Below are 144179 nucleotides of genomic sequence, written 5' to 3'. Positions count from 1 at the left end.
ACTCAAAGATAGCAGGAGGAATAATGCTCACTCCTTTCAGCATCTTCTGGAGATGCTCGAGTACCTCCTCATCGGTCAGCTCAAGAGCTAGGACCATGCGTGAAGGATCCTCGGCCCTAGAATACTCGAAGCCAAGGTGCTCCCGCTCTTTCAAATGCTGAACTCGGCGATGAAGAAAACTTGAAACAATACCGAAACTGGTTAAACCCTGCTGTTTCAGCATGCTAATCCTATTAAGGAGTGGCTGGATCACTTGAATCTCAGCAGGTGACTCAAGTTTCTTGTCCCATCGGTCATTCACCACAGGACCAGATCCAGAGTGGATGATAAGGGAAGGGATCAAATTGGCAACGTAAAATCAGTCGGCATGCCAATCTTTTACAGAATTAACCAGGTCATAGTCAAAGAACTTGCTCTTAAGACCCTGGCGAAACTGAATCCCGCAACCACCAAGAACGCTGGTATCTTTGCGGCAGGGTTGAGGTTTTAGACGAAAGAAGTAGCGAAAAAGAGATAGAGAAGGAGAGATTCCAAGGAAAGCTTCACAGAGATGAACGAAAATGGAAAGATGGAGAACGGCATTAGGGGTTAGATGGTTTAGACTAGCCCCGAAATAACCAAGAAACTGATGAAGGAAGGCGGAAGCAGGAAGGCAAAGTCTGGCGCGGACAAAGGAAACGAAGAGGACAATCTCACCAGGACCCGGAGCAGGAACCCAATGCTCGCTCGGAACTCTCCATTCAGCAATGACTTTGCTTTGGATCAAGCCATCGCTGACGAGCTCGCGCAGCTGATCTTCGCTTGTTGTTGGAGCCGGCCAAACCTTCTAAGCAGCCCTCATGGCCACGAACTCTTGGTTCTCGATCAAAGAAAGGGATGACTCCTCGTCCACGAAGGTCGCCTGGGACTTGCATCGTGGTTTTCTTCTTACCCATGAACTAGCGGAAGCAAAAAGGTACTGGGGAAGATGAAGCTAGATGGCTGGCGCTAAGGACGGCGGTGGCAATGGCGACGACGGATGATTAAGAGCTAGGGTTTGAAGGCAAAAGAAAGGCAGTAAAGAAAAAGAGGACGAAGGGTATATAAATAAATTTTATAGCATTAGAAATAGCCCACCAGGCCCGTTAAAACATCGTGTGAGAACGCAATGGTCCATTTACCGACACAGCTAAAACGACGGAGGGCACAAATCCACACAACGATACAATCCAATGGGCAGATTTCAGACTTATCCGTCCAGCACCATGGCAGGGTTATTAGATCACTACAAGAACAACCCGTCAACCAAGAAGAAACAAAGGGATACCTCGCAAGGAACAAAAGAACCCGGTTATTTAAGAAAGAACTCGGTAATCTCATGAACGACAGGGATCACAGCAGAGAAGTGAAGGACAACTCAGAAGACAAGATTCGTTCCATTACAAGTGACTTCAAAAATAGAAGATTACAAATCTTACAAGACCCAACGAACTCGGTACCACGAAAAGCAAAGTAGCAAAGAGGAACACGGACATGGCTAGGCTCTGGAATGACTATGTGTCCCAAATTGCTACTCAAAAGGACAAACCACCATCAACTACACTATTTTCTTCAAAGGATGGACGCAGTGCATCCAAGGTGGAAATCAGCAGCACGGCAGGACAACATGGAGCAGAGAAGGCCGATGGGCATCTGTCTACCCAAGACTGATGTGATGCTGGATATGGTGTTGATCTACACTGGACAGTCTTAGGACAGGCAACGAAGATCAACCTAGAACTACCAGATGAAGGAACGAAGCCCACATCATAAGACTTCCTCCAACTACCGCCATGTACATCCTGGTACAATGCTGTTGCGGGATTAGCCTACCTCTAATCCCTATCACAAGACTTCCTCCAGCTACGACAAGACATATAGGAACTACAAAATATGCCCGGGGGCTGCTCTACTTCACAAACTACCATGTTTATGACCACTGAAGGTTTCAACAGAATGTCCAATGGATGAAAACAAGCACTCCAGGACAGTATTTATAGATCAAAGGAGCGGCGCACATGGACTAGGAGTACCAACGAAATAAGCCTAACAAAGGACACAGTGAAAAGACAGGACTCAATAATGGAAGACTTAGGCGAGAGGGAGCAGTACTCGAAGACGAGCATATTTGGAAGAATATACTAGCACAGTACAACTCATGAACAAAAGGCATTTACACTCAATCACCACCATACAACTACATCTGACAACAGCAGACTATCAAAGAATACGCTAAGACCTCGCATCCGAGTTCTTCCTGAATAAAACAACACGGATATACGCTCGGAGGCTGCATGCTGCGAAACTACTCGGATGATGGTTTAATCCAAGACTAAAGGGCTGCTTCAGAAAGATGCCGCAAAACTACTCAGATGATGACATAATCCAAGTCTCGGGGACTACTTTAGAACACAAATTTATAAACAAAATAAAGATTCAAGACCCTCCAACTTTTTGTTCCAAATAGCAAGAGGCTCGGGGGCTACACTCTGTGAGTGCACTTTTTCTTCGAAAAAGCGCACATCACCAAAAGACTTCCTCAACACAGACCACTTCAAGACATTACGACAAAAAGAACCCAGAATGAGCCATATTCGAGTTCTTTTTGATAAAACTTCAACGAACAATCAGAGCAACTTCAAGACAAGATCCTCCAGCTCCTTGTTCCAAATAGCAAGAGGCTCAGGGGCTACAACCAGATGGATGTACTTTTTCTTCAAAAAACACTCACCACTTGAAGGTCCCAAGAAGTGCTACAAGGTTTCACTCTAGAAAGCACTCGGATGACATTTGTTCCTACTCAACAAGACTTGAAGGAGCAAAATGAGACTTTCAGAGCTCAACCATGAAGTGCTCGGGGGACTTGTCGATGCGGGACCCATAGGATACCCCGCAAGGGAGAGAGAAGATCTAGTCCAACTAGGATTCTTCCCATATAATCTTAGTAGTAGTACTATTCAGTAATCCTACTAGGAACTCTCATTATAAACCGACTAGGACTCTGGCCTCCTGACTATATAAAGGAGGGTAGGGCTCCTAGGGAAGAGAACAACAGAACAACAATTGTACGACACTTCATAATCAATCCAACGTAGAGGCTAATGCTAGCTGGACGTAGGGCTGTTACTCGATTAACGATCGAGGGTCCTGAACCTAGGAATAAGTTCATTTGTCTCTTACGTTCACCATTGAGTTCTGCATACGCTGAAGCCCGAACATACTACCTCGGGTACCCCCGTGGCAGGCTATCGGTGGTAAAACATCGATAGGCAGTGTCTAGGGGGTGACTCTCAAGACTCTATAAATAGCAGCCGTCACTCTTTTTAGGGTTTGGGTTTTGTTTAGTTCTTGATTTCCTTATGAAACAAACATCATTTTGCTGTAACTGTGCCGCCAAGGCTGCTTGCTGTGAACCTAGGGCCCTAGTTCTTGATCTTGTTCGCCTATGGTGATTAGTCCTTTCGAATAAAGACTTGAACTCTTTCTTATTTTCATAAGCCTCAAATTTATTTGCAATTTCAGATTGCGTTCATTCCGTTCTTGCTTGTGTTCTTCGATTCGCTTGCAGGAAAGCCTTCTCGGTGAGGTCAATCATGTTCGCATGGTTGATAATCGATGGAGCAGTGGTGTAACGGTTGCGGGGGTCTGAATTAGTCTTAGTTCAAAGCCTAGATCATTGAACAGTCGAGTCTCCACCAATCGACGCTATCATACCTTTCGGAAGATCAGGCCTTGTCTACATCAAGTGGTATCTGAGACCTTGTTGCATGTTAGGTATAACTTTGTTTTCTCCTTTAGATTGTTACTATTTTTGCATTACCTATCGTCCACAAAAAGCCAAAAAATATACACCGCCACATATTCCCTATCCTATAGCCTCATTGTGCCTTTGCAATTTTTTAAATTTCAGTTTGCTTTATTGAACTGTCAGTCCCTCACTGCGTCTTAGTGTTCATTGTGTTCTGATCTTGTTCTTGGTCTAGTGTCAAGTCTTGTCTTCAAGTGTAGTGATAGTTTGTTCCTTTCCGCCAAATCTTGCATCCCTGTTGGTTGTTACGTGAGCAAATTGAGGGAAAAGGATAAGTCAAGTTGAGAGAAACATATAGTCCAAATCTTTATCCTGATCCTTATTTCCACTGTTTAAAAAGGATATCTCATCTGATCTCCACGGTTGCAGCTGGTGGATTATTTTTGTGCACAGTTAGAAAGAAAGGAAAGCATTAATTGGCAGTTATAGTCTCCTTTGGAAATAATATGCACACAATATTTTCTATTGTTGGTTAGTTGTGATCCTTGTTGGGCATATCTTTGGTTATCCTTACGCTAATCCAAAAGAAAAGTTCCTGTCAGGGTGTCCACACCTAGGCAGTCCTACTGCTGATATTGCTTTGCTGGCCGAGAGTTTAGATCACGCTATAGTGCAGCTTCTTGATATTTTTATTTACAATTATTTTTGTAGCACTTTTCTGAGTAAAAAAAGAAAGACTTAAAGGCAAAGAGGTGCAAAAAACCAAAAGAAGGAAAAAAGCCACACCTAAAAAAAGAGAGAAAAAAATAAAGAAGGAAAGAAAAAGAAAGTGAAAAAAATTCAGAAGTGCTTGCATCCTTTTGAGTCCTTGTGTTGAGTTGTATTGTATTGCTTGCTTGAACTAGGTCCAGGATAAGTTTAGGCCAGCGACATAGACTAGCTTGGGACTACTTTTCAATCTTACAATTTCTGAATTAAATTATTGCTATTCCTTGCTACTATATTATGTCTGTCCAAGCTCCACTTTCTTCTAATCAAGTACAGGTTCACCTTGCAACTGTTACACTCAAGCTACAACGGTATCACAGTCACTGACTGATTGCACCGTCTGTTGCTTTGGTAAGAACACTTGTAAGACCGTGGTAAGACACTTGAGAGTTGAGTGCCTTATTTTTCCTTGTCCACAACCTAAGTAGTTGGTAGGGATAATACTTTTGTATTATCTTTTGCTGTCTTCTAACAATGACAGGTTGTTCGTATCCACCGACTTATGATGGTATAGGTGCTGATGAGTACATGGAGTGGGAAATTGCCGTAGATAACATATTTGCTACTCGCTTTATGTGTCCAAGGAGAAAGGTAAAAAATGTAGCTAGTGTTTTGCAATATTTCGCTTTATCTTGGTGGGAGTCTTTAGATCCTTCTAATAAACCTCAAACTTGGAATGATATAAAACTCCTTATGCGAGAAACCTTTGTTAATCCACCTCCTATTTTGACTTCATATGCTGAGGTGCACAATTTAGAGGAAGAGTCTGTTGTTATTCCTCTTGCTATGACTAACCTTCTGCAAGATAATGTACATAAGCGAAAGGATGACATGGAAGAAAATGAGGAGCTCACAACCTCATATGCAAATTTAGAACCATCACTTCACAATGCACCTATTACTACTGCTAAGAACACAGGTAATGCCCATGGTGCTACACTCATGGAAGGTGAGAACTATTTTAATAGTACTAAATTTTTCCACAAACCATGCTATCATAGAACAATTGTTAGTGAAACCCTCTCTTGATTTATCTCTATCCCATGATAATTTATTTGAAGTTCCTTGTGATAAAGATGAATTGGTTAATGATGCTTTAGTTTTACATATTTTGGAACCAGTCACTTGTGCTGAAAATAAACATATTATTCATATTGCTAATAAAACTGGTGAGTTCAAACTGTTGTCTTCTTTATATACTTTGGGTTACATTGAATTTGATGTTTTGTGTAACCTAGATTGTTTGGAGGAGAGCCTTTTTAAATATGCTGATTTGCCTTGATTTTCTAAACACACAAATCATGTTATTGGCAAATATAACAATAAGGGACAATATATGATACATCGAGTATACATTCGTAGTAATATGAATTCTCCTTTTATTGTACAAGATTATGATCGTTTAGAGGGCAGCCATAATAATACAAACATTTTCTCATCTTCCTTAAAGAAACAAGTTCACTTCTAAGAAGGAGAGCATTGTTGGTTGCTACCTATGTCTGCTACACCATCTATTCCTGTATTGTCTTTGGTTAGTTCTAATCTTTTGCAGGATAGTGTTGACATACATCGTGTGCATTCGGATCATGGAGTCTACATGCTTGCTGAAATTTTTATGCGAGATGACATGCTAGAAACTTGGAAACATGGTCACGTTCCTTTCTCAAAATTATTTCAGTTCCCTTTATCTTCGCAACCTCGTTCTCCTTTATGTTGTGCAGGATTAGTTTCAAGCACAATCGACAGTCGAGGATGGCTTTTCGTCAAGAAGGGGAGGATGATGAGGACATGACACCCATGCATATGACCATATTTAGCACATGGTATGGAGGGGTAGGAGGCCAGCAAGGGTGTCCAAGTCAAGAAGGAGGTCCGAGGCTAGTTCAGTTCGAATCTCCGAGGTGGAGGCCTAAAGCAACTCAAGTTCGAGTCTATCTCGGCCTCCAGGACCAGTCTGCCTCAAACTGGTCACCCTAGGACGCATCCTGACTCTGTTTTCGACGATCCACATATGGTTGGAAAGCTAATTTGATAAGGAAGCTAATGCAAGTGGTCTCATGTCAAAACCCTTCGGAATCAATAGGAATCATTGAAACAATTCAGCATCCAGAATCTACCAGGGTGTTGCGACACTATCTTTTGGTCCATTGGACCGTGTATCGTGTTTGGGCCCATTAGGGGGCATGTCTAGGGGGTGACACCCAAGACTCTATAAATAGCATCCATCACTCTCCTTAGGGTTTGGGTTTTGTTTAGTTCTTGATTTCCTCATGAAACAAACATCGTTTTGCTGCAACTGTGCCGCCAAGGCTGCTTGCTGTGAACCAGAGCCCCAGTTCTTGATCTTGTTCACCTATGGTGATTAGTCCTTTTGAATAAAGACTTGAACTCTTTCTTGTTTTCATAAGCCTTATATTTATTTGCAATTTCAGATTGTAATCATTCCATTCTTGCTTGTGTTCTCGATTCGCTTGGATGAAAGCCTTCTTGGCGAGGTCAATCGCATTCGTGTGGTTGATAACCAACGGAGCAGTGGTGTAATGATTGTGGGGGTCTGAATTAGTCTTGGTTCAAAGCCTAGATCATGAACGTTGAGTCTCCACCAATCGACGCTATCATACATTCCAAAAGATCAGGCCTTATCTACATCAGGATGGCGGCAGCATCCTTTGGAGCCCCCGAGCGCACGTGTCCACAGGGGACACGAGGCCATAGGGGAACCAGACATACGGTGTTTGTGGTGCGGTCAATATGGTCCCTTTGGATAATCGGTGGGAGATAGTGAATAGAGAGTAAATAGCAGTATGCATATTACTTACAACGGGGTTTGAGCAGAGAGTTTGCTCGGAATGAAGCGCAGATGCCTCGTCGTTGAAGTTGTCGTGCACCTCGGAGCCGATGGAGGGCGCCCCTCTGATGGGTGTCGGAACAAGTGCCTCCTCGCAGAGGTGTAGTATGCTGAGCCGGTCAGCAACGAAGTCCAGGCTTCCAAAGAGGAAGGCCTAGGACAACTTAAAGACGGGTGGAACCCACATCCCAATAGGTGGGTGTGCGGGAAACTCTAATGAGCCGAAGCAAGTCGTATTGCTTGAGCCCGCCATGGTGAAGGTGGCAGAAAAGTGGGTCATCTGATGACAAAAAAGTGTTGAACATACAACGTCTTTCCCACGGATGGTGCCAACTGTCTGTGCAGAAAGTGACCAACAAGTAAATATTTGTTGTTTTACCGTATGTTGTGATCGGAGGTGGCCTAGCACTCAATGACATAGGGTTTATACTGGTTCAGGCAACGTGCCCTACATACAATTCGAGTTGGTCGGTGACTTTATTCCTGAAACTAGGTGCTCGAAGTTTGTAGTGGGGTTACAAACGAGAAGGAGAAAGATGGGGATACAAGAGGTCTGGTCGAACTCTGGTCGGAAGGGCCGAGAGTGACGGGAGCCCTGCTATGAGCTAAGTGTTGAAGCATGTGCTTGTGGTTTGAACCTGGCGGTTCTGTGGTTGTGAACTAGGGAACTTGATCGATCTAAATCGACTTAATGAACTTGGATAAACTGAGTTTTTAGGAGAGAGCGCATCCCCTTTTATAAATGAAGGGGATGGCCTTATAAGTGAGAGGGAGAGAGTACGTCTACTTATAAGCCTTGTTGCCCACGTCAACGGGTACAGGATGATGGTAGGCGCCCACAACACTATTAGATGTCAGATGCACGTGGGAGGTTGTGTTGTCTTCTTCGGGTATGGCAGACGTCGGCGCCCGCTACACTGGTGATACCTAGAGGTTTATGAGGGGTTTTACCATGTTCGCCTGGTACGGTAAATGCCGACGCCCACAACACTATCGATGCCATGGTTAATAGATTAACCAAAGCGGTCTCCCTAATGATTTTCTAGATTCAAAAAAATACTTTTTCAAATTTAAATTTGAATTCTATTTTCACAAATTAAACACAGACAATGTAGAAGATACGCATATAGAGGATAAACATATATTACATTCATTCGTGTGTCATCCTTATCGTACCATGAACAACATTAAGTTATTACGTTACATGCATGTCTTCTTTATCGTACCACAAACATATATCACATTCATACACGTGAAACTAAGATCACCGCTTATTTACCAGCCCGCTCGCCTCAGAGCTCCAAAGGCAAATGTGTCTTGGAAAAGTTTTTGTGTAGTAGTGAGGGACGAAGACGGCGAGAAATGAGGCCCACACATGACTAGCGAATCAACAGGCTTGAAGATCAAGGTATTCCGAGGATATTCGATGCTGTCGTATCTAGGCGATAGGTTAGAATCATTCGGTTATGCATTCCATACAACAAACTAGGAAACACATCTGTTACCCGATTGGTTCCACTGTAACTCTACCCCCAGACTATATAAGGAGGGGTCAAGGCCTTCCAATCGGGATCCTATCTTCTACATTATATCGCATAGCTACGATTAGCAACCCCTATTACCGAGCATACGAATATAGACAGAGCTACTTTAGACTGGACTGTAGGACTATTTTCGAGAACGTGTCCTTGTGACATGTATTTCATTAAGCAGAAGAAGAGTTTGATTGGTTACAACATCCCAAATAATTCATAGATTACCGTGGAAGGATGGAAGCCAACACGAACCAAAGTAAACCTAATTAACAACGACCGTAGGACTATCATTGCCGATCTCCAATTCAGTGATACGCCACCCTGCACGGCACATGCAATGTATGGTACTAGTACCAGTCTAGCACTTTGCACTTGGTATGTAGGCCCTATTTGGATCCATAGGGCTAAAGTTTAGCCCATCTCTCTTTTAGTCACCTTTTAGCCCTCATGGATCCAAACAAAAAGGGCTAAAAGTGGGGGTTAAACTTTAGCCCACCCATTTCCATTAGCCCCTCCAAGGGGTGTTACATCATAAATCATTTACTAAAACATGTCATAAGCATCATATTTATGTGTTAATGCATGTAATAGAGTGTGTAGATCAATTTCTGTAACTCGAAACGATCAACAGAAATGCGAAACAAAAGTTGATTCGATAGTCATGTTATATCACTTAGGGTTTAAAACTAATTTTTATTAAGCAAAAATGCTATAGAACATGTATGTGATACTTAAATAAAGTTTGAAGTACAAACTTTATAGATGACAATGAAATACATGGGGTCGAAATATAATATTACTAGCTAATATTTCCACTAGCTTAGAAATCGCAAATGGAAATCCAATTCAGCTCTAAAACTTAGAAATTTTCAAGGTCTGACAACAGTTAGACACTGCTATGTTTAGCAATTTATTGTGATAGATTGGGTTATGGAGTGGTGTAGTGTTATAGCTTGAGTTGATAGTCTCATGTGCCATCTTGAGCATGGTGAAGATGGTTTAGGTCCTTAAGCAACCATTTGGTCGTGTTGAAGGCTTTAAAATTCGTGCGTGTCATGGTTTTGGGCTGGTTGGCCGTATGGCCACGGTCACCACGCTTGAGTGCTCGGCGTCGCCGCGTTGGTCATGCATGTGAGAGCACGCGCTGCTGCATGCATCCGCCTCTAGCCTATCTAGGTCTCGGCTACCGCTGACCCGCCGCGCGAAGCCGCCGCTGCTGCTGCCGACTGCCCCGCATGTGTCACAAGGGAGCCACTGTCAGCGCCATCAACTCATCATCACATCCGCACTGTCGACCCACCTCGCGTTGCGACGCTACCGCTACCGATGCCACTATGACGCTGTGCTGCTGCCGCTCGCCTTATCCTTGTTCGCACGTGGGCTGCCCCGCGCCGTCATCCCGCCTTAATGCCGTTGCAGCCGCGCCTACCGCGCCCCCACCTACCTTCGTGCGCGCATGTTGTTTGGCTATAGTGTCATGTAGCGGGTGCACAGACGCTGCCTTCAGTCTGGTCGACCGTGTCCCGCTAAGGCGTGGACGAGCCGAACCCACTGTCGCGCCCCGTCTCTCTCTCCCTATGTTTTTCACCGCCGTCAGGTCGCATCACAGTGAAGCCAGAGAGCGAGCACCTCTCATCAATTTGTCATTCTCGCGTCTCCACCCTCATGTCTCCTCTCTAGCCGACCCCACCCCACCTTAACTCATGTCATGCTGAGCTCCAATTTTGGAGTTTTGCCGCCATCGTGCCATTAAGGCTCGTCATCGCCCGCGTCGTGGCCAGTCTCCACCACTTCATTCCATGCCACTCCACCTACCTCATGAGCTTCGGCTCCACCTCCACTTCACCCTATGCGCCTTGTTTGCACCTCTACTACCTCGCCATAGCTGCTGACGCGGCTGCGCCATCTCGGAGCGCTGCTGCACCCCTCTAGTTGCGCACGACCAGCCCTTATCCTCTGACCGTTGCCTCAACCATCACCATAGTCGTGACCGAAGTAAGCTGGGTTCCTCACGCGCTAGCCAATAGCTACACGGTGGTCTAGGATGGCCGGTACGGCCATGCCACCATCGCACGCGGTTGCTCGCCATGGCCACCGCTCCTGCTAGCTCCGCTCCTCCCATAACTTCATCTAGTGTAGGCATTAGGACTGTAGATGTAGGTCGGCCTGCTAGTAGGGCCGCTGCATGCCTTAGTTGGCCGGTGCGACCGTCTATTGCCGCATTGGCGCACGTAGGGGTGGCTGAGGGTCTTGCCATTGTAAAGAGAAGATAGATCTAAGGGTTTCATTGCAAAGTCGTTGTCTATAGAAATAGCAACATGGACTGTGGGTTGTTTTGCTCATAGTACATGGGCATTTTTGCAAGAGTGCCAGCGCGCGTGGGCTTCCTCGCCATGGGTGGCCTCCTATGCGTGGGCCATGCCTCGCCTGTGGGCCGCCGCAGCGCTCACGCGCGCGCGCGTTGGGCCGCGTTGAGCCAAAATGAGTTTATCTTTTTCGTGGAGAATAGAAATAGTTTTCCATTATATTTTTAAGCTGATCTTTGGTAAATCATATAAAATCATGTAGGTATCCAAAAATTGTGAAACCAATTTTATTAAGTTTCTAAAATTGTTCTCTATCTATTGGTGTATTTAGTTCATATATATATATTTGTTGATACCATGAACTATTAAATCAATTGAGAGTGCTTAATATTATTAGGTTAAATATGATAGGAATTTTTATGGCAATATGGTGATAGCTGTAGCTTTGAAAATTTTACAGTAGTTTCATGGTATTATTATGTGCTCACTGTAATTTTTGTAGCTTTAGAATAGACTTAACAGAAGAGTTGTTAAATGCTCTTTGTTTCAAATATACATTAAATTATTAATAGAAATAAAGGTATATCCTTCATTTGTAAAGCTAGGTGTTTGTCAGTTGAACCCAAGCACTTTATCTGATGAAGATGATAGTAAGCTTAGTATCGTAGTCATTAGAGCTAGCTTAGTAGTTTACCATGTGTATTCTTAATTTAGGAGCTGTTGTTGCTAAAATGCTAAGTGTTGCATCATCATCACATGCATGTAGAGAACGAGTTGGCAGAGATCATGACCACCGGAGATCACGAGTTCAAGGAGGTGATCGAGGAGTACGAGGAGAAGATCCTCGTGTAGGAGGAGGTCCCGGAGCTGCCCCTAACTGACTGAGCTGACACCGCGCCTGCCCAAAGCAAGCCCCAATGCATAACCCTTATTTTGAATAATCACTGAATATATATATATATATATATATATATGTGTGTGTGTGTGTGTGTGTGTGTGTGTGTGTGTGTGATGTGCATTTACGTTACAAGCTTATTGTTGAAACTACATGCATAGATATACCTACATATGAGTCCTACTAGCTTAGGTCGAGTAGCTGCTATGCTTAGGTTTTTCGTTAGCGTGGGGTCATGCGCATGGGGCACAAAGTGTTGTACCGAGTGCACCGGTACAGATGGCGGCTAGTTTTGCCGCCGTTGTTGTAGTTCCTTGGTGTGTACTTGCGCAAACGCGAGGGCCCCCGCACACGGGTCTAGAGGGGTGTGAGTCTACACAAACTCCGCAACGACCGGCAGCTATCTCAGAGCGTCTGCATAGAACACTCCCGGGATGGACGGTGGCTAGGTGCTACATCAACGATGCTGGAGCTGTCGCTCTCACCATCGTTATCCAGGCGTATGTAGAAGATACGCATATAGAGGATAAACATATATTACATATAGACAATGTAGAAGATACGCATATAGAGGATAAACATATATTACATTCATTCGTGTGTCATCCTTATCGTACCATGAACAATACTAAGTTATTACGTTACATGCATGTCTTCCTTATCGTACCACAAACATATATCACATTCATACATGTGAAACTAAGATCACCGCTTATTTACCAGCCCGCTCGCCTCAGAGCTCCAAAGGCAAACGTGTCTTGGAAAAGTTTTTGTGTAGTAGTGAGGGACGAAGACGGCGAGAAATGAGGCCCACACATGACTAGCGAATCAACAGGCTTGAAGATCAAGGTATTCGAGGATATTCGATGCTGTCGTATCTAGGCGATAGGTTAGAATCATTCGGTTATGCATTCCATACAACAAACTAGGAAACACATCTATTACCTCGATTGGTTCTACTGTAACTCTACCCCCGGACTATATAAGGAGGGGTCAAGGCCCTCCGATCGAGATCCTATCTTCTACATTATATCACATAGCTACAATTAGCAACCCCTATTACCGAGCATACGAATACAGACAGAGCTACTTTAGACTGGACTGTAGGACTATTTTCAAGAACGTGTCCTTGTGACTGTAACAACCCAAAAATCCTATACACCAAAAATACCAACTACAAAAAATTTTCTTAAAAACTTCCATGTGTTGATGAGTGTCATGTATAGAAACCCAACCTAAGAGATGCATTAGGTCTAACCCCAACCCAAGTCAACTCATAAGCATGGCATGCCATATGTTAATCATGTTTATTTAAACACTAACAAATGAAGCATAGCATACATTGTTAACTCACATGGTGATTTGGATTTTCATTTGTTATATGTAATGCCTAACAACTCCCTTAAAGAAATAAACCATAAAGTAGTTATTACTCAAACCAAAGAATAAATGTATAAAGAGAAAACTATTTCCATTTTTGTATAACAAAACTACACTTATTTTTGTTATACAAATAGCTAAATAAATTCCTAATATATATATATAAAAGAATGTTGTGAACCTCATATCTAAACTCCAATGAATAAGGTACACCAATTTTGAATTCAAATTCCAAATCAATTTGAATTTAAACAAAGGAGAAGAAAAATAAAACAGAAAAAGGAAAAGAAAAGGAGAAGGCCCGCAGCTGGCTTGGCCTGCTCGGCCCGCTAGCGCGCAACAGCCAACTAGCCCAGCCTGCGCGCGCAGTAGCAGGTCGGCCCAACTCGCGCGGCCAGCCCAGCAAGCAGCCCTCCCACCGCACGATGCCGATCGCCATTGGAGGCATGGAGCTCGGTTATAAAAAGACCCCGAAGCTTTAGCCTCTCCCTCAGCCACCGCCGCCGCTTGGTGGCCCAGCAGCCCGCACCGCACCGAGAGAAGAGGGCTAAGGAGGAGTTTGGGAGAGGAGGATTGGAGCCACCGCATGCTGCTGAAGTCGTCGGAGCCGAAGACAGCGCCATCGTCTTCATCACGGTTGCGGGTCAGCACTGCACTGCCTCCGTCTTCATGGCCACGACCCTCCACTGCACTAGCATCCTTTCACCTTCAACACCAACGGTGAGCCCCTCGCTGCTGAGACCCCTCCTAGCCCCTAGACGTCGTAGCAGAGCATGTGCACGCCGTGTCCCGATGCCACCGTCATGGTGTGGCCACCACTTGCGCACCTGGCTGCCTCACCGGACTAGGACGCAGCCGTAGCACCACTAGGATGCCCGAAGGGTAGCCACGTAGATCGAGACCCTATTAGCCGACCACAGCGCCCCGGCCACGAGCACCGAACCTCGGCCAGAGTTTTGCCGTGCACCATCACCGTGTGTGGACTCCGCCGTGCCCAAAGGTCACCGTTGTCACTTGTCCTGGTCGCCCGCTAGCAGTCTGAACGAGAATGGGGCACTAGGACCCTTGGAACAGCCCCTAGCCGCCCCATCGGCGAGCACCTGCCATGACCAAGCCGCCGACCGCCGTGGCCAACGCCCTAGAAAGCCCCGGCCGCCACCTAGACCCCACCATTGTGTTCGCCATGGCCTGGGGAATCTTTTCCCCACCTTAATTGAATGCCAGCGCCGCCGTAGGATCACGCCGGTGAGCACACCACCGGTGGGAGCACGCCGGGATGGAAACAGTGGGCTTCCCCCACCGGCCGCACGCGCCTACACCCGGTGCACGTAGGCCAAGCCAAAGGGAAGAAGGGTGGACTCGGTCCACCGAAGACCAGCCTGCGGTCCATGGACCGTGAACATGAGTCCACCATGAGCCACTGCGGTGTGGGCCGAATGGTAGACGAAGCCTAGTGGGGGCCCATGGCAACAATGTGGCCAGCGCCACAGCATGCCACGTGTTCGGGCCAGCCCGGCCCAAATCTAGCCCCGTCCAGGCCCACTAAAGCCCAGTCGAGGCCCAACCTAGTTGACCATTGACTGGTCAACGTTGACGGTTGACCTGGCCCCACATGTCAGCGACACAGGGACTCTAGACCCACTCATAAGTGAGTGATGTCATGCTGACTTCATGACAACATCACGTGGGTCCCACCTGTCAATAACAACACAGCCGAGGTGAAGTCATGCTGGCGTCATGATGACGTCAGCTACTAACGTCACCAGCCCTAGCCCCACACGTCAGTGACCCAAGAGACCCTAGCCCCACCTGTCGGAACCGATGACATTGATGATGTCATGCTGACGTCAAGATGACATCAGCAGGACCCCACTTGTTAGCTCAGAGCCGAGCCGATGATGTCATGCTAACGTCATGCTACCACGTGGACCAGTCATAGCATGACATGTGTCAGCCTAGGATTAATTCGGCCCTTTTCCATTTTTAGAGATGAATTAAACTTTGGAAACTCATAACTAATTCATATGACCTCAGAAAAATACGAAACTAGGACCAAAATTCATCTAAAATCAAGCTTTACACAATGAACCCATGTCTAAGTGCAATTGGCTCTTTTGAATTTTCATTGCTTCTTTGTGATATTCTATAGACGTCGCTAACGTGACTATAATTCGATCGTATGCAGACTCGGAGGAGAACCAGATGGACGAGGATCGTGAGTACCGTGAGGAGTACAGAGACAACTACACTGAAGGTGCCACATCCCACCCAATCTCGTAGCACCTATTACGCATGGCTAATATAGAACTGCTATTGCTTTACTTACTGTTATAATCATACAATGATAGGACTTGCATGGTAGTATGCTTACTTGATGGCCTTTACCTTGACGCAACCTTACCCCTGCATACCCTGCTATTAGGCTAGACACACGCTTACTGCTATATATAATTGCTTACACTTCTACTATGCTTATACTACATTAATGCGTGGTGGAAACTGGTGTTATCTAGACTGTGGGGAGAGTGTTGTGTGTGTGACTTGGGTGTGTGGAGGATGAGGGTTGTGTCGACCAAGTTGGAGTTTACGACGAGCCTGGGGCAAGTCTTGCCATAGGGTGCTACCTGGGCACCCCTAGAATGGATACCTATGGTGGGTAAATGGTATATGAGGTGGTCCTGGGTGTGAACCTATAATGGGAGGAGCCCGAGGTGGAGGTGCTGTGGTGGCACGATAAATGGAAACCCTGATGAAGACATTCTGGCTTGGTCATCCCTAAGGACTTACTAGTACTCAGATTCACCAGGAAGCCTTACGTACCACTCACCCTATATGGTGTGGGACGGTCGGACTACTTGGTAGGATATTGCCACTACTGCTAGGTTGATAGCGGACAGTGTAAGGAGGTATGGGGCATGGAGGATTTTCCCCACACCCTTCCGAGACTTTATGGAGACCTTATGGACCCAGCTCATGACTCACAGTTTCAGCCACCCTAGACTGGACTTGGGGTGTACCAGGGCTGAATGGTAGAGTGGCATTATCCTAGGCTAGCAAGCGGTCGGAATCAGCCCAGTTGATAATGGTCAGCGAAGAAGGTAGATCTTGTGGTTATGTAAAACCTCTGCAGAGTGTATGGTTGATCGATCAATACATGTGCCGACCTGTCGGCTATGGACATTTCCTAGGTTTCACTTAAACTAGATAGTGAGATGAGTCCTTCTCTTCTTCCCTCGTGAGAGAGTGTCGGATGTAGCCAAGGGCTACGGGCCTTGAGACAGTGTCAAGAGAGAGTTGGCCTGTTGATTGAGCGATGGTATTGTGGTGATGACATGGAGATGGTGGTATATTGATCCTAGGATCAAAACCTGGCTCTGGACAGGAATAGGGTGGAATGTGTGGGGATGGTGTTAAAAACTTGACTATACTATTATATACTTGATATGCTAATATATACATAGGAAACCCTAGCCTTATAGGTTCCTTTTGATTATATCCAACTTGCATCCAATTTCCAAAAAGCAATGCTCATAGGGTGGGAGTGGCCAGTATAAATCATACTGATAAATTTTGGCATACAGGTTCTGCTGAGGAGTATAGCTCCGAGGAGTTTGATGGTTGAGGGGTTCATGCCTAAGCTTGAGTTTGGCGATCTTATCTTCAAGCTATTCTGAATGAATGCTACTTTTGATTCTGCCAATGCGACGATGTAATAATTTACGTAATTCCACACTTTATGTACTCTGATATTATCATTGTATGGATGTGGTATTCGACTAGAATTTGGGTAATATGATCTACAACGGTCATAATACACTTCGACTCTGTGGATTTCCCTTCACGGAAATTAGGTTGTTTCAGTTGGTATCAGAGCCATACTTGACCATAGGACGAAACCCTCAGAAATGGATGATAGAATAGGACATGGACATCCCTTCTTCCGGTTATATACCAACCCTGCATTTACTTTTATGCAAAGCTTATCTATTATTGACCTACTAACACCTGTTCCTTAAAACATGCAGATGGCAACGAATGTCGACTGGCCGCCTCTAGGATAGCTACCTCTAGACCACGCCAAGCTTACCTTCGACCTACGTGAGCTCAGGGGTTTTGCATAGACCCTCTGCCGAGTTCTCATCACGTTAGGAGTCCCCGACGAGCTTGTCAAGGTCACCTACACTAGGAAGCCAGCTCAAGAAGGAGGAATCGAAGGACCGATTGTCACCTCAGTCGAGTTCCTAGCCAGCACTACCTTACCTTCTGTCCAAGCTTTCACCGAGTTGACTATAGAGGACACAGTCAAGGAGGGACTACAAGCTATCTCACACAAGGCACTTCGCAGAGTGATGAGGGACCACTATGAGCACCTCAAGATGACAGAGTTCTGTCTACTTCCCTAGGCCCTCGACCTCAGCCTTACCCCCAGTGAGAAGAGTTTCACAGTCGGCAGAATTATCCTTGCCGAGGAGGATAGATGCCTTCGTGTCTCGGCTATCCACCTACTAGAGCAGGATAGGTATATGACCCAGCTGGAGTAGAGGAGACGTTAGGACTAGGCCCTTCTGTGGGAGTACTAGGAGCAAGACTCGCAGGGAGCACAAGAGCGAGCTAGTCTACTTGAGACAGTTGCCAAGCTACAGGATGAGCTCAACCGTCGTGATGAAGTCCACAGAACCGAGGTCGCAGACTTATAGGACAAAGCCACCGACCTAGGCAATAGGAACTGCTACCTCGATAGTAAGGTCTTGGAGTTGCAGAGAGAGTTGGATGACAAAAAGGTCGAGTTCAACCATAGAGGAGACAGAGAGAGGTCTAAGGGGATTGATATGCTGAAAATCCAATCTCGAAACAAGACCATGACTCAGGATTTAGAGGAGTTTAGGAATAAGGCTGTTCACAATTAGGGTCATCTAATCGAGGCACTCAGGCAGAATGAGTACCTTTAGGACAAGTGTGAGAGGACTTGGCAGGCTTGGCAGAAGTCTGATAGGAAGCGCCTCAGGGAGATGAAGGGTATGTGGGATCAGCTACCCAAGGAGATTCATAGCAAGATGAAGCCTAGGATAGAGGAGTTTGAGTTAGCCCCGACTTGCCTCAACCTAGACGCCTGCCCTACCCTACCAGGAGCCAAGCCTACTGAGGAGCTCGCTGAGGCCTTGTAGTACGTGTCCCGACTTCACAAGTCAGACGAGGAGATCAAGATCGAGAATAGTCATATCCTAGCTACGGTGTATGAGTTAGAGTAGAATGACCCTGCGTGGTCATGAGTCATGTCAGTAGCTTCCATAAGTTGTACCCCATGATGTACCCCATATGAGATGTAATGCATAGTATGATTCTCATAAGTCTCCAAGTGTAGCTACTAGAGATGATGCTATGTAATAAAATCCATGTAATGAATGTTTTGGATCTTATTGCATCTTATGGATCTTATTGCTTCTTTGTAAATGAGTGTTGGATAGAATAAATGTTTCTTTAAATCGTCAAAATCATATAATCATACTAAGTTATAAGCACTTATGGCACAAACACTAAGATTCCTATTATTCGTGTTGCAGATGTCGAACCACCGATCTAATCGTCTAATGAACCGTGGATGTGCGCCCACCCCTCAACTAGTTGAACCAAATGGGGGGCATGGTGGCAACAACCGTGGCCGTGGCCATGGATGTGGAGGGATACCCTTCAACCTAGAGAATACCCCACCGCCTGAGGAGAACATTCCGCCACCACCACCACCGAACCTGGTAGAAGTGATGGCACAACAGACCCAACTTCTTGCAGCTCTTGTTAATGGAGCAAACCATCGCCAGGGAGGCTAATAGAATGACTTACAAAGGAAGCTGGAAGGATTTCTGAAGCTAAGGCCACCTACCTATGATGGCACCGACCCTGACCCGCTTGTAGCCGATGACTGGCTCAAGGAGATGGAGAAGAAGCTTGACCTCACTACTTTCACCAACAATGAGTGTGTTGGAGCAGCCGCACACTAGCTCATAGGTGCAGCACATGCCTGGTAGGATAGTTTCAGTGATTCCCATGAGGACCCTACCAACATCTCGTGGGATGAGTTTGCCGAAGCATTCACTGAGTATCACATTCCCAAGGGTATCATGGAGGCCAAAGCTGAGGAGTTCCGCAACATCAGGATGGGAAAGGACAGGGTGACTGAGTACACTACTTGTTTCACCAATCTTTTGCGCTATGCACCTTCCTATGTTGTGAACTCAGAGAAGGAGAAGCTATACTATTACCACAAGGGACTTAACCCGCACATCAAGCTGAAGTTTGGTGGTATTGAGAGTAACACATTGCGTGCTCTGGTGGATCGCTGCATTCAGATCAAGAAAGATCGTGCTGAAGCTAGAGAAGAGTATAGGGAGAGGAAGCGTAAGCCTGAGGAGTCCTTTCATGGCCGTGATCGCAAGAGGTTCCACAGAGATGCACCACCCTAGGGAGCGCTCTCGCCACAACAGGGATGACAACCCTGGATCGAGTAGAGGTAGTGGAGGCTACATCGCCAAATACTCCTGCCCTGCTCAGGATCGTTACACCCAGGACCGTTATGCTCAGGACCGCAATAGTTAGGACCGTTTAAACCGTCCCCGCTCAGCGAATGAACAGCCCAGCATAGAACCACCTTGCACCAAGCACTAGAAACTAGAAGGCACCCGCGCCAACCCCTACAGGCGATACGCCTTTCACCTGCTTTGCTTGTGGCCAACCAGGTCACAAAGTCACTGAGTGCCCACAGAACTCAGCTGCTCAGAAGTCTTAGTTCAAGGGATCTGCTACCTATGGACGTCTCAACCATCTGGACGCTGAGGAAGCACAAGCTGCCCCTGACATTGTATACGGTATGTTTTTAGTTAATGGCAATACTGTATCAGTTCTATTTGACTTTGGAGCAACTTGTTCCTACATATCATCCAAGTTTGCACGAGAGCATGACCTACCTATAACCCCACATGGAAAGCCTATCATCACCAGTTCACCTTTAGGAGACCTAAAATGCACCCACATCTATAAAGGAGTGAGTCTTACCATTGAGGGTCTTATCTTTAAAGCCGACCTAACCCTGTTACCTTCCACAAACCTAGATGTCATCTTAGGTATGGATTGGTTAACCATTCACCTGAGGTATCATATCATGTTCACCTAGATATGTCCAAGTGACCCATCCATCAGGCCAAGTCATCAGATGTGAACCCCAGTCTAGAAAGTCCACCTCTATCCTATGTACCCTTAAAGCCAGTTTAGAATCATAGAAAGAGGAGAAGACAGTTCATGATGTGCCTGTGGTCAGAGACTATCCTGATGTATTCCCTAAAGAATTACCGGGTATGCCAGCAAACCGTGATGTAGAGTTCATCATTGATCTTTTGCCAAGAATAGGACCCATTGCCAAGAGACCCTATCGCATGTCAGTTGATGAACTGGACCGAGCTCAAGAAATAGCTTGATGAGCTCATCTCGAAGGGATATATCAGGCCCAGTGCTTCACCCTAGGGGATCCCCTATTTTGTTTGTTAAGAAGAAGGATGGCTCAATGAGAATGTGCATTGATTACCTGGAACTTGAACTGTAGTCACCATCAAGAACAAGTACCCCCTGCCAAGAATCGATGATCTACTTGATCAGCTTTGAGGTGCCAAGTATTTCTCCAAGATTGATCTCAGATCTGGCTATCATCAGATGAAGATTCGAGAGAGTGACATCTCAAAGATAGCTTTTGTGACTAGGTATGGGCAGTTTGAGTTCACTGTGGTGTCCTTTGGACTCACGAATGCTCCCACATACTTCATGAACATGATGAATAAGGTTTTCATGGATGATCTGGATAAGTTTGTGGTAGTATTTATTGATGACATTCTTGTTTATTCACCCACCACCGAAGAACATAAACATCATCTGAGAACCGTGCTTGAGAAATTAGCACAACATCAGCTCTACGCAAAGTTCAGCAAATGTGAATTTTGGCTATAGGAAGTTGCCTTCTTAGGCCATGTACTATCAGCTGAAGGTGTCACAGTTGACTCAGCCAAGATTGAAGCTGTGAAAGAGTGGGATCAACCCCGTAATATGATAGAAGTCAGAAGTTTCTCAGGATTAGCTAGATATTATCGCCGATTCATTGAAAACTTCTCCAAGATAGCCCGTCCAATAACCAACCTTCTAAAGAAGACTAAGGAGTTTGAATGGATGCCCAAGTGTGAGCAAAGCTTCGAGGAATTGAAACAGAAGCTTACCACCACTCCTTTGCTAGCATTGCCTGATATCAGTAAAGATTTTGTGGTCTATTGTGATGCATCCCGTCAAGGACTTGGTTGTGTACTGATACAAGATGGAAGAGTGATAGCATATGCGTCTTGATAGTTGAAAGAACACGAGAACCGTTACCCAACCCATGATCTTGAGTTAGCAGCAGTTGTGCATGTCTTGAAGATCTGGAGACACTACTTGATAGGCAATAAGTGTGATATCTATACGAATCACAAGAGCTTGAAGTACTTTTTCACTCAGGAAGATCTAAATATGAGGCAACGCTGATGGCTAGAATTGATCAAGGACTATGACCTAGAGATTCACTATCACCCAGGAAAAGCTAATGTAGTCGTAGATGCTCTTAGTCGCAAGAGTTACTATCACACTTTGATCACTGAATCCGTACCACCTGAGCTCAAGGAAGAGATTGAAGATTTCCAACTAGAGATGCTACCACATGACTTGTTGAATGAACTCCGCATACCGTATGATCTCACAGATCATATCCGTCAAGCTCAGAAAAGTTGTGAAGAGATTGAATATCTCCGTGGTCTAATGAAGCTAGGCTACAAGACCAACCACCAAGAAGATGAACAAGGAAACATCTAGTTCAAGGACAGAATCTATGTCCCTTCCGATCCAGCACTACGAGAGGAAATTCTATCTAAAGCCCATGATTCTAAGTACTGTATTCACCCTGGAGGTTCAAAGATGTACCAAGACATGAAGAAACACTTCTGGTGGAAGGGCATGAAGACAGACATTGCAGGACATGTGGCATGATGTGACACTTGCAATAGAGTCAAGGCTAAACATCAAAGGCCTACAGGATTGCTTAAGCCTCTTAACGTTCCCGAGTGGAAATGGGAGAGCATATCCATGGATTTCATAGTTGGAATTGCCCCGATCACTAGAAAGGCAATGATTCCATCTAGGGTGATTGTTGATCGTTTGACCAAGATTGCTCACTTTGTACCAGTTAAGACCAAGACCGATGTCCGAAAAATTAGCAAATCTATATGTTGAGCATATTCTCAGACTGCATGGAGCTCCCTCTAGTATTGTATCTGATCATGGTCCTCAGTTTGTGTCCCTGATTCTGGGAAGCTCTGCACAAGTCCATTGGAACCAAACTTGATTTCAGTACCACTTATCACCCGTAGACAGATGGATAGACAGAATGAGTAAATCAGATCTTAGAAGACATGCTTCGTGCTAGTGTGCGGAATTATGGCTCTAATTGGAAGAAATGCCTACCCTATGCAGAGTTCTCTTACAACAATAGCTACCAAGCCAGCATCAAGATGTCACCAGTTTGAAGCTCTGTATGGTAGACCTTGTAAGACACCTTTGATGTGGTCTCAACCGGGTGAAAGATCGTTCTTTGATTCCGCTAAGATCCAAGATGCAGAAGAAGGAGTTGCACAAGTGAAAGAGAATTTGAGGATTGCTCAAAGTCGATACAAGAGCTATGCTGACAAAAGAAGAAGAGAACTTGAGTTCAATGTGGGAGACTTCGTCTATCTCAAGGTATCCCTGCTACGTGGAACTGTCAGATTCCATGTGAAAGGAAAGCTAACCACTAGATTTGTTGGGCCATACAAGATCCACAAAAGGATTGGAAAGCTCAGCCTACAAACTTGAGCTACCTGAGGAATTGGTGGGTGTACATCCCGTATTCCATGTCTCACAGCTATGTAAGTGTTTGAGAGTGCCCGATGAAGTAGTTCCAACTGATACACTTGACATTCAAGATACACTTGAGTATAAAGAACATCCTATTAGAATTCTAGGAAGAGACACCAAGGAGACCTGAAGCAAAACTATTCCTATGTGCAAGATCCAACTGGAGCAACCACACTAAGAGAGAAGCAACATGGGAGAAAGAGTCTGACCTTCGGCTATGATATCCTTACCTCTTCGAAGAGTATGTTACGCTTTAATCTCGGGAACAAGATTCTGTTAAGGGGGTAGGACTGTAACAACCCAAAAATCCATACGCCAAAAATACCAACTACAAAAATTTTCTTAAAAACTTCCATGTGTTGATGAGTGTCATGTATAGAAACCCAACCTAAGAGATGCATTAGGTCTAACCCCAACCCAAGTCAACTCATAAGCATGGCATGCCATATGTTAATCATGTTTATTTAAACACTGACAAATGAAGCATAGCATACATTGTTAACTCACATGGTGATTTAGATTTTCATTTGTTATATGTAATGCCTAACAACTCCCTTAAAGAAATAAACCACAAAGTAGTTATTACTCAAACCAAAGAATAAATGTATAAAGAGAAAACTATTTCCATTTTTTATAACAAAACTACACTTATTTTTGTTATACAAATAGCTAAATAAATTCCTAATATATATATATATATATAACAATGTTGTGGGCCTCATATCTAAAACTCCAATGAATAAGGTACACTAATTTTGAATTCAAATTCCAAATCAATTTGAATTTAAACAAAGGAGAAGAAAAATAAAATAGAAAAAGGAAAAGAAAAGGAGAAGGCCCACAGCTGGCTCGGCCTGCTTGGCCCGCTAGCGTGCAGCAGCCAACCAGCCTAGCCTGCGCGCGCAGCAGCAGGCCGGTCCAACTCACGCGGCCAACCCAGCAAGCAGCCCGGCGCATCGCTCACGCCCACGCGCCTCCCCGCTCACTTGCTCCCACTGCCTGCCAAGCCCCACCTATCGGCTTTCCTATTCATCTTCCTCGTGCCCACGTCTCAACCGCCCTGCGCGGCCGAAGGCCGACAGCATTGGCAGGAGTGGGCCAGGGGGTCACGCCCAGGGCATGGCCCTTGTTCCCCCTTGTGCCGTGCTCACGCAACCTCATGCCACCGTCGGATGCGTCGCGCGCCCTCCCACCACACAATGTCGATCGCCATTGGAGGCATGGAGCTCGGTTATAAAAAGACCCTAGAGCTTTAGCCTCTCCCTCAGCCACCACTGCCGCTTGGTGGCCTAGCAGCCCGCACCGCATCAAGAGAAGAGAGCCGAGGAGGAGTTCGGGAGAGGAGGATCGGAGCCACCGCGTGCTGCCAAAGTCATCGGAGCCAAAGATGACGTCGTCTTCTTCATCACGGTCGCGGGTCGGCACTGCACTTCCTCCGTCTTCATGGCCACGACCCTCCACTGCACCACCATCCTTTTGCCTTTGACACCAACGATGAGCCCCTCGCTGCTGAGACCCCTCCTAGCCCCTAGATGCCATAGCAAAGCATGCGCACACCACGCTCCTAACGCCGCCATCATGGCGCGGCCACCGCTTGTGCACTCGGCCGCCTCATCGGACTAGGACGCAGCCATAGCACCACTAGGATGCCCAGAGGGTAGCCATGTAGACCGAGACCCTATTAGCCAACCACAGCGCCCCGGCCAGGAGCATCGAACCTCGGCCGGAGTTCCGCCGTGCACCATCACCGTGTGCGGACTCCGCCGCGCCCAAAGGTCACCGTCGTCACTTGTCCCGATTGCCCGCTAGCAGTCTAAACGAGAATAGGGCACCAGGACCCTTGGAACAGCCCCTAGCTGCCCCACCAGCGAGCACCGCCATGACCAAGCCACCGACCACCGTGGCCAATGCCCTGGAAAGCCCCGGCCGCCACCTAGACCCCACCATTGTGTTCGCCATGGCTTGGGGAATCTTTACCCCACCTTAATTGAATGCTAGCGCCACCATAGGATCACGCCGGTGAGCACACCACCGGCAGGAGCACGCCGGGATGGAAACAGAGGGCTTCCCCTATTGGCCGCACGCGCCTGCACCCGGTGCACGTAGGCCAAGCCAAAGGGAAGAAGGGTGGACTCGGTCCACCAAAGACTAGCCAGCGATCCATGGACCGTGAACATGAGTCCACCGTGAGCCACGCGGTGTGGGCCGAATGGTAGACGAACCCCAGTGGGGGCCCATGGCAACGACGTGGCAGCGCCATAGCATGCCACGTGTCCGGGCCGGCCCAGCCCAAATCCAGCCCCGTCCAGGCCCACCAAAGCCCAGTCAAGGCCCAACCTAGTTGACTGTTGACTAGTCAACGTTGACGGTTGACCTGGCCCCACATGTCAGTGACACAGGGACTTTGGACCCACTCATCAATGAGTGACATCATGCTGACATCATGACAACGTCACACGGGTCCCACCTGTCAGTAACAACACAGCCGAGGTGACATCATGCTGATGTCATGATGACATCAACTGCTGACGTCAGCAGCCCTAGCCCCACACATCAGTGACCCTTACCCGTTGACTCACCCGTTGACTTGATGTTGACATTGACCGGACCCACAAATCAGTGACCCAAGAGACCCTAGCCCCACCTGTCGGAACCGATGACGTTGATGATGTCATGCTGATGTCAGCAGGACCCCCACTTGTCAACTCAGAGCTGAGCCGATGATGTCATGCTAACGTCAGCATGCCACGCGGACCAGTCACAGCGTGACATGTGTCAGCCCAGGATTAATTCGGCCCTTTTCCATTTTCAGAGATGAATTAAACTTCGGAAACTCATAACTAATTCATACGACCTCAGAAAAATACGAAACTAGGACCAAAATTCATATAAAATCGAGCTTTACGCAATGAACCCATGTTTGAGTGCCTTTGGCTCTTTTGAATTTTCATTGCTTCTTTGTGCTATTCTATAGACGTCGCTAACGCGACTATAATTCGATCGTATGCAGACTCGGAGGAGAACCAGACAGACGGGGATCGTGAGTATCATGAGGAGTATGGAGATGACTACACTGAAGGTGCCACATCCCACCCAATCTCGTAGCACCTATTACACATGGCTAATATAGAACTGCTATTGCTTTACTTACTGTTATAATCATACAATGATAGGACTTGCATGGTAGTATGCTTACTTGATGGCCTTTACCTTGACGCAACCTTACCCCTACATACCCTGCTATTAGGCTAGACACACACTTACTGCTACATATCATTGCTTACATTTCTACTACGCTTATACTACATTAATGCATGGTGGAAACTGGTGTTATCTAGACTATGGGGAGAGTGCTACGTGTGTGACTTGGGCGTGTGGAGGGTGAGGGTTGTGTCAACCAAGTTGGAGTTTACGATGAGCCTAGGGCAAGTCTTGCCATGGGGTGCTACCTGGGCACCCCTAGAATGGATACCTGTGGTGGGTAAAAGGTATATGAGGTGGTCCTGGGTGTGAACCTGTAATGGGAGGAGCCTGGGGTGGAGGTGCTGTGGTGGCACGGTAAATGGAAACCCTGATGAAGACATTCTGGCTTGGTCATCCCTAAGGACTTACTAGTACTCAGATTCACCGGGAAGCCTTACGTACCACTCGCCCTATATGGTGCGGGACGGCCGGACTACTTGGTAGGATATTGCCACTACTGCTAGGTTGATAGCGGACAGTGTAAGGAGGTACGGGGCACAGAGGATTTTCCCCACACCCTTCTGAGACTTCATGGAGACCTTGTGGACCCGACTCATGACTCATAGTTTCAGCCACCCCAGACTGGACTTGGGGTGTACTAGGGCTAAATGGTAGAGTGGCATTATCCTAGGCTAGCAAGCAGCCGAAATCAGCCCAGTTGACGACAGTCAGTGAAGAAGGTAGATCTTGTGGTTATGTAAAACCTCTACAGAGTGTATGGTTGATCGATCAATACATGTGCTGACTTGTCGGCTATGAACCTTTCCTAGGTTTCGCTTAAACTAGATAGTGAGATGAGTCCTTCTCTTCTTCCCTCATGAGAGAGTGTCGGACGTAGCTAGGGGCTACGGGCCTTGAGACAGTGTCAAGAGGGAGTTGGCCTATCGACTGAGTGATGGTATTGTGGTGATGACATGGAGATGGTGGTATATTGATCCTATGATCGAAACCTGGCTCTGGACGGGAATGGGGTGGAATGTGTGGGGATGGTGTTAAAAACTTGACTATACTATTATATACTTGATATGCTAATATATACATAGGAAACCCTAGCCTTATAGGTTCCTTTTGATTATATCCAACTTGCATCCAATTTCCACAAAGCAATGCTCATAGGGTAGGAGTGGCTAGTACAAATCGTACTGATAAATTTTGGCACACAGGTTCTGCTGAGGAGTATAGCTCCGAGGAGTTTGACAGTTGAGGGGTTCATGCCTAAGCTCGAGTTTGGCGATCTTATCTTCAAGCTGTTCTGAATGAATGCTACTTTTGATTCTGCCAATGTGGCGATGTAATAATTTACATAATTCCGCACTTTATGTACTCTGATATTATCGTTGTATGGATGTGGTATTCGACAAGAATTTGGGTAATATGATCTACAACGGTCATAATACACTTCGACTATGTGGATTTCCCTTTGCGGAAATTAGGTTGTTTTAGTGACATGTATTTCATTAAGCAGAAGAAGAGTTTGATTGGTTACAACATCCCAAATATTGCATAGATTACCGTGGAAGGATGGAAGCCAACATGAACCAAAGTAAACCTAATTAACAACGACCGTAGGACTATCATTGCCGATCTCCAATTCGGTGATACGCCACCCTACACAGCACATGCAATGTATGGTACTAGTACCAGTCTAGCACTTTGCACTTGGTATGTAGGCCCTGTTTGGATCCATAGGGCTAAAGTTTAGCCCACCTCTTTTAGTCACCATTTAGCCCTCATGGATCCAAACAAAAAGGGCTAAAAGTGGGGGTTAAACTTTAGCCCACCCATTTTCCATTAGCCCCTCCAAGGGGTAACACCCTCGGTGTTACACCATAAATCATTTACTAAAACATGTCATGAGCATTATATTTATATGTTAATGCATGTAATAGAGTGTGTAGATCGATTTCTATAACTCAAAACGATCAACAAAAATGCGAAACGAAAGTTGACTCGATAGTCATGTTATATCACTTAGGGTTTAAAACTAATTTTTATTAAGCAAAAATGCTATAGAACATGTATGTGATACTTAAATAAAGTTTGAAGTACAAACTTTATAGATGACAATGAAATACATGCGGTCAAAAAATAATATTGCTAGCTAATATTTTCACTAGCTTAGAAATCGCAAATGGAAATCCAATTCAGCTCAAACTTAGAATTTTTCAAGTCTACCAACAGTTAGACACTGCTATATTTAGCAATTTATTGTGAGAGATTGGGTTATAGAGTGGTGCAGTGTTATAGCTCGAGTTGGTAGTCTCGTGTGCCATCTTGAGCATGGTGAAGATGGTTTAGGTCCTTAAGCAACCATTTGGTCATGTTGAAGGATTTAAAATTCATGCGTCTCATGGTTTCAGGCTGGTTGGCCGCATGGCTGTGGTCACCACACTCGGGCGCTCGGCAATGCCACGTTGGTCACGTGTGTGAGAGCGCACAATGCCGCACATGGCCACCTCTGGACTGTCCAGGTCTCGGCTGTCGCTGGCACCGTCGCGCGGAGCCGCTAGTGCTACTGCCGACTGCCCCACACAATGCCGCAAGGGAGCCACTACCGGCACCATCAACTCATCATCACATCCACACTACTGACCCACCTCGCATCGCTGACGCTACCACTACCGACACCAATATGACACTGTGCTGCTGCCGCTCGCCTTGTCCTTGTTCGCACGTGGGCTGCCCCGCGCCATCGTCCCGCATGGGCCGTGCCCCCACCTGCCTCCACGCATGTGCATATTGTTTGGCCATAGTGTCATGTAGCGGGTGCACAGACGCCACCTTCAGTCTGGTTGACCGCTTCCCGCCAAGGCGTGGATGAGCCGAACCCCCTGCCGCGCCCCGTCTCTCTCTCCCTCCATTTTTTGCAGCCGTCTGGTCGCGTCACGGTGAAGCTAGAGAGCAAGCACCTCTCATCAATTTCTCATGCTCGTGTCTCCACCCTCATGTCTCCTCTCTAGCCGACCCCACCCCACCTTGACTCGCGTCACGCCGAGCTCCAATTTTGGAGTTTTGCCACCATCGTGCCGTTAAGGCCCGTCATCGCCCGCGTCATGGCCAGTCTCCACCACTTCATTCCACGCCACTCCACCTACCTCATGAGATTTGGCTCCACCTCCACTTCACCCTGTGCACCTTGTTTGCACCTCTACCACCTCGCCATAGCTGCTGACGTGGCTGCGTCCTCTCGGAGCATCGTCGCACCCCGCCGGTCACGCGTGGCCAGCCCTTATCCTCTAACCATTCCCTTAACCATCACCATAGCCATGACCGGGGTAAGCTAGGTTCCTCACGTGCTAGCCAATAACTACGCGGTGGTCTAGGATGGCCGGTACTGCCACAACACCATCGCACGCGGTCGCTCGCCATGGCCACCCTCCTGCTAGCTCCGCTGCTCCTGTAACTTCATCTAGTGTAGGCGCTAGGACTATAGATGTAGGTCAGCCCGCTAGTAGGCTATTGCATGCCTTAGTTGGCCGGTGTGACAATCCATTGCTGCGCCGCCGTGTCGGCGCATGTAGGGGTGGCTGAGGGTCTTGCCGTTGTAAAGAGAAGAAAGATTCGAGGGTTTCATTGCAAAGTCGTTGTCTATAGAAATAGCAACGTGGACTGCGGGTTGTTTTGCTCATAGTACAGGGGTGCTTTTCCAAGAGTGCCAGCGCGCGTGGGCTTCCTCGCCATGGGCGGCCTCCATGCGTGGGCTGCGCCTCGCCTTTGGGCCGCCACACGCTCACGCGCGCGCGTGTTGGGCCGCGTGGGCCGTGTTGGGCCAAAACGAGTTTATCTTTTTCGTGGAGAATAGAAATAACTTTTCAATTGTATTTTTAAGCTGATCTTTGGTAAATCATATAAAATCATGTAGGTATCCAAAATTGTGAAACCAATTTTGTTAAGTTTCTAAAATTGTGCTCTATCTATTGGTGTATTTAGTTCATATATATTTGTTGATACCAGGAACTATTAAAACAACTGAGAGTGCTTAATATTATTAGGTTAAATATTATAGGAATTTTTGTGGCAATATTGTGATAGCTGTAGCTTTGAAAATTTTATAGTAGCTTCATGGTATTATTATGTGCTTATTGTAATTTTTGTACCTTTAGAATAGGCTTAACATAAGAGTAGTTAAATGCTCTTTGTTTCAAATATACATTAAATCATTAGTAGAAACAAAGGTATATCCTTTATTTGTAAAGCTAGGTGTTTGTTAGTTGAACCCAGCAATTTATTTGATGAAGATGATAGTTAGCTTAGTATCGTAGTCATTAGAGCTAGCTTAGTAGTTTACCATGTGTTTTCTTAATTTAGGAGCTGATGTTGCTAAAATGCTAAGTGTTGCATCATCATCGCATGCATGTAGAGAACAAGTTGGTGGAGATTGTGACAATCGGAGATTATGAGTTCGAGGAGGTGATCGAGGAGTACGAGGAGAAGATCCTCATGCAGGAGGAGGTCCTGGAGCCACCCCTGACTGACTGAGCCGACACCACACCTGCACAAGGCAAGCCCCGGTGTATAACCCTTATTTTGAATAATCACTGAATATATATATATATGTGCATTTACGTTACAGACTTATTGTTGAAACTACATGCATAGATATACCTACCTATGAGTCCTACTAGCTTAGGTCGAGTAGCTGCTATGCTTAGGTTTTTCGGTAGCATGGGGTCGTGCGCATGGGGCGCAAAGTGCTATACCGAGCGCGCCGGTACAGGCGGTGGTTGGTTTTGTCGCCATTGTTGTAGTTCCTCGGCATGTACTTGCGCAAACATGAGGGCCTCCGCACATGGGTCTAGAGGGGTGTGAGTCTACATAGACTCCACAACGATCGATGGCTATCCTGAAGCGTCTGCCACAGCACACTACCGGGATGGACTATGGGGGGTATGACCCCTAGATACCCACGGTAGACCACATGGGTTGCGCCCTCAGGGGCGACCCAACCCACAAGACGAAGCCTTGTGGGGCATGACTCTGGTCAGCGCCTTTCGCAAGACATCTAGAAGATATCCCAAAGATACTACGAGATCTGTTAGGATATGTATGATCCCAAGAATCCTATAATCAGTTATTACTTTTCGGTTATCTCTCAGATCTAACCGACTTGTAACCCTGCTCCTTGGACTATATAAGGTGGGTAGGGACCCCCTCCAAACACATGCAATATCAGACGATAGCTAATACAAACTAACAGACCACAGGAGTAGGGTATTACATCATACTGATGGCCTAAACCTGTCTAACTTGTGTGTCTCTGTTGCCTTCTTGTTCTTGATCTCACGCTCCTCTACCGATCAATCTACCTTCGTGGAATACCCCTCGAAGGACTACCGATGATATTCTATCGACAGTTGGTGCGCTAGGTAGGGTCTGTGTGTGTTATTTCCTTATCGAACAAGATGACTTTTTCCATAGGCTCTTCGTCCCTTCTATAGCCCAGTCAGATCTTCATGGCCGGATCCATCTCATGGGTCATCAACGCTGATGGAGTCGGAGAGCTCCTCGAGCCGATGCAGATCGTTTTTGCGTCGACCACCCCCACTGCCTACAACTGCAGATCCAATCTTGGAACCACTTCCAAGGTCACCTTCATCAATGACCCACTGCCTGCTTCTTGGCTACCAGAGGAGGTAGATCAACAATGATGATCTGATCAAATCCATCGATCGGGTCGGTCTAAAGCTCGTCGATTGTCTCTCTGTCACCAAATTGGTCCTAGACAATTTGGTTCAGTACTGACCACCCTCCGAACTAGATCTATCAGAGGCTGCTCGAAAAACTCTAGGAGTTGTGGCTCTGCCCTTTAGGTTCACTAGCATCGCTGTTACTTACCAAGACACCCTAGGGAAAATTTGCCGACAAGGTGGGAGATGCCCATCCACTCACCGACCAGCTCGCCATCCAGCCTCCACCAGCTATCAACATGCTACACATAGGCCAGTGCCTTGGAGCATCCCTCCAGACCATCCCAGAGGAAAATCCGAGCTCCAAGTCTCAGGGCTCTAGGAGACCCTCGCCGAAACCTTCACCGAGTAGCTCCTTCTCCCACCCTTCTAGGGTGCCATGATCTCCAACGTTAGCGTCGATAGCCCTCCTTAGAACGGCAAAACCGAGGAACGTGTCGCTTGTGAGAACCAGAACATAAACCTCGCGCAGCGTCGAGAAAACACGGCAGCTATTGCGTGGGCTGAGGCTGCTCAAAATAATCAGCTTGACTCACAGGGAAGGCCACTTCCACTCCACTGTGACCACGATGAGGAGTTTCTCCATGTTGACGGACACGACATCTTCAAGACTCCAAGCGCCAATCTGGCAGTGGCCGCCAATGATCTCGCCCACCTCCCGCAGATGCCTGAGCTCGCCAAGGTCGCCGCCATGCTTAAAGCAGCACACTATTAGGTTAATGAGATTCGCGAGGATCAGAGACCTTCGTGCTCCACGAGCATGATTCGTCGATCAGCTACGCCGAGATCCAATCACCGCCCCAGTCAAAGCTGTTTCGCCGACAAATCACTACCTCTCCAGGGGGGAGCCAGGGGCCACTGCGCCGAACACCATTGCCAACACTGACCAGGAGGTCGAATAGGATGCTCGAGTGCACCTCAGCAACCTTTGAGATGCATGACGGTGTATTGAGCAACATCGCTTCGATCGCCATGAAGATGAAGTACGCCGTCGCTAGGAGTACGAGTAGGAGTACAGAAAACTCAGACTTAGCTCTTGAGCAGATCGACACCAGCAACACTAGTAGCCGACACTAACCATAACCTCAAAGGGCCTCCAGCGTTTATGAGGGCGCTCCAAACACTCCAATGGCCCTGTGGTTTCAAAATCATTGGGGTCGTGCCCTACGAGGGAAGGATGAATCCAACACAGTGCTACAGGCATACACCACCAGCTATCCGCGCCGTCGGAGGAGACACCAGTGTCATGGCAAACTATCTCCCCATCATGCTCATGCCACCTACCATGAGCTGGTTTACTAGCCTTGCCCCAGACTCCATCGGATCCTAGGAAGAGCTAAAAAAAGTGTTCATCGAACAATTATATGGCTACGTGTACTTGGCCGGGCATCCGGGCATCAAGCATGATCTCAACCGCATCAACCAGAAGCCATTCAAGCTCCTCCATAGCTACATTCGATGCTTTTCCTGAGATGAGGAATTCTATTCCCAACATCATGGAAGCTAAGGTCATCACCGCCTTCACCCGATGACTCCACCATCGTGAGCTTCGCTCCAAGTTCAACCGCAAGCCACCAATAGGCATTGGCGAGATGATCACTACTGCCAACCAGTATGCCGATGCCGAGGAAGCCGAGGAGCGCTTCAACGAGGATGTGGTCACCCATCGCCCACCTCGCCACAATGACGACCGCCCCGATGATCGATGCCACAACGACCGATGCTGTTACCATCGTGACAGCGGCCGTGATCGAATGGAAGGACCCAAACCTAGCCAAAATCGACACCGCTAGCCAGACCACATCATCGCCACCAGTCAATCAACCTCATGCCAAGCGCAACTATGATGAGTAGTACCAAAAGATCCTCGATGGCCCATGCCCTCTTCACAAGAACGTCAAACACAAGATGAAGAAATGCCTCGACTTGGCTAAGGAATTTCAGGACAAAAAGCTAGAAGACGACGCTAATGACGGAGCCAGAGGCCGCCGACCACCTAGGGGCAACAACAATGTCTTCCAGCACCACGACAAGGTGATTGCCACCATCTTCGGGGGCCTCACCTCCACTGAAAGCAGAAGAGGACGGAAGCTCGCCGCACGGTGGGCGCTCTCTATCACTATGGAAGACAACACCGCCAACCCCAGTTATCGCCCATGGTCTGAGGTACCCATCACCTTTAGTAGGGCCGACTAGTGGGCGAACATCCCCTACATAGGGTGTTTCCCCCTCGTCCTCGACGCAACCGTCCAGAAGGTGCTTTTCAGAAAGGTGCTCGTGGACGGTGGGAGCGCCCTAAATCTCCTCTTTGCCGGAGCCCTAAAGGAGCTAGGCCTTGGGTTATCAGATCTCACACCCTATGACTCCTCCTTTTGGGGTGTGGTACCTGGCAAGGCCTCCAAACCGCCTAGGGAGATCACCCTACCAGTACAGTTCTGCATGGCAAGCAACTATCACGTAGAACACATCAACTTCTACGTTGCCGACTTCAACACCGCCTACCATGCCATACATGGTCGGCCAGCTCTAGCCAAGTTCATGGCTATACAACACTATACATATCTAGTGCTGAAGATGCCTTCGCCTGTAGGAGTTCTAGCCCTATGGGCCAACCTCTCCATCGCCTATGCCTGTGAGACAGAGAGTCTCACTCTCATCGAAGCCACCGACCTCTCCATCCAGATGGCCAGCGTGGTCACTAAAGCCAAGATGTTGCCCACCGACGACATGGAGATCCCTAGAGCTAGAGCCTCCCCATGCCTCTGCCAAGTCCAAGGAAATAAAGGAGGTCGACCTTGATGACCCTTCCAAAACTATGAAGATTGGGGCTCACCTTGACCCCAAATAGGAAGACGTGCTCATCTCCTTCCTACATGCCAACGCCAATGTGTTTGCTTGGAAACCTACAGACATGCTGGGGGTACCATAGAGAAGATCGAGCACTCCTTGAATATCTCAGTCGACAACCAAACCGATCAAGCAGAAACTTCGCCGATTTGCGCCAGACAAGAAGGAGGCTATTAGGGTAGAAATAAAACGGCTCTTAGCTGCCGGATTTATAAAAGAAGTGTATCATCCTGAGTGGTTAGCAAACCCTATTCTTGTTCAAAAAAAGAATAAGGAATGAAGAATGTGCGTTGATTACACTGATCTTAACAAACACTGCCCTAAAGACCCCTTCGGTTTCCCTTGGATAGACGAGGTTGTAGACTCCACTGCTGGCTGCGAACTGCTCTCCTTCCTTGACTGTTACTTTGGCTATCACTAGATCTCCCTCAAGGAAGAAGACCAGGTCAAGACGTCATTCACATGCCCTTTGGTGCATACTGCTACACCACCATGTCCTTCGGACTCAAGAATGATGGGGCGACCTATCAAAGGGCCATTCTGATGTGCCTCGATCAACAGATTAGCCGCAACATCGAGGCTTACATCGATGATGTGGTCATCAAGTCCAGGACCGCCGACAATCTTATTGCCGACCTCGAAGAAACATTCGCCAACCTAAAAAAGTACCGATGGAAGTTGAACCCTTCAAAGTGCATCTTTGGAGTTCCATCTGGTATACTGTTGGGCTACATTATCAGCGCTCGTGGCATCGAACCCAACCCTAATAAGGTCTCCACCATCACCAACATGAAATGGCCAACATGCATCAAGGATATACAGAAACTTATAGGCTGCATGGCTACTTTAAACCGCTTCATATCGTGCCTCGGCGAAAAAGGGCTACCGTTCTTCAAACTCCTCAAGGCCTCCGAGCGCTTTTACTGGTCGGAAGAGGCAGATACAGCTTTCGAGCAGCTCAAGGTGTTCCTAACAAAGCCTCCGATCATGATGGCACCACGGCCAGACAAAACTCTCCTGATCTACATCGCCACTACTTCCCGTGTCATCAGCACAGCCATCGTGGTCGAACGTGAGGAGTTCGGGCATGCCTATAAGGTGCAATGTCCGGTATACTTCATCGATGAGGTCCTTAATGAGCCCAAAACTCGTTATCCTCAGGTCCAAAAGCTGCTATACACCATCTTGATTACATCGCGTAAGCTCCGCCACTACTTTGAGTATTACAAGGTCGTCATGGTCTCTGAGTTCCCTCTGGGGGACATCCTATGTAACAAAGAGGCCAATGGCTGTATCATCAAGTGGGCTATCGAGCTCAGGCACTTACTCCATTGAATTCAGAAGTAGGCCTACGATCAAGTCTCAGGCGCTTATAGATTTCATCGCTGACTGGACCGAAGATCCAAGAGCCCATCACCACCACTTGCCCCAGAGCACTAGGTGATGTACTTCAGCGGTGCCCTTAACATCAACGGTGCTGGTGTAGGGCATTCTATTCATTATGCCAACTAAAGGATAAGCTCTGAATACGTTCTCTGGATATACTTTCCAGGCCTCCAACAACGCCGCCAAATATGAAGCATGTCTCCACAGACTCCGTATAGCCATTGAGCTCGGCATTAACCAGTTTAACAAAGATTGGCTCTTGCTCCAGCGAGAAGATGGATGCATATTGCGCCTGAAGTCAGGAAACTTGAAAGGAAAATTCTACGGCATCGAGTACCACCACATGGTACACGACCAAAATTAGCTCGCCGACCATTTATCCAAGTTGGCTCTTCTCGTGCCAGCGAGTCTATTGGGGGTCTTCGTTCAAGATCTCCTGGCAGCCATCCTAATAAGGAAGATAAGGAAGTACAGGAAGTTCCCCCCGCCCGAGCAGCTGGTACTATCGGTACCTTCGCCGACCACCGATTGGAAGGAACAATTCATCAAGTACCTCACCAGCACCGAAGTAGCCAGCCAACAAGACTAAAACCGAATGCCTAATTTGTCAAAGCAAGCATCATGTGCTGGTAGACAGCAATTTGATGAGAAAAAGTGCTAAGGAAGGGATTCTGTAGAAATGCATCACCTAAGAAGAGGGAGTGAAGCTACTTCTCGAAATTCACTCTGGTTCCTGTGGCAATCACACAGCCTCGAGAACACTGGTCAGTAAGGCTTTTCGGGCAGGTTTCTACTAGCCCACAGCCATCTCCGATGCAGAAGACATTGTACGACATTGTGAAGGATGTCATTTTTTTGCCAAGCAAATAAACGTGCCGGCACAAGAGCTGCAAACCATCCCAACTTCCTGGCCCTTCATATGCTGGGGACTGGATATGATTGGGCCTTTCAAGCCCATGTAAGGTGGCTCCCAGTACATATACGTCACCATTGATAAGTTCTCTAAGTGGATTGAGTATAAACCGCTCGTCTCGGGTACTACAAAGAAAGCAGTCGAGCTCTTCGAAGATATCATCCATAGATTCGATCCTCCCGAACAGCATCATCACCGACCTCGGAACTACATTTACTGGCCATCACTTTTGGGACTTCTATGAAGACCATTGCATCTCCATCAAATACAGTCTCCGTTGCTCATCCTAGAGCCAACGGACAGGTCGAATAGGCGAACCGCATGATCCTTGATGCCCTCAAAAAGAGACTATAAGAAAGAAGAAAAGCACCCAGGCAGATGGCTTAAGGAGCTACAAGCTATAGTCTAGGGACTACATACTCAAGCTAGTTGTAGCACCGATGTGTCTCCATACTTCTTGGTCTATGGCTCAGAAGCCATCCTACCAGCAGACATTGCCTTCCGAGCACCTAGGGTGGAAAACTTTGATGAAGAGTAGGCCGCAGCTGTTCGAATAGAGGACTGTCGATAGGGCCGAGGAGGAACGCCTAACCACCTATGTCTGCATAGCCAAATATCTAGAAGGCTTGTGGAGGTACTACAACCGCAACGTCAAGGGTTGTTCATTTGCTGTCGTCGACCTCATTCTCCATAGAAAACAAAAAAACTGAAGGGATGCACGAGCTCTCTTCCCCTGGGGAAGGGCCTTACGTCATCAAAGAGGTCACTCGACTAGGGTCATATTGCCTATGTGACTTAGACGGAATTGATGTTCCCAACTCGTGGCACATCGAGCACCTTATACGTTTATATCCTTGAAACGCTCCAGATATGTACTCTCCACTTTATGTTGAATAAAGTTTTGGTCTCCATAACCTATCTCCACTTTTTTCTGCATTGTGGTTTAACCCCCACTTATGGTCACCGAGCTCTATGCTACTCCATAATGAACTCCAATACTGAAATAGACATAACTGCACCGACCACGTTTCTCCAAATCCCCAACGTTATCACCGAATGGTTCTCTCCAATATCACCTGAATAGTTCTATCCAATATCGCCAAACTGGTTCTCTCCAATATCACCGAACTGGTTCTCTCCAATATCGCCGAACGGTTCTCTCCAATGTCGCCGAACAATTTCTCCAAATCGCCGACACATTTTCGCCAAAATTCGCTAAATAAGTCTTCTCCAAATCGCTAAACACTTTGCTCCAAATCTCCAAGATATTTCGCCGATTAGCGAGCATCAAACTTTCTTTTCTATTCTCTTCGGAGAAGACCTAGTTTCTGATCTCTCCCTACACGTGCCATGGGCTCCGCGCTCTACGTTATGGGTGGTTGACTGTGGATCCTTGGTCATGCCTGTTCATCCTACACGTCCACGGGCTCCACGCTCGACATTATGGACTTTGGGCTAGCCAAGGCCGAAGAGCTCAGCACAGAACTAATTGCTCAGGACACCGCTTATACTACCTTATATCTCCAAGTTCTTTCAACAATCGCCAAGCAGCACATGTTTCACTCCGTTCTCTATGGAGAAGACCTAGTCTCCGATCTCTCCCTACACATGCTACGGGCTCCTGCGCTCTGTGTTATGGGTGGTTGACTGTGGTTCCTTGGTCGCGCCTGTTCCTCCTACATGTGCATGGGCTCCACGCTCGACATTATGGACAATGGGCTAGCTAAGGCCATAGGGGTTAGTATCAAACTAACTGCTCGGACTCTACTTATACTCCATATAAATACATCATGGTCAACACTACAAGGATTTTTTTTCACCAAAAATACAAGCAAACTACAAACACATGCACCTTGTAACATTCCTCACATACATAATTGTTTTCTGCGCTTTCGCGCGTTCTAACTACACTGTCAAGATATTATAGATGACAATCTCTGAACAAATCAACATAGGGTTGTCTTCTGGACACTTCACCTCGCGGTGAATGTGCTTGCTTTATTCTAGAACACCTTCTGGACACTTCACCTCACGGTGAATGTGCTTACTTTATTCTGGAAGACTCCGCGACTCTCGAAGCTGAGGAAGATTATCTCCTTTTCTCGTGGTTGGACTCTAAGTGGGCACACTTGATCCACTACGAAGAAATTTTTGATTATGAACTTGAGCTCCTTACACCCTTATGGCAAGCCGTGCTTGGGTTATGCTGCTCGGCTACGGTTCGTGCTGCTCAAAAACAGTACACGCTGCTCGACAACTCATCACGGTGGTCGGACCATGAGTTCAACTACTCGGCTTTGGTCGCACCTGCTCGAACAAGCTCAAGACAGCGTTACACAACGGGTACAAGGTGCTTAGGGGACTAGCTGTGGGGGGCATGACCCTGGATACCCATGGCAGACCACATAGGCTATGCCCTCAGGGGCGGCCTAGCCCACAAGATGAAGCCTTGTGGAGCACAACTCTGGTCGGCGCCTTCCGCAAGACATATGGAAGATATCTCAAAGATACTATGAGATCTATTAGGATATGTATGATCCCAAGATTCCTATAATCAGTTATTACTTTTCAGTTATCTCTCAGATCTAACCGACTTGTAACCCTGCTCCCCTGGACTATATAAGGCGGGCAGGGACCCCCTCCAAACACATGCAATATCAGACGATAGCTAATACAAACTAACAGACCATAGGAGTTGGGCATTATGTCATACTGACTGGCCTAAACCTGTCTAACTCGTGTGTCTCTGTTGCCTTCTTGTTCTTGTCCCCTATCGATCAATGTACCCTCGTGGGATACCCCTCGGAGGACTTGTCGATGATATTCTGTCGACATGGACGGTGGCTAGGTGCTACGTCGCTGATGCTGGAGCTGTCAGCTCTCACCCTTCGTTATCCAGGAGTTCATGGAAAGTGGATAGGAGCATAGCTCGCCATCCCTACAAATTCGAATGTGAGAGGGGATGGTGGCAGCAGTCCTTCGGAGCCCCCTGAGCGCACGCGTCCATGGAGGATGTGAGGCCGTAAGGGAACTAGTCGTACTGATGTTCGTGGTGCGGTCAATACAGGTCCCTCCGGATAATCAGTGGGAGATAGTAGATAGAGAGTAAATAACAATATGCATATTACTTACAGCGGAGTTTGAGCAGAGAGTTTGCTCGGAATGAAGCGCAGATGCCTCGTCGTTGAAGTCGTCGTGCGCCTCGGAACCGATGGAGGGCGCCCCAACAATGGGCGCCGAAATGAGTGCCTCCTCGCGGAGGTGTAGTATGACGAGCCAGTCGGCGATAAAGTCCAGGCTTCCGAAGAGGAAGGCCTAGGATGGCTCAAAGATGGGTGGAACCCACATCCCAACAGGTGGGGTGCAGAAAACTCCAGTGAGCCAAAGTGAGTCGTATCGCTTGAGCCCGCCATGGCGAAGGTGGCAGAAAAGTGGGCCATCCGATGACCAAAAAGTGTTGAACGTACATCATCTTTCCCACGGACGACGCCAACTGTCGGTGCAGAAAGTGACCAACAAGTAAATATTTATAGTTTTAGTCATATGTTGTGATGAGAGGTGACCTAGCACTCAATGACACAGGGTTTATATTGGTTTAGGCAACATGTCCTACGTCCAGTTCGAGTCAGTCGGTGACTTTATTCCTGAGCCTAGGTGCTCGAAGTTTGCAGTGGGGTTACAAACGAGAAGGAGAAAGCTGGGGGTACAAGAGGTCCAGGTCGAACTCTGGTTGGAAGGGCCGAGAGTGACGGGAGCCCCGCTATGAGCTAAGTAGTTCAAGCGTGTGCTTGTGGTTCGAACCTGGCGGTTTTGTGGTTGTGAACTAGGGAACTTGATCGATTAGAATCGACTTAAGTGAACTTGGATGAACTGGGTTTTTTAGGAGAGAGCGCATCCCCTTTTATAAATGAAGGGGATGGCCTTACAAGTGAGAGGAAGAGAGTATGTATGCTTATAAGCCTTGTTGCCCACGCCGGCGGGTATAGGATGATGGTAGGTGCCCACAACACTGTTGGATGTTAGATGCACGTGGGAGGTTGTGTTGTCTTCTTCGGGTATGGCAGACAGTCAACGCCCGCTACACTGGTGATACCTAGAGGTTTGTGAGGGGTTTTACCATGTTCACCTAGTACGGTAAATGCCAGGCGCCCACAACACTGTCGATGCCCAGAGACACGTGGGGGGGCCTTACCATATGTGAGTCAATGGAACCCACAATACTATAGCGGAAAATATTGGCGCCTAAAACACTGCTTGGGCTCTGTTGTGCTAGGGAGATTGCAGAGTACTATTTATACAGGTGTACAGAGTACGGTCCTAGTATTGCGGTTTGACTTGTGCGTCCTGCTTACTTTCTTCGTCCGTTCCCTGGTCCTTACTGCGCGGGCGTCCCCAGTCAGTTAGTCCCTAGTCGCCTCTGATCGCGCCAGTCGGCGAAGAGCGCTGAGCAGGGGTTTCTCGTATCCCTGGTCGGAGACGTAGGTCAGAGTCGGAAGTAGTGCTTTGGCCATGCCTTCCGGTCGGAGAGGCCGTCCGGAGGCGGGCTAGAGATCGAAGCAAGTGCTTCGATCGGAGAGGTGGGCCGGAGTTGGAAACGGGCGTCAGTTCCTCCTCGGCCAGGCCTTCCAGTCGATGATTGGATCGCCCTTCTGGCCTGTTGTTCAGGTACTTGGGGCCGACCCACGAGTTATGCGTTTGTTTGCAACGTTGCCTGCTGGGCCGAGCCTTTGTTGGGACGTCGGTCCACGAGGGACCCTGGGTTTATAAACCTGACATATATGAACCAATACTATTACACAGTTCAACAACAATTTCCATCTTAATCATCTCTATAATCATGTAAACCCATGAAGCCAAACCCTAAAACAAACTTATTGAATGTAAATGATGTTTATACATACATAGTCCTAACTCATCTATACATATAATCAACACACAAAAAACTTGAAATCACACACTTCCAAGAAGGTTTACTAACAACACTCTAACCCATACTGTTGTCAAAACCAGTGCAGTCAAACCCAATGCAGTGCCAACCAAAACCAATCAGAAAAATCATACAAGTTCAACAAGTACATCTTGAACCATAGTATATTAAACATGATTAGCCAAAGAACTTTCATTAAACCAAACGAAAGCCAGTATTGCACAGCAGTATAAACCAGAGCAGTATAAAAACACCAACTAAACAAAAAATAACAACAGAGGTGAGGGAGTCAAACCTCATGCACGGGACCGATCAAACCTGAAATACAAATGCAAACTTCATCAAAGACAAATAGAGGATAGGGAGGAAGAGAAGAGAGAGAACACCACTGCATCATGTCACCTCGAGGTAGCCCAGCATGAAAGAAGATAGAAGAGAGGGAGGAAAAATGAGTTGGATCGTGGTTTTTATATGGGCCTGTCGTGCCAGCCCGCCTGGCACAGCAGCTCTGTCGCGTCTGAGTCGCTGGCACGACAGGGCAGGGCCCATGTTACGCCGCGCCAGCATCGGTCAAACATGATTGCCATGGTGGTTCGGCTTGTCGCGCCATCGCATGTGGCGCGACAGCGTGGCACAGTCACGCTGGCGCGATCAAAAGAGTCAGATTTATAAATATTTATTTGATTAGTATTAAAAATTTTTTTTAAAGATTAAAAATTAAAAAAAAAATCCCTTCCGTGATGGCATGATGATCGGAGAAAGAGGCTCAGAGAAATGGTAGCTGTCGGTTGCATTTATGTACGTGGCTGTGGCGAGATGCGTGCAGATGCACCTGCCGGCGCCGTCGTCCATCCCAAGTGTAATCCAGCTCCAGCATGGCGGATCTGCCCATCGATCGTCGCTGCACGCTGCGTACGTGCATAGTAAGCTAGAATCTCATCTGAGTAGGTACTAGGCAGCATGAGCTCTGAAAAAGGACGGTGACGGTGTGGCAGATTGCAGCATACAACCCGGGCATCGTGAACTCTATTACTCCTATAATCAAGCTAGTGAGGCAGGTAGTAGCCATGCTGAAGTACAGACGAGATTACGGCGATCTTGCAAGAACATGGTGTGAGTATCGGCGTGTGATCTCCACTCCTGCATGGGGGCATGCCCGCCGATCAGCGGTGAATCTAGGATTTTATGTCGGGTATGCCGTCCAAAAAAATTTCTATATAATTCGGCAAATCATTTAGCAATTTGGTAACGGTAGTAAAATTGGCAACGTAATTCGGTAATAATAGTTAAATTTGGAACATAATTTTGTAATAGTAATTTAGTAGTTGTGGTAAAACTTGCAACTTAGGAATGACTCAACGTTGTTAGTAATGAAAGTAGACAAGATTTTTCTACATGAAAAAGAAGAGAAAAGGGCAAAGACTGAATTACGTCTTGGTGTCTCAGACAGTCGCCTTTGCTTGTTAGCCATGCATACGCAGCTAGCAGGCAACAATCGAGCTCCCTAGCTCCAAACTTGCGGTAGATGAATGGATGAGGGCAGATGGTGCGTTGGATCCTAGAATCCAAGACATTATCGCGTTAGTTGTCAGGACTTGCCAAGGTGTCACCACGACAGGACGGGTCTTGGATCTCCCATCCGTGTGACTCTGGGCGCATGGTCCCTGGACCCTGGAGAAAAGCAGCAAAGCTGCGAAGGCCATCTCGACAAAGCTAGGCTGCCTAGCGTTGCGTTCGTTTTCAGTTCTCCGGCCTATAGGTAAGTGTTCTTTTGTTTTGTTTGTTTTTCAAATACAGTATATATACTTCAGTACATGCGGCATCTGCGGGGTATGCCAAGCTCCGCCCGTGGCTGCGTGAGCAGGACGACAGATGCAGAAAGGTTCGGCTTTTGCAGACTTCTCGATTACTCTAGCTGACATGGATGCCTGCAGGAACAACCAATGCAACGCGGGAAAGGAAATCGCGGAAAGCATGCCACGCGCACGAGTAGACTCCTCATCGGGTCACCGCCGCCATCGCGCGCCCCTGTGAAACGTGATAAGAACATCAGCGTCATGACCTTGTTGAACCGTGGACAAGTTCCACCACATCAAACCCAATTCGCGTGTGGGGATCCGGAATCACGCAATAAGCATGCAGCGCAGCATGTTTAAGCCGCATCGAAAAAAACGAAAGTGTACGTAGTAGTAGTTTCCTCAGTTCAGAATCAAACAAATTTGCTACCTTAGCTATTTTGCCTGTGTGTGTGGTGGTGGTGGTTGGGGGGGGGGGGGGGGGGGGGGGGGGGGGGGGGAAGGAATTTACCGGCGCTCATGGGCACAAAACCAAAGTTTGGGAGGAATACTGCAGGATTAATGCAAAAGTAAAAATAGTGCAACAATATTTGTCGGATATATGGGCTCAGCTACTTCACCGCCTGTATAACCAGCCCACATCTACCTACAGGCACTTATAGTAAACTTAACGGAGATGGATAAAAATTGATTAACGGAGGCGGGCGAACCATTCGTCTACGATCAAAGGTCATGGTTAATCCAGACCTACGGAGACAGTTGGTTAGCCCGCCACGGTTAATACATTAACCGAAACGGTTGCCCTAATGATTTTCTAGATTCAAAAAAATACTTTTTCAAATTTAAATTTGAATTCTATTTTCGCAAATTAAATACAGACAATGTAGAAGATACGCATATAGAGGATAAACATATATTACATTCATTCGTGTGTCATCCTTATCGTACCATGAACAACATTAAGTTATTACGTTACATGCATGTCTTCTTTATCATACCACAAACATATATCACATTCATACATGTGAAACTAAGATCACCGCTTATTTACCAGCCCGCTCGCCTCAGAGCTCCAAAGGCAAATGTGTCTTGGAAAAGTTTTTGTGTAGTAGTGAGGGACGAAGACGGCGAGAAATGAGGCCCACACATTACTAGCGAATCAACAGGCTTGAAGATCAAGGTATTCCGAGGATATTCGATGCTATCGTATCTAGGCGATAGGTTAGAATCATTTGGTTATGCATTCCATACAACAAACTAGGAAACACATCTGTTACCCGATTGGTTCCACTGTAACTCTACCCCCGGACTATATAAGGAGGGGTCAAGGCCTTCCGATCGGGATCCTATCTTCTACATTATATCGCATAGCTACGATTAGCAACCCCTATTACTGAGCATACGAATACAGACAGAGCTACTTTAGACTGGACTGTAGGACTATTTTCGAGAACGTGTCCTTGTGACATGTATTTCATTAAGCAGAAGAAGAGTTTGATTGGTTACAACATCCCAAATAATTCATAGATTACCGTGGAAGGATGGAAGCCAACGCGAACCAAAGTAAACCTAATTAACAACGACTGTAGGACTATCATTGCCGATCTCCAATTCGGTGATACGCCACCCTGCACGGCACATGCAATGTATGGTACTAGTACCAGTCTAGCACTTTGCACTTGGTATGTAGGCCCTATTTGGATCCATAGGGCTAAAGTTTAGCCCACCTCTTTTAGTCACCTTTTAGCCCTCATGGATCCAAACAAAAAGGGCTAAAAGTGGGGGTTAAACTTTAGCCCACCCATTTCCATTAGCCCCTCCAAGGGGTGTTACATCATAAATCATTTACTAAAACATGTCATGAGCATCATATTTATGTGTTAATGCATGTAATAGAGTGTGTAGATCAATTTCTGTAACTCGAAACGATCAACAGAAATGCGAAACGAAAGTTGATTCGATAGTCATGTTATATCACTTAGGGTTTAAAACTAATTTTTATTAAGCAAAAATGCTATAGAACATGTATGTGATACTTAAATAAAGTTTGAAGTACAAACTTTATAGATGACAATGAAATACATGGGGTCGAAATATAATATTACTAGCTAATATTTCCACTAGCTTAGAAATCGCAAATGGAAATCCAATTCAGCTCTAAAACTTAGAAATTTTCAAGTCTGACAACAGTTAGACACTGCTATGTTTAGCAATTTATTGTGAGAGATTGGGTTATGGAGTGGTGTAGTGTTATAGCTCGAGTTGATAGTCTCATGTGCCATCTTGAGCATGGTGAAGATGGTTTAGGTCCTTAAGCAACCATTTGGTCGTGTTGAAGGCTTTAAAATTCGTGCGTGTCATGGTTTCGGGCTGGTTGGCCGTATGGCCACGGTCACCACGCTCGAGCGCTCGGCGTCACCGCGTTGGTCATGCATGTGAGAGCACGCGCTGCCGCATGCATCCGCCTCTAGCCTATCCAGGTCTCAGCTACCGCTGACCCGCCGCGCGAAGCCGCCGCCGCTGTTGCCGACAGCCCCGCATGTGTCGCAAGGGAGCCACTGTCGGCGCCATCAACTCGTCATCACATCCACACTGCCGACCCACCTCGCGTCGCGACGCTACCGCTACCGACGCCACTATGACATTGTGCTACTGCCGCTCGCCTTATCCTTGTTCGCACGTGGGCTGCCCCGCGCTGTCATCCCGCCTTAATGGCGTTGCGGCCACGCTTGCCGCGCCCCCACCTACCTTCGTGCGTGCATGTTGTTTGGCTGTAGTGTCGTGTAGCGGGTGCGCAGACGCCGCCTTCAGTCTGGTCGACCGCGTCCCGCCAAGACATGGACGAGCCGAACCCACTATCGCGCCCCGTCTCTCTCTCCCTATGTTTTTCACCATCGTCAGGTCGCGTCACAGTGAAGCCAGAGAGCGAGCACCTCTCATCAATTTGTCATTCTCGCGTCTCCGCCCTCATGTCTCCTCTCTAGCTGACCCCACCCCACCTTAACTCGTGTCACGCTGAGCTCCAATTTTGGAGTTTTGCCACCATCGTGCCGTTAAGGCTCGTCATCGCCCGCGCCGTGGCCAGTCTCCACCACTTCATTCCATGCCACTCCACCTACCTCATGAGCTTCGGCTCCACCTCCACTTCACCCTATGCGCCTTGTTTGCACCTCTACTGCCTCGCCATAGCTGCTGACGCTGGCTGCGCCATCTCGGAGCGCCGCTGCACCCCTCCGGTCGCGCACAGCCAGCCCTTATCCTCTGACCGTTCCCTCAACCATCACCATAGTCGTGACTGGAGTAAGCTAGGTTCCTCACGCGCTAGCCAATAGCTACGCGGTGGTCTAGGATGGCCTGGTACGGCCACGCCACCATCGCACGCGGTCGCTCGCCATGGCCACCGCTCCCGCTAGCTCGCTCCTCCCGTAAATTCATCTAGTGTAGGCGTTAGGACTGTAGATGCAGGTCGGCCCGCTAGTAGGGCCGCTGCATGCCTTAGTTGGCCGGTGCGACCGTCTATTGCCACGTTGGCGCACGTAGGGGTGGCCGAGGGTCTTGCCATTGTAAAGAGAAGATAGATCTGAGGGTTTCATTGCAAAGTCGTTGTCTATAGAAATAGCAACGTGGACTATGGGTTGTTTTGCTCATAGTATATGGGCATTTTTGCAAGAGTGCCAGCGCGCGTGGGCTTCCTCGCCATGGGCGGCCTCCATGCGTGGGCTGCGCCTCGCCTGTGGGCCACCGCGCGCTCACGCGCGCGCGCGTTGGGCCGCGTTGAGCCAAAATGAGTTTATCTTTTTCGTGGAGAATAGAAATAGTTTTCCATTGTATTTTTAAGCTGATCTTTGGTAAATCATATAAAATCATGTAGGTATTCAAAAATTGTGAAACCAATTTTGTTAAGTTTCTAAAATTGTTCTCTATCTATTGGTGTATTTAGTTCATATATATATATATATATATATTTGTTGATACCATGAACTATTAAATCAATTGAGAGTGCTTAATATTATTAGGTTAAATATGATAGGAATTTTTATGGCAATATGGTGATAGCTGTAGCTTTGAAAATTTTACAGTAGTTTCATGGTATTATTATGTGCTCACTGTAATTTTTGTAGCTTTAGAATAGACTTAACAGAAGAGTTGTTAAATGCTCTTTGTTTCAAATATACATTAAATTATTAATAGAAATAAAGGTATATCCTTCATTTGTAAAGCTAGGTGTTTGTCAGTTGAACCTAGCACTTTATTTGATGAAGATGATAGTAAGCTTAGTATCGTAGTCATTAGAGCTAGCTTAGTAGTTTACCATGTGTATTCTTAATTTAGGAGCTGTTGTTGCTAAAATGCTAAGTGTTGCATCATCATCGCATGCATGTAGAGAACGAGTTGGCGGAGATCGTGACCACCGGAGATCATGAGTTCAATGAGGTGATCGAGGAGTACGAGGAGAAGATCCTCGTGTAGGAGGAGGTCCCGGAGCCGCCCCTGACTGACTGAGCTGACACCGCGCCTGCCCAAAGCAAGCCCCCGATGCATAACCCTTATTTTGAATAATCACTGAATATATATATATATATATTGTGTGTGTGTGTGATGTGCATTTACGTTACAGGCTTATTGTTGAAACTACATGCATAGATATACCTACATATGAGTTCTACTAGCTTAGGTCGAGTAGCTGCTATGCTTAGGTTTTTCGTTAGCATGGGGTCGTGCGCATGGGGCACAAAGTGTTGTATCGAGTGCACCGGTACAGGCGGCGGCTAGTTTTGCCGCTGTTGTTGTAGTTCCTCGGTGTGTACTTGCGCAAACGCGAGGGCCCCCGCACGCGGGTCTAGAGGGGTGTGAGTCTGCACAAACTCCGCAACGACCGGCGGCTATCTCAGAGCGTCTGCCATAGCACACTCCCGGGATGGACGGTGGCTAGGTGCTACATCAACGATGCTGGAGCTGTCGCTCTCACCATCGTTATCCAGGCATTCGTGGAAAGTGGTAGGATCATAGCTTGCCATCCCCACGAATTCGAATATGAGAGGGGATGGCGGCAGCGTCCTTCGGAGCCCTCGAGCGCACGCGTTCACGGGGGACGCGAGGCCGTAGGGGAACCGGTCGTACGGTGTTCAGTGGTGCGGTCAATACGGTCCCTCCGGATAATCGACGGGAGATAGTAGATAGAGAGTAAATAGCAATATACATATTACTTACAGCGGGGTTTGAGCAGAGAGTTTGCTTGAAATGAAGCGCAGATGCCTCGTTGTTGAAGACGTCGTGCGCCCCGGAGCCGATGGAGGGTGCCCCTCCGTCGGGCGTCGGAACGAGTGCCTCCTCGTGGAGGTGTAGTAAGCCGAGCCGGTCGGCGACGAAGTCCAGACTTCCGAAGAGGAAGGCCTAGGATGGCTCGAAGATGGGTGGAACCCACATCCCAACAGGTGGGTGTGCGGGAAACTCTAGTGCGTCAAAACGAGTCGTATCGCTTGAGCCCGCCATGGCGAAGGTGGCGGAAAAGTGGGACATCCGATGACCAAAAAGTGTTGAACGTACAGCGTCTTTCCCACGGACGACGCCAACTGTCGGTGCAGAAAGTGACCAACAAGTAAATATTTATAGTTTTGTCGTATGTTGTGATCAGAGGTGGCCTAGCACTCAATGACATAGGGTTTATACTGGTACGGTCCCGGTATTGCGGTTTGACTTGTGCATCCTGCCTACTTTTTTCGTCCGTTCCCTGGTCCTTACTGAGCGGGCGTCCTCAGTTGGTTAGTCCCAGTCGGCTCTGATCGCGCCTGGTCGGAGAAGAGCGGTGAGAAGGGGTTTCTCGTATCCTCGGTCGGAGATGCGGGTCAGAGTCGAAAGTAGTGCTTTGGCTAGGCCTTCTAGTCGGAGAGGCCGTTCGGAGGCGGGCTGAAGATCGAAGCGAGTGCTCCGGTTGGAGAGGTTGGCCAGAGTTGGAAATGGACGTCGTTCCTCCTCGGCCAGACCTTCCGGTCGGTGACTGGATCGCCCTTCTGGCCTGTTGTTCAGGTACTTGGGGCTGACCCATGAGTTGCGCGTTAGTTTGCAACGTTGCCTGCTAGGCCGAGTCTTTGTTGGAAAGCCGATCCAGTGAGGGACCCTGGGTTTATGAACCCGATAGATATGAACCAATACTATTACATAGTTCAACAACAATTTCCATCTTAATCATCTCTATAATCATATAAACCCATGAAGCCAAACCCTAAAACAAACTTATTGAATGTAAATGATGTCTATACATACATAGTCCAACTCATCTATACATCTAATGAACACAAAAAATACTTAAAATCACACACTTCCAAGAAAGTTTACTAACAACACTCCAATCCATACTGCTGTCGAAACCAGTGCAGTCAAACCCAATGCAGGGCCAACCAAAACCAATCAGAAAAATCATACAAGTTCAACAAGTACATCTTGAACCATAATGTATTAAACGTGATTAGCCAAATAACTTTCATTAAACCAAACAAAAGCCAGTATTGCACACAGCTGTGTAAACCAGAGCAGTGTAAAAACACCAACTAAACAAAAAAAAATAACAACAGAGGTGAGGGAGTCAAACCTCATGCACGGGACTGATTAAATCTGAAATGCTAAATGCAAACTTCATCAAAGATAAATAGAGGATGTGAGGGGGATGAAGAGAAGAGAAGGGAGGAAAAAACTATGTGGCATATGTGCACCCGAGGTAAGCTCGTGCTTGAGGCGAGGGAGGAGTACACGAGAGGAGAAAAATGAGCTGCGTCGTGGACCGTTATAATAGGGGTCTGATCGCGAAAGAAAGAGCTCGAGGAACGGCAGCTCTGCTGCGTCTGAGTCGCTGGCGCGATAGGGCAGGGCCCACGGTACATCGCACCAGCATCGGTCAAACATGATTGCCACGGTGACGGTGTAGCATATTGCAGCATACAACCCGGGCATCGTCAACTCTATTAGTGCTTGTTTAGACCTTGTTTAGTTCTATTTTTTTTCAAAAAATGCTACAGTATCTATTACATCGAATATTGCGATACGTGCATAGAGTATTAAATATAGAAAAAAAAAACTAATTGCACAGTTTGGTTGAAAATCGCGAGACGAACGTTTTGAGCCTAATTAGTCCATGATTAAATACTAATTATCAAATAAAAACGAAAGTGCTACAGTAGCAAAATTCCCAAATTTCGTCCAACTAAACAAGGCCTTAGTTCCCAAAACGTTTCCAAAAAATGCTACAATAACCATCACATCGAATCTTGCGATACGTGCATGGAGCATTAAATGTAGACGAAAAAAAACTAATTACACAATTTGGTTAGAAATTGCGAGACGAACATTTTAAACCTAATTAGTCCATGATTGAACATTAATTGTCAAATATAAACGAAATTACTCCCATAGCTAAATTTCCAAAATTCATAAACTAAACACGCTCAAACGGGGCCGCAGTACTTGCGAGAGATACACCATCGCTACTTCAGTAAAATGAACAAGGGTTAGCTAGCTAGCTAGAAGTGACAGCTGGCTGCACGCCTGCACAGTACACACTCCGTCGTCGCAGAAAGGTCCTCATATCTGTTCGGTCATGTCATCTCTGATTCTAAATTTGCGAATTATCTATTTAAATCTTGAAACTTGTTCAGTTGAACGATACTCTCCGTTCCAAAATATTTATCGTTTTTGTTTTCTAAAAAATAATTTTGATAAAATATATATTAAAAATATTAATATTTATGAGACATAATTAATATTATTGGAAAGATCTTTGAATCTAGTTTTTTAATAAATTTACTTGAAGATACAAATGTTGTACGTATTTTCTATAAATTGAGCCAAATTTACGGTACGAAAACAAAAAGCGACAAATATTCTGAAACGGAGAAAGTATTATTTTCTATAAAGACAATCAGAGTTTAAATTTAAGATAGCTGATGAAGTCATCCGGTAAACGATTAATCTGATCAATGAAACCAAACCATGCGTCAGGCAACCTCACTTGCACAGCAATAGTGCACCAACCATCACTCATATTCGCTTAGCTAAAAAGTTATATTAAAAAATAAAAAATATGACTGCTTATTATGAAAAAAAATACTATTTTTTATTAAAAAAGTATGACAAAGAGCGCGTACAATAATGACTTCACCTGTCCGTAAGACTAGACTAGCCTGACAGCTCCCTAGCTGCACGCCTACACTGCACTCTCCGCCGCAGAGGTCAGGTCGTCAGCAAGGAACGACATGCCATGGGGCGCCCATTAACTGCTACCTCCGCAACAGCTAGCTGTATAGCAGCAGCAGCTTCTTCGCGCCATTACTCGCCCCTGCCCTCGCCCCTGCCCCCTCACGTCTTCTCCATCCCGCGCCTATAAATCCGCCGTGCTGCGCCGCGACTCCCCACACCTTAACTTGCTCAGCGCTCAGAGCTCACACTGGCTAGCAGCTTCGTTCTCTAACAGTAACAGCACGAGCACGTACGTAGTGGTCTCGATCGATCAACAAGAGCCCCCCAAGCTAGCAGCAACACGTACACATCTGAGCTTCAGAGCTACTCCTAGCTAGCTAGCTAGCTACGCTAGCATTAATCCCCATGGCGAACCAGCAGCATCGGTCCTCCATCGCCCTGGACCGGGAGCTATTCCGGACGGTGCGGCAGGCGGCGCTGAACCACGCGAGGCTGCTATACCACCGCCTCGTCAGCCGCCTTCCGCACCTCCTCGCCGTCACATTCCTGGTGGCCGCGTCCCAGCTCGTGCCGATGCCGCCGTCGCCGTCCGCGCCGCTGCCACCGGTCGGGGCGCTCCTGCGGGAGGCGGCGGCGCGCGCGCTCGCCGACGCGGGCCTCGTGGCCGCGGCGCTGGCTGGGATGGCGGCGTGCGCGTACGCGTACGCCGCGTCGCGCCCGCGGCCCGTGTACCTGATGGACCTGGCCGCGTACCGCCCCGGCCCCGCGCACCGGGCCACCCGCGCCGAATCCGTCCGCCAATTCGCGCTGGCGGGGCGGTTCACGGACGACAGCGTGGCGTTCCAGACGCGGATGCTGGAGCGCGCGGGCGTCGGGGACGCCACCCACTTCCCGGCCTCCATCCTCGCCGTCCCCGTTGACATGAGCCTCCGCGCCGCCACGGAGGAGTCCGAGGCCGTCGTCTTCGGCGTCGTTGACGACCTCCTGCGCACCACCGGCGTGCGCGCGGCGGACGTCGGCGTCGTCATCGTCAACTCCAGCCTGTTCAGCCCCACGCCGTCCTTCACGTCGCTGCTCGTCAACCGCTACGGCCTCCGGCACGACGTCGTCACCCACAACCTCAGCGGCATGGGGTGCAGCGCAGGGCATCATCGCCATTGACCTCGCCAAACACCTGCTTCAGGTACCTACCTAGTAGTAGTAGCTACAGTACATACTGCCTGACCTGACCTGACCTCTAGAACGTGTGGCTTAGCATGGGGATTGATAAGTACTAAATGCATGAGAGGAATGCCATTGGTCGAGCACTTGACATGCTTGCCACCAATTAAGATGAACACCACCATCACCATGCATGACGGTATTATTTATCACAATAATCCTCAAGTTGGTAGGATTACATGCATGCATGTCCCAGCCAGTACACCATCAAGGTCCCTTTCTTCTTCTTGCTCGTTCTTTTAAATTTCTGCCAAAACTAAATAGCTACACAGATTGAGCATGTTTATTGCTAGTGACCGAGCGCGCGCGCGCATATATATCCGGCTTGTTTGGTACAGTAGACGATGTTTACATATTTCTCGGTGGACACAGTCAAAGCAAGCCGGAGAAGTTTGACGTAAATGAAAAAGCGGAGCCTGTTCGTCGGTTAGGTTCCTGGGTTGATAAATTCGGCGGGTACTAGTTTGTTGTGAGAGAAAAATAGTGTTGGTTGGCTGATAAGTCCTGGCTGAAACCAACAAGCGAACAGGTCGAAAGAAAAAAAGTCAGCCTATTTGCTAGTTGGTTTCTAGACTGATAAGTCCGGCTGGTGCTGGTTTGTTGTGAGAGAAAGTCCTGACTGAAACAACAACAAACAAAAAGGATATAAAAAAGCTTATTCATTTCATCATTAACTTTGTAATTATGGCCTCATTCGGCTTACCCCATATTTGGTTTGTTCGACTTGTTTTTTTAGCCGGAACAGTGTTTTTCTCTCACAATAATTCAACCAGAACAGTGTTTTATGTGGTGAGGCCGGGTGTGTTAAGGTTGATACGTGCATTGATGGCGCTACCATGCATGGCAAGTAGGCCCAAGGACATACTACATTATACCTGTCCGGAGCCTTCCGTAGACATACGTATTGACGCGTCTGGTGGCATAAAAATAAAGCAAACCTAATCATCCAAAGCGAGATGCACAGGAGGACCATCCGACCATGCGTGTGTTCCATCCACAGATGAACAAGCTACTAGGAGGACCACTGCATGGCCATGGTCCATGGCCTGGCCCCACAGGAAACCCAGGAGGCCGGCCCGTCCGTGCGATCGGGTGGACCGACGGCAGGGAGGAGGGCCTGGGAAGTGAAGGTGAGTTGAGAGCCCCTCTCTGCAGCATGGGCCAGCTTAACGCCCAGCAGACGCATGCTCCACTGCGCTGTCCATTCCAATTGTCAGCCGTCCCAGTGCAGTGTTTGTGTTGCGTCCAGCTCCAGCAGGGGCCAGGGTCACCGGGCAAAGGCACCTGATGGACGCGGCTCCCCGTCCTCCCGCCCCCACTCTAATCTAACCCCAGGCGTAGTAAGCCCCGTTTAGATCCGAAAATTTTTAGGTTTTTTAAGGTTTCGGGTACTGTAGCATTTTCATTTGTATTTAGTAATTAGTGTCTAATTATGGACTAATTAGGTTCGAAAGTTTCGTCTCGTGATTTCTCACTCAACTGTGTAATTAGTTTTTTTTTCGTCTACATTTAGTACTCCATACATGTACCGTAAGATTCGATGCGACGGGTACTGCGTAAAAATTTTTGGGTTTTGGGGGAACTAAACGGCGCCTAATTGTGGTTGGGTGGCAGTTAGTTAGGGTAGGCACGCGGTGTGTCGCCGGCCTGCGCTCCGTGCACCGTGCTCGATCGCCATCCAATCACTCCGCTGCACTGCAGCCTTGCCTGCCTGCGACCCTGCTTCCAAAACAGCAACTTCAACGCAAATGATCGATGTCGTTGTTGCCTTTCAGGTGCACCCGGACACGTACGCGCTGGTGGTGAGCACGGAGAACATCACGCTCAACGCCTACCTGGGCAACCACCGCCCGATGCTGGTGACCAACACGCTGTTCCGGATGGGCGGCGCCGCCGTGCTGCTCTCCAACCGCGCCGCCGACCGCGGTCGGGCCAAGTACCGGCTGGTGCACACGGTGCGGACGCACCGGGGCGGCGCCAGCGACGAGAGCTACGCGTGCGTCACGCAGGAGGAGGACGGCGAGGGCAACGTCGGGGTCTCGCTCTCCAAGAACCTCATGTCCGTGGCGGGGGACGCGCTGCGCTCCAACATCACCACGCTGGGCCCGCTGGTCCTCCCGCTCTCGGAGCAGCTCCGGTTCCTGGCCGCCGCGCTGCTCCGCCGCGTCGCCGGCGGGAAGGCGAAGGTGAAGCCGGACTTCAAGCTGGCGCTGGAGCACTTCTGCATCCACGCGGGCGGGCGCGGCGTGCTGGACGAGCTGGAGCGCAGCCTGGGGCTCAGCGCCTGGCACATGGAGCCGTCCCGGATGACGCTCTACCGCTTCGGCAACACCTCCAGCAGCTCGCTCTGGTACGAGCTCGCCTACTGCGAGGCCAAGGGCCGGATCAAGAAGGGGGACCGCGTCTGGCAGATCGCCTTCGGCTCAGGGTTCAAGTGCAACAGCGCCGTCTGGAAGGCGCTCCGGACGGTGGACGACGCCGGCCGGGAGACCAATAACCCCTGGGCCGACGACATCCACGACCTGCCGGTGCACGTGCCCAAGGTGTCGCCCTTCGCTTCTTACGACCAGCAGGCAGCGTCCACCAACGGGCAGCATGCCTAGCCAACGTTGCTCGTGATAGCTGCTACGCCAATCTTGCTTCTGCATTTTTATTATGCTACATATGACTGGGTGCGTGCACTTGTACTAGTGCCGTCTGCCCGGGCTTATTCGCCGCCTTATTATATATACACAGGGCATTATTTCTCATCTTGTACTCCTACTTGAATTACAATTACTAGTGTGTAAATCGTCATAGGTAAATGGACTCGAGAGCATTTGCCATGATCGCTTGGCTGATAAGCTATGACTGAAAGTACTTTTGACTGATTTGTTAGGAGAGAAAACTACTGTTCATTGACTGAAAAAGTACGGCTTATAAACTAAGCGAACAGGACGATTGTTGACTGTTGAGTGTGTTGGCGGATGGAAATCAGGGATGTGCTATCCTACGCAGAACATATTGGAAGGAAGGATGTGCAGAGCAATCCGACTTTGTACATACGAACAGTAGAACGCAATAGAGAACAAGCTGCATATGAAACTAGCCAAATGATACGCCATGTATCTGCAACACACCCTTCGTTTATCGGCAACCGGCATTGCCATAATGCCACTGGAATCCTTGCACGCTGCAAAGAGAAGAGGTCGTCTATCTGGACGTGGTTCAACTAGTGGAGCAGCGTGTTACGAGGAACCGCCAAGCATATCTGACAGAGATAAAGGGGATCTCACTGTGACATAGGTTAGGTTAGAGTAAAATACCATCAGACATTCAATAGACAATGTCTCACGATCGGGCATGTGTGCCCTGAAGATTAAATTGTAGTGAGAGAAAGAAAGGGGACATTGGGAGGATCTTTCAGCACCGAATTGCGTGTATATAGATAGAGACGCCTAGCAAAAAGATATTTGAAGGCTTCAGAAACTAGATATGATAGTGTTGGTTGATTTAACATCCATAACTTAAACTCATGACCGATATTCCTCTGGGGAGGGCCAATACTAAGCTGTAAAACAATTTCGACTTCTTGGAGCGCCTCAAGGGCGTGCTGTAAACGAACAATTCTCTCTTATAATACAAAAAAAAAACGCACAAATCTTTTACGTGATCGAAAAAAAACTAACCGATATTCGTATATAGATTATATAAATAGCATGCGTCTAGTTATTGTACAGAATCCGATTTCTAAATAAAAATAGAGTTAAATGCACCAGAGATCCATTAACTTGTGAGGATGTTTCAGTTAGTTCCATCAACTTTCAAAGTGACTTTTTGGGTCCATAAACTTTAATGTTGTATCACTTAGATCCACATCTCTCCACGTAGACTTCTCGTGCTGACGTGGCCTGCTGACTTGTCGTTCAGAAGCGACTGTTGACCGTTCGTTTCGTCAAACACGCACGCAAGCAGGTGCCGCGGCCACACGGGCGTGCGAGCGGCCGGCTGCCCCCATCCACCGACTCCTCCCCGCGGCACCTGCGCTCCTGCGGCGCGGATGAGGTGGCGGCCTCGGCCATGGCCGCGCGGTCATCCTGCGAGCGCGCGGTCCGTCATCGTCAGCAGGCGGAGGGGCGGCGGCGTGTCCTCCTCCTCCTCCCGGTCCCGGTCATCCCGGCGGCACATGCGGCTGCCGAGGATCAGCTGGAGCGCCACCGAGGAGGTCAGCCTGCGCTCGCATGTCAGATCGTTCGCCTAACAGGAAATGGGTGAACGACCGTGGGATTGGATTTGGGATCTCAGACACGGTCTCCACACAAACGCCAAGTCCATGCACTAATCCACCATATCCACAAGCCCATGGACAAGCTCCCAGTAGACCACCCAATTGGACCAACCGCACGGTCGGCCTCTTCCCGCCGCTAGTCGCTGCAAGCGCAACGTCCATGCACGTCCCCGCGCCCCACCTCCTCCCCGCGACGCCCAAGCCGCACTACCATGCCGCGCTCCGCTTCACCGTGTCCGCGTCCGCCGCGCCGGCGAGCCCCACGGCCGCCCGCAGGGCCGTCATTGTCGGCGGCGGGCTCGCGGGCCTCGCCGCGGCGACGCACCTGACGTCGCTCTCCGTGTCGTTCACGCTCGTCGAGGCCTCGGACCGCTTCGGCGGCCGCGTCGCCACCGACGTGGTGGACGGGTACCGCCTCGACAGGGGCTTCCAGATCTTCCTCACCGCGTACCCGGAGTGCCGGCGCCTCCTCGACTTCCTGGCGCTCAGGCTCCGGCCGTTCTATCCCGGTGCGCTCGTCTTCGTCGGCGCCGGGGAGCCGTTCTACCTGCTCTCCGACCCGTTCCGCCTCCCGATGCGTTCCCTCTCCGCGGTGTTCTCCCCCGTGGGCACCCTCTCCGACAAGGTCCTCGTCGGGCTCGCGCGCCTCCACGCGGCCACCACCCCGGACGACGTCATCCTCTCGGCGCCGGAGACGACCACGGGGGAGCACCTGACGTAGCTCGGGTTCTCGTCCTTCATCGTGGAGCGGTTCCTGCGGCCGTTCCTCGCCGGGATATTCTTCGACCCGGCGCTCGACACGTCGTCCCGCCTCTTCGAGCTCGTGTTCAAGCGCCTCGCCCTCGGTGACAACGCCCTGCTGGAGGACGGTATGGGTGCCATCACGGAGCAGCTCGCGGCTCGCCTCCCCGCGGGCTCCATCTGCCTCAACACCCGCGCCGTCGCCATCGACCAGTCCGGTGTGACGCTGGACACCGGCGAAACCATCCCCGGCGACCTCGGCGTCATCATCGCTGTCAAGCAGCCACAGGCCGAGAAGCTCCTGCCGCAGCTATCGACTCGAGAAAAGGCCAAGAAATCGGAGAGGAGCACCGTGTGCCTCTACTTCTCCACCTACCGGGCGCCGGTCCAGGACCCCATTCTGCTGCTCAACGGCTCGGGCAACGGGATCGTGAACAATATGTTCTTCGCCACCAACGTGGCGCTGTCGTACGCGCCGGCGGGCAAGGTGCTGGTGTCCGTGTCCCTCGTCGGCTCGTTCGCCGACAGGGAGGACGCCGATCTGGCCGACGAAGTGATCCGTGAGCTCGGTGGGTGGTTCAGCCCTAGAGAGGTCGCGTCGTGGACGCACTTGAGGGCGTATCGCATCGGGTTCGCGCAGCCGGACCAGACACCGCCCACGACACCGGCGGGGAGGGACCGAGAGTGGGTGAAGGATTGTACGTGTGCGGCGACCACTGGTGCTCGGCCACGTTCGACGGCGCGCTCGTGTCCGGAAGGAGGGCGGCCGAGGCTCTGGCCAAGGACCGGGGACTATGAGCCTGTGTTTGAGTTGGTTTGTGCTGCACTGCAGTGGAAAGAAAATTCATCTCGCATGACGAACGAGTATTTTTTGAATGACTAGTACATGTGGCTGTGGCTGTGGCTGTCGATGACGTGCAACCGAGAAAGAAGGCGAACGCTCCGGCGCCGGCAAAGCCGGCGACATCGTCCGCGCGCTCGAGGCTGGGTGTCATACTGCTTGACCAGGGCTTGTTCATCGTGTACAAGCGCCTCTTCGTCCTGTGCGTCGCGCTGAACGCGGTGGGCCTCGTGCTCGCCGCGACGGGACACTTTCCTTACGCCAGGGCGCATGCCGCCGTCTTCGCCATGGGCAACATTCTGGCGCTGACGCTGTGCCGCTCCGAGGCGGTGCTCCGGGTCATGTTCTGGCTCGCCGTCGCGCTCTTCGGCCGGCCGTGGGTGCCAGTCGTCGTCAAGACCGGAGTGACCGCGATCCTGCAGTCTCTAGGCGGAGCGCACAGTGGCTGCGGCGTGTCGTCGCTGGCGTGGCTGGTGTACGCGCTGGTGCAGGCGCTCCAACACCGCGACGTGACGCCACGAGACGTGTACGCGCTGGTGCAGGCGCTCCAGCACAGGGCATAGAAGAGCACGCCACCGACGTGCATGCATGCATGCACATGCATGCGTGTGTGCGGCGTCCACCTGAATCCAGAAGGACATGTCAGCAGACCACGTCAGCATGAGAAGCTCGCGTGGCGGGATATGGACCTAAGTGATACGTCATACAAAGTTTATGGACCCAAAAAGTCACTTTTGAAGTTGATGGGCCTAACCGAAACCTCGTCACAAGTTAATGGACCTTTGGTGCATTTAACTCATAAAAATATGTACTCCCCTGTTCTAGAAAAAAACTATTGTTTTAGAATGAATTTAGATATTTTTTTGGGAAAGGAGTATATATATATGTACGTATCTTTGCAACTTGCGCCGGCCGACCCCGACCTTTCCGCTGAGCCTGGCAAGCGGGCTGCTCCAGCAGTCCAGCTCGACTCCTCGGTTGCTTTGATGCGCCGCTCTGCTGGGCTCCTAGTGGGCTTCCATTATGGGCCTATTTGTCAAGAAGTGACAACGAGCCCAGCTTGTTTTTATCAAGCCTTTACCATTGTGAGCCCACGAGGCACGAGCAACCTGCTTGTTTATCTTCCTCCTCACCCAGCACTGAAAGCTTCTCTCCCCAGCAATGGCGGGCTGGCCGCTGCCGCAACCCTTGGCGTACTAGCCTACTAGGGGGAAGGGCTCCTTTGTTGCCTTCGGCCGACGCGCGGTGTTTGCTCCACGCCTGCTCCTGCTCCCCTCCTACCCCGTCCCGCAGAATGGAGCAAGTTGCTTCTTTGGTTCGAATGATGGAGGAATTCCAGTGCTTTCCTGACACCAGGACTTACAGTATACTGATCTCACTGTACAGAGAAAACAACGATATTGATATTGCAGAGTACTACTACTGGAAGATGAAAGCAGAAAACTTGGTACCAGATGTTGTGACCTGCCGCACGCTCTTATATGGATACTCTATCAGGGGCATGGTCACTAAAGCGGAAGCCCTTCTAGAGGAAATGGATGAGAGGGGCTTTGTGGTAGATGAATACACACAATCAGCTTTGACAAGGATGTATGTAAATGTTGGGATGCTTGAGCAAGCTTGGCGTTGGTTTGACAGGTTCCATCACCATATGAATTCTGAATGCTTTTCTGCAAATATTGATGCATTTGGAGACAAAGGATACATAGTTCTTGCAGAGAAGGCTTTTATATGTTGTCTAAAGAAGAAGATGCTTAGTGTTTCTGCGTGCAATGTTATGATCAAAGCATATGGGTTGGTAGAGAAGCTATAGCTGATGGTATGGAGAGGTATGGCATTTTGCCTGATTACGTGACATACGCTTCTCTCATTCAACTTCTGTCAACTGCTAAACTGCCAAAGAAAGCTATTTACTACTTGGAAAAAATGAAAGTTGTGAAATTGCTGCCAGACTGTATCCCATACTCTGTGGTAATTAGTAGCTTTGCTAAGAATGGTGATCTACGAATGGCTGAATACCTATTTAGAGAAATGATCATGTCAGGGGTCCATCCTGATGTTTTTGTCTACTCTATCTTAATTGATGCGTACGCTGAAGTTGGAAATGTTCAACAAGCTTCAGCATATTTTGGTTTAATGAAAAAGGATGGTTTATATGAGAACGTTACGATCTACAATTCTTTGATAAAGCTCTACACAAAAGTAGGGTATGTGGCAGAGGCCCGAGAAACATATATATGAGTTACTCAAATCATTGGATACCAATGCCATCCTTTGTGCATCTAATTGCATGATTGATCTCTATAGTGATCATTGTATGGTGAAGAAAGCATGTGAGGTTTTTGAAGGTTAGGGGAATTGCCAATGAATTCTCACAGCAATGATGGTGTGTATGTACAAGAAAGTTGGTCGCTATGATGTGGCTCACAGGATTTGCAAGGAAATGCAAGCTTTAGGACTTCTAACTCAGTTACTAAGCTACAATTCTGTAATCCAAATGTATGTATCTGGTGGAAGAATGGAGGAGGCTCTTAAAATATTCAAGAAGATGTTGGCATCGAACACAGCACCAAATGATGCAACATTCCAGGCACTAAAGGTTATTCTAGTAAGTAGTGGAGTCACAAAGAATGAGACAAGAAAGTTAGACTTGTTAAGAAGAAATAGCACTCATGATTGCTTGCGTCAGTGGTACAGGGCACTATCTTCAGCTGTAAGATCAAGTGCAAATTCTTTTTAAACATAGTATTATTGGTCAATCTGCTACAAGGACACATCCTTTTGACATTAACAATTATAGGAGTCGAAAAGGGTGTACAAGAAAGCAAGTAACTTCCGAACTGATTTCAAATGGTTGAAATCTTAGATGTAGATACACTTTAGTGATGATCCATCTACTGAACTGTACACAGAATGGGGTGAACCATCTTTGAGAAAAAGAATGTTGATAGTTGATTGACTGATGCACGATGAATTCGTAGGAATCATTTTCACACGGGTGTGGATCCTGCTGAAATCTTCTGCAGGTGAGTTTTGTTACTTTTTTGGTTCTCTGGGTCTACATACCAGAATATAAGGTATATGCTTTCGCAACCCATGCTTGTACTAAAAATTGAACTGCCTTATCTGACCTCAACAAAAGATTCAGTACTGATGATAATGTCCAACTTTGCAGTGTCTTTATATGTTCTGCCTGTTGTGACTTCATTTAATTTTTGCATTACATCTTACTTGGCAACATAAATTTTCTATGATGGCACTCCACCTTTCTGCAGTGTCTTATTCTGTTATTGACAATTTCGTCCTGAAAAATATGCAGTACGGAATTACTAAACATTAGTTGGCTTATTAACTTTGTCATTTCAGTCGATTTTGTGTCCTAACGACCTATTCCATGATTTTCACTGTTGTTCTCCCCATGCACTCATTTCTCCCTCAGTCTTTATTTTTTGTTGTTGGGCTGATTCTTCCATCGGTTTGTTTGTTTGTGGGCCTTTTGTTCTTTTTCTTTCAGTTCAGGTCGTTGTCTTTTTCCTCTTTTTTCAGCCAATGGCCCGTGGGTGATCTGGTTTGGGAAGGCCAGCAAGCACCCAAACTCTCTTTTGAGCACTGCCCTTTCAGTGTATTTTTTCCTCTTGCGATATTTGTTTGCCTTTTCAGGAAATATGTTCTGTATATTTGCTTTTCAAGCACAGTGGTAATGTGGTATTCTTAGAGATACCATGGTTATTTTGTTTCAGATGTGGTATTTTCATTTCATGGGTGTTGAGTTTGTATTGGAGTACTTTGTTAAGTTCCATGCCTTTGTAAATAGTGCTCTGATGTCATGGCTAACCAGTAGGAGAATCATGCTGGTTGTAAGTGTGTTTCTATTCTTCAGGATTCTATATAGTTATTAGTTACCTCGTAGGAGTTATAATCTTTTCACTATTGCTTCCTCTTTGAACATTTTAGACGACATGCTTTTGATATTGATGTCTTATTCAGTCTAGTTCTTGCAAATAGTTACCAAAACAAATAACCACAGAATTAGATAGTACTCCCTCTGTTTTTAATATATGATCTCAATGTCATATATTTGAACGGAGGTAGTATGTTGAAGACAGGACTTGTGTCTTTTCTCTAATTGGTAAAAGTAATTGATGGACATAGAAAAACAAATCTAATTTCTTTTTTTGTTATAATTTTTCCTGCTATGTAAGATTACTGTGCTCATACCAAAAATTTTTTCTCCAATACGCAGGAGAACTGTGAGTTATTATATTAATAGGCAGAATGATCAGATTGCATGCTGATTCACGGCCTGGGTTAGTTTTTTAGTAACATTTGTGCCCTAGGACCAAATTGCAGTCACTTTTTGAGATTGTTGGTGGGATCTGAAAACCCGACTGAAATGCTTTTAGGAAGTAGTCATTTTTTTTATGTACATAATGATATGTCAGTTATCTATTGGCCCAAAATCTGAGTGAAACCCAAAACAAAATTAGCTGACTATGAGGTTGTAATCAGTCCCTTTTTATGGCTTACTTATATTCAATAAATTGTGAAGTCAGAAGTGAATGAAGTAACATGAAAATGACAATTCATGGCTAAAGTGCATCTGCATTCTATCTTTAAGAAAAACACACTTTCACTCGTCATATTCAAGGAGTTAGTGTTATAAATTTGATCAATCAGAGCTTTAGGCTGCGTTCGGCTGACACCATACCCGGCTTGATCCGCTTCTTTTTTCATCCGGAACAGTATTTTTCGCTCACAAATTCATCCGTAAACAGTTTTTTGGATCAGCCGAACGCCCCCTTAGAGTTGTTTTTGAGTCTTTAAGTCACCAACGATTTTAGCGTGTCCTTCTACCGGGCTTTGATGCTTCTATGTTTTTGGTTGCTATCAGTAGTAATTCATAGGCCCTGCCTTATTTATCTAATATTTGTTGCTTTACACTGTATATCTTCTTTCCTGTGGAATTATCTTATTTGGTTCAGAGTTCTACTGCTACATATCCTATTGTCAGTTGCTATACATAACAGCATCCATTGTGTACTGGTGTTGACTGCTGCGCATGGTGCGAAGATTCGCTTTTGTATATTTTGTTCCTGGAAACATGCAAGAGAGCTGTGTATCATTATTAATAAGAAGAAACACTTTTGTATTCATTTTCACCTGCTTTTTATTTAAATTAAAACTCTTGTTATTGGAATCAGGATTTTTTTCCTGATATTTTGTTCTGCATTTAGGGCATTTACTTCCCATATGGTGATGTTTCCCTATATACGAGCATGAAAATAGTTCAAATTTTGCACCACCTGTGGCTTCCAGTGATCGGACCAGTCAAGATTAGCGCCTCAAGTTTACTCTCTGCAGCTCACAACGTGATGGATACAAAATCTATATAGGATAGGTAGCACCAACAGATTTCTAACTAGTTGCATGTTTCTTGTTTTTTAGCAGTTTTGGCGAACATTGGCCAGCATTCATATTCAGCAACAACCTGATGGATGGTGCAACGGAATGGAAGTGGGCGCAACAACACCTTGGGGAATGTAAATACAAATACTGGATGAGCTTGGTGCCAAGCAATTTTGGACCACTCGGGGACTGGCAAAGTGGAGTTGTTTGCACGAGTGTCAATTTAGAGAGATCAGCAGCATATATATTATTATGGCCAAGAGACCCAAGTACATGTAGGCAGCTGACACATCTGATCAGCTGCCGATGAGCTGGCCAGAGAGATTTCCACCAGGTATCAAGTTCTGTCCGTGCTTCGCCATAAGATATCTAAATCCTTGCCGTGAAGGAACCTCATTATGGTGAGGGCTGGTGATGGATAAAGGAACAGTATTTTTTTTTTTTGGTCACATGCTTTGATCTTAGCAGCATTTTATAGAGTGTAATTTGAGTTTTTTCTCTTGTGAGAAGAGATGACACCGCATGCCATTGCAATGGATGGGAATTGGAAGGACTAAGGAGCGGGTCCAGACTAGCTGCAGATCATTTGGTTGCGCCTTTTACAGAGACCTCGGATTGTGATAGGGTGCCAAACTGCCAATGCAGCATGGGCCCTGTTGAACGCTGAGATCCTGAAATTGTAATCATGGCCGCCTGCGCTGCACCTTACCGTGTTGCCGCCTTTTCTTGCAATCTTGCAGACAGAGTATGTATACAAATCTCTGTACACGTTCCTCTCTTATCCAAGAAAAAGACGGACGCATGTCCTGTGCTGTATCCTTGCTTGGCCAATGGCCAGTTGGCCTGTTCTTGTTTCCTCTAATTATAGTGCCAGACACACCATGGATCATGGAACGGTGGATCATCTCCTGGTGCCTTCATGATTTTCTGATGACTCACTGAACTGGCCACACGTTTCTGGAGCGGGGCCCAGAAGGCAGAAGCTGCTGCCTCTGATAGCCTGATGACTGATGTACGCAGTCTGCGCCCAGCCAATAGTACTGTACAGGCCAACGAGGCACCACTTGCTGCTGCCTCAGAACTCAGAAAAAGCAGCCGCTGAGGGCGTCTCGACAGCTAGCTAGTATTTGGCTAGGTCCTTGTTTAGATACCATCTAAATTCTAAGTTTTTTTACTCTCTCTCCATCACATCAATTTTTAGCCGCTTGCATGGAGTATTAAATGTAGGTAAAAAAAAACTAATTACACAGTTTAGTTGAAAATCACGAGATGAATCTTTTGAGCCTAGTTGGTCCACGATTGGACAATATTTACCAAATAAGACGAAAACGGTACTATTCATCGGGTTGAAAAAAGTTGCAATCTAAACATGGCCTAGGTATTCTAAGGTCATCTTTAGTTCCGAAAACTTTTTCTAAAAAGTGTTAAAGTAGCTATCACATCGAATTCTGCGATACATGCATAGAATATTAAATGTAGATAAAAAAACCTAATTGCACAGTTTGGTTGAAAATCACAAAACCAACGTTTTGAGCCTTTTTTTTCTCGAAAAACGCAGGAGATCTGCGTCTCATTGTATTAAGAAGAAAAGAGGGTATAAGAACCCAGACTTACAAACACCCTAAACACAACACACACACGACACAAGCTACAACAGCCAAGGCACAAACACAGCTTGGCTGGTTGAAGTTGACCTGCAGAGATCCCAGGAACTAATCACCTGGGAGATGGGCGGTCAAGAGGGAGAGCCCTCGAGCCCCTGCACTGGTCCACAACCGACGTTCTTCACTGGCCATTACAACAGCCCCAACCACACTTGGAGCTGCTCCATCAAAGACACAACGATTGCGATGTTTCCAAAGAGTCCAGGCCCCCAAAATAATTAGGGAATTAACTCCTTGCCTCACCATATCTGAAGTAGCATTATTAGCTCTCTCCCACCAATCCATGAAGAAATTATCAGTAGGTTGGGGAGATAAAGCCTGGAGACCGACCTGCCGAAGCAAAATGAACCAAAATTCCCTGGCGAATACACATTCCACAAGGAGATGGCTGATTGATTCCTCTTCTTGATCACACAGCGGACAATAATCTGGGTGAGGCATTCCACGTCGTGCAAGGCGGTCAGATGTCCAACACTTGTTGTGGGCCACTATCCACATGAAGAACCGACATTTTGGTGGCGCCCAAGTCTTCCAAATTCTTTCCCATGGTTCAAAGAGATTAGCTCCCAAGAATAAACCCTCATATGCCGCCTTAGCCGAATATTGGCCATTAGATGAAAGCTTCCAGACATGTTTGTCCTCCTGTCCAGGTTGCAAAACAATGCCTGAAAGGGTATCACATAACTGAAACACATCAATTATCAGTCCAACAGTAATAGCCCCTTGAATGTCTGCTATCCAAGCCCAATTATTAAGTGCCTCCTTGACTGTACGATCTTTGATCTTTCTTTTAGAAACGACAGCCATCAGTCGAGGAGCCAAATCTGTGATGCACTGACCATGTAGCCACCTGTCAGTCCAAAACAGGGTGTGCTCGCCATTACCAACTTCGGTGATAACAGCCACAGCAAAGAAGGCCTTCACCTGGTCAGGGACCTGAATAGGGAGATGCGCCCAGGGGCGGTTTGGCTCTGTTTTCTGCAACCACAACCATCTCATTCTCAATGCCCAACCAAGCGTCATTAGCTAGCTACTCCCTCCGTCTCTATAGGTTAGTCGTCACGATTTGCGTATCGATAATTTTAACTCGATTTATAAAAAATGCGTGCAACATTTCTATCTCAAAAAAAATTATTAAAAGACTAGATTCAAATATCTATCTAACGATACTAATTATATATTATAAATATTAATATTTTTTAATATATATTTAATTAAAGTTGTTTATCGAAAAACAAAAACGATAGATATTTAGGATAGAGGGAGCACGTAGCTACACCGTTGCTGACCCCGGAGACCCATTACGGAATCCAAATGAAAAATGGATCTTAACATAATACCCATAGCCTTTAACAGAGTATCTATAGAAGATTCGTTTTGATGTCGGAAGAGACATAACCTAAATATGAATATCCTCTTTTATAGAGACTTATTTACAGAAAATATTGTCTTTTAGATTTTGTTGTTGAAAAAGATAAAAATAAATATTATTTTTTTTATCAATAGCACTATTTAAAATTCGAATGGATCTTGTATTTTGAACCGCGGTCGTTAGACACTGTGAGAGATCGAAAGCGCATCATGGCTAGTCTGGCCTCGCGATCCCGTCAGGGTGCATGCACTGGCTCAGGCTTCAGGCCCAGTGGCTGACCCTCCAAATTTTAAGTTTTTTTACTCTTTCTTTATCACATCAATTTTTGGACATATACATGGAATATTAAATGTAGGTAAAAAAATAACTAATTGCATAGTTTGGTTGTAAATCACGAGACGAATCTTTTGAGCCTAGTTAATCCATGATCAAACAAAGTTTGTCAAATACAAACAAAACGTGCTACAGTATCCAGATTGTAAAAATTTGCAATTTAAGAGCCCGTTTGGTCGGGCTCCGAGCGGCTCCGACTCCTCTGACTCCCCCTATAGTAACACTGTTCACCAAAGCCGTTTTCCTTTCTCCTCCTTTCCTCCCTCACTAACAACACTGGAGCTGGAGAAGCTCATTTTTTTTCTTCTCCAGCTCTAGCTCCTACGCGCTATAGTTGCGTTACCGTGTGGGAGCCAGAGCCAGCGGGATGGCTCCGGTTGCCGCATGCTCTGCTCGCTACGCCTCCTCTGCTGCTCCGCCTGCCGGCTGTCGCTGGCATGGCAGCGCCAGCTTGCTCTTCTAGCCCACGTCAACCTGAGCTGAGCTCCTTCGGCCTTCGCTCCTCCTCCACGCAAACAAACCATCCCACAGCTCACCCCGACGCCCCGTCTCCAGTCGCTGACAAGACACTCCGCCGCCTCGATCCCAGTGCCTCCTCCGCATCCGTGTCGGTGTCGCTCACCCGTGCGGCCCTCCTCATCGGGCAGGCTCGCTAGCCGCCCTCTCGCCGTCTCCGCACCGCGGCCCCGCCCCGTTCGCGTGTTCTGCTCTGCCCCCTGGCCGCTGGGCCAGCAGCTCAGCAGAGCAGACCCCCTCGGGCTCGGGGCCCCATCGGTTTCTGGGCTGGGGGCACAAGTGTAAAACAGAAGCAAGGTCGCCGGCTGCCGAGACGGCGCCTGGAAGTTACCCTCCTGCCCTCCGCCACCCGGGGTGCCCTTGTCGCCTTGCGCCGGGGCAGGAGAGTAAAACCATCGCGCCGCGCTCGCGCGGGAAATCCGGAGGGGTGGGTGGTACTTGTGGAGGGGTAGTATCACCCAGCTCTCTGTTTCGTCTCGACACTGATCTGCCTCTGCCCTTGCCTTGCCCCCTTCCCCCCCCTTCTCCCCCGCGCAGGCGTGTGGCCGCCTGCGGGGTTAGGGTTTCGTGCTCGCCTCGCCTAGCTTCGGGGACGCCATCGCTTAGCGCGGCGTCGTCCGGGATCGATCTGAGCACGCCCCTGCCGCGCTCCGCCTCGGTTCAGTTCCGCCGAACCTCGTCGTCGCCGGCCCGCTCGGCTCGATCGTGCTCTCACCGGACGCGATCGATTTGAAGGTGCGCGCATCCGTCGCTCCTCATTCGCCCTATCACGTGTCGTGGTCGCCTCGTGATCGAATGCTTCTGTATTATGCTTGCATTTTGGGGTCCTGTCTACTGTCTAGTGCTGCTGCAGCCAGGTTTCTCCGAGTTTGGTGGTCTGGGTTGCGTAGATCGGAATGTGTTGCGGGCTGTCATTGTAGGGGTATTGGCTAGTTGGCTTGGTAGCCAGCGTTTCTGTGTCGATGTTTCCCCTCCCTGTCACCTTGTTCTGGGGGATTTTTTATTCCTGTGTTGTTTGATGCGAAAATGGTGTGGCAGGTTGGGGTATTGGATTATTGATACATTATTTTTAGGGCGTGGAGCGAGGCCGCCAAACTTGATAGAATGCTGGCGCCCTCAGATTTTGCTGCCCAAATTGAGTTTACTGGTTTGTGGTTGTTATGTTTCGGATACTGGCTAATGAATGTGGACACAAATGTGACAAGTTTTGAGTGGCCTGTGACTGATACTGTAGTTCAATATTCTGTTATTACCACAATATATATATATTCTTCTATGAAAAGCCACCTGGTGATTCTGCTTCCACGTCCTTAAAGTGGCTGTTGGATTGTATACTTCTTTGGGAGCACATTGTGGCCATTAACAGTTTTGGTTTTTTCGAAAGGATGTCTGAATAAACAGCTCTCACTAGGGTGTGGTGGATGCTCTGTAGTCAATTTGGTGATGCTTATAAGAGAGTTGTAGTATCTAGTAAGTAGTCCACATCTTTGAATTATAGGAGTTACAGTAATTGCCTATCAAAGTTAGATCAGGGTGCATTGTGGGTACAACATAGTATATAGTGATTATTTAGCTGACTGGGTAAGCTGAGTGGCTGTTTTACCAACAGATGAGCTGTTGTAGTCTTGTAGATGTCAATTTACACTAGGAGGCTCTGGAGAATTGATGTTGAAATGTCACCTTCTGTGGGCCTGCTTTTGAGCTAGCTTCATTAGTTGACATCAGAATAGACGCTAATTTAGTGCTATAGCATGGATCTTTATAAAGTCCAGCATGAAACTTAGATGACTCTAGGCTAGTTCAATGTACGGTGATTTTAGGTGCTCGCTATTGTCTCTTAGATTAAATGAAACAGTATCTTAGGGGTTTATATTGGATATGCAAATCTTGTTTAGTCATGTAGTTGAACATATGACATTTTATAACTGCTGGTTTTCTATTACACTGATTTATACTAGTGTCTAGTTTAACTTTTATCAAGTTCGTGAATCTTGGACTCTTCAAAATAGACTGTATCTAATATGTGATCAGAGCAGGTGAATACTTGATTCCTTAGGGTGTTTGTTTTATTCCCACTCTTGGTTTATTGTGCTACATTTAATAACTGATTTAATATTATGAATTTCATCTCTTGTATGTTCTTAGGATTAGGGCTATACATTTTTTTATTGCCGCATCCTGGACCTTTTACAGTGTCCCTTTTGGACTGCTGAAGGTATCTCAAAACATATTATTACCTGTGTCCCTTTATGCAACTAATTTTTCTTTTAAAAAATTGTTCTCATGAACTTATATTTTGGCATTTTATTTGTTTATGCCATTCTGTGGTGCTCATAAATCATAATTATCCTGGTCGAGATTGTTTTGCATCAATACACCTATGAAAAGGTAGTGTTTTAGCAAACGATGGTTCTGGAGAGCCCTCCACCCGGGTGGTACTTGTGTAGGAGTAGTATCACCAGCTCTCTGTTTCGTCTCGACACTGCTCTGCCTCTGCCCTTGCCCCCCCCCCCCCCCCCCCCCCCCCCCCCCCCACCCCACCCCACCCCACCACCACCACCACACACACACACCTTTTGCCCTCTCTCCCCATTTACTGAACATTTGCCAAATTAAATAAACATACCTCACAAATAATGAATGCAGAAGGGAAAAAAAGGACAACTCAAGCGTGGGTAAGTAATGGTGCTCGAATTGCCTGGGACTTATTTCTTTCCTTATGGGAATGCCAGATTAGTCAGCTGATGCCCTATATTGAGGTGTTACTGTTTTTTTGTCTGCCAAAATGTTTGGATCAATTCCCTTTATTATGTTTGTCATAGGAGTATCTCATACCTGTATGTTTATGTGATTTTGAGAGTAAAGTCAGCTAGTGATACATCAACATTTAAAATTCATAGGTATGAATATGATTAGTATTCTACCAATTTAAATTGTGTGATAGTATTCTACCAATTTTAAATTTGAGTGAGGAAAGGGTTAAAATGTGATAAGTTATGAAGAACTACATTGGTGATCTACCTTCCAAAATGTAGATGAGATGTTGATGTGTCCTAGGACAATGATTGCTAAGTTTCCGGTTGACAGGACCAGCATGAAGTTATGTAGTGACCCAGTATGTGCAGGCTATTATTTTTCATGGGTCCATTTTCCCTTAAGAATTTTGGTACTCATCTACTGTAGGAACATTTATTTTTGGCAGCAAGCTGCCTGGTGCTTGTGTGTATAATTTATTAGTTGGGCCCTACTGTCTGCAGAAGTGGCCTATCCAGAATTGAGCTCTGAGCAAAGTCATATTTCTTGTGAATCATTTGTGATTTGCTGAAGGTTTCTTGTTTGCCCACATTGATCCTGTATGCGGACTGCATAACATGTAATGGCTGCAAATACCATCATCGGTTGTGTTTCCCAACTATAAGGATTGCTGCAGTCTTTCACAAAAATACCTGGTCAGTAACAAGATAATGGTTCTCGTTTGCAGGGTAAGGCCATGGAGGGTGGAGCGAGTGCTAGTGACGGCAGGGAATGGCAGTTTCAGATCCCGGAGGGTTTCGTTGTACATACTGCACTCTACTTGGTCTTGGAGAAGATAACCTGGGGACTTCCTCAGGTCAAGCCCCAGCGCAGCTGACCCCTCGCAAGAGGAGTTGCTCGTCTGCACGTGCCCATCAACTACTCCTGCAACTATTCTCCACACTAACACTGATGAGCTCATCCGGGTGGTTCTCCATCAAGTTGAGGTCTAGTGATAGCTAACTATATATAGTATAGTATGCTACGACCACCCTTAGTTTCTCCTCATTTCTGCAAGCTTGACAGCGCGTTTTATTTTGTTCTGCTCGACCCCTAAGAGGTGAGCTACTGTCCTATGTGCTGCGTGCTGAAGATGGATCTCCAAAGCGTCGTGCCTTGTGCTTTTGGCGTGAGTGTATCGTAGACTGTAGAATGGGGGTTGTGCCTTGCTACTGATCCCCGGTGGACCAATTAGTAGAATGGAGATTGGACTGAATGCTTATATAAAATTCGTAATGTAATGTAATCCTGATCCTGAATCGCTCGTGCTATACAATTCTGATGTGGGTATCTTAAAAGGAAAGACTCAGGCCCTGTTCGATTGAGCTCTTCTCAGCTCACAATATTTCAGCGTAAGCATCAGCGTAAGTGAACAGGCTGTCGAGATTTCCGCAACAGCATCTCCTGTTGCTGCACGACGATGTAGGCATTTCAACAGTACAGTGTGTCGATAACGACATTGCAGATAAAACAAGTCCGAGATTACGATGCCTTGGCTGAACCTCCATTACCCTATTCGTTTCTGGTCGGAATCTCTGAAAAGACCAGCGTGAGTGCGTGACTGCCACCGGATTCGAGTCCAGCGTGACGAGATCGAGAGTTGGTTCAGACTTCAGAGAGCCCACAGCCACCCCCATGCCCGGCGCCCTCATCCTGTTTTCCATCAGTCCAACTGAAAAGCACCTCTCCGCAAGCACCTCTCCGCGCTCCTGCCTCGTAGTCTAGTCTCGTTAGTCGTCACTCCTGCGGGCACTGGCTTCGTAACAACTGCCGATACGCCCGAGAGCGCGGGCGGAGCCAGCGAGAGGGAAGGCGATGAGGTCGCAGCTCAACGCGTCCGTCTCGCCGTCGCTGCCGCCACAGCCGTCCTCGCTCCGGCGAGCTCTCCCCTCTGCCACGCCCCGCGCCCTCAGGTACGCCGCGCGCACCACTGCCGACCGCCCACTGCGCACCGCACGTCGCCTGCTTCGATACGCTCTAAGTTTCTGTTCCGCAGAGCGACTGAGCCTGAACACATAGCTCTTCCTGTTCCAGGTTCCACGCGTCCCCGTGGCGGTTCCGCGCTCCTCCTCGTCACCACGGCCGCGCTGCTGGAGCTCGCTGCGCTACCAATCTGCCCGCGCCCGGCAGCCAAGGTACGGTGAATCGGTTGCTCTGTCACGGTCTGCTTTTGTCAGTTTACCTCGTCCGCTCCTTGTTATTTATAAGCTTTGTCTTGTATATTAATCAGGAGTTGGAGTGCTCGCCTCCGAGAGGTGGCCCGATGATGGCGACACTACTACTGTGAAAAATGCAGAGGCGCCTAGCACTTCAACAGCCACTGCAAATTCCTTGGGCTTTCCCACACAGGTGATCTTCCTTCGCTCCTGTTGTGAGCCAACTACTGTGTATTGAAATAGGTGCCACTGGCTGGCTGCCATGTGATCTGAAGGAATCGTATATATAAACTGCAAGTACAAGGCACATGGCACCATGATTCGAGATGTATGCCATGTTTTCTATGGCAATGTTTGCCAACTAGTCTTTTGTCAGAGTATGCAAGTGGTGCTTCATGTGCAGTGAGGATACCCTACTTCTGATTTCCGAGCTGCATAGATGGGAAAATGAATCAGCGCATTTTAAATTCTGTGGAACATTCTCTACCAAACTGGTCACCAAATAACTGCAGTCCGTCTATGCATTTACGGTGATGGTTTGACTGTGGTGAACCCTCTGAATGTGTTCCATTGGACATGTATGATAATGATACTATGCTTCAGATTGGATGTTATGCTTAGTGTCGTCGTGTGAGAGGATACTGAAGGATACTCATACGCAAGGCCCTCTGTCTAGTCAGAGCACTCTACAGTGAATTGTCTATTTAATTCACATTATGTTTGCTTCATGTTTCTTTTTGTTCCATTTTCCCAGGGAAACTGTAACATGGCTGCCATTGTTAGCATAGCATTCTGCTTTCTACACAGAATCGTTTCTGGACGGATGCAGTTGATGATGAATTTGTTCCCCTGGATGTCAAATGGCATTACAAGTTTGCCATTTGCTTGCATATCTGATCCTACCAGAAAACCCATGCCTCTTAAGCTAGATTTGACTCTTCCACCACTGCCTAATTTTGGAGGGAGTTTTTCACGATTGTACTATCTGTTCAACTCTCAGCTTGATCGGAACATTGCCTTGTAAGTGTGATTCTGTGATGTATATAATTTTGTACTATCTCATGCTTCTTTTGTCAACTCCTTAGTTACACCTAATAACTGAAGTTTATGAAAAAATATTAAATTCACATTTTATCCTGATTATATTTACAGGTCTATTGTTACCTTGCTCATCACCTGCTTTTCATTTGTCATGATTGGAGGATTACTGTTTCATAAGTTCAGGTCTGTTGGTTATTATTTAAATATGCAAGCATTTTCTTCTTCCCTGTTTTTCAGAGGACATACTTTAGCCTTGACAGTTAATTTTGATGTGAAAATGATGAAGTACCTTGGTTTAAAATCCAGGAAGCAACAACAATCCCTGGAGGACTGCTTTTGGGAAGCTTGGGCATGTCTATGTTCATCATCTACCCATCTAAGGGTAAGTAGGGACTAGGGAGAGTACTGCCAGTTTCTGTAAGGCTTAAGAACTGATACGTTTTTCCTAGCTGTTTTCCTATCCGTTTATTTAAATTCTTTTTCTTTAATGATCCTTTTCTAATCTGTTGTTTTGCTTGCTTCAACAGCAAAAGACACGTGTTGAGCGTGTCATTGGGTTCTTTCTTGCTATCTGGGGTATATTATTCTATTCTCGTTTATTAAGTGCAATGACAGAGCAATTTAGAGTGAGTTGTTTCAAAATTATCTGAAACTGAGATGAAAATTTTCTATGTTGATGCGCTTTTTTGACATATACTCACCTGGTTGTCCACAGAACCAGATGCATAAAGTAAGGGAAGGGGCGCAGGTGCAGGTTATTGAGGATGATCATATCATTATTTGTGGAGTCAATAGTCATCTGACGTCCATATTGATCCAATTGGATAAGTACCATGAATCATCAATTCGCTTAGGTTTAGCTACAGCAAGGTAATGAAGGATGGCGTGTCATTTTGGTTGGGTTAATTCACCTTTTTACTTTTAAGGATTGGTATACGATCTATGTATACTATCTAGTCATCTAGTGCAGCTGATTGTTTTCTTATGAACAATGTCCAGGAAGCAGAAAATCCTTCTTCTCTCGGATCTTCCAAGGAAGCAGATTGACAAGCTTGCAGATAGTGTGGCCAAAGATTTAAACCATATTGATGTATTCACCAAGAGGTAAAGGGATTTACTACTCATAGTGTTTCTTGTCTCAACAAGTGGCAAGTTTATTTAATCTGTCTACCTTTATCCCAACTTCACTTTTGTGGAGAACACAAGCACATCTCATGAACACAAATACTTGCTTTGATATACAACAACAACAACAACAAAGCCTTTAAGTCCCAAACAAGTTGGGGTAGGCTAGAGTTGAAACCCAACAGAAGCAATCAAGGTTCAGGCACGTGAATAGCTGTCTTCCAAGCACTCCTATCTAAGGCTAAGTCTTTGGGTATATTCCATCCTTTCAAGTCTCCTTTTATTGCCTCTACCCAAGTCAACTTCGGTCTTCCTCTGCCTCTCTTCACGTTACTATCCTGACTTAGGATTCCACTACGCACCGGTGCATCTGGAGGTCTCCGTTGCACATGTCCAAACCATCTCAACCGGTGTTGGACAAGCTTTTCTTCAATTGGCGCTACCCCTAATCTCTCACGTATATCATCGTTCCGAACTCGATCCCTTCTTGTATGACCGCAAATCCAACGCAACATACGCATTTCCGCGACACTTAGCTGTTGAATATGTCGTCTTTTCGTAGGCCAACATTCTGCACCATACAACATAGCAGGTCTAATCGCCGTCCTATAAAACTTGTCTTTTAGCTTCTGTGGTACCCTTTTGTCACATAGGACACCAGACGCTTGCCGCCACTTCATCCACCCTGCTTTGATTCTATGGCTAACATTTTCATCAATATCCCCGTCCCTCTGTAGCATTGATCCTAAATATCGAAAGGTATCCTTCCTAGGCACTACTTGACCTTCCAAACTAACATCTTCCTCCTCCCGAGTAGTAGTGCCGAAGTCACATCTCATATACTCAGTTTTAGTTCTACTAAGTCTAAAACCTTTGGACTCCAAAGTCTCCCGCCATAACTCCAGTTTCTGATTCACTCCTGTCCGGCTTTCATCAACTAGCACTACATCGTCCGCGAAAAGCATACACCAAGGGATGTCCCCTTGTATGTCCCTTGTGACCTCATCCATCACTAAAGCAAACAAATAAGGGCTCAAAGCTGACCCTTGATGTAGTCCTATCCTAATCGGGAAGTCATCCGTGTCTCCATCACTTGTTCGAACTCTAGTCACAACATTGCTGTACATGTCCTTAATAAGCCCAACGTACTTCGTTGGGACTTTATGTTTATCCAAAGCCCACCACATAACATTCCTTGGTATTTTATCATAAGCTTCTCCAAGTCAATAAAAACCATGTGTAGGTCCTTCTTCTTCTCCCTATACCGCTCCATAACTTGTCTTATTAAGAAAATGGCTTCCATGGTTGACTTTCGGGAATGAAACCAATGTATAGGACCCGTTTTGCTCCAACGATGCTCGATAACTCTCCCCATTATAGATGGCTCATCACTTAATCGTATTTTACAACTTAATTCCCTTTATTTGTCGAGTACAAATTGCTTTGATATGTGAATACTAAAGTTGGATTGTGGCTTCTCATTTTTTTAACTGCAGTGCTAGTCTTAGCATGTCAAAATCATTTGACGGAGAGCAGCAGCACACAAAGCAAAGTCTATAATTATCTTGCCAGCAAAGCACGAAAGGTAAGTATGTATCATGAACCTTCGACTTTGCTCATGTTAGAATGTTGTTTTGATGAATAGCTGCCAAGTTCCTCACAGGTTCAGGCTAGCATGTATTACATGATGTTTTCTGTACCGTGTCATTTGAGAGAGGGGCAGCTTGTCCAATTTCTCATAAAGTTCCTTAATATTGGTGAATCAAGATTTTGCTGTCAACTAGCAAGAATTGTAACAGCAGGTCATCTGGTTCTTGTGAAATATGGTTTATATTCATTTGATTAAACATTGGATGACAGTAACTGTTAACTTGAATTTTTGAATGAATGGCTTGAAACAATCAGCTTGTTTCTAATTGCCAAAAAAAAATATAGTGAGACAAGTTCTTTACATTTTGCAAACTTTAGCACCACCTATCCATGTTTGCATTATGTTCTGTATTGTCGGCTACTTTACAAACCTGGTTTGATAGTTGATTGTTGATATTTATTTTTCTATCTACCCCCCATGAACCTGATCAGATATGAAGTGGATACAGATGCATTTGTCTCTCTATTGGCTCTGCAACCCTGTACACAAATTGCGCCTATCCCTATCATTGTTGAGGTATATGCACGTAGACAATCTATACTATGGATTTTATCAACATTTAAGCCTTTCTGCTTACATTTTATATCAATGTAGGCTTCTAACTCAACCACATGTGAACTTCTGAAATCAATCACTGGCTTAAATGTGCAACCTGTGGAGATGGTTGCTTCTAAGTTGTTTGTGCAGTGCTCTAGGCAAACGGGCCTTCTGAAAATCTACAAGCACTTGCTTAATCAGCGCAGTAATGTTCTTATCTTACTGTCATATGTCTGTGAATAACAACTTTTATATTGGTGCATTTCCAAGTCAAACTGTGTTACCCAGGTCTTTCATGCTTCACTTTTTTTTGCTATCCTTCTTTCAACCAGTGGCTTATCACATAATTTCTACTGCAATCACCTAAAGGCCACCATACTCATACATAGAAGTTGAATGTACTGCCCTGCATTATATCACACTGTCTTGTTCTTGCCATGTTTTTTTTTCAGAACTCTTTGCATTGACAGTTTTGTTAAATCTATATGCCAAACATGACCTAGTTTATCATTCTTCAGAACTTCTGAATTAACATTCACTTAGGGAATATCGTACCAATATACCTGTCACAGCCTTGCTAGGGAAGGGGTGGTGGCTGGTGTTGGCACAGGGGGAGAGGGAGGTGGCAGCGGCTAGGGCAGAGGAGGAGGGGGATGGCTGGCACAGGGAGAGGGATAGAGGGGAGAGCAAATGCTCAATTCTTGCTTAAGATCCAAACGGTTACATGACCCCTATATATATAGTCCCTAGGGGACTTGACTCCCAAGCAAACTAGAGGAGTCCTTATACATTTGGACTCTCCTTTCTTAACAAACCAATCTTATTTCATAAACAAACTCTATTTCTATTTATTCCAAATTTATCCGAATCTATCTCTAATTTCCATCTACTCTGGATTCTCGTGTATGGGAGGGGGCCGGTGGGGCCGCTGCGGCGGCCCCCTAGCCCACGCTCCCCCTTGGCTGCGCCCAGGGTGAGGCCGCGGCTGACCAGGGCCCGGTGTTGGGCCTCATTAGGCCCGCTTGGCCCGACGCTGCGGCCCATATTTAGGCCTGTGACAATACCATAAAATGTATTTCCTACGTGTGCAAATTGTTCTGATATTGCCATGTTTCTGTAATTTTGTCTTTCTACATTTCTGCTTTGCTGGCGCTGTTAAATTTATTCAGCAGCGTTGTGATTACTTTGGTTCTAGATATATAGGTAGTTATGCTACATGGTTTGTTACATTTGTTGTTTTGTCCTGCAGAAAATGTTTTCAACCTTTTTAGCCGGCCTGAACTAGGGGGCATGAAGTATATGGATGTCAGACGTAAAATCCATGATGTATGTTCTTTCCAAACCGTCAATTCAACCCTGCTGTATTCTCTGCCTTTTGCTATTACATTTCCCCTTTATGTTCATGGTCAGGCAGTCGTTTGCGGTATCTTTCGGTCTGGAAAAATTTATTTTCACCCAAGCGAGGAAGAACTGCTGAAAGAAACAGACAAAGTAAGTATCTTTCTCGATGCTGGTTATTGTTTGACGTCAGCTAGTAGAAAATTATTTCCCTTGACATAGGAATTTATGATAACAGTAATTGTTGAAAGCTTCAAGTCCTTGTCTAGTTATCCTGAATGGATGAATCATCCATCAAAGTGAGCTAATGAAATACTGTCATGGGCCTAAAGCAGCAGCTGTCCAAGCTGTTAATATCCAACCAAGGGTATATTATATCCAGCTGTTAATAACTTAATATCCAGCTGGCTCATCAAAGTGAGCTAAGGGTGGGTCTGGGAGTAGGCTTTGCTTCTCCTTTTGTACTTTTTCTTTCTTATTGAAATAATACACAGCTCTCCTGCGCCGTTTGAAAAAAATAGCATCAGTCATGTGTAGATGCCTGTCATGGGCCTAAATACGGGCCACCGTAATGGGCCAAGCAGGCCGAGCGAGGCCCAACGCCGCGCCCTGGCCAGCCGTGGCCTCACCCTGGGTGCAGCCAGGGGCGCGCGCTGCTTGAGGGGGGCGGGCGCCACAGCCCCCGGGCCCCTCCCACCCGGAAGAGTCCGGTTTAGATGAGAATTAGAATAGATTTGGATAAGTTTGGAATAAATAGAAATAGAGTTTGTTTAGGAAATAAGATTGGTTTTGTTAGGAATTGAGAATCCTCTTCTAGTTTGCTTGGGAGTCCAGTCCCTTAGGGACTATAAGAATAGGGATCATGTAACCGTTTGAATCTTAAGCAAGAATTGAGCAGTTGCTCTCCCTTTTATCCGTCTCCCTCTCCCTGCGCCTCCTCCTCTCGCCCTCCGCCCGCCCTCTGTCCTAGCAGCTGCCTCCCTCCCTCCCTGCGCCATCTACAGTAGCTGCACCATCACAATGCCTGACATTTTATATTCAGAATGTTGACTTAATGCACGCTTGATTTTCTTTTTCTTTTTTCGCTTCACAGTTACTTCTTATTGCTCCTGTTCATGGGATGAGAAGACCAAAATATAGAGTGTTAAGTGTACCGAAAGAAACACAAACATCGAGTCATTACTCAGAATCAAGAGAGGATCAAGGATCATTTAATACGGCTACTACCATGGATAATGAAACACGGCTAAAGAACATTGTAAAGCGCCCCTCAAAATCTCTTTCTAAGGTAAAGTTTGATATAATGATGTATCTATGGTAATTCATCGCTTTCCAAATTATGGGGTTCATCTGTGGTTAATTTTATGCAGAGCAGTGATTATATGCTGGGACCAAAGGAACGTGTGCTTATTGTTGGCTGGCGACCAAAAGTTACCGAAATGATACGGGAGTATGATAGTTACCTTGGACCTGGTAGTACAGTGGTATGTATAGGCAGTGACAAAAATAAACAAATCGTGCTACTCACATTTTAATCATGGTTCATACAGTTATACCTGTACTCCTATTCAAAAGTTAGGGTATAATTTTACTAACAAATTTAGTTAAATGTGCAGGAAATTTTGTCAGAAACCCCTATTAAAGAGAGGAGCAGTATCATCAATCCCCTTTTGCAGAGCCAGCTTAAAAATGTTGAAGTTACTCATCGGGTATCTCTCAGTCTCTAAGTTTGTTCGTGTGCATGGACAGACAAAAAAGTTACTCTCTCAATTTTATCTCAAAACATACTGATACAGGTAGGGTGTCCTTTGAACTATGATACTCTGAAGGAAACGATAATTAACATGCAGAAATCTGCCCCTGATAAAGAGGTTCCACTTTCAATAGTTGTGATATCTGACAGAGACTGGTTTGTTGGAGGTACCAGTAAAAGAACTATGATGTTTATCTATCATCATCATTTCTGTTGTTGTTTTTTGTTATCATTATGATAATTATTATAAGTGAATTTTTATTTGTGACTCTGGTTCCAGCAGATGCTGCACAGGCTGATAAACAGTTGGCATATACCCTTCTTCTTGCTGAAAACATTTGCCAGAAACATGGTGTTACGGTCAGCTCTGCTCACGAATACTTAGCTAATAATGTTTATAATGCAATAAGTGAACCTGCATGTTTGCATCAAAGTATCTATTAGTCTCAAATGTGACCCAGAATGTACAAATCATTGTTTAGTGAGATACATTTGAGTTTCATGATGCTACTTTATTCTTTGTTCTCCGTTGATAACGGTTGTGTTCTTGAGTTATACATTTAAACACTTGAGTCGCTTTCAGCGAGATGCACATGGCCGCAGGCATGTGTCATGGCGCTTGGTGGCACGCCCAGGGCAGCCGGCCTTTGGGGTGTTTCTCGGCTTGCATCCAAGAAGTTTCTTCTTAATGCAATGCTGCAGGGGCGGTCTTTCCCCTGCAGGTTGAGTTTTTTTTTATAACGGGACTTAAATTGGATCCTGATGTGGTTCGATTAGCCATTATCCAGTGTTTTTTTCTTATAAATATAAATATTCCTACTTTAAAATCCAAAAAGACACCTATTTGTTTGTGTTATCTGATTTTTCACTTGAAATGCCTTTTAGGTTGAGAATCTTGTATCAGAAATCGTTGACATGGGACTGGGAAAACAAGTAAGAATTTTCTAATATATTAAATTGCTCAAGTCATGAAAACTATTAAATTTGGACAAAAAATTCTTGACTTCTGCATTTTATATAGATATCTAAAATAAGACCATCCCTTTCATTTATTGGAGCAGAGGAAATAATGAGCCGTGTGACAGCACAAGGTTGGTTGTCTGTTTTGTTTCGTTTTCTTTGAAGTTCTTTTTCTAATGCTAACAATGAAATGTAGTTGCGGAAAGTAGTGAGCTGAATGAAGTCTGGAAGGATATCCTGAACGCTGAAGGCGATGAGATCTACATTAAGGTACTATTGCCATAGTTGGTGTTCCCAGCACATTATAGGCTGCCTGTGGTCTTTAAAGCATTTACCCTGCTGCGTTTATTTCATTTTAGGAAATTGGGCTGTACATGAAGGAAGGAGAGAAGATATCATTCTTGGAGCTTTCTGAAAGAGCAGTTTTACGTCGTGAAGTTGCGATTGGTTACGTCAAGGATGGCAAGCAGGTAATTTGTTTTCTTTGTTATTTGTCAGTTTATGTGTAAATGATGTTCTAAGTACATAAGGTCTTGTTAAGATCATCTTTTTGTTCAGATGCCATTAAAATTCTATTGACCTGATTTGCTTAGACATGAGGTTCTTTGTCATTTTGAACGTCAGCAGCCATAATCTGTTAGGTGCTAATAACAAATATTTACTTTATCCTATGGCAGCATATTAATCCTATCAACAAATCGGAGCCACTGTTTCTTGAAATGAATGATTCACTCATTGTGATATCGGAGTTTGAAGGTGAACAGCCAATTATGATGGAAGAAGGAACTTCAAGATAGAATTTTCATCTTATATCTCTTCACATAAACTTTAACAGCTGTTGCTACTATGAAGAGATAACATATAACCTGTTTATAATCCTTTTCTTTTTGTACAAAGGGAAAGCAAAATATAGTTTAAAGGCCACAAATTAAGTTTTGTTCCTTCCATAGCTATAGAACTTCTTTGGTGCAAATATTTTACTGCACAGTTCAACTGCAGAGTCTTTTCTATTTATCTGTAAACATATAGTGAATAACACGGACAACTTGTATGGTCCAGATGTCTGAATAAAGAAAGGATAAAGGAAAGTTGATTGAGTATGTGCCTTGTTGTTTCCTTCTGACTAATGAATACAATGTTTTTTTTTAATCCTGGAGCTAGACAAAATCAGCTAGGTATGGCCTTGCTGTTTTCTTTGTGAGATAAATTCTTCCCCTCTAGCATTTCACATTTGACATAAGAAAAGGCTGTTTTACCCTTAGCTTCATTCACCAAACCATCCAAACCTTTCAACTGCTTCAGCTTTTGGGGGATCTATCTTTGGCAGAGCAATCTAAGAGGTCTGTTAAACATTCTTGTTCTCTTGCTTGTCCATTTGTTTTACCTACAGGCTGTATCTGACTTGATCTCCACATATATTCATGCCCTAATTCAGGCATAACACAAGGATGGGAGTGATGAAAGTTCAGGTCCGACAACTCAGAACCTTATCACTGGGGGCATATGAAAACTTATTTGTATGCCAAAGGAAATCCGGTTCTTGTTACCATTCATGAGGTGCTCCCCAAACTTATACTGACGCAGGCGATCGACAGACAGACATTCAGGCTGCTCTTTCTGAGCCAGTTACTGACACACGAGGACATCATTTTGATGCTTCTGCTTGATGGATGCTTCGTTATCAACAGTTTATTGTGGCATGATCGGAAGAATGGCAGAGAGTATGTATGCTGCGCAAAGTCATGTCTGGATGAGGAACAGGGAACTCCAGTGGGAAATGCCCTTGGAGTGAAGCTTGGTGGCCATTGACATTCATTCTCCTAATGGAGAGCCAGATTTCTTTCACTGCTGTCAGGATCTCGTTCGACATTTTCTCTTTATATAAAGCACGACTTACCTCACAGCATGCGCAGAGAGCATGTTCAAGAAGTATCTCCCAGCTGGAATGCACACTTTTTTCTTAATTTAATTAAAAAGAAGGGGTAAGTAAAAAGGCTGAAATGCGCACTAAGCCTCCACTGCAGCAGTGCACCCTGTCTGAATTGCGGACCTAGGCTGATGGATGGAGCCACTGCCAAATCCACCAGCATCTGGCATGGATCCTACAAAGAAGCTCGAGACTGATGGTATTTCAGTATTCACTATTCAGTATCAGAACAAAAAGGAGTCCGGCAGTGGTGGGCCTCGAGTCGTTTTGAGGAGGTGTTCTGATTCCTGGACATCATTTTCAGCCGTGCTGTGGTAAAAAAAGCCCTCGGCTGGAGATCAGGTGAAAGCATTCAGCCCGAATGCTGACTACCAGGACACGGAGTGACTATCACTATCCTATCCACTATCCAGGTGCTCTGCCCAACCAGAACTCCTGTAACACAGGAATTACTCCATTGTTTGTACAAGAGAAATCTGGTGGAGCAATCGGATTAGGGGATCTCAAAACAGAATAGGAAGGACTACAGAGTCGAAGGGTGTGTTTGGTTTGAGAAATGAGATGGTCATCTTTTTCTCACTCCTCATTTTTTCTATTTGGTTTGTGGAATAAAATGAGTTAATCCATCATCGTCTCATTCTTCACAAACTAATAATTAATATATACATAAGGAATGGATTGATTCCACCAAAATTTATGAAATAAACTCAGGATGCATCACCTCGTGAAGCATGAGATGACTTCACGAACCAAACACACCTATCTCCACAATCAAGTACATCTGGAGTGAGGTCAGCAAGACAAACCTCGCAAATTCGTTTACGTGAACTCTCATAGACGATCATTATTACGCCTTCATAGTTGATTAGCGGGGTTCGGTTGTTCCCAATCTGTACGCCTTGAGACCGGAGGAAGACGCATTCTCTTCTCTCCACACACACACACCAGGTCTGTTCGTGAGGCCGTATCGTATCATGGATTATTTATTGCTGGCTGGTTTAATATGAGAGAAAAATACTATTTTTGACTAGAAATTTACGATCGTTTACGACCCGAAATTTACGATCGTTTACGAGCACGCTAACAGGCTATATCTGGCCAGGCCTCGCCTCGCCTCTCGGCTCCCTCCCCTCCCCTCGCCCACACTATCGGAAGCGGCGCCGCCGCTGCCGCAGGGGCGAGGAGACAGCCATGGCGGCGCACGCGACGCTCCCCTTCTCCTGCTCCTCCACGCTGCAGACCCTGACCCGCACCCTCTCCCCGCGCGGGGCCCACGGGCTCCGCCGCGGCTTCCTCCGCCTCCCCTTCCTCGCCGCCCTCCCGAGGCTCGCCCGGCCCTGCCGCCGCCACGTCTCGGCGTCCGCCGCCAACGGCGCCTCCGCCGATGGGGAGTACGACTACGACCTCTTCACCATCGGCGCCGGGAGCGGCGGCGTCCGCGCGTCGCGCTTCGCCTCCACGCTCCACGGCGCGCGCGTCGCCATCTGCGAGATGCCCTTCGCCACGATCGCCTCGGACGAGCTCGGCGGCCTCGGCGGCACGTAAGTGGATGCCTCTCCTGTTCATGTATTGTATTGTATTGTATTGTACTGTACTCCGTGTATTTTTGCTTGACCTGCTGATCGTGCCTTCGCCACAAAGTTTGCCTCGGTTTTGCATCTGCTATTCGCATGGTTGGGCTGAACTTCTGTCATGGAGTGATTCTAACTGGAGGGTGATTGCCTAGTAAACTGCTGCCCGTACAGTTACATTTAATCGTTAGTGTTGCTTGGCTGCGGAGGTTTTTATTGGGACTACACCACTGTAGTACTGCCATGTGCATTAATAGTTTGTTTGAATGGGTATTTGGACTGAGAACACTAAATGCATCCGCACATCAAAGTGTGGCATAATATTATTTTTATGAATTTGCTGTCTATGATTATTGATTGCCGATGTCTCTTCTTGTGTTGGAGATGTTGGCCTGATGTTACATCAGTGTTTGAGCTACATGATTTCCACTTACATAATTTTGTGTCATTCTGACTTTTGTCCAGTGGCAATTATATGCTCACCAAACTCTGAATCCGCTAGAGTGTTAATTAAAGTGTGCAACTTTCATCAAAAGGGTGTGCAACTTTTGATAAATGCTTGAAGTTTTGCTGTTTCGACTAGAGTGTTAATTGATGAATTTGGTTGGATGTACAATAGGCTCACCTGCAGAAATTGCAAACCCTTCTGTGTTGCCTGTGCCACTGTAATGTAACCTGTTTCAGCATTGCTGCAGCATTTGCAGTTTAATAATTTTGGACAGAACTGGACCACGTATTTGATGAGCCTCTACTATTGAGGAGATGCAAAATGCTTATGTGATAGAGTCAAAAGGAATCTGGAAGTGTAGTTGCAGAATTTACCACATGACTACAACATTCCTTTTTCTGTCTAATATCTAATCTGTCTATTCTTGGTAGGTTGTTAACCTTTTAGGGTAAGACATTTTTTCTATGAATATCCTTTAGCCTGTCTATTCTGTGTTTGCCATTGATTTTATGTTCCAAACTAATATTCATGAAATCTGCTTAGTACTTAGCAGTCAGTTTTATATTTAGCCTTGTAATATGCTTTATTTGTTGACTTTTGATGTATAGCACAATACCTTTTTTTCGCATCACAGATGCGTGCTTCGTGGCTGTGTTCCAAAGAAATTGCTGGTATATGGATCCAAGTACTCTCACGAGTTTGAAGAGTCTCGTGGCTTTGGATGGACATATGAGACTGATCCGAAGCATGATTGGAACACTCTCATAGCCAATAAAAATACAGAGCTGCAGCGCCTAGTTGGCATTTACAGGAATATTTTAAACAATGCAGGAGTCACTCTGATTGAAGGCCGTGGAAAGGTTGGGTGATGTTTGTATATCAGGTTATATTTTGGATAAGACTGCCTCTGAAATGAATACTGCATCAAAAGGTGTGTTTGCTTATGTATTCTTTTTCTTAGTACAGATTGTTGATCCTCATACTGTCAGCGTGAATGGTAAGCTCTACACTGCTAAGCACATACTAGTTGGTGTTGGTGGCCGACCATCGATGCCAGATATCCCTGGTATAGAGCATGTAATAGATTCGGATGCTGCACTGGATTTGCCTTCAAAACCTGAGAAAATTGCAATAGTGGGAGGTGGCTATATTGCTTTGGAGTTTGCTGGCATTTTCAATGGCTTAAAAAGTGAAGTCCATGTGTTTATTCGGCAGAAGAAAGTTTTAAGAGGATTTGATGAAGAGGTGAGCATATATTTAGAAGAGCAAAGGTAGCGTTGGTAACAGATAAAATGTATTGCTTCTTTGTTTATTTTTTGTCCTTCTGTTTTGGATGCACAGGTTAGAGATTTTGTCTCTGAACAAATGTCTTTAAGGGGCATCACATTTCATACAGAACAGAGCCCTCAAGCTATAACTAAATCAAATGATGGTCTGTTATCTCTGAAGACAAATAAAGAAACTTTTGGTGGGTTCTCACATGTAATGTTCGCAACAGGTCGCAGACCAAATACAAAGGTAGTAACACAGAGCACTTGCAGTTCTTGAGATTTTACACATATATTGATTCATTCATTCTAATTCCTGACATAGTTGCAATCCTTGTAGAACCTTGGACTGGAAGAGGTGGGGGTCGAAATGGATAAGAATGGTGCGATAGTGGTAGGTTATTACAATAACTGGTGCCAAGTTTATCTCATTTTGTTTGCCGCTCTGTAATCTTTGGAGCTTTTGCAACAATTTCGTGCTAGGTTGATGAGTATTCTCGTACCTCAGTTGATTCCATTTGGGCTGTGGGAGATGTTACCAATAGGGTCAACCTGACACCAGTTGCACTGATGGAGGGTGGGGCATTTGCGAAAACTGTTTTTGGCAATGAACCTACCAAACCAGATTACAGGTATGTATATTTATCATATCATCACCAGCAATCGTGAACACCACATATTCATGGTGGTTGTCCTGATGGATCATTTGGCTTACCTATCCAACCAGAACAGACTTTGAGCTTTCTACTGAAAACCATAATTAATCTCACTACTTTATTGTTATGGGCAGCCGGCTGGGCTCCCTAGACTGGTTTGGCACAGTAGCATGACCCTTACTGTAGCGCCTTCTCCCTCAAGGTTACGGTTAGTTAGAGATAATGTTAGGTTTGTTAGTAGTAGATTAGATCTATTTGTTAGGAGTCAAAATAAACCTTTCTATGAAAGGAGAGATGCACCAATCAAAGGCAAGCAAGAAATCAATATAATTCCCCTCTTGTGTTCCTCCCTCTAATCTATGATCTAAGTTCTCATCCCCAACAAGCCGACTCCATCCAGTGGTGTCTATCCCGTCATGGATGCTAGCCATGAGGCCATGACATTTATGGATATCAACGGACTACTCTTTCATTGTGAATTTCAATTTTTGACAGATCTATACCTTCTGCTGTGTTCTCCCAACCACCAATTGGACAAGTTGGTCTTACTGAGGAGCAGGTGATGATACATAGCCTGCATCATAGTGTCATAATTTGCAACAGACAAGAAATTCATAGATGGTTATTTTTGCAGGCAATCGAAGAGTATGGTGATGTTGATGTCTTTGTTGCCAACTTCAGGCCTCTCAAGGCCACTCTGTCTGGACTACCTGATCGTGTATTAATGAAGATTCTTGTGTGCGCTACATCAAACAAAGTTGTAGGAGTGCACATGTGTGGTGATGATGCACCTGAGATAATTCAGGTTTGCATGACTTCATGTTTACTCCCGATTTCTGTTTCATTCTTAACTGGTTCCTGAATTTACGTGTTTTCTGTCAGGGAATTGCAATTGCTGTTAAAGCTGGGTTGACAAAGCAAGATTTTGATGCCACCATTGGTATCCACCCAACATCTGCTGAGGAATTCGTCACAATGAGGAGCGCTAACTAGAAAAATTCGGAAAAAATCTGCAGATCAGGTCCACACAATGCCATCCTGAAATGAAATCTTTCCTTGGCTTACTTGCATATTTACTAGGAAATATAAGTTCTGAGAATAATTTGTTTTTAACTAGAATTATTATTTCTTGTCTTTTATATGTTTGATTACACCTTTCCCCCTCTTCAATTTCAGGTAGAATCTAAAGATGAGGTTGTAAGTAAGCAGTAGATACCATTTTTTCCTAGGGGGTAAGCAATTTCTTCTTTGCTTGCACATTTATGCTTAGGCAGTGCTACATTGGCCTTAAAACTTGATTCTATTAAAACAATTTATCACATCAATTGATGAATTTTATTTAAGTGATGGGGATTTCAAGTCTTTATGGAGTATTGCTATGAGCTCTTTGATCTTTTACACCACTAGTTTAAGCAGCAAAACCCACTTAAAAAGCCATCCTGAATGACGCCCATTATAGGTGGTTTCTTCCATTCTTTTTCTTTGAATGGTGGATTTGTGAAACTGTAACTAACATAAATTCGTAACCTCCTATTGTTTTTCCTTCTGAAGAAAACGCCTCTGTTATCCATTGGTTTTTTTGACATATCTTTCATGACCGCCAAGGAAATGTTTTGTCAGCATTGTCTTTATATTTAGTTTATGCTGCAGGTGTTCTCGGGGGAAGTATTCCTGTTGCAGGACAACAGCTGGACGAAATTTTGGAATTACACGGGCAGAGTAGCAGAAATAAGCGCTAGGAATTTCTGAGAAACTCATGTTAGGGAACCAGCGATGCAGTATCATAGAATGGCTGTACATACCTGTCCGATGAGCTATTATCCTATATTCCTATGTCTTGTACGTTGGAATAAAATGCTGCAAATGTTTACCTTACGGTCAGGAAATTTTGTAATAAGTAAGGAATGCGCCTTCCTAAGCATTAGCTGTGATATTTGACAAACAAAGCTGCCTTTTTTTTTTCAAGAACTGAGCTAATGATCCCAGCGTTTCGAAAATGTTTCTTGTGCAGTAAAAATACGGATTAAGTGTGCTACAGCCCACAGCAGTTCATCTTGCATCTACTGATGTTCTGACATTCTCGGTACATTAATTCTGTACAACTGTGCGAACATTGTAGCTTCTTCGTAGCGTGTTTTCAGTGTTATAAATAAATGGGCTTATATGCAGTGAAAATCAAGTAGTATGTGCATGTGACATGCGTGGTAGTACAACGCGTAAACAAACACATGCATACGGGTTTGGACGTTGAAGTCCCTGTGTCTTCCCTGCTTGGTGAGTGTCAACTTGAATCGGTCGCAGTCTAGTAACTTGGCAGGGTCTTGTTTGTACAATGGACCCACGTTCCCTCGGACATCGGTAACGTTATACCAGTATACCACACGGTTCTTGGCTTAGGTCTAGTCGATCTGGTCTTGTGTTCTTGAGGCGTGAATACATACCTAAGCACATGACATACTTGTGTGTGATATGATATTATATTATATTATATTATATTATATTCCTGTAATATTATATTATATTGTTATTTAGCAACTCGCTATATTATGTTATGTTATGTTATATTATATTATGTTATGTTATATTATATTATATTATATTATATTATATTATATTATATTATATTATATTATATTATATTATATTATATTATATTATATTATATTATATTATATTATATTATATTATATTATATTATATTATATTATATTCATCCAACCAAATGCTAAATTAATGTGCTTCTAAAACTTGTGTGTTCCTTGTGCAATACTACATAGAGTTTCCATGATCGAGTGTTCCCTGAATAGGAGTAACGGATTTTGTAGTGAGGCTAATTATTACGGTAATACATTAAATTGACATCGATGTCAAATGCTAAACAAATATTTCCACAGCATGTGGCAGGAGACTCTGCTCCACTATTGCGCTGTCCCAAGCGCATGAGGCCACTTGCTCTTACTGTTTCTCATGACCAGCTGGCAGATCAGGTGCAGAGGTCCAGTCCATTTGTCACCCCTCGGTACCTCACTACACGTCTATCCCGGGCTCGCTGAGACACCGCCATGCCTGAGTGGGAACTGGCAGGACTGCAGGAGGCCAACTGAATTTTCTTAGTCGCCATTCTTTGTGTCTGAATTTTCCCCCCTTCAAATCCGGTGTGACTATTCTAGTTCACAGGAATACTACCATGAATGTACCAATTCAAGCTTTTGAACATTTTGTTCAAAGTAATACTCATATGCTAATTATGATATGGACTTATGGTGACTGCTTCTGTGAACGAACTTACTGAATATTTTTTCCAGTGATTAGTTGTGAAGACAAGTACTACGTACACACATCCTCAAAATAAAAAAAAAGAGAAGGCAAATAAATAATTAACTATTTTCTCCTTATTATGGTTTGTTGTAAACTAGCTTATTGTTGAAACATCGGTTTCTAACAAGAGTGAGAAGTGGGCGGAGGCCTTCGTCTTAGGTCGGGGTCTCCGCCCGAGATGGGCGGAGGCCGGCCTCCGCCTAAGACGGGCAGAGGTCCCTGAACGCAGCGCGCTCTTGTCGGACAAGATCCTCTGTCGGAGGCTCCAGACAGAAGGTCGCTAAACGAGGGATTCAGTAGGCTTTGGCCAAGTAGGAGTAAGAGAAAGGGGTGGAGGCCCTTGGCTTTGGCTGATGCTCCGGACTCGGGCTTTGGCTCAGGCTCTGCCTGAAGGAGAGAGTGAGGATCAAGTACCGACTCACAAGAATTAGGGTTTCATAATTGCTTCACCAACCTCTCTCTCACAGTTACAAGTGTTCCCTATTTATAGGGCCCAACTACCACTTTACAGAGTTTACAACAGTGCCCCTCAACTGCTACGGTACATTCCAGGAATATTCCAGCCCTAGTGTCTAACCTCAGGGGTGTTCTCATCACACCGTCTCGCGATGTCTTCATCTTGGGCCTAAGCCGACACCCACTAGAGGCCCATCAACTGTCCCCACGTATGCCTTGCTGACCTGATCGTTCCTTGATGGGCCTCCGCCACCCTGGGGAACACCTTCGCCATGATTACTGCGCTTGACCTCCGCTGTCCCGGGGAGAGCCTCCACCGTCTCGGGGAGAAACTCCACCGTCATTCTTGTACTAGGCCTCCGCCGTCTTGGGAAGAGCCTCCGCTAGCTAGGCCTCGCCGTCTTGGGGAGAGCCTCCGCCGTCTTGGGGAGAGCCTCCGCCGGCTGGGCCTCCGCCGTCTTGGAAAGAGCCTCCGCCGGCCGAGCCTCCGCCATCTTGGGGAGAGCCTCCGCCGGCCGGGCCTCCGCCGTCTTGGGGAGAGCCTCCGCCGGCTAGGCCTCCGCCATTATTCCTTCATCAGGCCTCTTCGAGGGGGAGTTGACCCATATTCCGTATGGGCTCCCCCAACAGTAGCCCCTCAGCTACTAGGTTATGGACGGTACTACATGACCTGGTAGATGTTCATACAAGAAGAGGCACTATACAACCCAGATCTTGGTAGCGAGGATTGCCCTCCGCAACCCGTTCATGCACGCCTCGCTAAAAACTCCATCCCAAAAACCCTATGGGAAAAAAGGGCATGGAGAAAAGAGCACGCGCATGACTCTAACCTATACATGCACTAATTCCTTAGGCTTTCAGCTCTAGGTGCCTTTATCTTCCAGATTTCTTCATCTATGGCCTTCGGCTCCTTCTGCTGCTTCTATGGCATGGTTCATCGGCTTCGCTCAGTGCTCTGGTATTCATTTCTGGGACCTTCACGATGCGTAGGTCTGTATCCTTGAGGCCTTTGCTTCTGATGTCTTTTTGGCACGCAGGTGTGTCTCCAAGGCCTGATTGTATGAGCCTTCGTCTGTGTCTCTTCTCGGTGCAGAGGTCTTCACCTTCGGGTCTTCCGTCATTGGTGTCATCTCGGCGTGCGGGTCTCCGCCTCTGAGGCCTCCCTAGGTCTTCATCTCTAGGGTCTTCGCCTCTAGTGCCTTCATGATGCACAGGCCTTTGCTTCCAAAGCCTTCGTAGGTGTTCATCTCCGAGGTCTTTACCTCCGAGTCTGGTATCGTCTTGGCGTGCTGGCCTCCGTAGGCCTTCGACTTTTCTTTGGGCGAAGGTCCTCATCTCCGATCCTTCTTTGGGCAGAGGTCTTTGACTTTTCTTCGGGCGGAGGTCTTCATCTCCGATCCTTCTTTGGGTGGAGGTCTTCGTCTTTTCTTCAGGCGAAGGTCTTTGTCTCTGATCCTTCTTTGGGTGGAGGCCTTCGTCTTTTCTTCAGGCGGAGGTCTTCGTCTCCGATCCTTCTTTGGGTGGAGGCCTTCAAATAAATCTTCGTTCACGAGCGCCAGACAAAAGACCTCACGCTCCTGAGTGGTTGGTCCTCCGGTGCACTCCCCTAGCCCCTCTTGGCTGGCGTTTGTGGCTGAGTTTTTAGCCGCGATTGGTGTAGTCGACGTAGTCATAGTAGTCGAGGTAGAAGGTTGTTGTGAGGCCTTCAAACGGTTGCTCACGAGCACCAGGCAAAAAGACTTGATGCCCCGGAGAAGCTGGTCCACATGCTTCCCTAGCCCCTCTTGGCTAGTGCTCGTGACCAGGTCCTTAGTGACGCTTGGTGTAGGCGATGTAGTTGTAGTAGTGGAAGTAGGTGTTCAGAACCAAGTTTGCCGATGTAGACGTCGACGAAGGTGTTGTAGAACTTGGTGTCGAAGGTGTCGACGGAGGTTCTTGAGCCATATTGCAAAAGTTGTTTGACAGAGGCGATGTTGTTGTACACGATGAAGGTGTCGATGAAGCCCCTCATGCCGTCGCGTTGGCGGAGGCTAGTTGTCATGGTTTTGCCGAAGGTCCTCCTGCAAAGCTGCTTGGCGAAGGCCAAAAGGTGTTTTTGGCAAAGGCGATGTTGGTGAAGTTACCGAAGATGGTTGCGGAGCCCCTCATGCCGAAGAGCTTGGAGAAGGCGATGCCTACATAGACGCCGACGCCACGTGTCGAAGGCCGGAGAAGTCGTAAAAATGCAACTGAGTTGATCTCCTGCATTTTTAGGGACTTAGGTTGGGCATTATAGCTTCGTCGAATATCGACTTGCTTTGCAAGTCTTTCGACACCCGGAAAGGCACTGGCTTTCCCACTAGCTGCAAAAGATGGTTAGTCATTTATATGATACGTGAAGGTAGCACGAGAGCCTTAGCTCCATGACCTGGTGCCCGTGTTGGTTCAGGACTTCTTCCAGGATTTGATGTCTCAGCACGACAGCCTTAGCTTCGTGACCTGGTGCCCGTGTTGTTTCAGGACTTCTTCTAGGATTTTGATGTCTCAGCACGACAGCCTTAGCTTCGTGACCTGGTGCCCGTGTTGTTTCAGGACTTCTTCCAGGATTTTGATGCATAGAGTCATGGCGCCCGTGTATTCTCGGGACTTCTTCCAGGTGGCCCGGGCCATGCATTGTAATGTATTTACGCAATATATGTATGCGATGATGAGAATGATAGCATTTGCACAAAAATATTTAAAAGGTGTAAACTTATTATGCATGCTGCAAGAATGTTGGTTAAGTTTGAATGAAAGACAAGCTATGCATATAAGAAATAATGTCCTCAAATGAGAGGGTAATAGTTTTAGATGGCTAGCGAAGGCTGCCACTTGATAGCCTGCATGAGCACAGGTAAGATTCATAGCAGTGACTATAGTAAGGATTAGTTCCCTGTGAAGGTTAGCTCAAATATTTGATTGATATAGATATTATGAAGATCTTCAAAGAATTTAGTCAGTATAGACTGCAAAAAAAAGAGAGGAAAACATGTTAGTGTTTGTGGGTTCGAAGGTTGGTTGGATGTCGAAAGTCAATTTTTGATGGAGGTCTCCGACTAGAAGGCTGTTAACAGACGAAGGCTGTAGAGTGACGAAGGCTACCAACTGATGAAGTTCAATGAGTGACGAAGACCAATCAGTGACGAAGGCTGCTGAAAACCAATGATAGATGAAATCCACTGATTGATGAACGAAGACCATGACTGACGAAGGCTCAAAAAGACGAAGGCCAAAGACTGACAAAGGTTATTGACTGGTGAAGGCCAATACGTGTCAAAGGCACTGACCGACGAAGACCGTTGACAGATGAATAATCGGCGAAGGTCCTTACTAACACATGCCCTGCTGAAAGTTGTAGAGAACCTTGATTGATGAAAGCCAATGACTGATGACGGAGGCTGTTGACTGATCGAAGGCTGCCCACTAACTGATGACGGAGGCTGCATTGACATATAATGAAGACCAGTCTCCGCCTAAGATGGGCGGAGGCCGACCTCCGCCTAAGACGGGCGAAGGTTGTTGGCTGTTGAATACCACTTACTGGAGAAGACCATTTGTAGATGAATATTCATTGACTCATAGAGGATCACTGAGTTATCTGATAAGTGTTGAATATTCCATGAGAACCACTGACTGGCGGAGGTTATTGACTGATTCATATAATTGTTGGGCAGATATGTGACGAAGGCCGATCACTTAACGAGAAGAATTGCCTGCTGTAGAGTATTGACTGATTTGGCTTGAGGAGGTGAAAACACGCATATAACGAATGAAAATATATTCTAAGGGAGGATAAGAGATACTTACAGTACTGGTGACCTGCATGTTATTGAAAAAGAGATTCGACAAGAGTTGAAAATTGTTTTAAGTTTAGCCGGGTCAGGACCAAGCATGTATAGCCACTTAGGCCATGCTTTGATTGTGGCGAAGGCCACGAGAAGATTTTTGGTCACATTGGTGACAAGTTGTATGCAAGGTATTTAAATTTTGCCTTAAGAGGCGAAGGTTAGATCAAGAATGTGTCAAAATAAATCATAAGAGCAAGAGTACTAGGCATTAATTAAAAACTGGTAAGAATTATTCTCTCGCACTAGATTGGTACCTTAGGTGTGGTGTATGCGTTGGATCGCCAAGGTTGCAACGGTAGCATATATGTGATCCAAATCTCTGAAGGCTTATATAGATTCTACACATCTTTTCATAAACAGAGTAAAGACATCATAGTGGCTAGCGGAAGTTGTATGATCAATATGATGAGAAGATCTGGTTACGAAATCCAGACTCATAAAACTTTTTACTGGATTTTGCGAAGTTATTAGCAAAAATAGAAATAAGAGCAGAGTATGGTGTTATCAAAATATAGAAATGTGAGCAAAGATGAAATCAGAGGGTAGTGCTGCTTTTATTTCTGAAAGCCTTCTAATCTTTGTAGAAACTTTTTTAAGTAGTAGCGGCCGAAGGCTTTAGGAGTTCGGCTAAAAATTCTTCTTCTTTTTTTTCTTTAGATCTCAGATAGTCTTTACGGAGGTGTAAGTATGTCGTACACTCATACCTTCGCCCAAAGGTTCTTACCGTCCTTTGAGGTTCACTGCCAATCTGCTAATGAAGTCGTTGCAACAAAGGCTAAGCCAAAGAAGGTGCGCCGACGAAGGCAGGTCAGAGAAGGTCCTCTGATGAAGGTCTAGCCAGAGAATGTCGGCGCTGAAGGCCAGTGGCGACTGGCGAAGGACGGGCTGGAGAAGGCCCGCCGACGAAGGCTCCAACTTCTAGCTCTGCAAAAAATTTCATGCCGAGCGCGGTGGGCGCCATTGTTGAAACATTGGTTTCTAACAAGAGTGAGAAGTGGGCGGAGGCCTTCGTCTTAGGTCGGGGTCTCCGCCCGAGATGGGCGGAGGCCGGCCTCCGCCTAAGACGGGCAGAGGTCCCTGAACGCAGCGCGCTCTTGTCGGACAAGATCCTCTGTCAGAGGCTCCAGACAGAAGGTCGCTAAACGAGGGATTCAGTAGGCTTTGGCCAAGTAGGAGTAAGAGAAAGGGGCGGAGGCCCTTGGCTTTGGCTGATGCTCCGGACTCGGACTTTGGCTCAGGCTCTGCCTGAAGGAGAGAGTGAGGATCAAGTACCGACTCACAAGAACTAGGGTTTCATAATTGCTTCACCAACCTCTCTCTCACAGTTACAAGTGTTCCCTATTTATAGGGCTCAACTACCACTTTACAGTGTTTACAACAGTGCCCCTCAACCGCTACAGTACATTCCAGGAATATTCCAGCCCTAATGTCTAACCTCAGGGGTGTTCTCATCACACCGTCTCACGATGTCTTCATCTTGGGCCTAAGCCGACGCCCACTAGAGGCCCATCAACTGTCCCCACGTATGCCTTGCTGACCTGATCGTTCCTTGATGGGCCTCCACCGCCCAGGGGAACACCTTCGCCATGATTACTGCGCTTGGCCTCCGCTGTCCCGGGGAGAGCCTCCACCGTCCCGGGGAGAAACTCCACCGTCATTCTTGTACTAGGCCTCCGCCGTCTTGGGAAGAGCCTCCGCTAGCTAGGCCTCGCCGTCTTGGGGAGAGCCTCCGCCGGCTAGGCCTCCGCCGTCTTGGGGAGAGCCTCCGCCGTCTTGGGGGGAAGCCTCCGCCGGCTAGGCCTCCGCCATCTTGGGGAGAAGCCTCCGCCGTCTTGGGGAGAGCCTCCGCCGGCCAGGCCCCCGCCGTCTTGGCCGGCCGGGCCTCCACCGTCTTGGGGAGAGCCTCCGCCGTCGGGGCCTCCGCCGTCTTGGGGAGAGCCTCCGCCGGCCGGGCCTCCACCGTCTTGGGGAGAGCCTCCGCCGGCCGGGCCTCCACCGTCTTGGGGAGAGCCTCCGCCGTCGGGGCCTCCGCCGTCTTGGGGAGAGCCTCCGCCGGCTGGGCCTCCGCCGTCTTGGGGAGAGCCTCCGCCGGCCGGGCCTCCGCCGTCTTGGGGAGAGCCTCCGCCGGCTAGGCTTCCGCCATTATTTCTTCATCAGGCCTCTTCGAGGAGGAGTTGACCCATACTCCGTATGGGCTCCCCAACACTTATCTAGTGATCATACTATTTGGAGTACATGTGCGTCATCCATGGACACATGTCAGTACATGGAGTGGTCCAAATCGAACTTGCAAAGGTTTATTAGAACGTTACGTTGAAATCTGTCTTCGTTGCCTACCTCTACCTGTGCATGTCAATTTAGAACGAGTCGCCGTCTAACAAGTAAAAACTGGGCACACACGGTCCTGCGTCTTCGTTCGGAGAGGAATAAGGAATCAGTATGGTCGTCACATACACAATGGACTTGACTGATCCGAGGACTGAGGTACACACGCCACGCGCCGTACGTTTGGCTTGGGGTTGGGGTCCGTCTGGTTTTGTATTCTTGTTTTGCGAATATGTAATGCATGCACAACAAGTTCGATCCAACCACAGTCCACAGGGTAAAAATATTCCTTATGAAAATTAACCCATATTCTTCATGAAATCAGCATTAATATTTATGAAATAAAATAGGTACATTATGAAAACGTATTTCATGAAGAATCCAATTACACTTATTTGGTAGCACAATATTGTCGTTTTTATATAAATTTGATTGAATCCAAAACAGTTTATAGAATTGCATTCATTTCACAACGGAGGTAGTAATTAGAACACGTTGAGAATATATATATATATATATATATATATATATATATATATATATATATATATATATATATAATAGTAGTAGTAGTATATCTGGTAATTTAGATATTGTGTATCGTAGACCACCATGTGTATCCATGGGTTACTTTGTCTCCCAAGTCTTGTATTATATATAATAAATAAACTGCCCAAGGGTTTAGTGCAATACATCCATCCAATTATACACCAATTCTATTCTCCTTCAATATAAATAGTCACGTACTCTTCATTTCTGAATTAGATTATTATTCCCACAAAGGGATGTCATAGCTAGTCTAGCTACTTCCAAAGAAATGCTATGAATTCATCAGTTGAAAATTAAGGCCCTGTTTGGTTGAGCTGTGGCTGTGGGAAAAAGCTGTTGTGGGCTGTGAGCTGTGGAAAAGCTGCTGTGGGCTGTGAGCTGTAGAAAAGCTGAAAGCTGTTTGGTTAAACAAGTATAAAATATACCTTTTATCTTTATCTCTCTTGAAACAACTATGGAAGAGCTTTTTATTCCACCAATTTCGAAAAGCAGAAAGCCAAAAGCCAAAAGCAGGGTCAAACCAGCTTTCAAAAATGAACTACGGAAAAGCAGCTGCTTCTGAAAAAGCACCCTCCAAAAGCAGCCCCTTTGGTTGAGCTTTTGGCTTTTGAGGCCAAAAGCCAAAGCCAAAAGCCCAACCAAACAGGGCCTAAGCCTTCTTAAGTTGAAAGGCATCACTAGGTCGGGACGACGACTGCTGGCCACGTGGCACCTGCTTTCACATAGTAAACGCATACACATGCAGTTAGTCTAGTCATTATGGACACCTGTAATCCCACTATTAGTATCTTTATTATTACCAGGAAGCCATATTTTAGACTATTCTACCGTGCTACCAGCATAATGACCGAAACAAATTAGTTCGTCCAAGAGGGGCGCTCCGAATATAAGTGACGGCAACAAGGCATCTGCTGCTGTTCGTCGTCACTTCGTCTAATGCTGTGGCCCGTGGCCGCATGTACGTGTAGGTCCGCTCGCACACGTTGACGTTTCTGTTGTTGATCTCGTCCAATCCTAGCTATGCAAAGGTCAAAGTGTCAAGCAGTTACGTACTGCACTATGCTCATTAGACCAACATGCTGTGGTGTTCAAATAAAAAATGCAGTTGAAATTTGGTCGCAATCAATACAAAATTAAAGATTGTCTTTTCTATGATAACGACGCTGTTGTTAACTCTCTAGCTATCATCTCGTCCCTAAAGTACATGCATGCTAGCTATTGATTCTCCAGCGATTCTGCCACAGCGGCTAGCAGTGCTCAAGCACAGCGCCGAGCTTTGGGTTCAAGCGGGCGCAAAGAACCTAGGATGTTTATTAGCGCGAGTAATACATTAGCGTCAATGTTCAGTGGCCAGGCATGAGCTGAGTTGCAAATCTTGTATAGCCTGCAGATATGTAAAAAACTCTTTTCTATTTTAATACAGAGACGCACAATTTTTTTGTTTGATCGAGAAAAAAAAAATGATTCTCCAGCGATTCGTTTGGTTGGAGGCAAAATTCTCGAACGTGTACATATATATACACAAAGTGATTTAATTTAATTTCTCTGTTGGTGAGAAGAGAAATAAAGCAGCAGTCCGACCGATATAAGTTTTATTTGAATAAAGAGTGAATATAATACCTTCATTGTATAATCTCATGCACCTTCATGCTTTATATAAGATGTTCTGAACCCAATAAAATTACACGAAAGAACTATATATCGGATGTTAAGCAAAGACTCCACGCATTTTTGCACGGATGAATTAATCTCTTAATACTTACAGATTCTGAACAACTAGCTAGCTTAGCTAGTAGTAGTAGCTAGCTAGAAAGGACTATAATGGGGATATGAACAATGTTCTCTCTACCTAACCTACGTAAGCACGCATGTATGTACGTACCTATTACGTACAGGTGTGTTAATTATTGACACGCCTACGATTGAATCAACAAATTAAAATCACAACCAGCTAGCCTAACTTGATCGATCAGCATGGCTAAGCTAATCCCACTATTTTATCGGTGGCTGCCGACGGGCATGCACGCCCCGGCGAGCTAGTTTAATTTATCAGGGGCACGATCCGTTGGGAGCTTGGCAGTTGTGGTTGTTGCCGCCCGGCCCGCCTAGCACCTGCATGATGAGCCCCAGCCAGCTAGCGCCGTCACCTCCCGCCACCGCCGGCGCCTCCAGCAACGGCCTCGCCGCGACGATCACTGTGCAGCACTGCATCAGCACGACGGCCACCAGCACCACCGCCCTCATCGCCGCGGATGCCATATCAATATCAGTCCCTTAATTATGATGCCTCTCGAATGGTTGTCGGAAGAGCTAGAGACAACGTGGTGTCCTTTTATAGGTTTTTAGCTAGGCTGCTAACTAGTTCATTAACCGACACAAAGTATGGAGGTGGACCAGGTCCTTTCTTCAGTTTGTACTTTTACTTACGCATTTGATTGCATCTTGATTCCTGGCTGATCAAGCGCAAGCACCTACGTACGCACGCCGCGCCTTATTTGGCGCGGCGTTGTTTTTTTCAGCGCTCGTTCAATTTCCATTTCACAAAGTTGAAATAATCCATCCATCAAATAAAGTCAGGTATACCATGAGGTTGTTATTTGTGTGAACTGTTTTCGTATGACAAAGATTAGGCCCATTGCTAATTACTTACTAAATCCGTTCCAAATTATAGTTCGTTTAATTTTTTTGACCTCAAGTTTGACCACTTGTCTTATTCAAAAATTTGTGCAAAATATCACTTCTTTTGTTGCGGCTTGTTTTATTAACAAAAGTTCTTCAAGAATGACTTAGATTTGACTATGTTGGCATAATTTTTTTGAATAAGACGAGTGGTTAAACTTAAGATAAAAAAAATCAAATGAGCTATAATTTAAAATGGAAGGAGTACAAATTACGTACTTACACCTTACTGGCTTACTGCACGTCCCATGATCCGGGTCACGTCACGTGCCTTTGACTTTGACATCTTAGTTGTTATTAGTTGCAAGCTTGCTCGACGAGGACAACTAAATATTCTTCATTTCTGAATTGGAATCCAACGTACAAAGGAACAACATTGCGTACTTTAATTAAAAGGAGAATGTCATGAAGTTATTATCAATTTAAAATGTTGACCTTTTCTTTTCAAGACATGTAGTCAGGCAGGTAGCATATAGATAAATGCGACCAACTGCTCCAGATAGGAAAAACTTATGCCACACTTTTTTTAAAAAAAAACAAAGCCAGATTCATTCTAAGAAAGAACTAGCTGAACTACAGTAATAACTATGCAGAAAATATATCCTAAAAAGACAAAGAAAAGGGACATACTCTCTCCGTCCCAAAATAAACGCACGGCTCGCATTTTAAGAAGTCAAACATCCTCAAGTTGGACTGAATATTTAACTATCATTTGTTTATAAACTGAATGTTTTAATTTGAATTTTGATTGTGGTGTTTAAATTAGTAAAGCTGATTATGGGGAAAATTAAAGGCGGAAGTGGAAAGCGGAATGAAAAATTTGAGCAATTTTAGTAAAGTTTATTGTGCGGCAAAATATTTTTTTTTATATCTTGCTGGTCACGAGGGGTAGCTCAATGAGTCTGAACAATTTTACGTACGCGGCATGAGTGTCAACGTTGTGTCTGTTGCAATGCAGTCAGAGTCAAACAAATTAAATGTTTCGTGTCTAAACAAATTAACATATATGCAACGAAACCTTTTAGAGTAGTCTACGGTTGTGCTCGCACGTAGACTCGTCCTGTTCGCTTGCTCGTATACGATCGTGAATTATAAGTTGGAATAATATTTTTTTCTCACATCAAACCAGCCAGGAGTAAATAATCCACGATCGTTTACGGCCTGCGGAACAGGCTATTCATTTTATTTCCTCGAGAGACGAAGCATACGTGTAATGGTCAAAGCGTTAGTCGGTTGAGAAGTGTATATATAGTGTGTATATACAGGTTTACCTCCGTGGGAAAAAATGTGTATATACAGTACATATGAAGTGATTTTTTTTTAGGGAAACTGGAGGGGTTTGCACCCCTACATTGCTTTATTAAAAAAAAAGAAGCAGTTCTGAAAAGAAATACAAAGCAACTAAACGACTATACAGCTAAAAGGGAAAGGAATTAGGGAACAAAAAGCTTCAAGTGATTTAATTTCCTGTCGATCTGTAATATACTACTATATGAATTTAAATAGTGAACGGAGCGGATCGACCTTCAGTTTGCGAATCTTACTCTTTATTAGCTCGATCTGGAACCCAGAACCACATACAAAAGTACAAAAATGTGTGAGAGAGAGAGGCAGAGACCGCTCTGTGCGTTTTTGCACGGAGTTAATTAACCTCTTAACTACAAAAACTACAACAAGTACCCATATACTATATATATGCACACCATCAGGTTAATTGACTCCTATATATATACACAAATAAAAAATCGATGGAGCATGCATGCAGTTGATGATCGACTGATGGAGTCGGCAGCTTGCTTGCCGCCCCGGCCGGCCGGCCGGCCGGCTAGGTAGCTTATCAGGGGCACGATCCGTGGGGAGCGGAGCAGTTGTGGTCGTTGCCGCCCGGCCCGCCTAGCACCTGCATGATGAGCCCCAGCCAGCTGCTGGTACCGGTGGCCCCTCCCGCTACCGCCGGCGTTTCCAGCAACGGTCTTGCCGCGACGATCATGTTGCAGGCTTGCAGCACGACGGCCACCAGCACCGCCCTCGCCATTGTCGCCGCTGCAGCTGGCCATAGATACTTGCCGTACGTTGTCCGATCAAAGTTCTGTGCGATTGCAGACGACGATATGTATATATGGCAGGCTAGAGAACTGTGGTTGCAGACGACGATCGATCGAGCTGGTTATGACGTACTGTACTCTGGAGAGTTTGCTTCAGTACCTACGTCGTCGATGGGACGATCGATATAGGTAGGAGAAGCTGTCTCTCGAATGGTTTGTTGGGAAACAAGATGCATGCATGAGTTTCTTTTATAGCTTCGTTACGCAGGTTTAAGCGCCGACCGGGTCTATTCTTCGCCTTGTACTTTTATAAGCATTTGAATTTGAATTTGAATTTGATTTACTAACGGCGCCAACAACGTACGCGGCCGGGGCGGGGGCGCCATCGCTACGCGGTTTTCTTTTCAGCGCTCGGTCAAGTTGAATTTCAATTCACAAGGTTGAAAATCCGTCCATCAAACTAAGCTGCCATGCATACTAACCCGCCCAAAAAGGAAGTCCCATATGTACGTTCCCTCTCTCCGGCCAGGACTAAAAACTACTCCACTTTAAGGATGTCATATCGATAAATAACGAATAAAGAAAATTAATAAAGGAACAAAAGTATAACTATATATACCTCTATTTACAATTAGCCACCAGCTATGATGGAGAAATTAAAACAATTAACCAAAAAATTGCTACAGCTGTCCTACTCCTTGTTGCTTTGCCCAAATGGAGCATGAAGGACCCTTTTTTTTTTGTTTTTGTGACAAGAGTACGTATGAAGGACACTTGTGCACACTGTTTACTTAACATCATGACTACGATTAAGTCTGCTATTTATATTATTTATTATACACCTCCCTGCGCGCGCGCCTACCTAGCGTGTTGATCGTCATGGTCATATCTTTGACACCATCTGCTGCATAAGTATAACAACTGAACTAGAATCCAACAATTACCCAAAAAAAACTTGGATCCATCAAGTTAAGGAAGAGTACTTAGGCATGTTTGGATCGTTACTAGTGCTAGTTACTAGTTGAGACTAAAAATTAGTCTAAATTAGCTAGAGTTGGCTAGGTAGTTGAATAAGAGCTAGTTTAAGGCTTGCTAAAAATTTATCCCACCTATATTAGCACTTCTGTTTGGATACGCTAGGAGTAATGTTAGCTAATTTTTAGTTCCTTATATCAAATAGGCCCATATATAGTATAGCTACTTCAAAGGAATGCCATGAATTTACCAATTCACAATTTAGACTTTTTATTTGTTCAAAGCACATAGTCAAGCACTTAGACAAGTACTTACACGCGAGGCCAGCTTCTCCAAACAGTAAATGCATGCTATACTTGCGTTGAATCCCTCACTGCTACAAGAATGAATTTTAGCATTGGAGCTGTTTTAGAGCAGAGGCGGCTGAATTTCCAACCATCTCTATAAAGTCTGTATTGGGTCCTACCAACCTAGCCGCCTCTATAAAAATGTATTTGCACAGGTGGCAGAAAATATATTTGCAGAGGTAGCTAAAAATGTATTTCTAGAGGCAATTGTAATTAAAACCGGATCTGCTAATGACTATAGTATATATATTACAGTATTATAGCTAGCCTCCCCCTTCTTCCTCCACAAAACAGATACTATAGCTGATACTATAGCTCAAGGAGGAAGCAAAGATGAGGAGCTTGGGTAACTTTCCAGAAAATACAAATCTAAGGGGGGCGAAGAGGTCTTGCTTTGATTCCTTTAGAGGAGGAGACTCTTGAAGGTAAGTAAATGCTATTCCTAATTTTCTCTCTCTTGCATGGTGGTTGAGGCCCCCTCTAATCAAGTTGCTGGCCAAGCCTAAGGGGCACATGAGCCTGGCGTAGCTGGCCTAACCCCTCGCCGCTGGCATGGCCAACGCTAGCCAAATCGGCCGTTCTCTCTTTGGCAAAGCCACACTATCCTTTGCCGGATTATATGACGCACATCAGTAAGCTGACCAACAAGTCACCAAATCAAGTTGGTGTTATTGGATGATATGCCGAGGTCGCAAAGTCCTCCGTCATCGCATCATACATCACTTACTGATTTCACTGGTTAAGTTTCTAGGGCACATCACCGAATGATCCATCGGGATCAAGCCTATCGTCCGGTGCATGCTACGGTGTGTGTTTTCAGCCTATTTCAAGTTCGGTCTCAACCAATTCAACACCTTTGAGATCCTTGACTTGAAACTAATTCAAAGAGACCACTTGTCACCATCAACTCAGACTGATGAGAGTAAGCCACTCAAGTTGAATACCTTGGATCTCCTTAATACAGCCAAAGAAAAAACAAATAAGACCTAATGCACAACACCAAAATGTCCCTATGATCGCAGTCTTCATTCACTCTAATGTGTCCTTAGCCTTCACGTTCATCTCTTGTCTCATACATAAATAGACACGAAGTCTTATTTTCATGATATAATTAATATTCTATCTGTTTTAAATTACAGTTCACTTAAAGTTTTGTTCTAACTTAAATTCTTAGAAAAAAAGTTAAAACCTATAAGTTCAGTGCACCGTTAAGACATATTTCATTTCTTTTAGGAATTATTATCAAGACATGTTTCTTTAAGAGGTTAACAAAACTAACTTGATATATTGTAGATGTACACTGATGTATGTTTCTCAATCCAAAACTAATCGAAGACAGAGAAATTTGACTTAGGACAAATTTAGAGTGAAGTACAATTAATTTGGAATGAAATGAGTAAAGTGTAATTGATGCCTTAACAGAGCAGGTAACATGCACCCTAGCTGTCTAATGTTGTGGGGCTGAACCCGGTTAATTAGTAGCTCATTCGCACATAGACTTCGTTTAATTTATTTTGTATTTCCTCGAGAGATCAAGCGTGTACGTGTAATGGGTCAAAGCGTCAGGCATCAGCCAGTTGAGAATTGTGTATAGATTATATGAAGTGATTTTCCTCTGGAACACCCAAAAGTACATATATAAAAGAATAATAATGCGTGAGAGAGGCATCTGTGCGATTTTGCACGGAGTTAATTAACCTCTTAATTACAAATAATCCCGAACAACTAACTAGCTTGCTTGGTACTACAAACCTAAGAGACACTATATATGCACAGGTTAAATGACGCCTATATATATATATATATATATATATATATATATATATATATAGGGAGAGGCTATTCAGTAGCTAGCTACAGAATAAGTTATTCTGTAGCCACCTCCATTTACCATAATTTTATATACTAATTTACGATAATGTCAATATATATTTACTATAGTTGGGTTACTATAACACATAGGGATATTTACCATAACGTTATAGCAAACCACTTAGTAAGGAGTTACTATAATCTCATAAATTAATATAGTAATTATAGTAACTCAAGGTGGCTACAGAATAAGTTATTTTGTAGCCAGCTATAGAGTAGTTGTTATATATATATATATATATATATATATATATATATATATATATATATATATATATATATATATATATATATATATATATATATATATATATATATATATATAAAGAATCGATGGATCGGAGCATGGAGTTGATGATCGACTGATGGACTCGGGAGCTTGCCGCCCCGGCCGGTCGGCTAGCTAGTTTATCAGGGGCACGATCCGTTGGGTGCTTTGCAGTTGTGGTTGTTGCCGCCCGGCCCGCGTTTTAGCACCTTTATGATCATCCCCAGCCAGCCGCCGTCAGCTGTTGCTACCGCCGGCGCCTCCATCAACAACGGCCTCGCCGCGACCAACACGTTGCAGCACTGCATCAGCACGACGGCCACCAGCAGCACCGCCCTTATCGTCATCGCCATCGTTGTCGCTGCTGCCATACTTATCCGAGATCAAGTTGTGCTAGCGGCGTACGTCGTATAGCCTTATTTGAGAGCTAGGACGCGAGATGGAGCTACGTTGCAGAGAACAACTGTGATTGCAGACGACGATGGAGCTGGTTATTGCGTACTCTAAGAGTTTGCTTCAGCCTTCAGTACGTATGTTCGTCGTCGATGGGACGATCGATAGAAGTACTCTTGAATGGTTTGTTGGGAGACACCGAGACAAGATGCATGAGTTCCTTTTATAGCTTTGTTACGCAAGGTTTAAACGCGCGCCGACCTGGTCTATTCTTCGCCTTATACTTTGTAAGCATTTTAATTTGATTTCCCGGTCGAGGATGATGCTGCATGCGCGCGCCAACGTACGCGCAGGGGGCTACGCGATTTTCATCGCTCGGTCAAGTTGAATTTCAATTCACAAGGTTGAAAATCCACCCATGAAAGCTGCCATGCATACTAGCCCGTCCAAAAAAAAGTCCCATGTTCGCTCTCTCCGGCCAGGACTAAAATTTAGTCCACGTTAAGCGTGCCATAGAGAAAAGGAACTGGGCCCTAGTTTGGGTACAAAAGCTAATTGTTACTCTCTATATTTTAAATTATAAAATATTTTGTTTTTTCTATATGCATTATTTTTTCTATGTATCTAGATGTATTATATATCTAAGTGCATAGCAATATATCTACAAAAGTCAAAATATCTTATAATTTGGATGGAATGAGTAGCTAGCTAAAAATTAGTCGAAACAGGAGGGGGCTATTAATAGGTGGGTTATTTTTTTAACTAGTTGTTAGCGAATTAGCTAACGAACCACACCAAATTTAGACTAATTTTTAACCCCAGCTATAAACCTGCCATATGTCAAACAGACCCTAAAGTATAACTACCTATTTACAAATTAGCCACCAACTATGATGAAGAAATTAATAAAACAATTAACCCAAAAATTGCTAGAGCTGTCCTACTCGTTTGCTTTACTCAAATGGAGCATGAAGGACAGCTCTAACAATTAACCGAAAAAGTACTGTTTAATTAACATGACTAGGATTAAGTCCGCTAATTATTTACACCTCACTGCATGCGCGCGCGCCTATCTAGCTTGTTCATCATCATATGGTCATATCTTTTTGACATCATCTAGTGCCAGCTTGCTGCTAGATGCATCAATGCATGGCACAACTGAACTAGGATCCAGCAACAAATTAAGGAAGAATAACATAGTCTAGCTAGTTCAAAGGAATTTACCCATTCAAAATTTAGACTTTTCATTTGTTCAAAGCACGTAGTCAGGCACTAGAGACCACTAGTAGAGAAACGAGCTGTATTCCCGGTTCTCAACCCCCTTCAGTCTCGGTTTTGGAACCGGGAGCACGAATCCGGGACTAAAGGGTCCCTCCTTTAGTCCCGGTTTCACGCCCGGGACTAAATGTCCACCTTTAATCTCGGTTGGTAATACCAACCGGGACTAAAGAGGCCTCCCGGCCTGGCCACATGGGTCGTCCCTTTAGTCCCGGTTGGCAAGGTTTTATTTTTTTTCTTTTTTTTGTTTCTATTTTCAATTGATGATTCGTTTTGGTTTTTGAATAGGTTTTCGAATACGCATTCTACGCTGCTAATAATATACGTATTCTACACGTTTATAATGTTCGAACATTTTGTACAAACTAAAGTATGAAACTAACGTATATATTACATGCATATACATATATTATACGCAATTTTATGTACATATAATATGTATATGTATGTATATATATATATATATATATATTACAAATAAAGCTTGCATTGTATATTCTATCATATCCTTGGGATAACAAATTCACTCCATATGGTTTGGCTTCCATGTTTCGTTGACGTCATTGTAGAACTCGCCGGCGGGGTTGAGGACCTGGTCATTAAGAAATCCTGCTATGGTCTCTTGAATTGCTTTCAGTTGGTCACGTCGTATGACTTTTTCCTTCAACCATAGAGTCTTCAATAAAAGTTAAAGGAAAAATATTAATATATATATATATATATGTGTGTGTGTTGATCACGTGATTACTTATATATATGAGCAATAAAAGAAATTGTAAATATATGAATATATTTATATAACGTACTTTGAGGTTCTCTTCAGGAGTTCTTTTTGAGTACGCCATGATGAACTCGCAAATATAGTATCCGCAGTAGTTGTTCCCCTGTTCTTACCTCAGAACCCACTTTTATGAGAAAAAAGATCCGGTGAATTGAAAGCATGCATGGTGTTAATTGAATTATATATATATAAATGTATTTGGTACTTACTTTGTGTGCGATTACATCCAGTGGCGCTTTGCAATGTTTCATGTGGTGTTCTTCAATGAAACTTTTCCAAACACTGCGCCCAATAAAATAAAAAATTAATTTAGCCTTTAATAATTGTTGCAGTTAAGACATCGGGGTATATATAGTTGCTAGAGAGACCAAATTACCCTTGGATAATATCTATCATGTCTTGGTACTCTGTTTGCTCTTTTCTTAACGAGTCTAAGATGCGCAACCGACTATTGGCCATATTGATGATCATCAATATCCAGTGATTGCTGCACATATTTTTATACACAAATATGATAGACATTAACTAGAGTCAACATATGTATATGTGGGAGATATCTTAGCTAGTAAGCAAATAATTGAACAAATGTCCATATGATCGATATTAATTATTTAACACTTACTTGAAGTTGTAGGGGAATAGTATGTCCTTGTTTTGTTGGTTCACTAAGAACCTAATGAGATTTTTCTTGAGTTCAGCTTTCTATCCAGGTGGCGAGGGATCAGGGTGTTTGAATACAACATTTGGATCAACGAAACCAAAATCGTTATCCTATCTCTTTCTGAGTTCTGTCATCTCATATCTGCATATATAAAAATATAGTGTGAGGATATATAATTTATATATATATACATGTAGCTTTATATATATACACTTTAATAGTAGAAAATAATCACACTTACAGACAATAGCAGCTAATGAGACTTTTGTCGAGAGAGTCCAGGTGGCATAGTTGGTGTAATTCTCCAAACTCGACATATATAACGTCATCGCCACGGAAGTAATATTGGTTTCTAATTCTGACAGAAACAAAGTTCTCTCCCCGTTTACACGCCGCCATGTACCACTTGTTTAGCAGGTACATTTGCGTACCCAGTTCACCTAAGGCCTTAGGGTTGTATAGACTCTTTTCATGTTCAAATTTCTTCCAAGGATCTACTTTTAGAGTAGATGGTCCTTCAGCGAGCACTTGGGCAAGGTCCAAACCTGTATCCTCGTAAAACCGAACTAGTTCCTCAAAATCGACGTCCGGTAAGTCTAAATTTGAACCATATTCATTATGAATGATAAGAGGGGGGACTGATTGTTGCGATTGTTGTCCGAGTTGTGCAACACCTTTTCCTACTCTAGCCTTTTTCTGCGCCGCCTCAAATGACTTGGTGAGAGAGCGGTCGTAGTCCGATTTTGGCCGGGTCTTTTGAAATGTTGAAGGATATCATCCCAAATTAAATTCTTATCAAGATCAGAGACAAAACTAACATGAGGCTCGTTGATCTTTTGCTTCCATTCATGGGCACTGATCGGAAGTCTGTCCCTTACAAGGCATCAACAGTGTTGCATGAATTTCCTTGCATGTGGACCAAGTGGTTCGCCTATCTCGATATTGAATTATGATATTATGTAGCGCCCCTCCAATGGCTTTTTCGGGCCTCGATTTTTTTTGTTTTTCGCCGTTGTGGTCGTCGATCCAGAGGGCTACGTATAAAAAAAAGAATAAATAAATATCATGTGTACACATAATAGACGATAGATGTTCAAATATATATACCTTGCTAGTATTTTCTTGCACAATATTTTCTTGGTTATCTTCAAGAGCCAGGTATTGACTCCTGTCATCTACATCCTGCTGGTCACCATCGGCAAATTGAGTGCCGGTGTTGATAATATCCATTATTTCTTCATCCATGTTGTCTCTCGGGGCAGCCATCTAACTTTTACTCCACTAGATATATCTACAAAAAAATAAAAACTATATCTATAAAATGGACTTCTGCAGGACGTGCCACCTCGAGGATAGTAACATTTGTAGATGACATTTGTAGGTCTGAAGTTATCAAATATCCATCAAATTCTAGCTCAAAAACATGTTTAAATAAGTAACCATCCGTACTAGTTGACCTTGCTTACGTGATCATCTCGGCGAGCATTTCTCCACCAGACGGCATCATACTTGATCACGGAAGAGCTCTGTTTCTACGAGGAAGGGAACACAGTCTTCCACGACCGTTGCCGCTCTCCCTCATAGAATCAAAGCTCCTCCTTGACGTCCGTTACTGCTCGGCAGAGAACATGCTAGCCGAGATGAACACGGTCCGCAAGTTCTACTAGTTCATCAATCCATGTTTCTGCACGGCCTAAAATCTTAGGACATCAATCCATCTTTAGTATGGATTATTTGAACCCACCTCTTACTAATAGGTGGTTGGATAATTGGTTTATGTATGAGATATTAGGACCTATTAGTATCTCTTCACCAACTTCTCTGCTCTGGTAGAAGACCTCCAACCAGAGCCCCCAAATTCTTTTAATAGACACTGACAATTGAGGTCCACCTATCATCCCTACCAACTTATCTATGCAGGAGAGCATTGTGGCCACTTGCGGGAAAGAAATAGCGTCATGGGGAAGAGGTCTTCGCAGCCCGTAGCGCCGCGGGAAGAGTGCGTCGTGGCCACAGAGAAGTAGGGCGTCGCGGCTGCTTGCAAGGAAGAAGTAGTGCCATGGGGAAGCGCTCGTCATGGCCGCGGGGAAGAAGTAGCGCCGCAGGGAATAGGGTGTCCCGACCGCGTGGGGAAGGAGCGTGTCGCGACCATCGCGCCCGCTGGCCCGCCCCTTGCTCTGTTGTGTCGGATCGGAGGAGGAGATCCGGACGCATGATGAGAGAGGGCCAGGGCAAGATCCGTGTTAGGGCGGGCCACTGGATCTGGGGCGAAGGAGGTGGCGTTGTGATAGGAGGTGTTCGGCGGCCTCTTCCTCACTGGATCTGGGCGAGGCTCGGTGGAAACGTCAGGGATTGAAGGGCGCGGAGAGGGAAGAGAGCAGGCGTGGGATCTAGAACAATAGTGAACTACCGGATGGAGGCTAGGGTGGACGCCTGCAGGATTGAGGGCCGAGGGGGCTAGTTCGCGGTGAAACATGCCCTCCTACTCTAAGTTTGAAGGCTCTCGATTGTTATCTTCTACACTCGACCTGTTTGAATACCAAGAGCACACCGAACCGGGCATATTGCAAATTGGAACTTTCGTTCGACGGGCCTGAGTGCCAAGTCTCAAAAATCGCTGCTCTACGCCGTGCGCGGCAAGACACGAGGGCACGGTGCAAGCATGCGACAAGGTGAAGGCATGAACCAAACACGCCCGAAGTCCTCCAGAGCTGTACTCCATGGCCACCCCGTTCCCCTGCTCCCTCGTTGTCGGTCCGAGCACACACATACACAAATAAAATCTAGAAATAAGCACACACTCATACACACACTGTTGCTAACGAGGACAACGAGGGTGGAGGACGACGAGGATGGCCGGAGGTGATCTCTCAACGACGAGGATGCGATGGGGACGACGATGAGTGCTCTGACAAAGGGGACGACGACGAGCGCTCCGGTGAAGGGGACGACGAGCGCACAGTGAGGCGTGCGAGCGCGTGGAACCGGGGAGAGGCGCGAGCCGGGCCGCTGGCGGAGATGGTGAGAGATGGCGCGTGGAGGCGACTGGAGGCTATGCAGAGCTGCTGCGACACGGTGGCTCTCAGGCGAAGAATGAAGACGATGGATGGGAGAAGAAGACGAGGCGATATTATTAGGCCGATCTTTAGTCCCGGGTGAAGCCACGGCCCGGGACTAAAGGACCTTTAGTCTCGGGTGATGGTAAGAACCGGGACTAAAGCTCTGACCTTTTAGTCCCGGGTGCATCCATGACCCGGGACTAAAGATATTTTTTTGGCGGGCCACGAAAACGTAGCCCACCTTTAGTCCCGGGTGGTTGATCGACCCGGGAGTAAAGGTGGGCTGCAGTTGTCTTCCTGCCGGTTCCAGAAGTTTTTCCTTTTTTATATATTTCTTTTATATAAATATGTAGACAATTATTAATTGCCTAATAAATAAAATATCATCCAAAAAATTATAATAAATATTCCTAGACTTGGTTTTGCATTATTATACACAACAAAAATTTGTAACCTATACTCTTTTGTTTTACTGTATAAATATTTAACATAGTGTAAATAATAATTACAATTTGCACCATGTAAAAATATACTACTTGATTAAAATCATTAAAACTATTACTTTTCGACAGGAAATAAGTTTTCACATCTTATTAACGTTGATTATTTTGTTTTTCATCACACATTCTCCACAGGAAATCCACCGTCAAGCAGAAAATTCATTTAAACCGTAGAAAATATGAAAACATGACAAAAAAATCTGAAGTCACAATTATTACATAATAGGTCTAATACATCACTATATATATCAAGCGGGCACAGTAGTGAACTTCTTCTTAACGTATATCCCTTGGTTATGATCAAGCCGTAACTATGGAGTGTCCTCATCATTTAGCTGGATGCTTGGGTCTTTGTTCACTGTGAAGGGTGGAATTCGGTCATCCTTTTCATAATCTTCTGATATGTCTGACTTGTCTTCAATTCCGACGATGTTTCTTTTCCCTAAAAGAACTATGTGGCGCTTTGGCTCAATGATTGGGTCATTGTTGTTTTTCCCTCTCTTCGGTTTTGTAGACATGTCCTTGACATAGAACACCTAATTCACATCCTTGGCAAGGATGAACGGTTTGTCTTTGTACCCAATATTGTTGAGGTCCATTGTTGTCATTCCATACTGGTTGTCGACTGCTACCCCGCCTCTAGCCGCATTTACCCATTGGCACTTGAACAAAGGTACCTTAAAAGTAGGTGCATAGTTTAGTTCCCATATCTCCTCTATGCGGCCATAATATATTTGCTTATTTCCATTAGGGTCGGTGGCATCTATGCGGACACCACTGTTTTGGTTGGTGCTCCTTTTATCTTGGGCTACTGTGTAAAATGTATTCTCATTTATCTCGTACCCTTTGTATGCGAGGATATGCCACGATGGCTGCCTAGCCAACAAATATAGTTGTTCATCAATACTCTCATCACCCTGACATTTTTTTCACAACCAGTCGCTGAAAGTTTCCATGTGCTGACGTGTAATCTAAGCTTCAGACTTCCCTGAAAACTCGGATCGGAGCAACTCTTTATGTGTCTCGATATACGGATCCACCAAGGAGGAGTTTTGCAGAACTGTGTAGTGTGCTTTATTAAAATAATTGTCTTGCATACCAATATATGTTTTCTTCCCGAGTGTCCCCTTTCCACTTAGTCTCCCCTCATGTCGCGATTTAGGAACACCAATCGGGTCAAGGTCGAGAATAAAGTCAACACAAAACTCAATGACCTCCTCTGTTCCATAGCCCTTGACAATGCTTCCTTCTGGCCGAGCATGGTTGTGAACATATTTCTTTAGGACTCCCATGAACCTCTCAAAGAGGAACATGTTGTGCAGGAACATAGGACCGAGAATGCTAATCTCCTTAACCAGGTGAACTAGGAGGTGTGTCATGATATTAAAGAAGGAAGGAGGGAACACCAACTCAAAGCTAACAAGAGATTGAACCACACCATTCTATAGTTTAGCTAGATCCATTGGATCGATTGTCTTCTGAGAAATTGCATTGAGGAATGAACATAGCTTCACGGTGGCTAGACGTACATTTGGAGGTAGAATTCCTCTTAATGAAACTGGAAGCAATTGCGTCATGAGCATGTGGCAGTCATGGGACTTTAAGTTTAGAAATTTATTCTCTGGCACATTTATTATACCCTTTATATTCGAGGAGAATCCAGATGGTACCTGTAACAACCCAAAAATCCACACACCAAAAATCCCAACTACAAAATTTTTTCTTCAAAAACCCCATGTGATGAGGAGTGACATTTGTAGGAGCTAACACTAAGTGTTGCATTAGTCGTAATCTAACTAAACCTACATGACTTGCACAAGTATCTCACCTCATCACCTTGAATTTATTTTACCACATAGCATACATCAAGTTGCATTATATTCAACATGGTGATGTGGATTTTATTTGGGTTTATGTGTTGATTAATAAAAGCTAACAAATATTTGTTTATAAATAAATGTACTAACATGGGATTAATATCCCAACATATACTATGACCAACATTTATCACCATGGGACATTATACCAAAGGAGAAATATGCCACTTTGATTTATATACATGAAAGAAGTGTAACATAATACAAAAAGAAATAGAAAAAGAAAAGGAAATAGGAGAGAGGGAAACTAAGCCAGCCTAACCCAACTGGCCCAACAAGCCACCAGACCAGCCCACGATCCTAGCCCGCGTAGGGACACGTCATGTGCACTGCTCCTTTCCCCGCAGCGGATGACAAGTGGGACCAACTTGTCATCCCTTCCACCGGTCCCCCCCTCAGGCCCCTGTTTCGGCCACCGGACGGCACAGTGTGCGCGCGCAATGCGCACTCCTCCATTGACCGATTCCACCCCCTGGCCATCTGACGACCTCACGCACGCCAGCACAACACTCGTGGGACCCATGAGTCACGCGAATTGCATGACCCAGCCATGCGCGCCAACGGCTGCGACAGAGCACATGCCGCTGCCGCACCCCTGCTCCCCGCCCTACCTTGGCCGTGAAGGCAAATTGGCGCCTACCACTGACCTCTGGAGCCCACCCGAGGATCGACAGTGACCGCTCAAGCGTCCTGCATCCGCCTGATCGCCCTGACGCCTTGATCACTGTCTGACACGCACAGTGTTCACCAGCCGCCTATAAAACTACACCTCGGTGCCTTAGGGTTCCCATCAACCCCGCCGCTGCTGGTGGCACTCCAGAACACCACACCAAGAACGGTCGAAGGGTGGAGGAAACAAGAAGGAAGGAAGGGGAGGAACGGAGAAGGAGGAGCAGAACCAGACCTCGCCGGAGCCAGGAGCGCCGCCCTGATCAGCTACAGCGATGTAGCTGCTCGGCACGGCACTGCATCGCCACATCATGGCCTCGCCTCGCCACCACACTGCCATCCTACCGCCATGAACCCTACGGTGAGCCACGTCATTCATCACTCGCTGCGCTAGCTGTACTCGCCATGAACGCCACCGTGTTCCCGCACCTAGGGGACGCAGAGGCGGAGCATTCCCGCTCCTAGACACGTTGCACACGCACCGCACGCGCACAAGCCCAAGGCCTGGCCTCACTGACCCCTAGCGGCTCGGGAACACCGGCACGACCACCCTGCATGCCATGGCCATAGACCACCATGGCTTCATTCCGTTCTGACCCCCAGAGGCCCGCATAAGCAGCAACCTCACCCTTTAGAGCTTTGCCTTGCCGTAGGACGCCTCGCACACAAGAAGATGGAGGAATTGGAGCTCTGGACGCCTCAGTTAACCCTGCCTCGCCAGCACGGACGTGCTCCAGAGCGCTGCCATGCCGCAAGAGTCCCCGCCATCTCCGGCCACCCCGTGATGTGAGGATCAGCCGTAGAGCTTCGCCTTGACCCTATACACCAAGCTGCCTCAAAGATGGGGCAAGAAACCCCGCCTTGCCCTAGTTTGCGCCATCGTAGCCATGTCGGACCACCGCCTGAGCTCCGCCGCGCACCTCATCGCGGTGCAGACTCCATTGCGCCCTTGACTGTTGTTGATCAAGTCCTTTGGCTCACCCTGGACCCTGATTTGGGGAAGGAAACCTTCCTTGGCTCCAATTGATGCCATAGCAACTGCACCATCGACCGCCGTCGTTGCTAGGCCTCCACCGGCCGGCTTTGCCTGAGCCCTTGGCGCCACACTGGACATCCCTGTCCTGGCCGCTGTATCATGTGGAAGCCGTTTGAGCCCCATTGAGCCCTTGCCGAAGCCTCGATGCATAGCGCCACCGTGGCCGTGTCTACCGCACCGCCGTTCCATGCACACCGGCCTCCCAGAGCGATGTGACCCCGCTAACGTGCTTGCGATGGCCCCGCAATTCCGTAGTCACCCTCGCAGCCCAATCGAGCCACCAGAGCGCGCCGCGTGCGAGCTCGCCGCCGGCGAGAGCGCTGCTACGGGAGAAATAGAGGAGAAATGGGTAAGGAGAAGAAGTAGCCATGCTGTGCGCACGTTCCACCATGAGCCGTGAGAAATAGGGAGAAGATGGACTTGGTCCACAATGAACCACGCTGTGGTCCATAGACCCACTATGGATAGTCCACCATGGACCATCCTACTGTGCCGAGCCCATGGACAAAACCCAATGGGTATCCAGCAACCGATGTGGCGCAACTAGAGATTGAGACATGTTGGGCCAAGCCCGGCCCGAATCCAAGCCCGTATCCAGGCCCAACCGACCCAGTTTGGACCCGGCCTGGTTGACCGTTGACCGGGCCCACAAGTCAGCGACACAGAGCCGCTGGACCCACTTGTCAGTGGGTGACGTCATGCTGGCATCATGCGGGTCCCACCTATCAGTGACAAACACAGCCGATGTGACGTCATGATGATGTCACGATGATGTCAGCTGCTGACGACAGCAGCTCTGGACCCACCTATCAGTACCAGAACCGAGATGATGATGTCATGCTAACATCATACTCATCACACTGATGTCAGCATGCCACGTGGACCAACAGGAGCATGACACGTGTCAGCACGATATTAATTCAGCCTTTTCCCATTTTTAGAAATGATTGAAACTTCAGAAATTCATAACTAGTTCATACGAACTCAGAAAAATACAAGACCAGGACCAAAATTCATCTAAAATCGAGCTCTACGCAATGAACCCATGTTTGAGTGCATTTGGCTCTTTTAAATTTTCATTGCTTTTTATGCTATTCTATAGACGTCGCTAACGCGACTATAATGCGATCGTTTGCAGACTCGGAGGAGAACCAGATGGACGAGGACCGAGAGTACCATGAGGAGTATGGAGATGACTACACTGAAGGTGCCACATCCCACCCAACCTTGTAGCACCTATCATGCATAGCTAATATAGAACTGCAATTGCTTTACTTTATTGTTATATTTACACTATGATAGGACTTGCTTAGTAGTATGCTTACTTGATGGCCTTTACCTTGATGCAACCTTACCCCTGCTTACCCTGCTATTAGGCTAGACACACGCTTGCTGCTATATTTCATTGCTTATACTTCTACTACGCTTGTACTACATTGATGCGTGGTGAAAACTGGTGTTATATGGACTATGGGGAGAGTGCTACGTGTGTGACTTGGGTGTGTGGAGGGTAAGGGTTGTGTCAACCAAGTTGGAGTATATGATGAGCCTGGGGCAAGTCTTGCCGTGGGGTGCTACCTGGGCACCCCTAGAAAATGGATACCTGTGGTGGGTAAATGGTATATGAGGTGGCCCTGGGTGTGAACCTATGATAGGAGGAGCCTAGGGTGGAGGTGCTGTGGTGGCACGGTAAATGGAAACCCTGATGAAGACATTTTGGCTTGATCATCCCTAAGGACTTACTAGTACTCAGATTCACCGGGAAGCCTTACGTACCACTCACCCTATATGGTACGGGACGGCTGGACTACTTGGTAGGATATTGCCACTACTGCTAGGTTGATAGCGGATAGTGCATAGAGGTACGGGGCGCGGAGGATTTCCCCCACACCCTTCTGAGACTTCATGGAGACCTCATGGACTCAGCTCATGACTCATAGTTTCAGCCACCCCAGACTAGGCTTGGGGTGTACCAGGGCTGAATGGTAGAGTGGCATTATCCTAGGCTAGCAAGCGGCCAGAATCAGCCCAGTTGACGATGGTCAGCGAAGAAGGCAGATCTTGTGGTTATGTAAAACCTTTGCAGAGTGTATGGTTGATTGATCGATACATATGCCGACTTGTCGGCTATGGACCTTTCCTAGATTTTGCTTAAACTAGATAGTGAGATGAGTCCTTCTCTTCTTCCCCCTGTGAGTGAGTGTCGGTCGTAGCCAAGGGCTATGGGCCATGAGACAGTGCCAAGAGGGAGTTGGCCTGTCGACTGAGCGATGGTATGGTGATGATGTGGAGATGGTGGTATATCGATCCCAGGATCGAAACCTGGCCCTGGATAGAAATGGGGTGGAATGGGTGTGGGAATGGTGTTAAAACTTGATATGCTAAAACATAGGAAACCCTAGCCTTATAGGTTCCTTTTGATTATATCCAACTTGCATCCAATTTCCATAAAGCAATGCTCATAGGGTGGGAGTGGCCAGTACAAATCGTACTGATAAATTTTGGCACACAGGTTCTATTGAGGAGTATAGCTCTGAGGAGTTTGACAGTTGAGGGGTTCGTTACTACGCTCGAGTTTGGCAATCTTATCTTCAAGTTGTTCTGAATGAATGCTACTTTTGATTCCGCCTATGCGGTGATGTAATAATTTATGTAATTCCGCACTATTTGTACTCTGATATTATCATTGTATGGATGTGGTATTTGACTGGAATTTTTGTAATATGATCTACAACGGTCATAATACACTTCGACTCTATAGATTTCCCTTTATGGAAATTAGGTTGTTTTAGTTAGTATCAGAGCCATACTTGACCCTAGGACAAAACCCTTAGGAATGGACGATAGAATAGAACGTGAACAACCCTTCTTTCGGTTATATACCGACCCTGCATTTACTTTTATGCAAGGCTTATCTATTTATTGACCTGCTAACACCTATTTCCTTAAAACATGTAGATGGCAACGAACATCGAATGGCCACCTCTAGGACCGCTACCTTTGGACCACGCCAAACTTACCTTCGACCTATGTGAGCTCGGGGGTTTTGCATAGACCCTCTGCCAAGTTCTCATCATGTTAGGAGTCCCTGATGAGCTTATCAAGGTCACCTGCACTGGGAAGTCAGCTCAGGGAGGAGGAATCGAAGGACCGGTTGTCACCTTAGTCGAGTTCCCAGCTAGCACTACCTTACCTTCTATCCCAGCTTTCACCAAGTTAACTATAGAGGACACAGTTGAGGAGGGACTGCGAGCTATCTCACACAAGGCACTTCGCAGAGTGATGAGGACCACTATGAGCACCTAAATATGATAGAGTTCCGTCTACTTCCCTAGGCCCTCGACCTCAGCCTTACCCCTAGTGAGCAGAGTTTTGCAGTCGGTAGAGTTATCTTTGCCGAGGAGGATAGATGCCTTCGCATCTCGGCTATCCACCTACTAGAGCAGGACAGGTATATGACCCAGCTTGAGCAGAGGAGACGTCAGGACCAGGCCCTTCTATGGGAGTACTAGGAGTGAGACTCATAGGGAGCACAGGAGCGAGCTAGTCTGCTTGAGATAGTTTCCAAGCTACAGGACGAGCTCAACCGTCGTGAAGAAGTCCATAGAGCCGAGGTCGCTGACTTATAGGACAAAGCCGCCGACCTAGGCAACAGGAACTGCTACCTCGACAGCAAGGTCTTGGAGTTGCAGAGAGAGTTGGATGACAAGAAGGCCGAGTTCAACCACAGAGGAGACAGAGAGAGGTCCAAGGGGATTGATATGCTGAAAATCCAATCTCAGAACAAGACCATGACTCAGGAGCTAGAGGAGTTCGGGAAGAAGGCCGTTCGCAACCAGGGTCACCTGATCAAGGCACTCAGGTAGAATGAGTACCTACAGGACAAGTGTGAGAGGACTTGGCAGGCTTGGTAGAAGTCTAACAAGAAGCACCTCAGGGAGATGAAGGGTATGTAGGATCAACCACCTAAGGAGATTCACAGCAAGACGAAGCCTAGGATAGAGGAGTTTGAGTTAGCCCCAAGTCGGCTCAACCTAGACGCCTGCCCTACCCTACCTGGAGCCAAGCCTATTGAGGAGCTCACCGAGGCCTTGAAGTACGTGTCCTGACTTCACAAGTCTGACGAGGACATCGAGATCAAGAATAATCGTATCCCAGCTGCTGTGTACGAGTTTGAGTAGATGACCCTACGGGGTCATGAGTCATGTTAGTGGCTTCCATAAGTTGTAACCCCATGATGTACCCCTTATGAGATGTAATATGAGACACTATGCATAGTATGATTCTCGTGAGTCTCCAAGTGTAGCTACTGGAGATGATGCTATGTAATAAAACCCATGTAATGAATATTTTGGATCATATTGCATCTTATGGATCTTATTGCTTCTTTGTAATGAGTGTTGAATAGTATAAATGTTTTTCTTTAAATCGTCAAAATCATGTATTCATACTGAATTATAAGCACTTATGGCTCAAACACTAAAATTCCTATGATCCGTGTTGCAGATGCCGAACCGCCGATCTGCTCACCTAATGAACCATGGATGTGCGCCCACCCCCAAACTAGTCAAACCAAATGGGGGGCATGGTGGCAACAACCGTGGCCATGGCCATGGACGTGGAGGGATACCCTTCAACCTAGAGAATACCCTGCTGCTTATTGAGGAGAACATTCCGCCACCACCACCACCGAACCTGGCAGAGGTGATGGCGCAACAGACCCAACTTCTTGCAACTCTTATAGATGGAGCAAACCGTCGCCAGGGAGGTCAGCAGAATGACTTCCAAAGGAAGCTGGAGGGATTTCTAAAGCTAAGGCCACCTACCTATGATGGCACCGACCCTAACCCGCTTGTAGCCGGTGACTGGCTCAAGGAGGTGGAAAAGAAGCTCGACCTCACCACCTTCACTGACGATGAGTGTGTTGGAGCTGCCACACACCAGCTCATAGGTGCAGCACGCGCCTGGTGGGACAGTTTTAGTGATTCCCATGAGGACCCTGCCAACATCTCATGGGATGAGTTCACCGAAGCATTCACTGAGTATCACATTCCCAAGGGTATCATGGAGGCCAAAGCCGAGGAGTTCCGCAACATCAAGATGGGAAAGGATAGGGTGACTGAGTACACCACTCGCTTCACCAACCTTCTACGCTATGCACCTTCCTATGTTGTGAACTCTGAGAAGGAGAAGTTGTACTATTATTGCAAGGGAGTTAACCCGTGTAACACCCCGGTGTTACGATCTTATTTAGCGCCGCGATTTAGGTCTAAGTAAAACTTCAAAACGAGTTTCTCGGATTTTTAATTTAAAACGTACTTGAGGCGATAAACGAATCCTGTGTGACGTAATTTCGTGAATTCAAATAAACGTCCAGGTAAAATTTCAGTGCGTAAAAATAGTTAAGAATTGCTGAATGACAATTCTGGCCCATCGATAACGAACGGTTCGTTCTATTAGATCAAGCATAAAAAGCAACGTTTATAAATAAAATAAAATCCATTAATAAATAGAACGATATATATATATATTTAGAATCAAATTTAAATTCGAGCTTGCTGAATTTTTCTTATGCCTAGACGTTGCAAATTGACTAAAGTAGTAAACCGTTATATATATATGTATATATATATATATGTATATATAGGTATGCATGTGTGTATATATATACACACACAAACGTTACGACAGTCACTTTAATAAAGAACTTGTAGCAGTGCTTGTTGACCTGCTCCTCTGTGGCCTGTCTATGTCTGTCTCCGCTCCCTGCTGCTGCTGCCTTCTCTCTTTTCTATTGATGCTGTCATGTACGACTTTTCATTTCCAACCAATCATGTACTAGTACAGAGGAAATGGATGGCATGAATGCTGCTGCTTGTCCGTTCTCCCTCTCTCTCTCTCACGAGTCTGCTCCTTGCTTTACCTCTGCTGCCCCTATCACGCCGGGTCATTTTCATTTCTCTATGCACGCGCTGGCTCACCGCTGGCGGCCACGCTGAGTAGTCCCATCCTATCTCCGCGTCAGTGTCCTAGCATGTACGACATTTCTCGCGCTGTTCCTCATCTCCTCCTTTTTCTGCTGTCGTGGAGGAGGCTCCATCTCCCAGCTCTAGCTTTTCCCTCTGCTCCACCGCACGCCCACACCAGCGCCCTCCTCGCTTCTCCTCCCGCGCTGCCTTCTGAGCACCCTGGCCCATGCTGCTGCCGCACACCACGCCATTGCCGCAGCTCCCCACCTGTGCCGGTCCTGCCTCGTAGCGCCGCGCCCCACCGGGTACCGCGCTAGAGTCGCCAGTGCCGACGCCGTCTCGGAGCCAGCCGCGCTCAGCTAAGTCATAGCTACCATGCCCTGGAGCGCTGTCGTGCCCTTCCCCATGACCTGCTGCTGCCGCTCGCACCCCGCCGTGGCCGCTGCAGCGCCGCTGCCAGACCACCGCACGTGAGCGCACTCCCCGCATCGAATCCCGTCATGGCCGCGCGACTACCGCGCTAGGCCAGACTATGACCCCATGCTACTCCTCCCCACCATGGCGCGCCTATGTCTCGCGTGTCGGCGTCCCACCGTTTTCCCGCTGCTCCTCGGTCCAGCTCTGCCACCGCTGCCTCTTACCGCCGTCGTCAGCCACGGTCTTCGTCGTGCTCTGTTCGTGGAAGAAGAAAGCAAGGTGAGGAAGGGTGGAAATCCAAGGAATAGAACTATGCAGGGTGTTTTCTGCAAAATACATGACTCATTGAACAGTAATCTGGACCTTGGATTGATTATAGAAGAGCGTAGGGGCCACTTCGCAAAAATGTCGTCGCCACCGTGCCCCAGGCCGTGTTGGGCCGGCTCGTTGGGCCAGCCTGCCGTGGCTGCGTTCCGCCTAGGCCGCCGCGCCGCGTGGGCTGGTCTTCTGCTGGGCCTCGCACCTCTGTGGGCCGCGCGCACTGCGCGCCCTGGCTGGGCCACGCTTAGTCGGTGGGCCACGCAACGCTATTGGGCCTCCGCCTGATGGTCGTCTGGGCCTTGTGCGACTGTGGGTTGCTGAGCTGGCTATTTTATTTAATATGGCTGAAGTTTGTAAATCCGTAATAAATCAAATAAAAATTATAAAATTATGAAACCAATTTTGTTAGGTTCCTAAATTCATGATCTACATGTTAGTATATTTTGTTCACGTAGGTTGGTAATATTTTTGGAAGCTATATAATTAATCTATGATACTTAATATTGTAAAATATGAACTTGTAGGAATTTCCTGGATAAATTGGTAATAGTGTTAGCTCTGAAAATTCGACTGTAGATTTCTAGCAATAATTAGTTGCTAGATAGACAATGAGGTCCTAATCCGAATATAGTAAATTAGATAGAAGGAAGGAAGAAACAACATTGGTTTGTACGACTAAAAACAACTGTTGGGGAATAATGCCTTGTTCGACAACATGGATACGTAACTAAGTACGATCGTCGTAGAACTAGCTCGTTAGCTTGAGAGGCGTCCGTCATATTTTACGAGTCACGATTGCAGTCGATTAATTATATCTTTGCATGTGCATCGCATTGCATATCATATAGGTACGATGATGGACCAACAGATCAATTAAAGGAGGATTGGGAATCTGAAGATGGTGTATTGGTATTCTCTCCAGGAGATGATGCGAGGGGTTTTCTATTCGGATGATCTGAGGATGCAGATACTAACTTTTAAATATATCTTACCCAGGCAAGCCCCGGTGCATAACCTCTACTTTTCTGCAGTTTAAATTATAATTGTGCATTAAGTTTTAAGGAGTTGAATGAAACCCACTTGCATATATATATATATATATATATATATATATATATATATATATATATATATATATCTTTATCCTATGAGTCTTACTAGTATGACAGGACCATGTAGATTGCTATGCTATAGGACTCTGGTAGAAGTCGAGTGATTGCCTGTCACTCGCGAGATATAGAAAATATGTTGCTATATGATTATCACTTGGAATATATAAAATGGTGGCCGGGCAGGGATGTGGTTTGGGTATTGGTGGGTGTAAGAAGTTGTGTCGCCGCGGAGGCAGGTCATAGCTTGGTTACACTGTTTTTCCCTATCTGGTCGGTTAAGGACCAATCGCTGCATATGTCTCTAGGCAGGTCACAGACTTATTATCCCGAGCACATACTTGTGTATGGGCGCTTGGAAGACTTGTTGCTCTCTTATCGCGGATCCGGCTCTTTCCAGACCGACTGTCAGGGTTTGTTTTTGGTGGAGGAGGTCCTTGCGCCGCACTGAGTCTAGGACTCAGGGGCGGGGGCTTGGAGTCCTAGTTTGGACGGGGACCTGGACACCTGGGACAGGAGAGTGATGGGTTGGTCCTGCTTGTGCCTGGGGTACAAGTGGGGCATGTGTTTTCGGGGTACCCAGCTGGGGGCATTGATTCGCGAATCACCGGGCTATCCGGTACGGCTTGTCTACGGTTTAGCATCATAGTAAGAACTGAAAGATGGAAGATGGAAAAAGAAAATCTGATTGCTTACCACCTGCTTGAAAGTAGCACAGGTGCTTACATAGAATGGTTAGTTAATGAACCAATGCAGCTATTAATAAAGAACCGAATATAAGGACGCACGCTTAGTATTGCTTTCTGCAAATGCAACCCACAAACCAGATAGCCTTACATATCATTGGAGTCTTTACTTTTCTTCTGTCAGATAAGTCTTACTGAGTACAATTGAGTACTCAGGGTTTTATTCCCCCTATTACAGGTGATAGGTGGATGCTAGAGCTAACCTTTGTGTGTGGATTCCTCCTGGTGGGCTCAGCGAGGATTTCCTTTGCGTTGCGATCGTAGTTGTTATTTATAACTCTCACCAAATGCTTTTATAAATGGAAGTTTAATAATTTGTTGTTGTAGTTTATATATCAATACTTCATCATGTCATTAATAGAGGTTTATTTCCGTTGTAACTCTGATCACATGTTTATATTCCGCTGTTCAATTAAATTGTTTACAACTCTGATAATATGATTTCATTCCGTTGTTATGTTAATAATTATTATACTCTGATGTTGTATTAAAAGTGATGTAAGAAATGGTTATGAATGATGTAAGCTTTATTCTCTCATTTGTGATCCTGATGATAAAAATGTGGATTTTTGGGTTCTCCCTGGGGGTGTGTCCGACGGAACCGAGTAATTTAGTGTTCTCCCTCAAGTGCTTAGTGTCTAATAGAAGACGAGCATTCTTGTGAGGCATTAGGTTAGGCGGTTCTTCCATAGGTGGTATCAGAGCATAAATGAGGAAATGAAGCTTCCAAATCCTTTTTAAGCTAAAATTTGACAACCCGTTTTTGCAAAAAGTTAGGATGTTTACATGCGATGTTATATAAGTAGCCGTATTGCTATGGTTATGTATCCATGATAGATGGCACTGAGCTGACTTAGATAGGATTAATCAAGTTTCTACAGGTACACTGACTTGAGCATAGTCCGATAGTATCGACTAGTTATACGGAGAGAACGCTGTGCCAAAAATCTGAGAACGGTTGCCCTATATGTTGGCAACAGTGGAATGACGTATAGGACGTGCATTCATGCATATCCTGTTTGTGCATTTTAGTGCCATATTGCTACTAGATACGCCATCCCTAGGTGTCACGCATGTCGTATTGTGCACGACTGCCTTGTTCTTGTTCCCAAAGTAGGTTTGCACTATGGCTTCATGTTTCACGTTCGCCCGTGGTTAGCGCCGGTCGTGACCCACGTCTCTCTTTACCCTTTTCTGCGCTCTTGTCGGACCCTTGCCCTATAGTCGTACTAGTCAGTAATGGCATCGCACATCGCTCGCCTCGAACGAGCAGAATTTGGTCGATCCACCATAGTGATCTCACACGGGAACCCTAGTGAACCACGCCAGGACCACTGAACGCTCTGCCTTTATAAGCAGAGCCTGGCTTAGCCATTGGTACCACCCCTTGGTGCACTTTAGCTCGCTTAGCTTTTCCTTTGAGCCAGCTTTTCGCTCAGCCTTCCTTGCAACCACCACCAAAGATGGCGGGAGCCTGGGTTAGTACCTACTACCTAAACGTTGAGGGTTTTCCCAGAATCCTGCATGCCACCCTGCAAAAGCTTAGAGTCAATGATCACCCCGAGTATGAGGGCCATGAGTATGAGGAGCATGGCACCGAGCGGTGTGAGGTTACCGTCTACATCAGGAAGAGTGAAGAGTTCCCCGACCTCACCGAAGCCTAGAGTGTGACCGCAACCGGGTTTCGCTTCATCGACACCTACTAGGTTGTGGCCCGCAAAGCCTTGCGATACCTCTGCTAGATCTATGAGGATCCCATTGCCCGTACCCCCATGCGGTTCTTTCCTCCTTTGGACAAGAATCGGCAGGCATGGAGGGCCCGCAGGGAGACTTTGCAAGGACGAGATGTGCAAGAGGACAGTCCCATCGTGGTGCACTTGACCACGTACCTGCTCGCTCTGGATGAGCAGTACGACCATCAAGCCTTGGAGCTAAGGGCCTGCCTTCGGCGCATCGAGGAAGCCGAGATCTTCAATCGGATGCTTTAGGTGCAGCTCATCGAAGCACATGCCAGTGCTGCAGCTGCTGAGAGCCGGGAGACTACCATGTTAGAAGCTCTGAAGGAGGCCAAAGATCGGCATGTTCATCAGCTACGGGTGGCCTATCTTGTCACCAAGGCCGAGCGAAGGACGTTGGCTGCTGAAAGGCAGGATGCCCCAATCTTGGAAGGGATCCCTATGCACCCGCTAGAAAGAAGAAGAACAAGTGTTGCAGCACCGCCCGCACCTCCACCCTCAGAAGTGTCAGAAGAAGAACCCTTGATTCCTCTCGCTCAGCCGTTGCCCCATGAGGATGTAGACTAGTTGCCTTGGGACGCTGTACCCATAGTAGTAGTGTTTTCATTACTGTCCCCCGATATTGTACTCTTGCCGTTGTTGTCATCCATAGTTGTTGAGCTTGTTCGACCGTAGGTGAATGCTGTGTTGTGAATGGGAGCCTGAATGCCTGTATAATGTACCCATATAAGATCGTTGGAACCTGCATTTTTTCTAGTTCACTATGTTTATTGCGTGCATCTACCTTAAAGTTTCGTTAGATGTGCTTAATGTTTTCAAGGGCAATATTAAGCGGGTTGCAAGAAAAGTTGCCATTTAGGTGCCAGCAGATCAGCCATGATTGGATGTTATTGGACACTATATCGACTAATTGTGGATGCCCCAACAGAACACTTGAATTTCTTTAAAACAAATCCATCGTTGGATTTGAATTCCTTGTCCCTTGTTGTGAAGGGAACTTTTGTTGTTTGAATTTTCCCTTGCAATACTCCCCTTACTCTGTGGTCTACGACCCCACTGCCTTCATGGCGTGTAAGTTGGTAGTAGTTGTCTGGTTAATAGCTTATGGTGCCGTGACGACACCGAGGGCTCCCTGTGGAACAGCTGCCACATGGTGACGCTGCTCGGCATGCGCTGGTATCGAGGTTGTTGACCAAGTACCTTTACCAAGCTACACCGCCGTACCATTTTGTTTTAAAAATTTTCTCCTTAGAAATGTTCAGGTGTTCAAACGGGAAATCCACAACGGGGTGATGTAGAAGTGTTCTCTCAAGGTACACAAGAGATGGTTTGGAGAAAGAAAGTATGACATGATATGGGTTTGCAGAAAAGACGGATGTGGTCAAGGAAGGAGAGCAAAAGAAGAGTAGTAAGGAAAGTTAGCAGTGGATAGTCGGGAGTGATTTTAAAAGCCTGAGTGGACGTCATGTCCCAATCCCTGTGTTTAGCTGACCGCGCTACGCATATTGGGTCATTTCGCTGCGTGCCCTATGAACACCGTCGGTGTCGGGTCCATTATCATCCCGTTTCGCATGGCCATGGCATCGAGCCGTGCTCGCCGTCTTTGTGCACTATGCGATTTTCCTTTTCCTGGTGTCCGGTCGGCTCTCTACCCCGTACCGTCGTTCCTCGTACCAGACCCCCCCATTTCCCCTTTCCCTTTCTTTCTTCTTTTGGTGACACGACCGCTGCACGCCTGCCTCATCGAGCGGACCCCCTCTCCTCTATTTTATTTCCCCCTCTGCTACTCGCGCAGGAAGCGCACCATGTCTCCGACCTTATCTCCATAGCATGCACCGTCTGTGTATCCCATCCCCACCGCATCCGCCTTTGTTGTGTTGCGCCCCACCTCTGTTCGCCGCTATAAGACCCCTTGGTCCTTGCTCTTCTTCTTCATCCCCATTCCTCTCACATTCACATAAGAGCTACGAAATCTAGGCGACGTTGTGAAGCTAAGTTCATCCGTCTGAGGTGATGGTGTGATCTGAGAAGAAGAAAGGATCTGGTTCGTCGAAGAAGTTCAAGTTCCCTTGGTTAGTTGGCCTTAGGATTCACGATGTTTTACTTCTCAGTCAACTGTTTATGGATTTGTTGGTGCTACGCCATGATTTGGATAATCATTATCTTGTTGTTTCTCCATTGTCCTCGTCTATCTCGACTTCTAGATTAGATCTCGGTTGTACCAAGTTGCTCTTAACCATATATCCCTAGGTCCCGTGTGGTTTTGTATTCGAAGTCGTGTAATCTTTCGTGTAACCCTTGATCTACGAATGTAATCGTATTTCCCCTTTTTTGGTTCTAGCTTCGAATCTCGGGACGAGATTCTTTTTATGGGGGGTTGGTTGTAACACCCCGGTGTTACGATCTTATTTAGCGCCACGATTTAGGTCTAAGTAAAACTTCAAAACGAGTTTCTTGGATTTTTAATTTAAAACGTACTTGAGGCGATAAACGAATCCTGTGTGATGTAATTTCGCGAATTCAAATAAACGTCCAGGTAAAATTTCAGTGCGTAAAGATAGTTAAGAATTGCTGAACGACAATTTAGACCCATCGATAACGAACGGTTCGTTCTATTAGATTAAGCATGAAAAGCAATGTTTATAAATAAAATAAAATCCATTAATAAATAGAATGATATATATATATAGATTTAGAATCAAATTTAAATTTGAGCTTGCTGAAATTTTCCTGTGCCTAGACGTTGCAAATTGACTAAAGTAGTAAACCGTTATATATATATATATATGTATATATATACATATATATATAGGTATGCATGTGTGTATATATATATACACACACGCACGTTACGGCAGTCACTTTAATAAAGAACCGAATATAAGGACGCAAGCTTAGTAATGCTTTCTGTAAATACAACCCACAAACCAGATAGCTTTACATATCCTTAGAGTCTTTTCTTTTCTCCTATCGGATAAGTCTTGCTGAGTACAATTGAGTACTTAGGGTTTTATTCCCCCTATTGCAGGTGACAGGTGGATGCTAGAGCTGACCTTTGTGTGTGGATTCCTCCTGGTGGTCTCAGCGAGGATTTCCTTTACGCTGCGATCGTAGTTGTTATTTATAACTCTCACCAAATACTTATATAAATGGAAGTTTAACAATCTGTTGTCGTAGTTTATATATCAATACTTCATGTCATTAATAGAGGTTTATTTCCGCTGTAACTCTGATCACATATTTATATTCCGCTGTTCAATTAAATTGTTTACAACTCTAATAATATAATTTCATTCCGCTGTTATGTTAATAATTATTATACTCTGATGTTGTATTAAAAGTGATGTAAGAAATGGTTACGAATGATGTAAGCTTTATTCTCTCATTTGTGATCCTGATGGCAAAAATGTGGATTTTTGGGTTCTCCCTGGGGGTGTGTCCGACGGAACCAAGTAATTTAGTGTTCTCCCTCGAGTGCTTAGTGTCTAATAGAAGACGAGCATTCCTGTGAGGTATTAGGTTAGGTTAGGTGGTTGTGCCACAACCCGCACATCAAGCTGAAGTTTGGCGGTATTGAGAGTAGCACGCTGCATGCTCTGGTGGATCGCTGCATCCAGACCGAGAAGGACCGTGCTGAAGCTGGAGAGGAGTACAGGGAGAGGAAGCATAAGCCTAAGGAGTCCTTCCGTGGCTGTGATCGCAAGAGGTTCTGCAGAGATGCACCATCCGGAGAACACTCTCGCCACAACAGGGATGACAACCCTAGATCGAGTAGGGGTGGTGGAGGCTACACCACCAAATACTCCCGCCCTGCTCAGGATCGTTACACCCGGGACCGTTATACTCAGGACCGTAACACTCAGGACCGTTCCAACCATCCCCGCTCAGCGAATGAACGCCCGGCATAGAACCGCTCTGCACCAAGCACTAGAAACTGGAAGGCACCCGCGTCAACCCCTACGGCGGTGCGCCTTTCACCTGCTTCGCTTGTGGCCAACCGGGTCACAAAGCCACGGAGTGCCCTCAGAACTCAGCCGCTCAGAAGTCTCAGTTCAAGGGATCTGCTACTCGTGGACGTCTCAACCATCTGGACGCTGAGGAAGCACAGGCTGCCCCTGACATTGTGTATGGTATGTTTTTAGTTAATGGCAATACTGCATCAGTTCTATTTGACTCTAGAGCAACTTGTTCTTACATATCATCCAAGTTCGCACGAGAGCATGACCTGCCTATAACCCCACGTGGAAAGCCTATCATCACTAGCTCACCTTTAGGAGACCTAAAGTGCACCCACATCTGTAAGGGAGTGAGTCTTACCATTGAGGGTCTTATCTTTGAAGCCGACCTAACCCTGTTACCTTCCACGAGCCTAGATGTCATCTTAGGTATGGATTGGCTAACCATTCACCGAGGTATCATATCATGTTCACCTAGATACGTCCAAGTGACCCACCCATCAGGCCAAGTTATTAGATGTGAACCTCAGTCCGGAAAGTCCACTTCTATCCTATGTGCCCTTAAAGCTAGTTTAGAATCACAAAAAGAGGAGAAGATAGTTCATGATGTGCCTGTGTTCAGAGACTATCCTGATGTATTCCCTGAAGAATTACCGGGTATGCCACCGGACCGTGATGTAGAGTTCATCATTGATCTTTTACCGGGAACATGACCCATTGCCAAGAGACCCTATCGCATGTTAGTTGATGAACTAGCCAAGCTCAGGAAATAGCTTGATGAGCTCATCTCGAAGGCGTATATCAAACCTAGTGCTTCACCCTGGGGATCCCCTGTTCTGTTTGTTAAGAAGAAGGATGGCTCGATGAGAATGTGCATTGATTATCGAAACTTGAACGTAGTCACCATCAAGAACAAGTACCCTCTGCCAAGAATTGATGACCTGCTTGACCAGCTCAGAGGTGCCAAGTATTTCTCCAAGATTGATCTCAGATCTGGCTATCATCAGATGAAGATTCGAGAGAGTGACATCCCGAAGACAGCTTTTGTGACTAGGTATGGGCAATTTGAGTTCACTGTGGTGTCCTTTGGACTCACGAATGCTCCCGCCTACTTCATGAACATGATGAATAAGGTTTTCATGGATGAGCTGGATAAGTTCGTGGTAGTATTCATTGATGACATCCTTGTTTATTCACCCACCGCTAAAGAACATGAACATCATCTGAGAACTGTGCTTGAGAAATTAGCCCAACATCAACTCTACGCAAAGTTCAGCAAATGCGAGTTTTGGCTATAGAAAGTTGCCTTCCTAGGCCATGTACTATCAGCTAAAGGTGTTGCAATTGACCCAGCCAAGATTGAAGCTGTGAAAGAGTGGGATCAACCTCATAACATGACCGAAGTCAGAAGTTTCTTGGGATTGGTTGGATATTACTACCGGTTCATCGAGAACTTTTCTAAGATAGCCCGTCCAATGACCAACCTTCTGAAGAAGACTATGGAGTTTGAATGGACGCTCGAGTGTGAACAAAGCTTTCAAGAGTTGAAATTGAAGCTTACCACAACTCCTATGCTAGCATTGCCTGATATCAGCAAAGATTTCGTGGTCTACTGTGATGCATCCCGTCAAGGACTTGGCTGTGTATTGATGCAAGGTGGAAGAGTGATAGCTTATGCTTCTTGACAGTTGAAAGAACATGAGAACCGTTACCCTATTCATGATCTTGAGTTAGCAGCAGTTGTGCATGCTTTGAAGATCTGGAGGCACTACTTGATAGGCAACAAGTGTGATATCTATACCGATCACAAGAGCTTGAAGTACTTTTTCACTCAGGAAGATCTAAATATGAGGCAACACCGATGGCTAGAATTGATCAAGGACTATGACCTAGAAATTCACTATCATCCGAGAAAAGCTAATGTAGTCACAGATGCTCTCAGTCGCAAGAGTTACTGTCACACTTTGATCACTGAATCCGCACCACCTGAGCTCAAGGAAGAGATTAATGATTTCCAACTTGAGATGCTACCGCATGGCTTGTTGAATGAGCTCTGCATATAGTATGATCTCACAGATCGCATTCGTCAAGCTCAGAAAAATTGTGAAGAGATCGAATATCTCCGTGGTCTAATGAAACTAGGCTACAAGACCAACCACTATGAAGATGAACAAGGAACCATCTAGTTCAAGGACAGAATCTATGTCCCTTCCGATCCAGCACTATGAGAGGAAGTTCTATCAGAAGCTCATGATTCTAAGTACTGTATTCACCCTGGAGGTTCAAAGATGTATCAAGACTTGAAGAAACACTTTTGGTGGAAAGGCATGAAGACAGACATTGCAGGACATGTGGCACGATGTGACACCTATAATAGACTCAAGGCTGAACATCAAAAGCCTGCAGGATTGTTGAAGCCCCTTAATGTTCCTGAGTGGAAATGGGAGAGTATATCCATGGATTTTATAGTTGGATTGCCCCGTTCACAGAAAGGCAATAATTCCATTTGGGTGATTGTTGATCATTTGACCAAGGTTGCTCACTTTGTACCCATTAAGACCAAGACCGATGCCAAAAAGTTAGCAAATCTATATGTTGAGCATATCCTCAGACTGCATGGAGCTCCCTCTAGTATTGTATCTAATTGTGGTCCTTAATTTATGTCCTGATTCAGGGAAGCCCTGCACAAGTCCATTGGAACCAAACTTGATTTTAGTACCGCTTATCACCCATAGACAGATGGACAGACTAAACGAGTAAATCAGATCTTAGAAGACATGCTTCGCGCTAGTGTACTAAATTATGGCTCTGATTGGGAGAAATGCCTACCCTATGTAGAGTTTTCTTACAACAACAGCTACCAAGCCAGTATCAAGATGTCGCCGTTTGAAGCTCTGTATAGCAGACATTGTAAGACACCTTTGATGTGGTCTCAACCAGGGGAAAGATCATTCTTTGACTCTGCTAAGATTCAAGATGCCGAAGGAGTTGCTCAAGTAAAGGAGAATTTGAGAATTGCTCAAAGTCGATACAAGAGCTATGCTGACAAAAGAAGAAGAGAACTTGAGTTCAATGTGGGAGACTTTGTCTATCTCAAGGTATCCCCGCTACGTGGAACTGTCAGATTCCACGTGAAAGGAAAGCTCGCCGCTAGATTTGTTGGGCCATACAAGATCTGCAAGAGGATTGGAAAACTCACTTACAAACTTGAGCTACTTGAGGAATTGGCGGGTGTACATCCCGTATTCCATGTCTCACAGCTATGCAAGTGTTTGAGAGTGCCCGATGAAGTGATCCCGACTGATACACTTGACATTCAGAACACTCTCGAGTATAAAGAGCATCCTATCAGAATTCTGGGTAGAGATACCAAAGAGACCTGAAGCAAAACTATTCCTATGTGCAAGATCCAATGGAGCAATCACACTGAGAGAGAAGCAACATGGGAGAAAGAGTCTGGCCTCCGACTACAATATCCTTATCTCTTTGAAGGGTATGTTATGCTTTAATCTCGGGGATGAGATTCTGTTAAGGGGGTAGGACTGTAACAACCCAAAAATCCACACACCAAAAATCCCAACTACAAAATTTTTTCTTCAAAAACCCCATGTGATGAGGAGTGACATTTGTGGGAGCTAACCCTAAGTGTTGCATTAGTCATAATCTAACTAAACCTACATGACTTGCACAACTATCTCACCTCATCACCTTGAATTTATTTTACCACATAGCATACATCAAGTTGCATTATATTCAACATGGTGATTTGGATTTTATTTGGGTTTATGTGTTGATTAATAAAAGCTAACAAATATTTGTTTATAAATAAATGTACTAACATGGGATTAATATCCCAACATATACTATGACCAAAGTTTATCACCATGGGACATTATACCAAAGGAGAAATATCCCACTTTGATTTATATACATGAAAGAAGTGTAACATAATACAAAAAGAAATAGAAAAAGAAAAGGAAATAGGAGAGAGGGAAATTGAGCCAGCCCAACCCAACCGGCCCAACAAGCCACCAGACCAGCCCACAATCCTGGCCTGTGTAGGGACATGTCATGTGCGCTGTTCCTTTCCCCATAGCAGATGACAAGTGGGACCGACTTGTCATCCCTTCCACCGGTCCCCCCCCTCGGGCCCTAATTTTGGCCGTCAGATGGCACAGTGCGCGCGCGCAACGCGCACTCCCCCATCGACCGATTCCACCCCCTGGCCATCCGACGACCTCGCGCATGCCAGCATAGCACTCATGGGACCCACGAGTCACGTGAATTGCATGACCCAGCCACGTGCGCCAACGGCCGCGACAGAGCACATGCCGCTGCTGCACCCCTGCTCCCCGCCCTGCCTTGGCCGTGAAGGCAAATTAGCGCCTACCACTGACCTTTGGAGCCCACCCAAGGATCGACAGCGACCGCTCAAGCGTCCTGCATCCGCCTGATCGCCCCGATGCCTTGATCACCGTCTGCCGTGCACAGTGTTCACCAGCCACCTATAAAACTACACCTCGGTGCCCTAGGGTTCCCATCAACTCCACCGCTGCTGGTGGCACTCCAGAACACCACACCAAGAACGATAGAAGGGTGGAGGAAACAAGAAGGAAGGAAGGGGAGGAACGGAGAAGGAGGAGTGGAACCGGACCTTGCCGGAGCCAGGAGCGCCGCCCCAATCAGCTACAGCGACGTACCTACTCGGCATGGCACTGCATCGCCTCATCACGGCGTCGCCTCGCCACCGCACCACCATCCTACCGCCACGAACCCTACGGTGAGCCACATCGTTCGCCGCTCGCCGCACTAGCCGTACTCGCCATGAACGCCACCGCGTTCCTGCACCTAGGGGATATAGAGGCGGAGCATTCCCGCTCCTGGACACGCTGCACACGCACCGCACGCGCACAAGCCTAAGGCCTGGCCTCACTGACCCCTAGTAGCTTGGGAACACCGACATGACCACCCTACACGCCATGGTCGCAGACCACCATGGCTTCATTGTATGGATGTGGTATTCGACTGGAATTTGGGTAATATGATCTACAATGGTCATAATACACTTCGACTCTATAGATTTCCCTTCGTGGAAATCAGGTCATTTCAGTACCTTGATGCTTGCTAGGCATTCAAACATGCTTTCCTTCTCTTCTTTGCTAAGAGTGTAGCTGGCAGGATTTAAGTAATGGCGTCCATCATCTATCTTCTCTGGATGTAGGTTGTCTCATTCTTTCAAACATCGTAGGTCCTATCGTGCTTCAAGTGTGTCCTTAGGCTTCCCATACACACCCATGAAGCCTAGCAGGTTCACACAGAGATTCTTCGTCAGGTGCATCACATCGATCACGCTACAGACCTCTAGGACTTGCCAATAGGGTAGCTCCCAAAATATGGACTTCTTCTTCCACATGGGTGCATGACCGCCGACGTCGTTTGGAACAGGTTCGCTGCCATGTGCCTTTCCAAATACTACTTTGACATCCTTGACCATATTGAGTACATCCTCACCAGTTCGGTTGCTCGGCTTGGTATGGTGGTCTGCCTTACCTTTGAAATGCTTGCCTTTCTTTCTTAGAGGGTGATTCGCAGGAAGAAATCGATGATGGCCAAGGTACACGACCTTTTGACATTTTTTCAAGAATATACCTTTAATGTCATCGAATCAATGCGTGCATGCATTATATCCCTTGTTTGATTGTCCTGAAAGATTACTTAGAGTAGGCCAATCATTGATTGTTATGAACAACAATGCTCGTAGGTCAAAGTGCTCCTGTTTGTGCTCATCCCACACACGTACACCTGGTCCGTTCCACAAAAGTAGAAGTTCTTCAACTAGTGGCCTCAGGTACACATCGATGTCATTGCCAGGTTGCCTTGGGCCTTGGATGAGCACTGACATCATAATAAACTTACGCTTCATGCATAACCAGGGAGGAAGGTTGTAGATACATAGAGTAACAGGCCAAGTGCTATGACTACTGCTCTTCTCCCCAAAAGGATTCATACCATCCGTACTTAAAGCAAACCTTAAGTTTCTTACGTCATTTGCGAACTTCGGAAATTCTCTATCGATTGCTCTCCACTAGGACCCATCAGCAGAGTGTCTCAACATATTATCTACCTAACGGTCTTCTTTATGCCATCGCAACAAATTTGCATGGTCTTTGTTTCTAAACAGACGTTTCAAGCGTGGTATTATAGGAGCATACCACATAATCTTGGCAGGGATTTTCTTCGTGGGACGTTCGCCCTCAACATCACCAGGGTCATCTCGCCTGATGTTATACCATGATGCATGACATACCGGGCATGCATCTAACTTCTCGTACTCCTCACCATGGTAGAGGATGCAGTCATTAGGATAGGCATGTATCTTCTGAATTTTTAATCCCAAAGGGCAGACTACCTGTTTTGCTTTGTATGTAGTAACGGACAATTCGTTAACCTTTGGAAGCATCTTCTTTTGGATTTTTAGTAACTCCCCAAATCCCTTGTCAGATACACCATTCTTTGCCTTCCATTGCAGCAATTCTAGTGTGGTACCCAACTTTTTCTGTCCTGCATCACAAGTTGGGTATAGCAATTTCTTGTGATCCTCTAGCATGCGCTCGAACTTGATCTTCTCCTTTTCACTTTCGCATTCTCTTTGTGCATCACGAATGGCCTGACCAAGATCATCAGCGGGCTCATCTTCTGCGACTACCTCTTCTTCAGCTTCCCCCATTGCAGTATCATTGAAGGCACCATATTCAGCAATAATGTCATCATCGTCCCATTATTCTTCTTCACCTTCTTATATTATAACCCCGGTTTCTCCATGCTTCGTCCAACAAATATAGTTTAGCATGAAACCCGACTTCAACAAGTGTGAATGAAGACTCCTTGAGCTAGCATATTCCTTCAAATTCTTACATATGGCACATGGGTTGCACATGAAACCATCGCGTTTGTTTGCCTCGGCCACACATAAGAAAGAATGCGCGCCCTCAATGAACTCTTGGGAGTGGCGATCAGCATTGTACATCCAATGTCGGCTCATCTGCATTACATAATATACATACCATATTAAAACCTAGAAGATAATTAGTTAATTATATGACATGCATGTCACCACACAAGGTATTAATTTATGAAAGTCTCACTATAATATAGACAATCCCAACTACCAGTAAAAAAACTAAAGCTAAAATGTACTTCAGCAGCACAAGGATTTCACGATCAATCCCAACTAAAACAGACAGATCATGTGTTTGTTCAACATCTATGGGCTTCTTTCGTAGGATCACTGCCTCATCAGCCGCCGTAGCCGCCTGTGCAAGAGAGTTTTGCACGTGTTCAACATACTCTTCATCCCAGTACCAGCCTGAACATCCAGTGCCATCCCACTGAAATTAAAAAAAAATTAGAACTTTAATCACAATCATCATGAAAATAAGTATAAATTAACCATAATCATCAAATGCGACAAAATAACTCACATTGCGATCCGGAAACTTGTAGAAGATACGGCCTTTGTTGGGACACTCCTTTCTCACCCGGTACTCCATCACAACCTTCTCCTCACACTTGTCGCATGTAATGAGAGGAAGGTCCAGCCTCAGTCGCTTTTGAACCCGATGAGAGGCCGAGGACCCGGAAACAGTTACCATCTACTCTATATACTCATTTTTAATATAATATAAATTTCTCATTTTATAAACAAATAAAATTAAAAAAAACTCTAAAATTCTCTATATCTCTAAACCATGAAGTTTGCTATGCATGCTAGAAATGAAAGCTGAATACTAGTTTTGAATAACTACTTTAACCTTCTTTTATCCAAATATGTAAACTTTAAAGTGATTTTGAGCTTAAATGGCTTACAAATAAAAAAATTCTATCATAAAAAACCACATATATCTAGTCCACAAAATGAGATATGCTACTGATGAAACATGAGAGTATAAAGTTGGTAACCTTTATAACCGAAGAATCGATGGAGGAATCGAAGAACATCTTGTGATTACCGGCGATGAGGAAGAAGAGAGACCGGCAATGAAGCAAGAAAACACTGAGCTCAAAGTGGCTCGGGCTCAGGGAGGAAGAAGGGCTATATAGGAGGGGAACTGTAGTCCCGGTTGGAGACAGAAACCGGGACTAAAGGTCCCTTTCTAGTCCTGGATGGAGCCTCCAGCCGGGAGTAGACTTTTACTCCCAGTTGGAGGGACGAACCGGGAGTAAAAGTTAACCTTTAGTCCCGGTTGGTAGCTTAAACCGGGACTAAAGGTCCCCTACACCAAAAGCCTGCCGCAGTAGCCGTTGGGCAGGGACCTTTAGTCCCGATTGAAGCTACAAACCGGGACTAAAGGTCTATCTACTCCCGGGCGCGAAAAATACCGGGACTAAAGCCAAATTTCAAGGTGGGATCAAATGTTGTTTCTCTACTAGTGGACTTTTCCCTGTGTGCTATTATAAAAGATCGCAATCCTCTGTGTGTCCCTAGAAAAATTCAGCGGTCTTCAGCGCCACTACTCTAACTTTTTGGTGTCCTCTATGCCACTTCTATCAGTTTGGACTCTAACGCCGTCAAACCGCATGTGTGAAAAGACAAAAATACCCTTAAGTCTAAATATGTTATTAATTTTTTTTAGCATCTTAACGACTTCAAATGAAAAAACTCAAAACTAGAAAGTTGTAGATCTCATCGAGATCTATAATTTTCATATAAAATTTATTTTCATTTAATTCCGCAAAAAAAATTCTAAGATACATTAATCATATCAAATCATATTTTTTTGCGGAATTAAATAAAAATAAATTTTTGTATGAAAATTATAGATCTCGACGAGATCTACAACTTTCTAGTTTTGAGTTTTTTCATTTGAAGTCGTTAAGATGCTTAAAAAAATTAATAACATATTTAGACTTAAGGGTATTTTCGTCTTTTTACACCTGCAGTTTGACTGCGTTAGAGCCTAAACTGATGGAAGTGGCATGGAGGACACGAAAAAGTTTGAGTAGTGACGCTGAAAACCGCTGAATTTTTTCAAAGACACACATGGAATTACGATCTTTTATAATGGCACACCGAAAAAAAATCTACAGGCACTAAGGTAGGTACGACTTACATGCGGCCAGCTTCTCCAAACAGTAGAAGCATGCTGCTTGCGTTGAAGCCCTAGGTGCAAGAATTTTACTCCCTCTATCTTAAAATATAAGAGATTATAATGAGTCAACCGTCTTAAAAAATTGATTTCTTCAAGGGGCGTGTATAAGTTGGGGCCTATCTGGACATTTACACTTTGTTCACTTGTTGGTTTCAGCCAACCTTATTCAACCAGCCAACAGTATTTTTCTCTCGCAACAAACAAGCACCAGCTAGCCCAAACTAGCCCAACCAACCAGCGAACTAGTCGTTAGTAGAATTGTTTCTTATGGCGCCAACCGTGACGTCTAAAAAGTGCGCAGGGCCCTCTGAAAATCATATGTGTAGTCGACGCTAATACTTTTCTGTCTTCTCTATAAACTTGGCTAGACTTAAAGTAGATTTTTCGTTATTCTAAGTTAAACTACTCTAAGTCTAGCCAAATTTATATGAGGAAAAAGGAGAAAATATGTTCTCCTGACCAGCGAATTGTCTTGAGAAGTACATAAAAAGAGAAGAAAGTGTCTTATTTTCACAGGTGGTAGCTCCATGAGTCCGAAGAATTGACTCGGCAAAAGTGTCAGCGTTGTGCCTATAGCTATGCAATTCAGGTCAATATATACGTGTTTAAACAAACATATTTTATTTATTTATCGATCAAGTACGTACGCTACGACTGTGTACGTGCACTCTGTACAGTAAAAAATCCAGTTATGTATATATAGTACTAGTACATATGCATGATTTGCATACGACGGACTGGCTCCACACACGTAATCTTGAGTATGTTCGTACGTGATGCTAATTACTACAGCACAAGTGACGGTAACAACCTATCCGCTGTTCGTCTAATGCTGTGGGGCCAGTATGCATGACCGCATGTTAGGTCGTAGGTCGCTCGCACATATATATTGACCTTTCCTTTGTTGATCGAGTCCAAGCGTACCTACGTAAAAGGTCAAAGTGCGTGTCAAACAGTATTAGTTACGGCATTATACTAGACCAACATGCATGCTGTTGTGTTTAAATATAAACGGTTGAATTTGGTCTCAGTCCTACATTTTTTTACCAGTACGTCAAGGTCACTACTGTTAGTTCATTGTTCTTTCCGCGACGACGACAACTACGTTGGCCCGCATTACATGCATGTTCGTGATTCTCCGGTGATTCATTCAGTTGGTGGCTTGGCGCCATTGGTCAAATTATTTGAAAAGTGTATATAAAAACGTTTCTCCTGCCTACAGAAAGGTATTAGTCCAATAATTAGGCACACTTCATTAAATAATCGTCAATAGGGAGTCGGGATATTTTTTAAAGGAACGTCAAAAGATTTGCCGCGATTTCTATTATACGAAGAAAGAAAAAAGGTAAGTACCAGTCCAATTTTTTTGAATGGAAACTAGGCCAGAAAAAAACATATAACTAAGGAGAGTGCCCCGCTCATTCTGTACAACTTTGGCACGACTGTCACAACTCCACGTCACCACTTGCAACTTGGTCGAAATCGATCTAAGTGCAACAACTTAAATTGGTCGAATCGACCCAACTAATAACTAACACAGGCTAAAGAAACACGACGACCTGTCGGGCGACTCCAGACAGCATAGCTTGGGACACCACCATAGCTAGACGGCAAGAAGCGACTGTGGAACTAGAATGCCTAACAATGCCTCTAAGGAGGAAACGACGCTAAAAGCGCCGGCAATGTAGAATGCCAAGGGAAGGTTTTCACCTGCAACATCCAGTATAGCAGGAGGAGAGGTAGGAAAGGATGCCTCCAAGGAGGGAACGATGTCCACAAACGTCGTTCGTCCAAGCTTTTGCCCCGACCTCGAGCAACCTCCATACCGTTGCCGACGGAGACCAAACCCTACCAAGGAGGCCGGGTGCGGTGAAGGATCAGTAGCAGCCTCACCCGGTCGGATGACGGTCAGAAGAAGCGCCGGGAGAGGCCCGCCAGAGAGTCCGCTCCCCGCCGGAACCGACAAAGCTGGCTAACAGCAAGTAGATCCGGCTAGCTCTGCCACGAAACCCGCCCGAGGAAGGGGATGGTTGGGAGAAGAGGACCGGTCGGAAGAAGCCTCAGTTACCCAGCCCACCACCGTCCCAATTCATGCCGAGCCAACCCCGCATGAACCACGCCACGCAAGGCCACCAGCAGCCTCCGCACGGAGCCTCCACGCCTGCAGAGGCAGAACGGACCGGCGCCAGAACCAGCCGCCATGCCCAATTCCGTTTTGGCGATGATCACCCGATTCTATCCTAGCGAACGGAGACCACGTCTACACGCTAACTTTCCCCTTTTCCGGCGTGCCTTTTCTGTCTTTTTTCTGCGCCGTACGCGGATATATTCCGTGCATGCGATTATTTTTTAGTACATGCTGCTCCGATTCGTTGCGTAGCATGGCTACGTGATGGTCTTATTATTTTTTTTATTTTTGTGCATCAATTTATTTTATTTTTAGTTGGTTTTTGTTTTATATGATTTTTAATATTGTTTTCATTTTTTATATTTTCTATCCTTCTTTTGTTTATTTTTTATTTTTATTTTTTTAGTAGCATTGGCAAGTTGCATAGAATAATTTATGTACACAAGTTATGTTTGATAACTTTTGTACATAAGTTGTATTTTATAACTTTTGTGTTTTCAAGTTTTGGTATAAGTTATAAGTTAATTTGTTCCTTTTATGTTTAAATAATTTTGTGTTTCCAAGATTTGTCATAAGTTATACTCTCTATGTCCAAGAAAACATGCAACTACGGGTTGCGTGCCGACAAAAGTAATTTATGTTTAACCAAATTTCTAGTGAATACTATTCATATTTTTAACTCCAAATTAATTTATTAAGAAAATAAATTTTGTTATTAACCTAATGGTATTTATTTGATATCATAAATATTGATATTTTTTATCTATAATTAAACAAACCTGAGATACTAAACCTTGGCACTGTGCTAAAATTGCATGTTTTTCTAGACGGAGGAAGTAGGTTAACTCGTTCCTTTGTGCTTAATAACTTATGTGCATAAGTTGTATTTCATTACTTTTGTGTTTTCAAGTCTTAGCATAAGTTATAAGTTATAAGTTGTGTGTTATGAGTGATATGTTATAAGTTATATGTTATAAGTTAATATACTAGAAAAATTCTTCAAAACATATGTTGGTCTCGTCGCGTAGAACACGCTGGTGCAGATGGAATTAAAAATAGATATATTGTTTAGAAGTTATAACAATTTGAAATAAATGTTTCAAAACATATACCTTTTTTCTAGGGTGACGTCACAGCAGGAAAAGGGAGCGAGGAGGAGGGTGGGTGGCATGCATCAGACCAACCGAAAACAAAAATCTGCGGCATTGAATCCTTTGCTGAAATACGAATGTCTATCGGATCATTCCATCTATTTAAATCGAGTGAGCGTTCGCCGATTAGCACTGCTGGCCACATGGCCAGCAGGAACGAGCGCCCTGCCCACCGCCACTCGCCAGACCTGGACGAATCCGGCAAGCGAATTCTTATGAACACTGGATCAATCGCAAGGAATTTAATTCATGGATTTGAGTGTAACGAATATGGCACTCTCATTTTATTTTGGAACCTAGAATTACATGAAAGAACAATGTGCGAGAGAGAGATATAAACTCCATGTATTTTTGCATGGAATTATTAGTAACAATCTCTTAATTACAAATTCTGAACAGCTAGCTACCTATCTTTCAGAAAGAACGAATGAAATGAACAATATCCTTTACGCAACAACTACATACGCATGTACAGGTTAGTTGACCGTTAACTATCAACAGAATCGGAACCGGCTTA

At 45.8% G+C, this 144179-nt stretch overlaps 1 protein-coding gene, 1 long non-coding RNA gene and 4 pseudogenes across 2 annotated transcripts; all 6 read left to right on the top strand.

Annotated features, from left to right (window-relative positions):
• The first annotated feature begins 52714 nt into the window (after positions 1 to 52714).
• LOC136540614 (probable 3-ketoacyl-CoA synthase 20) lies at positions 52715 to 56521 on the top strand (annotated as a pseudogene).
• Positions 56522 to 57460: 939 nt separating this feature from the next.
• Positions 57461 to 59724, top strand: LOC136540613 (uncharacterized; annotated as a pseudogene).
• A 948-nt stretch (positions 59725 to 60672) lies between these two features.
• On the top strand, positions 60673 to 62251 carry LOC136537425 (pentatricopeptide repeat-containing protein At3g23020-like; annotated as a pseudogene).
• Positions 62252 to 68661: 6410 nt separating this feature from the next.
• On the top strand, positions 68662 to 72898 carry LOC136540611 (uncharacterized). Its single transcript, XR_010780001.1, has 2 exons — positions 68662 to 69537; positions 72284 to 72898. It is a non-coding gene; the product is annotated as an uncharacterized lncRNA (long non-coding RNA).
• Positions 72899 to 73159: 261 nt separating this feature from the next.
• LOC136535668 (putative ion channel POLLUX-like 2) lies at positions 73160 to 83256 on the top strand (annotated as a pseudogene).
• Positions 83257 to 85180: 1924 nt separating this feature from the next.
• Positions 85181 to 89972, top strand: LOC136535669 (glutathione reductase, chloroplastic-like). Its single transcript, XM_066528020.1, is given in 12 exon segments — positions 85181 to 85624; positions 86737 to 86962; positions 87069 to 87347; positions 87444 to 87620; positions 87711 to 87764; positions 87854 to 88002; positions 88522 to 88585; positions 88661 to 88831; positions 88909 to 89013; positions 89015 to 89047; positions 89203 to 89258; positions 89677 to 89972. Coding segments are annotated over 11 exon segments (1644 nt in total). The 5' UTR covers positions 85181 to 85274; the 3' UTR covers positions 89239 to 89258; positions 89677 to 89972.
• Positions 89973 to 144179: the final 54207 nt, after the last annotated feature.

Source organism: Miscanthus floridulus, chromosome 2 (assembly GCF_019320115.1).
Source record: "Miscanthus floridulus cultivar M001 chromosome 2, ASM1932011v1, whole genome shotgun sequence".
Classification (NCBI taxonomy): Eukaryota; Viridiplantae; Streptophyta; class Magnoliopsida; order Poales; family Poaceae; genus Miscanthus; species Miscanthus floridulus.
This window is presented reverse-complemented; position numbering and strand designations above follow the sequence as displayed.